The sequence below is a fragment of the Pagrus pagrus genome, assembly GCF_965226575.1.
Source record: "Pagrus pagrus genome assembly, chromosome: 8".
Classification (NCBI taxonomy): Eukaryota; Metazoa; Chordata; class Actinopteri; order Spariformes; family Sparidae; genus Pagrus; species Pagrus pagrus.
In genome coordinates, this window is record NC_140192.1 from 4,048,770 (window position 1) to 4,152,151 (window position 103,382).

The window sequence follows — 103,382 nt, forward strand, 5'->3', positions numbered from 1 at the left end:
CGAGCACAGCCTTCCACAAGGTTCAACGGGGTATATTGTGAAGTGGCAGGGCTGGATGTAAAATGGAAAACCCTGGAGAAGGAGGAGAGGGCAGCAGAGAGGCAGGGATGTAACTGGAGGAGAGCTGGGGGTGGGGTTGACTTTGATGCCATAGGAATGAGTTCACAGGCTCATGAGCACAGGCCTAATCGCACATGACAATATCGGCTGGTGTGCCAGTCGCAACGCATAACCACCCCGCTGCTTGTGCTGACTCGGGGTATTTGCTGATAAAGCTCTGCTTTCTAGACCATGCTGTATGCACAATGAGGGTGGCCCAGGCAGGCCCGAGGGCTGGCTCATCGCAGGCAGCCCACAAACCGGGGGGCTAGGTCCCCCCCATCTATACAGAACTGTGCACTTCGCTAAGCCCTTTGGCCAGACTTGATTATTAAACAGAGAGCGGTTTTGTGATGAATATAGTTATTTTTTCCATTTATAATCTATTATGTTGCCCATCCAGGCCCCATAAATTATTGCAAATGGAAAAGAGCCTGGTGGTGAAACGCCTGAAATGAGGTCGTGGCTGCGTTCACAGTGTGAAATATTCAGGGTTGATATTTTTCTATTGAAATGCCGTCTCGTTTCTTTTTTTTCTTTTTTTTTTTTTCTTTTTGGCTGTCATGGGAACAAACATGGCGCTCGTTCTTTTTTTGTTTGGCCGTTTTGTTTATGGAGCGCAGTCTGTAGGGTGAGTTAAACATGTTGCCCCAGTTTCTGTGTTTGTTTGGTGCACGGGTGTCCCACAAAAGGCCTGACATGGCTGCTGCTGGCCTGCATTCCTTTGTGGCTCAAAGAGGGCACAGACTATCCTGCTGCTGGTGTTGTTTTTCCTGGACAGTCAGCTGGATCATCAGTAATTAACACGTGCAGATATCTCCTCCATCGTGTGTTACATTCTCTTTCATGCGCGCTCTGATTTCTTGCGATAGAATAAAAGGCAAAGACGATCAGATGTCCGCCTGAATATCTTTACCTTTAGTGCTGATAGCAGTGTTTTTAATTCCAGGGAGAGGCAGTAGGTCTGCTGTCGTGATGCCTGTGGTGTTAATGGGGCAGGAATGCAGGACAAGTGCTTTCCCACGCTGTTAGTTTTCTTCTGTCGGGCGCGTTTGAGACGAGGCTCTGGGCCGGCTAGGCTCTGCTAATGCAGCCAGAGTGCAGACAAATGGAAAGTGACACTTGTGTGTGTAGAATGGTATTTGTGGTGACGCTTTGACTACAGATAATAAAGTGTTCGCCCTGAGGTGATTTCGCCCGGCAAGCACCCCAGATGAAACTCACTTACTCAGAGAGAGAGACGGAGGAGACAGAGGAGGGGAGGGGAGGTGAAGAGACAGAGAGAGAGAGAGAGAGGGGGAGAAGAGATGAAGAGGAGGGATGAAGAGACTGAGAGGGGTACGATGAGATAGCGAGGGAGGATGAAGAGAGAGATGAAGCAAAAAAAGACGAGGCAAAGACAGTGAGGAGAGGAGGTAGAACAGAGAAAGCGCCGAAAAGAGCAAGAGACGAGATGTAGAGGGAAACTCAACCGTTTGTAATTTCTCGGTGTTCTGATGTCGCAGAGATTTTGTCCTTTTGACTCCAGCTAATTATAACTGTGTCATGTTTTATCACAAACTTCTTGGTATTAAAAAATTAGAAAAGATTTATGCGTCTTAGTTAGATTTCTTGGATTTATAATTCATCTTTATCAATGTTTGGGCTGCTAAATAAAAAGGATGTCAGGTTCAACCGAAGGCTAAACAATCAACTGTTGTTAGCGGGATCTGCGAGTGTGTGTTTCTGTGTGTGTGTGTATGTCTGTGTGTGTGTGTGTGTGTGTGTGTCTGTCTGGCAGGCGGGCCATGTGTACAGAGGAGTCCTTCAGGATCAATCAATTCTCAGTAATTTCCCCCACAGCCCATAAAAAGCCAGGTCTGTCTGGAAGGAGCATGAGGTTGCCACATCAAACCAGCTAATTAATTTTCATGGCTGATCCAGTAACATCTGGCTTTAGAGATAAATTCTAACGAGGAAATGTAAACATGACAGTGACCTGGTGCTAAAATATTTCAATTTTCTTGTGAGAAAACCTTGATAATGGAAACCTAATTGGCTCTTTCTGATCTGACACGTCGTCCACCGTGGGGTTATGCACACACATATGTGTGACAGTTGTAATATTAATAGACAAACATGTTGCGCTGAAAGTGAAAGCGGATCTCAGTCTTCCTCTTATCTCCGTCTACGTGTACTCTATCAAACGCGCACGTGCACCGCCTCACTGCAGGCTACCTAAATGACCTCATGCTGCAGTCTGTGAGAGGAGGAAGCCCAAATTAGGCTCTCAATTTGGTATTTCTTCCATCTGCTTGTGCAGGAAATAGATAGATTAAATCTTAGATGAGATTGGGTTTAATGAAATGAAAGATTAGATTTGGGAGTTTTGTCCAAGTTTTTTTAAATCTCTTTTAATGATTAAATCCATTTTTGACATGGTGCCACGTCTGCGTGCCTGTGAAGGATCAGTGTGCAGATTGCTTTAACATTCTCATTATCCTCTTTGCTATTTGCGAAACATGTTGGCAGGTTAAAAGCCCAATATGTGATTGCAGTATGGCAGCCCCCGTCTGAAAAATGTTGTCCAACTACTGATTTTATTTCCACGGTGATTCATTTCGATTTGATTATTTTTTCTCGTTATAAAGTGTCTGACTTTTAAGTAACGCTGCGTGACTTAAGTACAAGGTTTGTTTACTTCTTACTTATTGTTTGATTTAAAAAAGTTTTTAAACAAAAATTACAATCAATAGGTTAGCCTCCTCAAAAATTACACGTGAAGGATTTAGAGAAGACGGAGTTCGGTGAAGAAGACATTTTCTTTCCCCGCCGTCTTTCGATATGCATTTGTTTGATGATTATGATGACACAGGCAGCCGCGAATTCAGACGGCTCTATCCTCTGAGAAATCATTGCAGTTTGATTTTTATCTTTGCAATTATAGATAGCAAAGGCCTGACAAATAATTGCCTTGATTTTTTTTTTTCTCTCTCTGTGTTGTTGCACAGAAAATCAACCTTGAGATGAACAGAGGGAGATGAGTGTTCCTAAAAATGGCTTTTCTGATATCAAGCAAGCAGCAGGGTTCCCTTTTCCCCTAACGTGCACTTGAATTGATTAGTACTCTGGCTGAGGGCATATTCAACATGTCTGCCCCCCTGCAAGGCTGCTGTATCCTGTTGATCACTGGCTCATACATGTGCCTCCTCTGCTCCCTCTCTCCTCAGGAAGCTCCTGTGGGGCACTGAGGCTTTGATTGACTGGCGGCCGAGTCCACAGGACGCCCCTATTATTATCATCTCTACCTCTGCAGCGGGGCGGGGGGCTATGTCCAGGGGGTCTGGCCGACAGCCCCTGCTTTGTGTGCCCAATAGTCAATTAGAGGCAGCGCACTGCCGGAGACGAGTGGGATGTGGGGTTAATTGCAGAGGACCAAACAGCTGGCTCTATCAGGGCCCATTGTGTTTGCAGCAGTTGTCACGGCAATTGAGGCCTGGCTGTAATCGCTGACTAATCAGCCCTGTGCCAGATGACACCTCCATTAGCACAAGGCAGGTATTGTTCAGGACGCGAAGCTGCCTCTGGCTCCCCCCTTCGCCTGCCCAACCTTTTTGCAGCAGCCTAACGGAGGTGGGGAGAGGATGTCATAGACCCTGATCCTATCTGTGACGAGCTTAACAATAGCTGCAGGTCAAGGGTTCCTCCGTGTGAACAATGCAGCTGAATGTGCCCTTTCTGGGCTGCAACACGTCCGACGGGTCAAACTTTTGTCCAAGCTGAGGAATTCTGATATGAAGGACAGTTTTTAGCCATGAATTATTAATTTGAATAACTTCATTACAATGAGGGGCAAAGTTTTCATTAGTGCAGGAATGTTGCACAAGATTGTGGAAAAAATGGCAGCTTCCTGCTGGCTCGCTGGCAGACCTGGGACGTGACGGAGAACAAATACTTTGTTACGGTGCTTGTAACTGTAACTAGTTTTATTGCATTTGAGGGGAATAATCGATTATTTTTGATGATGATTCTTCCTTTAAGTTTAACAGTCTTTGAATTATGTTGTGACATGAGGTCCAGTTGCACAGAAATGGCAGGTAGAAAAGTCCTTCTGAGGGATACTTTTATACTTTGAGTACATTTCCAAACCTGTACTTTCTCACTTTCACTTGAAGTTGAATCACTACTTCTACCTTCTTCTAAAGAATGTGTGTACTCATTGCTCAAAAACACTTACAGAATAATTGAAGCACCCTCAATTTGAATCCTTTGTTGCATGCACTTCCCCCTAAAAAACAAAAGAGTCTGGGAACAAAGGTCCAGCACACATACTGTAGCTGCATGCAGGTTGAAAGGACACATGATCGGCGCAGCAAGCTAATGTCCTCTCTTGGCTAACTGTCCCTCTCAGGGGAAATGGCTCCCAGCGATGGAGGTTGATGCTGGACTGAATCTGACCCCCTGTTTTCTTTCATCTTTCTGGTTAATCTGCTCCTGTTGTTTGCCCTAACCTCATCACAGACAGCTGTGTTTGTTTGGCCGAAGTTAATGTGTACTATGCGCTCGTTGTTCTGCAGAAACTTAATTGCAGTTCGGCCTAACGGTCCTCTGCCTTCATTTAAACAAGCACTTTCTTTCCCCCCGCTGCTCAGCAGTGAACGTGGTCAGAGGGGATCAAAGCGTGCGGTAAGTGGGGATACAGGCTCGCAGGAGTGAGTGAGAAAATGCCAAGGGCTTTTTGATGTGTCGGAGCGTTTTCTCCACTAATAAGACGAAACTTCTCCAACCTGCTCATAATTTTAGAACGCTTGGAACGCTAATAAATGGGAGCAAGGGCATTCGAGGCAGTTCTCTCCGATTTTTTTTCCCTCTGCTTATTCATTTAAACCTCTAATTAAAATGCAAAGCATTCTCATGGTCCTCTGGATTTGCTACTGCACTCCTCGCACAGCCTCTGACTCCCTATCTCCTCTCCTTTTTTCTCCACTTCCCCTGCTACCCTCCACCCCCTCCTCCTTCCACCTCACCTAACTCCCTGCTCTCATACTCTCTCCGACTGCCTTTGCTTCTTGTGATCAACACAATTTGACCTCTCACTTGGAAGAAGTGCACAGAATTTAATGGATTTTTTACAGTCTAATCTAAGCAGTTCCCTCTTTATTGCTGTTTTGTACCCAGTGGACCTCATCTTTACCAGACATCCCTCCCCACCACCACCACCACCCGCACCACCACCACCTCCTCCACCCTCGCACCAAGAAAATTAGTTCATCAGAATTCAAAATGTACTGCTGGCTAATTAAAGGAGTGTTAATTGAGTGTTCAGAATTGGGTACCCCCTTCAACAAACGCACACAGATACACACTCACACACACAGAGACACACACATGCCTGCATACACAGAAGCACACATGCAATCACAGTGACAGCACGGGGTACACCAAGGACGTTGCGCTTGGGGAGTTTCATGCCAATCAAAAATGGAGAGAAAGGAGAGTGCCCATCCTCCAAGTGAAATGGGATTTCTAGATCATATCATGGCCTAGTGCAGCTCAGTCCGGCTCTGCGCTGCCATGTTATCCTATCCAAGCCTTGCTATCTCTGTCTGACCACTGGAGAGTGTAACACCGCACAGATAGCCTCTCTCACTGCGTGCATCGTGCTAATGAGGGGTGGCATTTAGAGATGTGCTGCTCTGACACATGGGCATTGTGTGCCAGGCACTGGGTGATTAAGGACGAAGGTCAGCCCATTAATTGCCTCCCTGCCATCTCCCCTCCCTGGCGCGTGATCTCTCAGAACTAATGCATGTGTTTGCCTGAGCTTTTATCTCATCTCCAACGCAGTTCAATCATATGCCTGGTTTGTTTACATTCCTTTCATGTGAAAGTTTTTTTTTTTTTTCTTACTTATTGTAAAAGCAGCACCAGCCCAGGTTCCCCTGTTCATTTACTATAAGCTGTTTCATGTGCATGTGAGTGCACATAGCCTCCTGCTCTCGGGAAGGGAAAAAGCATATTCTTCCATCCCCAGGGGAAATAATTAATCCTTACAAGGCTGTCGCATGTCGAAATGAAGCGAGTGTGAAGCATTTAGCCCAGGAGGCATTGCAGGCTGTCGCCCGCACAGGCACCTGTTGTTGTCCCTGCCCTACATTTCATGAGAGAGCGCTGAGCAGAGGATAACAACATGCTCCACTGATGGCAAATGAGACACACAACTGCACATGCAGGTTTGTGTGTGTGTGTGTGTGTGTGTGTGTGTATGTGTGAGTGAGTGTATGTTTTTGGCTTCTTCTTTTTTTACGTTGTTTTCATGCATTGTGTTTGCATGCACGACCACGCTGGAGAGTGTGCACAGGTGCAGGAAACCCCCTACCTTATGAGGAGGTGAGGGCTCACACAAAGGAGACAGAGTTGGCTGCTTCAGAGCTGTTTATCAGCCGGCACCATCTGTATGCTGCTGCTCATACTGTAGCTATGATCTACTGCAGCCTAAACCAATAAGTCACAGAGCGCCAGCCTAAAAAGAGACTCTCTCCTTTAACCTCCATGTCCTCACTTATAGACTTACTGCTCTGGAGGAGAGAGATGTTGAGACCATCAAACACACAGTGTGTATATCGGTGTGTGTGTGTACGAGGGTTAAATTACACCTCGGTCTGTGGCCATGCTAACTGTAATCAACTTTGCTATAAAATTTATACCATGGAACTTTTTAAAGAGGAAGCTGGAATCAGAAGCATCCAGATGCTCATTTGCCTCCTCCTCCTCTTCTTCCTTTATGCCTGTGGGTTCTAATAACCGGAAGCCTTTGTGGAGCTGAGATGGGTTTTGTAGGCCTGAAAGGCCTCTAATCCCTGTGGCCTGTGAAGTGTGAAACCCTTTGATGCCAGGTTGGTGTGCCAAAGGCTCTGCCTATTGACAAACAAGGGCCAAGCTGGGAAAAGACGGAGGGAGAGGGCTTTCTCGTCTCTTAGAAGAAATGCAGGCTCAGGCATGGAAAATATGGACTCAGTCAGAGAGAAGGAATAGAATTAGCCACCCTTTAATGAATTTCCTGGCTGTTTTTATAGTTTTTTTTCCTCATGTGGCAGTAATTAGGTGGATTGATGGGCATATTGCAGCTGGGGGCTTGTAGGGGCAGCAGGGTACAGGCCCTTGATATGCCTGAAAGCCAAGTATCTTTCCTCATTTAGACCATGTGATGATCAAAGACAGGGTTTTTTTTTTTTTGCCCTCATGTAAAGAAGATCAGAAAAAAAATGCTGCCATTCCATTTGCATGTGGATCAGCAATGTGCTTTGAAATGAGCATGTTTTTCTCTTCTGAGCAAATGAAATAAGTCTTCTGTCAGTTTTCCTCTGCAAGTCAAAACATCAAAGCAAATGGCACTGCTGTCACCAGGGAAGCAGAGCTCTGCCTCAGTAAGGTTGGTTAGATCTAAGATAGGCTGGCCTGGCACACTCAGCCCGGCCCATTAGGATGGCACCAGGTTCCCTCTCTCTCTGATTAAAAGGAAGTCATTAAAGCCAGGATTTTTATTTTTTTTTTTAAACAAATTTAAATTTTAAGAGTAGAGTTTCTGATTCAGAGAGCATGTTGTCGGCAGCAAAATGTGACTCGGGATATTCTGCTGTTAAATTCCCAATTTATTTCTTTTATGATATGGATCTTGTAGATTTTAATCATTTTCACAGTTGGAGACCCATAGGGCTGCTGAAATGAACTCCCCATGCTATCTGTAATGGGAGCAAAGAAATGAGAATTGTGACTACTTGGCTGTGGAGTCTCTTTTAAAATGATTTTGCAATCGCAAAGGAAATGGAGTGAGTCCTAGTCACAGCCTGCGCCATGCAGACTCCTTAGGTCGCCAGGACATTTGCTGACGGCACAGTTAGGGCAGTTAATTTTTGTGCGTTTTGTTAGCTTTTGCATAAAAATGTCATTTTTGAAGGGGTTGCAGTCATTTGTGGCAGCTGATATATTGCTTGTAAATTGAGTTCTTTTCCCAACCCCCCCACCCTTTTTGTTACACTGAGCTAAGTAGCCATGAAATTGCCTGAATAATGTCGTTTAAATCCAATCTCACCGCGGCCCCTCACCTCCATGCCCAGCCCCCAAACAATGACACATGGTGGGGTTTTTAGAAATTGCCATTTTCCTGTTTGCCACCTCGATTCACAATGGCCAAGCCTTGGCTCATTGAGCGGAGGGCCATTGCTAGTCTCACTCGCCACGTTCACCGCTGAATTGAATTTTGGAATTGGATTGGTTTCATGTGGCGGACATGTATGGCAGGCATTTACATCGATATTAATAGGAACGTCTTTGTACCTGCCTTTTGTCTGTTCTGCCGTGTTTTATCCTGTAGATGTTAAATAAAAATATGTAATAAGAGACAACACTGCATGAATTCAGAAGGCGTCTTTTCTCTCCTCTGTGTTCATCATTGAAACATTTCTTAGCCTAACAAGGACAAACCATTGGCGTGTCTTATGTTTGAATTATTTGATCACAACAATAATGCCTTTCTGTCTTTTTAAATGCTTTCAGCATGTGTTCACCAGTTTTTCAGTTTTATCCTTGGCCAAGTTTGCAGAAAGCAAAGCAGCTCTCCAGCATTCTTGACTCGGCTCTTAAGTTAACCTTAACCAGGCTAGTTATTCCCTGTGGATGTTTAATTGTTTTGTTTTTTTGTGAGGGCCTCTTCATGTACGCCTGGATAGAATAAATGTGGAATTTCTGTGGCCAAGAGTGAGACCTAGTAAGTGATACCACTTATAAATCTCAAATGTGCCAGTGCAATTAAACAAGCCTTTTATCCCCTCCCCTCCATCCCTCCTTGCCTCGTATCCAAGGCTAACCCAATTCAATGCTAAAGAGAGTCCGAATTAATTTCACAATGGACTGATTTAACAGCGCCTAAGGTACCAGGCTTTGACAGAATGAGTTTTTAAAAAGATCCATTTGTCTAGGGATGAACTTCCACAGGAGGGTGTGAAAATGAGATGGAAAGAAAGCCTCAAATGGAGGAGGGAGGGATGGAGCATAAATGAATGTCAGCCCTGATTTACAATTTGTAGACTCTGTTTGGGTTCTTCTGCTGCTCGCACCTGGTTTTATTCACCAGCTCCTACAGAATACTGACATTTCTCAGTCTGCTTTGGATGTAGTCACTGTGATGCTGCCAGGTTTCACTGTTGCCACAGAGTAGTGGTTATTGCAATTGATTGATTGTTCTGACTTTGTGGCTGCCATTGCTGTCGGCTCCTTCGATATTTCTGGTAATTACACTCCTGGTCCGCTGTTCTGTTCTTCAACACATGCAGCCATCTGTGTTTTTTTGTTTTTTTTCCCTCATCTCAATGATTCATTTCACTCATACTTTTCCCTCTCTGTCTGTCTTGCAGGTGAGCTGGTGGTGCCCACGCATTCCCCACGTTACCCCACGGCGGCAGAACTTGATGCCTTTGCTCAGAAGACGGCCAACAATCCTCTGTCCATCAAGATCTTCCCCACCAACATCAGGGTTCCCCAGCACAAGCACCTTAACCGGACTGTGAATGGATATGACACCACAGGGCAACGCTACAGTCCCTACCCCAATCTCCACACAGGGGGCTACCATGGCCTGCTTGCCATCGTCAAGGCCTCCTCCTCATCGTCGTCGTCATCAACATCCACCTTCATTCCATCCAAAGGTGTTCTCAAGAACTCTGAAGGCAGACGGACTAAGCTCTCTCCAGCCCACATAGCTGTTGCCCCATACCCACCCCCTAGTAGTAGCACTTTAGCCAGTGGCCACAGCCAAATGGTATACCACACTGGGCCCTCAAAGCCTCCTGAAGGCCCCGGACTATCGGTTCCCCCAAATGTCACTGTAGCTGGCTCAGTGATTCCTGTAACAGGGGGCCGAGGCCTGGCCCTGCCCGCACAGTCCAACCTCCCCTCCATCCAGAGCATCATCTACCAGATCAACCAGCATTGCCAGGCCCAGGCTCTGCAGCAGGTGTGCCAAGGAGCTGCCACGGCACCCTCAAATTCCAGTCCCTCCAAACAGGGCACGACTGTCATGGGGCTCTCTTCTAGCTCCTCAGGTGGAGGCTACGTGGTTGGAATGGGTCCCCAGGCTAACATGGTGTACACAGGACCCGGGCTGCCGGCTCAGAATGCGGAGGCCATGAAGAACGGCTTGTACGCAGATGGTATGGACTACATCCTTTGGCAGAAGCAGCAACAACAACATCAACACCATCAACAACAGCAACAGCAGCAACAGCTCCGCATGTACAGTGGAGGTAGCGGAGGAGGGGGCGCCGTCAGCAAGTCCCCCGAAACATGTGTTCCAGGGGGCGGGATTATGGCGGCCCCAGTGTCCTCCTCTTCCTCCAGACCTTACCACCTGACAGTGAGCGCCAACGGAGGAAACGGGCTGGACAAAGTCAGCTCGTCCCCGTTGAACTGTGTGGGTATGCATGGGAATTTCTCAGTGGGTCAATACTTTGCCCCGCCGTGGAACAGTGTGCTGGTGACACCTGACAGTGACTGCTACAACCCCCAGGAGCTTTTGGGCTCCTCCGCAGGAGGGCCGGCCACGGGGCACAGAGAGATGGGCTACCCCCATCACCATCACCTCTACCACCACCACCATCATCATCACCCTGCTATAGACAGCGGGGGAGGTTTGTGCTGCAGCCTGCCCAGCAAGAGCATGTGCAACACGTCCGTGCTGAGCAGCAGCTTGCAGTCTCTGGAGTACCTGATCAACGACATCCACCCGCCCTGCATCAAGGAGCAGATGCTTGGCAAAGGCTACGAGACTGTGTCTGTGCCACGTCTGTTAGACCACCAGCATGCACACATCCGCCTCCCTGTTTACAGATAGAGGAGGAAGAAGAGGAGAATCAAGAGTTGTTAAATTTGTGACGAAAATCAAAGTTAAAGAAACACAAATGTTTTTTTTCTGGGTACAAAATTGTTGAGAGTGGCACTGCTTTAACTAGTGTGGGAGCTTAGAGAGGAGCAGTTGTTGTGCTGTGTGACCCCTAGGTTTGGTGGCTTCGAGGCAGGCTGTGGGAATCCCAAATATGAAAGGTGGTAGTGATTGCCAGTGGGAGCGAAAAAGGGATTTCAAGATTCTCCAGATGTTACATTGTGTGGTTTGCCAATAGGAATTTTTGGATTGATTTATTTGTTTTTCTTCTGTTTTTTTTTTTTTTCGTTGTTGTTTTACTTGCCTGAACATTTTTGATGAGAATCATAGGTTTTGACATCAAGTGCATACGCCACTCGTATCCCCCCCCCCCCCTTCCTTCCAAATACTAAGGATGAAGCTACTGTGTAGGTTGTCACTGAAATGGTCTTAAAAAAAGGGCCGAAGTTTTAGGGCTGCTCTCAAAATCCAAAACTCTGTAAACACACACATAGACAAACACATACAAGAAGTACTGGTACGTAAAGGAGACTAAAATAATAGGCAGTACTCGGGTGGATATGTACGAGGATCATGAGGTTGAATTAAAAGGATAGTACAATATTAGTTATTATTGCTGTTATAATTGATACATAAATTGCACTGCTTGAATCTTGTTAACTTTGAAGTTTGGAATTGGGTAGTTTGGATATGATATATTTAAGAAACTTGAAAAACTTGAACCTATTTTTTGTTGTTTTATATATTTGTAGGTATATTATATGCATCGGCTGCTATGGGGAAAAGTGTCTCGAATGCTTTTTTTTTTTTTTTTTTTTTTTTTTTTTTTCACTTTTTGTTTTCATGATTTTAAATAATTCCTCCTCAAGCTGATGTGCAGTCTCTTATGTCCTGGTGTAAAGGCATAGTCGCTGCTTTGGTTCTGTAAGAACCCGGTCGGAGAGCTCTTTTTTCCTAACCAACACTGGAATCTACAATAAATCTTGAAATACTTATTTAAAAAGAAAATGTCGCAAAAAAAAAACAAAAAAAATTACAAGAAAAAGAAATGTTACAATGAAGAATGTGATTGGGAGGTTATCTACGTAACCTTACGTGTATGTTTATGCGTGTATGTGGCTGAGTGCATGCGCGTGTGTGCTTTTTATTTAGTTTGTGTTCTTCAAAATCCTCAGACTTTTTTTTTTTTTTTTTTTTTTAAATTGTGTCATTACAAGATTTTCTAACACCAAGACTGAAAAAAAAACAGCTGATTCACCAGTCCCATGAACATCATATCTGAGTAAATGTACAGGGGATCATTTTTTTTGCAATTGGAGGCTCTAGATATTCTCTGGAGCGCGAGTAGAGATCAAGTTTTTCTCACATGATTCCTGTACTTAACGTGCTACATCCCCGGACTTCTGTCAAATGTTATCATAAGGACAAAAAAGAGGTGGGAACAAATGGAAGTCCTATTTTTGGGGGTGCTGTTCATCCCTAATACTGCAAACAAAACAAAATGAAAACAATCATGCCCTGTCCTCTGGCATCAGATGAAATGAGACGAGGCTCACTGCTTTCCCCTTGTCCATTTCAGCCCCCTGGTTGGGACACATTTAGCCCGGGCCAGTCTTAACTTGATGATTCAGAGCAGTGAAATATTTATCATGACTGTGAGATTCCCTTGAATGTACTGCACTTAAATTACTGCAATGTTTTATTGCCTTGTGGGACTTAAGTGAAAGAGAAAAATTGGATCAGTGCAGCAGTCCTCTGGTCTTAAATTAGCATTTCTTTTGTCCGTCAAATTTCAATGGTAAATTGAATTTAGTAACGGGAGAGAGAGAGAAACGGAGCTTTGTTGTGGGGAAATACTGGCATCAGTCTAGATTTATGAAGTGCAATTATTATGACTGTATTAACATTTTTTTCTCTGAGCTTACACCAAAAAAATGTAAACTACAGTTGTCAATACATTCCCAATGTACCACATCCCTAATCCCTATCCTTTTTTTTTGTTTTGAGGTGTAAAATAAATTTCTTTAAGAATATATTCAGAAGCCACATCTTGGCTTTGAAGTCTGTCATTATTCTTTAACGTATGTCCTCTAGAAGTCAGTGGGAAATTGGGCCCCTCTTTTTCTGCAGCTCTGTGAGATCCACAGTGGGGCGTGATGTGTGATCCTGTAGCAGAAAAAAGAAACCTCTGCCATTGAGAAAGGTGGTATATTTAATTGATGATCTTTTTTTAAACGTTCACACTTTGGCCATCCAGAGATAAAGGATAGTCAGCAGGATTTACCCGTGAACGCCGAGGATGAGACGAAAAGCAGGAAATAATGTTTCTTTGATCATTTTGCACTCCATAAATAGACCCTGTTTTTTCCCTTAAGATAACCCTCGCTTAATCTCGAGTATGAGCCTTAAATTGCGAGCTAATGGTGTTTGTAGACACGCTACTGTGTTTGAAGGCTGACAAAGATTTCAGTCGAAAAGAATACCGAGCCCCTTGGCTTAAATTTGCACAGTAAGCCTCCTTAACATTCCAGTGAAAATTTTTCATGTTGTTTCAACAGCTTAATACCCCAGCCACAGTGTGATTCCAGCATATTTTCTGTCTTGTAGAAATATTTTGACAGATTTACAGATACATCCCGTCCCTAAATCCCCTCCGTTTGGCTTTTGCATCCAAGCATTAAACCCTGTCACATGATGTTGAAGTGAAGAGGAGACACTTGAGGCAGCAGAGTTTCTGGTGTCTGGCCTTTCCCACCAGTGGAGGTCTGAGGCACCCGGCCTCTCTGCTAATGGGAATATTGGGTGACGCCTGGCTGCTGGACACTGCCAGTGGAGAGTATTCATTCGCTCAAAGGGTTGAAATCAAACCCTTTTCAAATAGCGAGGGATTTCCTATTAGGGTACTGAGAGGAATGTGGCCATTTTGAGCCAAGTTCAACTGGATTAAACAGGGAAACAGTGACACAAAATAAAGCTTTTTTTGTTATTTAGCACAGATGTTAAGGTCAAATCCATTCCAATTGAACTGTATTGAATATGAGGTGGTATTTAGTTACTTTTACCATCTTTGCTGTGTAGCTACATTTCTACTGTACAGGCTCCAAACTGTCTGTCCCTCCTGCTCCTTTACACACATTAATGAGCTCCTATTGATGGGATGCATCTTAGCCGTGCAACTCTGGTCCATTCCACTATTCCCGATTTGGACAATGGACGCTTAGGCCATATTAGGATAATAGAATTAAATTTCAAATAGATTTGTGCCTGAGCTGATCCATGCGCGGCTCACTCAGCTGCAGAGGCAGAGTGGCATATGGCATGTCATTATCTAAGCCCACCCTCCCCCTGTCCGGGGCCAACAGGGTTCAGCAGTGCTTAAACAAACTGAAGGTTAGGACTGGCTGGCTGGCGTTGAAGGGGAGGACAGCAGGGTTTTGCGAGGGTGGGGAGGGGGGGGGGGGAGGAGGGGGTCGCTAAATCACAGCGTCCACAGCGTCTCAGAGGGCCTCAGCGCCGCACCATGGCGCCTGGGCTCAGAGGCCTGCTTTAAAAGCTGGGCTGTGTTTGATCGAGGGGATTTGTTTTCTGTTGGATTATACATGGTTGCTCCCTGCCTGGCTGAGGGGCCCCGTGCAATGTGACAGATCTCAGCAAAAGACAGAAAGAGGGAGAGAGAGAGATACAGGGAGGGATTTGGGGTCAGAGAAGCCTCGAAGCATCAGTAATCAGGATAATTGCCATGTTCCTGGTGCTGGTTTCAGCCTCCCCTCTTTGGCTCTGCAGCCTCATATTCAGATTCAAGCTCTGAGGAAATCACATTCCTTACTCAAAGACTTATTGTGCCTCATTTTACTCAATTCTACTAAGTGAAAGCTTCATTTGTAGTTAGGCTTTCAACGAATGGAGAAATATTTCTAGCTATGTTGCCGAGGAAATGACAAATTATACCATCCAAACACCGTCTAAATGAGGACGTGTAGATCTATAACATATCTCTACGGCTACAGACTATCGACTGTTAACACGTTTTCAAGGGCAATGAGACATTCACGAGGTTGGCCCGAGGGCAGCGTCGAGGGGGAATTGACTTATGCTGGCTGTAAAAATCCCTAAGTAAATCCCAATAAGTCCATGAAGACCTTTACCCAGTGCAAAGGTCTAGTCGCATATTATGCACCTTAAATACTGCTGAGAAGGAAGGGGAGCGGACGGCCCCGCTCTAAGCAGGGTCAGCTATTTCACTCTCACAACAGAGGGGACGGGAGGGATTGAGAAAATAAAGGCAGCTGCTCGCTCTGTAGAGTCTTGGCGCTGCTTCTCTAACATACAGATGACAGAGGGAGGTGGTTTGAGGGTGGGGGGGGGCTGACGTCCCTTCCTTCACCGCTTTGGTCAACCTCAGTCGTGTCCCCTGGCTGCCCTTGGGCCCCTGGGGCTCGCATCTCAGAGTCCTTCCCAGCATCCCTCCTTAACGTCTGCAGAAGATAAAGTCATGAGGCCAGTCCTCTCCATTTGGCTCCTACCTAGCAAGAAGATACTTTAATCAATAATACAGATGGTCCTGAGGAGGCTTGTATAGTAAACCCCACCAGCCTTATAACTGTATTGCACAATGTCATTAAAGATTTGTTGTGTTGGAGCACGTCGCCACCGCTTTAGTTGCTCCTGAATCCAACTGGATGGGTCACGTGTGAGCCACCACACGATTTAAATATTGTTTAAGCTTTTATTAAATGCAACACAAGATAGAAATAAAAAAAAATCAGCACAGATCATAAAATAAGTCAGGATCTTTTTTTCCCAAAGGCACAGCCGCAGAGCCCTTTTTTCTAAAAGGCAATGCAGCCGGTAGTAATTCCAGGAGCTTACAGCTTTTTATTTCGACTATGTATGTTCAGCTGAAAAAGCTTATGGCCTCCAAATATTCATCTAGTTTACGTGGTGGGTATATGTGTGTATCCAATCTAAACACAAAAGTCTGGGGATTTTGCTTTTTTTCTTCCTGTTTCCTTTTTTTTATTGTTTGTGTGGCTCTCAGAATGTTCCTGTGGACAAACAGGGCTGTTTTTTTTCCCCCCCGAATGATCTCAAATGCACCAACGCTGCCAAAGTCTGAGGGTGCCGCAACCTTGAGAAAATCATATATATGGAAATGGGAAATCTATAAAGCATCTCTCTTATTGTTCTCCCTGCAGTGTTGTATTTATGTTTAAGAATTGATTTTGTCTCCTCAGGATGAAAAAATGTAAAGAATACCTTGCTTTTCTTTTTTGAAAATGATAATATATGAGTCTTAGATTTCGAAATAAGAAGTCTGAATATAAAAAAAAAAGCTGTAAAATCCTTTAGTCGTGGGGTTTTCAACTTTTGAATGTGCCTACAGCCAAGCATCCCAGTGATTGCTTACCTTCTACCCCCTCTCCAGTTCTGCAATCTCCCCCTAATCTCCCCACAACCATCATCTTCAATTTGCTGAAACTGCCACTGTCCCCCCTCCATCCCAACAACCACAGTAGATATTTTGTCTGTTCCCTGCTTTTTGTCAATCTCAGGACTGAAATTTCTTTATTTCAATGTAGATGGTTGGTTTTCATTTGACCTCTCCTCTCTTATGTATTATTGTTTGACATAAGTAAATAAAGCAGATGACTTCTACGCCTGTCGTGTTGCTGTAATCGTCCACAGTTTTTCTGTCTTCCTCTCTCGCTGCAAAAAAAATCCTCTTAAATCATTTTTTTAAGACTCTGGACGAGGCCTAACTGTTACCAAGGTAAGCATATTAGTCTTCGGATTCACTTTGCACATCACCGCCATATGCCAGCTCCTTACAATCCTGTTGTTCACTTGACCTTTGTCACCTTTGCAGGAGTGTGTGTGACACCACTCAGGCTTCCCAGTTTATGAGGGTTTGTGTGTCCTTTGTGCTACTGCAGGAAATCAACCTCACCTTGGGTAATCAAACAATCAAGAAAGAAAAGATAAAGGTGACAGTCCCCTTTTTATACTGTGGGAATGATTGACATTTTCCTGGATAAGGACTTGGACAAACGGCTCTTAAGCAGAGGCAAAGGCAAGCTAAGTCTCTTTACATGCAATTTAGTAAAGTGGCAAAGACAAGGTGTCCTCCTCTGAGGCCTGGATGTTCAAGCCAACTAGCAAAGGAACATCAGCTGCCTCAAGTAATCATTCCTCTGTTACAAATCAAAGCCCAGCCGCTGATCTTTGAATCTTTCTGCAGCCCAAAAAACCAAAAAGAAAAAAGATGAACTAGTGCTTTAGTTCTGCATTGTCATTAATAGTCTTGATCATTTTATTAGCAGGACTTTGCCGGTATGACATAGTCTCACTGCACGTCCACCTCCTGGAGATAAGGAACGCAACATGCACGCAAATCTAAAATGTTTAACAACACAGATACCTTCAAGAACTCAATATTGACGCCTTTTCCTCCCTTCTCTCCTCACTCCCAACCCCTCCACCCACCTAAAACATCAGATAAGCCGCAGACTGATGAGCCAGCCGCCTCCACCAGAGCGTGTGGTACTGGGAGACTGCACACTGATTTCATACACGCTCGCTCAGACAGAAAAAGAGCTCTGTGGAGCAGAAATGCTTCTCTTATTAGCAAAACTCATTCACCTGCACGCCACATTGAGTCCATGGCAATTTCACAATAAATCATGAGAGATGCCTATAGAGGCCGGGCAGCATGCTGACGCTCTGCTGCGGCCGTGCCCTCGCCTGTCAGTTTAGACACTCTGAATCATTTCGGGTTCAGCAGCCTCGTTTCATCTTAGATGAACTGAAAGGTCATCTCACACGCCACCTAACCAATATACGTCTGGCTCCCTCATCTCCCCGTGCTTCCACTGATTGCTCGTTCCATTTAGAAATACCACACCTTGGTGGAAAATATTTCACTGGGGATTATGGGAGGTATTTTCAAGGAATATATTTCCATGCAGAAAATGAGCACAGGCTTAAAAGTGTGAGAAACCTACTTGTCTTTTTTAGTCTTAATCTGACTTTATCTCTTAGCCTAGAGAGTAATGAATCATCCCCCTCTTTTGCAATATTAGTTGTTGAAATGATTAGTGAGAGTGTGACCTGTGAGTGGGGAGGTTTTCTGCCGGACCTCAGGCAGACAATGAATGTTGCTCTTGAAGCCATTAGACAGTCTGGAGTGTTGTTTAGTGAATAAAGAATGAGTTGGCCCGAGTCCAGCCCAGTATCCGCTTGAGACTCATCAGCCTAAACACCTTAAAGCCTAACTGGATGGACAATAGCTGTACAATTTGTACTGCCAATATCTAAGCTGGTTAGTTTACTTAAGACCTCTGGCTGAGGCTGTCAACTTTCCCTTATGTGTAGTTTCTAAATGGGAGCCGTTACCACACGATCCTGCTCGGCTGTCACTTGGTTTGTTAAGACACATTTGTGGCAGCGAGCGCACACACATGCTGCAAGTGAGTGAGCCATTTTGTTAACAGCTCACACTTCCTGTGCAAGTGTGCGGTTCCAGAGTTGCTGACAGTGACACTTGCAGGACCGAGCCCTGCCCTACTTAACAGGCTGCAGGGAGGAGGGCAGGCCAAGTTGTCAGCAGCGCTAGGTGCTCACTGCTTAGATAAACCTGGAGGATTAGTGGCCCAGTTAAAGTTGGGGCAAAGAGGATTAGCCTCTTCTCTGAGGTGGTGAGAGATTCCCTGTGTCCTTCAGCGCTGCCGGCCTCAGAGAGGGGAGAGAGGAGGGGGAGGACAGGGGAGGTGAGGGGTGAGGACCAAAGTTATCATGAGCGAGAATCACCACTGCAACATTTTGAAGAGGAATAAGAAAAGGTGAAGTGTAATGATGAAGGGTGAAAGGAAATGAAGCAGTTCATAAATTGTTGCCAGCTTGTGGTTTCATTATGAAGGCAAAAGCCAGTAATTACTGGCCGGGGTGCTGCTGCGAGGTCACAGAGACCTGAGATCCACAGGAGAAAATACTTCATAAGCGGACTGAAATCTACAAACTATAACCTATTATGGTAATAACAGTTAGCACTGACAATGCATTATTTACAACTATAATTACAAAGAATATTAGTGCCCTGCAGTAATTGCATGACTAGTCACGGCTAACACTTGTGTGCCTCAGCTGGGATCTCCACATGCAACACAGCAGATGAATTTAGAGCTCTGCAGCCATCAGCAGGCCACTGGAGGAACTGCAGATGATGATAACCAGAACACAACATGTTTTGGGGGGGAGTAAGGTTTAATGCTGAGTGTGATGAATGCATATTTTGTTCATAAATAAATAAATAAATAAATTAAAGGTTTGGCCATCCATACTATATCATACATTTCTTGTTAAAACACAAATGAAAAGTACAAATCCAGATAAAAAATTTTAAAAAATCTGCTCTTTTTGTTGTTTTCCCATTTTATTCTTTTTATAAATGGAATTATGGTAAAAAATATATTTTAAAAAAATATATACAAAACATAACATTTACAAACATCTTTAATGTCAAAGTTAAAACAGATTTCTACAAAGTAATGTAATTAAAAATATATAATGTAAAATAAGCGACTGCATAAGTGTTCCCTTTATAGTGACTGACCTGATTCAACAGTGGTCCAGTCAATTGGTGTTATTAGGCTCACAATAGGTGAAATGGAGATCACCTGGGTGCAGTGACTGTGTCTCAAGTGATTACAGTATGGAGCAGGGGTAAGAGTCTTGTTATCAGAAGGTCGCTGGTTCGATTCCCCTGGTCTGCATGTTGATGTGCTGGTCGACAGCCACTGCAATCAGTGTATGTATGAATTGCTTTGGACAAAAGCATCTGGTAAATGTAAATGTAGTATAAAGACACCTGTGTCACTGGTTTATTAGTATTCCTGGCTATAATTACACCATGAAGAAAAAAGGACACTCCAAGCAGCTCCGTGAAAAGGTTATTGAAAAGTATAAGTCAGGGGATGGATACAAAAACATTTCCAAGTCACTGAACATCCCCTGGAGTTTAGTGAAATCCATCATTAGGATTATTGCTTATTACTTGTCTTAAATATGCAGACAAAGTCGGAACTGAGATACTGTATTTCTGCTGCTACTGTAGTTCCCATGAATGAATAATTTAATTCATCTTGTTCTGTTTACATTTTATTAGTTTATTAAAACCAGGATTATTTCCTCTCGTTAGTTCATAGAGTGTTATACAGTTCGATGTCTGAGGATAAAATAATTCATTTAAGTGCTGATTAAAAAAATGTTTGTCAGAAAAACAAACAAATATCGGTGCAGGAATTTCAACACAAAGACTCGTGTATGGTTTATAAAATAAATTCAGTGTTTATTGTTCTATGCAGCAATGTACAAACAATATAAAAAATGCATAGACACGTCTCTCTGTAAAAGCAATGTAAACATAGTGAACAATGACCTGTGACCTTCGACAGCAATGACTTAGTGAGAATGAATTGTAGGGTCTACCTGCTCTTAATCATGTCGTGTCGTACAGTACAATACATGCATGCATACAGTAGTTGCGCATAAACAAGATGCTATATAGGGCAGGGAGCCAATTGCAATGAAAACACTGCAGCAAATAGGGGGGAAGCACATAATGGCAAGGCCTGAGAGTTGATTATGCAAATACCCCAGCTGCAAAGGAACAATAACTCTGGAAATTCAAAGACAAACCATAACACGGAAGGCTATTGTCTCGCATTTGCATATTTGCTTGACAACTATAACCTGCTCATCATGCCCATCTTGTTCAGAACAATGTCTTTGTGTTCATATAATAATGCACACATCAGAAATTGTCATAGTGCATTGTTTCAGTTCAAATGAAAGCTGTGCTGCGCTGAGCTGGCAGTCCAAGTCTGACACTCTCATAGTTTGGAAACTATTCGATTAATACAGTATAGAAAAATGTCGAGAAAATAAACTTTATAAAATAAGTATATTCTGTTTTCTATACTCCGAGTCCTCCACGCCTCCACAATAAACATTCAAATTAGCATAGGCAATACAATCTTCATGATACATCATCTTAAATATGAAGCAAGCAAATAAAAGCTGAATCTATTATATAAGTCTATGAATACTTATTGCATTTTTCTTCTGAGATGGCATTTCCATCAAAGATTTTATTGAAACTGCAAATGCAATAATACAGTAATTATTATTCTGCGAGCGATTAGCATGATTCTGCTCTCTGTAACAGTATAATGAGCCTGGAAATGCTGAAATATCGTGACTCTCTTAAATCCCTGAGTGATCAGCCACTGATGTCTGAAAAGCTGAGGTACAGTACATTTTTATGATATGTCGTCTTTTCTTATGTGACAAGTGAAGAACAAATCAAACATTACAGTTCCTTCTGTCATTAGTTTGTATCTCAGGGTTAGTATTGTTAGATTTAATGGTGTTGAGATCTTTAAGACATCCAGTGACTCCTTGTGCTCTATGTCCTATACTGTAATATTTACTCTACGTCCTCTGAAGGAAAAGGCACATGAGATCTGTGCATATTAATTCAATTAATGGCCAAATCGTCCCCAGCAGAGTTATCTCACTGATGCTGATGGCTCTCTGCTGTCTCCTTACAGAGAGGACAGCACTAGTTATCTGCAGGCGTCAGTGTCTGGGCGTCAGCGGCTCCATCTCCAGCACCAGATCACGAGGCCGCGGGCCCTTACTTAACTCCACCACCCGCGGGACCACCGTGGACCAGCGGTCTGGAGAGGGATAAAAAGAAGACGAGGGGTTTTTCTTTTTATCTGTATGAATAAGTTTGCATGAATATATACTTATTTGTCTGTGAATTTATTCATGAGAGCACAGCGAGATTCTCACCTCTCCTCAAAGCTCTGACGCTCTGCTGCAACCCGTTGACTTGGCATGTCTCATTCTTGCCTGGATCCTCGTTGATTATCGCCAGGTTCTGATTCCAGTGGCACCAGTTTACCTCATCCACCCTAACAAAACACCAATGGAGTTGACGGGTTTTTTTTTGGAGGTGGCGCTGCTGCGTGACTGTAACTGTGACTCGTGGTGAATACCTGAAGCACCAGCGTCGATCAGGTGTGCCATCGCAGTTCCTCCCCACGGTCACCATCTCTCCAGCCCGGAAAGACTTGCGAAGGCAGACTGGGAAAGAGCGCTCGATGTCCAAGATGGTCGTTGCCCACTGTGAATAAACACAAGTTTATTTAGCTTAGTAAAATAACAAAAACATATTTCTGCACTCACCTCCCAAAATTTAGGACAAATTCTGTGTCCCTTAGCTTTTTATCAGCATCATCTGGTCAAAGATCTTATTTCATTGACACGGTTCCTTCCAGCTCACCTGAAGCTTCCAGATCTTCTTGCTCTCCTTGGACACCTGCCCCACGGTTTCTCCCATCAAAGCGATCAACATGTTGAGCAGCAGCACAAAGGTGAGGATGATGTAGGTAACCAACAGGATGAGGAAGACTGCAGGATACTGTGCACTGTGGATCATGCCCAGTTCTCCCATCCCAATGGTCAGCTTAAAGAGGTCCAGGAGGAAAGTGCTGAAGGTGTCTGGGTCCCTGCAGTTGGGGTAGGTGAGACAGTCGCCATCACAATCTGTGCCCGGTGGAGGGCACACTGTCAGCAGGGACACCAGGGCTGTGAGGTGGAAACAGAGAAAGTTGGGTTTTGTGTTTCGAGCATTTAAAGTTAAAACACTTTTTTGCTGAAAGTTAGATGAGGACATCGATACCACTCTCCTGTCTGCCCATTACATAAGCTACAGTCAATAGACGGTTAGCTGAATATACAAACCAGAAGCAGGGGACCTCTTGGCTTCCAGAGACTTTTTTTTTCCCCGAGTGAAAAATTATTTTTTCATGTGTCGAGCTGAGTGAAGGGAATAATCTTTTTATTTTCTCAGCTCGCCACTTGAAATTTTTTTTTTTTTTTTAGATAAACAATTATTTCCACTTGGTTTTAAGGATGAACTTAAAAGTACAACGTTGAGGAACTTAATCATTTTAAATTAATTAAAAATGTAAAAATAAAAAAATATTTTTCATGAGTGAAATCTTTTTATTTCTCAGTTTGCCACATGAAATTTTTTGTTTTTTAAAATAAAAAATTATTTCCACTTGGACTTAAGGATGAACTGAAGAGTACAATGTCAAGGTACTTAATCATTTAAAATATTTTAAATTTTTTTAATGAAAAAAACATTTTTCACGAGGGAATTTTTTTTTTCTCTCAGTTTGCCACTTGAAATGTCTTTTTAAATAAAAAAATATTTCCACTTGGACTTAAGGATGAACTGAAAAGTACAACGTTGAGGTACTTAATTATTTTAAATTATATCAAATAAAAAGAAATTTCACAAGTGAAAAAAAAATGTTATCAGCTCGAGACATGACACAAGTGAAAACGTTTCTTTTTTCATGTGTCAAGCCAAGTGATTTTTTTTTTTTTCAGGAATCCCTGAAAAAAAAAAAAATCACTCTGTTTCACACATGAATTTTTTTTTTTATAGATCTTAGAAAATGGAGCACTAGAAAAAAAAAAAGTCTGATCTCTCCTCTGTTTATGACTTGAGAAGAGTGTTGCGGAAAAAAAAATAAATATTTTTTCATCTGTGAAAAGATGTAATTTTTATTTTTTTCCAGGACGAAATTTTCTCCTGGAAAATATTTTTTTTCATTCGGTTTCACACATGAAAAAAAAAATTTCTCCTGAAAACATGTTTGAAAAAACAAAAATTAAGGAATTTCGAAAAAAGTTCTTGGCACTTGTTTTTCACTAGTTCTCAAGTCATAATTCGTTTGAGAGAACAATTTGGATCAGACTTAAAAAAAAAAAAAAAATGACTACACAATATAAAAAATGTCCCCACTTGCCCCTCAGGGCTTTCGTAGCCAACCATCCTGTGGCTGTAACTTTAAAATGTACATTAATAACAAATGTCAAGCTATTCCCTTAAGTAATGCTGACGTACACCTGTAGAGCTACGTGATCATACACCTACCTGATGCATATCCAATCATGAAGAGCACGTACACCAGCAGAAATCTGAAAAGGTCTTTGAAAAGAATCTGAGACCAAAAATAAAGAGAGTGGTGAGACACACAATTAGTGTTGCTTCAGGTGAATTCATTTCCTGTTAACTCTTTTGATCTTCTAACCTTCTGTATCATGATGCTATAAGTGCCAGTGAGCTTCAGGCCTCTCGTGAAGTAAAGCGTGTTCATCCAGCCCAGGACGAGTGCAAACACCATCACACACACGTAAGTCTCAATGCCAGACAGGTAGAGAGCAGCAGTGACGACAATAAGCACAGAGTAGATGAAGCTAGAGGGGAGAGAAAAAGAAGTTAGTCAGGAAATAGTTCCAGTGTTAAAGTCTGTGATAGTGAAGTGATAAATGAAGATGTGACTGTTAGCATTTGGCTTCTTTAAAACCGAATGTAGACATCACAGCCGTGCTGCTAATGATTTAAATCAACACAGTTCAGAGAGGTGTTCGACATTCCCAGCTCTTTGTTTGCATCAGGGGCTTAATTAAAGATGTAAACTACAAAAACATGCCATGGAGGAGGCTGAGGAATTAATTAGATCACTCAATTAAGAGGATGCAAAATTTGCCTCGGGTAAAAAGTCGGCATGAGCTACGGCAAAGGTGAAGAAGAGGGGGAGCAAGGACAGACGAGGCAGACTTACTACAGCAGCTGAAAGGATCCATCAATAAATAAAGACTTCACCCCGGGGCACTTCTTCAAAAAGAGGTCCTTAATCTGCAAAGAGCAGGAGAAACATTTCCATAATTACGACAACCGCTGCCGTTACAAGTTCGACTTTGATGCAAGAGATTGGGAGACGGCAGCGAGCAAACAAGGATCAAACTGCGAGGAGGCGTCAGAGCTTATTGACTCACGTTGGTGAGGAAGAAGAAGATTCCTGACGCCAAGGTGACAATCTCCCCCGCCATACGCAGGTAGTCAGAGGATGTCGTGTACGGGTACGGAGGCTGCAAGGAAGAAGACGAGGTTATCAACACATCTAACTGAACATCCAATCATCAAGAACTGTTCATCCGATCTACTTCAGGCGTGGCAGGTTTGTTGCTGAGGACCAAAGAAGAAGTGCCGTGTGGAATTTGAATTTTTACATTTCAGTTTGTGTAATTTAGACAAATAAGATATAATAATATGTATATCAGAAAACATTTAAGGTGCTAGTAGGTGGATTTCATAATCTTTGGATAGAGCCTAGCTGTTTTCCCTTGCTAGTCTTTATGCTAAGCTAGGCTAACCAGCTGATGGCTGTGGGGGACAGACATTAAAGCTGCTGTAAGTGTTATATATTTATTTATTAAGTGTAAAATAGCTCTGTATTCCAACAATAACCACTGTTATAGTGTGTTTGGTCAGTAACCCACGTCACCCAGAGAAAAGAAAATTGGTTGGTGTCCCCGCCCGCTCTATCCAATCAGGACGCAGAACTCCATTAAGAGGCGGTCCTGACAGAGAGCAGGAGCCTCCTGTTTGCTGCTACAGTATGTCTGCCGATTACCGCTGTGCATTCATGTGGCGATGTAGAGAGGAGGGAGGCGGACAGGACGTTAGCTAACACTCACAGCAGCTTTAAAGTGGCGTTAATCTTATCGTCTCCTTCTTGGTAAGAATGCATGAAGCAAACAGTATTAAGCTATCTAATGTACGTAATGGCCTACATAAAAAAACAACATGCATACTTAATGAGCAAAGAGTTGTCATAACGATATGTCGATGAGTGTCCTGAACGTTCAGCTGACGGTTTCACATCATGAATCATTGATCAGTTCCCATGCAATACGGCTATGCTGTAAAAAAAACATCGTCTGCATCTTCAGCAGCTTCTCACCCACCTTTCCCTGTGTCGGATGGTAATAAGCCACCAGGGTGAAGATGATCATGGTGATGAGGTAGGAAACCACGCTGATGTAAAAGGTGACAGCACCAAACTTCTGCCATTTGGCCCTCAGGAGCTCGTTGATGGGCTCCACTGCCAGCATCTCATGGCGGTTCTGACAAGAGGAATAAAAAAACATGACACTGATAAACAGCAATAAAACTGAATTAAAATAAAGAAATCCGGCTTTGTACACACAGAGAATCTTTTATTGCGCTCAGGTGTTTGATGCACCCACACACTTTTTTTTTTTATGTCATGCCTGGTGTTTTGTTCCTCTAACTCCTCTGATCTTGAGAGGAAACAACATTTCATCTCTCTTCTTTTTAAAGTGAGAATGACAAACTTTGTAAACAAAAAAATCCCTCTTTTATCACCTCATTGCGACTGTTGTAGACGAGGATTTCCAGCACAGACGGCTCCTCTCCGCATGTATCCAGGGAAGACAGATCATAGAGGGAGGAGTACACCGGCCCGTAAGCCCAGTCCTTAAACTTGCGTGACAGATGACGAGCCTCTTCATCTTTGATCTCGCGTCGGATGATGTGCTGAAACACCTGAAAGAATAAGGAGAAGCTGACCTGCTGACCTTTGGAGTCACAGCCACTAGAAATATGATGATGAAAACTTTAAAGTACACCGACGCTGCTCATCCCTACCCCTATCTTGCCCAGCTTGGCAGCCATCATGAGAGGCGACATGCAGTCGTTGTTGAGCACCCGCTCCAGGTTGCAGTCTGGGTAGAGCTTGGCACTCTTGATCAGCAGCAGGTCGTACATCTTCGTGAGGAAACGCGTGTTGTCCTTGGTGTTGTCCGCGATGTGCACTAGGGCGTGCAGCACCGTGTTTCCTCGCGAGTCCTGGCGCCGCAGGTCGGCCTTCTTGTGTGGATTCTCAGTCAGGTAGTGCACTATGTCAGGCTGGTTGGTGCAGGCAGCCAGAGAGAGAGGAAGCTCACCTGGGCGAACAGAGAGAGAGAGAGAGAGACAGAGCGCTCACTTCATACTGAATTCACAGGAGATTAAAGCAACTGTATTTCAGATTAAAAATAAGCAAATCAACAGGAGAGTTAATTAAGAACTGTAGCTGGCATCTGTAGGTTTTTTTTTTCTAAACATGGATCAAAGATTTCACTTAAATCCCCGCAATGAAAACCAGCACAATTAGCAGTTGTTTGAGGGAGGGGCGCAGTGGGGCCAGAGTGCCAAAAGCAGCTGCTGAAAATGAGCCGTTGCCATGGGTGACAGATTACTTTGTCACCTCACATAGAAACGCTCCTCTTCATGGATTTGCACGGGTGCATGCAGAGTGTTAGCGTGAGTCTAAATCCCATTAGCCATCAGCCCTGCCAGGTTCCTGTTCACCTCACTGTAAAGCTCCGCGGCAAATTACTCACACTGCGCCCGGACACGCTGGGATTTGAGAATGACAACCGTGCTAAGTGCAAATAGAAATCATCTTCTCTGTGATGAGTGCGGAGTAGAAATGCATGAGTGAAGAAGACAAATCTTAAAATTCAGGTTGGATAAAAACATCAAATAAAACCTGGTCCATTGTAAGATGTTTCTACCTGTGTTTTTAGAGAGTAACATTAGAATCAATAATTGTCATTAGAGGGCTCAAAGGACACTATGTTGTGAATAAAAACTGTTTTTAAAAATCTGAGGTCCGGGCCTTCACAGACACCAGCAGAGGGGAGTGTTGAGTTGGGTCTACAGACTGATATTTGCAGGTCAGTGAGGTTCTCCCGCAGGAGGGTCAGCAGAGGATGTTTGCTTTTCTCGCTGCAAGAACACTCACAGCTTTCAGTGGACGCGCCTCACGACCAACATGACATAATGCTCGTCTTTTCATGTGTTTTCGGAGCGCCACCACTGACAGTTTCAAAAAAACATTTGGTTTTAAGGTGGACCTCACCTCTGGACCGCGGCTGTACATCCTGACAGTGTTTGCTCGGCCAAAACCTGCCACGTTATAAAAGAGCAAAGGGTGGGGTCTGATGTCACTTAATGAAAACTGGGGGTTTCTTTGCCAGGACCGTTTACCATGTGGTAACTTATCTTGGCAGCTGCTGCGGTGCACATAACCAAACTTTGATGTCATTGACAGAGCTGGTGTGTAAAACAGTCAGTCAGCCAGTGAGGAGACCACAGACGCACCACGTCATCACCGCAGTAACAGTTTCCGTCCGCCTACTGTGTTTTATCACTTATGGATCAAACATAAGGTTTTGCCAGAGACTAAAAATACGGACGCACACAATGAGCTCTTCTGTTTCCAGATTAGATGTATGTGCTGAAAAAGGGTCTTTACCAAAGTAGAAGTAGCCCCCCTCGTCTCGGGGCTGGAAGAAGCGTCCCCTCGCCTGGGCGTGGACGTCAGCTCCCTGCTCCACCAGCAGCTCCACGTACTGCTTACAGCGTCGCTCTATAGCGATGTGGAGCGCCGTCTGGCCTGACGACGCAGAGAGAAAGACCACAGCACGGATAAAACTTCGACACAATTAATATTACAGACTTCTGTTGTTCAATTAATGAATATCAGTGTGTTGAAGGAGGTAATTACTGAAATGAGGTGTGTGGAGTTAATTATGTTACACAACAACAACAACAAAAAAAGCACTGTTACACAAGAGAAACACTGTTGACTGCTGCCATTTGTCTACAGGAGAAACTGATACCCAATTATGAGCTGAAGGCTGAGGTCGTAAAAAACTCACTAAAAGCCAACGGTTATGAGCAGGTTGTCTCTATGGAAACCGAGCGAGCCCTTAAACACTTTTTATGCCGTCACATAAAAAGTGTTTCCTGAACGAGCAGTTTTCAAACTGACCACCGTACTTGTGAGAAGTTTGATGAACAGACAAACCAGGTTATCAGAGAGACAATGATGAAGAGCAGCACCGTGTGTGGAAGGTATGAAAGATCAGGTGTGGATCTTCTCATTCACAGAGCTTTAAATAGTCACAGTTAACACACCCGCTGTAAAATACAGTCCTAGCCCCCGTCATCGGGCCTCACCCAGCAGCCAGCGTCACGGTCCTCTCATTTTGGTTTCATTGTGAGTGTTTTATGTGTTTTCTGGTTTTGTGTTGTCCTCTGCACTCCTGTGTTCTTGTGGTCCTCACCAGCCTGATAATCTGATGTTAATATAATAAGTTAATGTCCCTCACCTGTGTTTCATCTCCACCTGCACCTCATCCCCTCACTAGGTTTGTTTGTATTTACAACCTGTGTTGTTCCCTCACTCTTTGTCGGTCTGTCTGTTCAGTTCTGATCCTCACGTAACTCCTGTAATCCTGTGTCCTCATGTGCTCACCTTCGATTTATGGTCTGTTTTTGTTGTACTGCTGTCTGTTTGCCTTCGTTTGGATTTTAGATTGTTTGGACTAATTATCACATTATCATTAAAACTCGCTCCTGCGTCTGCATTTGCATGTGTGTGTCAGCCGGGGCCAGCTACAGCAACAAAACACTGTCTCTACCAGCTTCAACAGATTATTCCTGCATAAAACAGAAAGAATTCAAATTAGTATTTAAAACATTTCCACACCTCTGTAGTAGACGTCCCTGAAGGGTGTATTTATGAACTCTCTGAGGTTTCCGGTCTTCTCTGCGATGTCCACCAGCAGCGGGATGGTGTCATTCTGCCCTCCGTAAAGGTTCAACAGGGCTTTAGGCAGACACGTCTTACCTGTAGACAGCTCTGGTAGAAGAGATTAATGAAAAGGGAGATTTTTTGTGTGAGAAGCCAACACTTATTTATATAAGTGCACCTTCAATAGCATCATTTCCTGCCTGTTTTCATTCATTCAGCTAACTTCTACTTTTATCCAACATTTTTACGTTAAGTGTTTCCACATTTAGCAACAGTTGAGCAAAGACCTTTACTATTTTTAGTCCGTTTCTTTTTGTAAAGCCCATTTTAACTCTTGAGGAGTTGACAGTCTGCTGTGATTTCTCTCTATTAGCTGTGAGGAGCCTGAAAAAACTTCTCAGACATACAGGAAGCTTTCCTTGGGCTTGCCTCTAGCAGGACAAAGACTATGACATCACTCCACCTTTTCCTGCTCACATCCTCTGGGCCAACCGGAGCAGGGGGATAGAAAAGGTCAAAGTACAACCATCGCTCTAGAAAGCCGAGTTTCCCCTTCAAGGTAAACATAGCTGCCATTTTGTTCCCTTATAATCTGACATTTTAGTGGATGGTGTACAAGTGACAACCTACAGATTTTAGCCTCACCTCTAAAGTCCTCATCGGTTAACCTCTTGTCGTGACTCTGCAGGTACTCCAACAGGCCCTCGAGGGCCTCGGTGTCTGCACGGGACACGCAGTCGAAGAGGAGCGAGCGGTTGAATACTTTCATTACTTTCGGCGGGTCTGAGCTTTGACTGTCATCACAGGACGTCTCAGTTTTACTGAGGAGACACAGAAAACATGACGTGTCACTCACTCACTGTTAGATCTGGGATCCCCTTTATATTCATGGACTCATTGAGAGAAACTACAGCACTGAATTGGTGTTTGGTGCACAAACCATCTTTTTAAGCAAATCGCCCACACCCTTGAGTGCTCCAGTAAATAGACCTCTGTGTGTGTGTGGGACAGGTAGAGCAGCCAGCAGCATAAATATTACCTCAACTGTTGCTGCACCCGGACCAACAACACGTTCACTGTTAGATCAGTCGACGGCCTGAATGAGGGACTGCTCGGCCCACAGTGTGTGCGTTAGTGTGTGTGTGTGCATACTTCCTCATGTGGCACACCTCTGTCTACAGAGTGGCGTTTGTAAGAAGCTTTTCGTTTTTATGACTCTTTTTTCCAAACCTGCCCTTTTGTCCCTGGAAGAAAACCCAGTGTAGTTTCACTGCTGTTGAGACAGTAAACTAAGAAGCCTAAAGGAACAGACGGTTATTAAATCCTGGAAACACACATGAAGGCCCCTTCTCACCCTCTCGGGAGCTTCTTCCTGCGTCGCTTCTGGTTGCTCGTGTTTCTGTAGGTGCCGTAGTCAAAGAGCGAGTCCATGGGAGCTTTCTTGGGGCCTTGAACCACGTTTGACTCGTATATGGTTGATTCCAGCAGGTCCATTGGGTTTGAGATGCCCTTCTTGAAAGCACCATGGAACTTCATCCGCAGGTTCTGTCTGCCGTCCGCCGGCTGGCCCGGCTGAACCAGCTCCAGGGCCGAACCCTGACTGGTGTCCTGAGTTGACGGGGAGGCATCCTCGCTCTCAAACAGCTCTGAGAACTCTGACAAGACGAACGCCGGGTCGCTCTCAGGCTGAGCGGCTCCGCCATCGCCCGAGTCCACAGAGACAGCAGCTCTGGCAGGAACAGAACCGAGGGTGTTGGCCTTGGACAAGGCGAGGTTGCACCTTCTGAGGAGAGCAGAGCGGCCCTGGAATAAAAAAACACCATGACAAATTGTTCTGAGTGAGCTGCACAGCCGTTAGGTAGACAGAGACAGCTTCTACAAATGGAGAAAGAAGATGTGTGCCCTGTGGAGCTGTCTTATAAACAAACACAGTTCTGTTTACAGCCAGTGTTACTCACAAAACACCCAGAGGACCACTAAGAAATGTGCTGAAGGTTTTCATTCCACATAAAATATTTGCAAAGATGATTTTTTTTAAATATCCAGCATTGTCCACATATTTATTATTATATTCTCGCCTTTTACTGCCAACTGTGCACCAGTGAAATCATAATCTGTGTCTGCAAATTCCCAAGATTAACCACAGGGGACCTCACATACAGTATAAAAACAGCTGCATTATGTTACTAGAGGTCACAAAACACCACAGAGAAATGTGTAATGTTTAAAATTGTTTCATTGCTGGCGGGTTTCCTGCACAGCTTCACCTCCTTTACAGGGAAAAAGTCTAAAAAGGACAGAAGTCCAGCAACACTTCATCTAGTAAGTTTTGAAAATGACATCGCTTTACTGTAACGCAGCCTTTAAAACCTGGAGATGACCACACACACACACGTCATATCACGATATCACAATGCCCAAAATCTAAGACAATATATAGGCTATATATATATAGCAATTAGGCTTTTTATTTCTGCTCCGTAATCTGTAAACTTTATTTCATCAGTTGCATTTTTTCTTAGAGCTCCTGTTAGTAATGTAGTAACACTGACACAAATACTGATGCTTTGGGATTGAAGGTCGGCTGCCATCTGAAAGTGTCAGTACTTGAAGAGTTGGGAACGAGACTCGAAAATTAACTATCTTAAAACAAGAAGCCTTAAAAAGATTGTCCTTGATGATGGTTCACCTGATCAACTTCCAGGTGACCTGAGGAAGGAGGATGTAGGCTACGAATAAGAGATACGAGATGCAGCCAGGCACAGGCCAAACTGCATAATGAATCATGTTATCATTTTGTTGGTATGATTTTAGAAGAGATTTTAATAAAGAAGTAAATACAAGCCGAAGAAAAGTGTTCGTATGAGGCGTTAAACTATCCAGATCTTGTCTCTCATGAACAATTTAGTTGTAAGTCATCATAAAAAAACTTCCACGCTCATTAAATATATGTTAGGAATTAAATATTAAAGTATTAAAGTGTCTTTCTGTTACAGGCAAGTTTGACCTCCAGTACTGCAGGATGCCAAGCCGCTACAATCAGAATAAATAATAAAACAGTCAAACTAAAGAGACATTGCATTGGGAGTACAGTTACTAAAGGGACCCTGGACGTTCCCACTCGAAGTTTAAAGTTGATTTTAAGGATCACATTTGACATTTGACCCGTCTGTACCTCATTCATCCCTTTTATCACAATGACGTGCCAAATTCCTCTTCAGGGGAAACTGGAAATGATGCTGAAGCATGTGGGCGTCCTGCAGAGACAGAACAAGAGAAGCCATCATAAACACAAGTATAGAAAAAACTAATCTGTAGGTCCTGTGTGACATAAAAAGACCTCTGTCGTTTGGGATATATGGAAGAAAAAAAAAAAACTAGGAAAGGACCGATGCCAACAGCAATAACACGGCTGTGAGTCCGGCCTCTCATTGGTCAGACGGAGACGTTTCCCCCAGTCACAAAGTCACACCACCTGAACACACTCAGTCAACAGCCTACAGATTTACTCACTACAGCTACATCCTCACATGTCCCCACACAGTGTTTGCTCATGACAACCTATCTAAGCCAGACTGTGCTGCAAAGGAGCAACACAAACATGGGAGCTGGGGTCCCACTCAGGGAGAGGCATGACTCACCACCCTGTCCGGTACCCGGGATTATCATGCCTTCACACTTCAGCGGGCTTTGGATAGTAAAAAAAAAGACGGAGGAACAAAGAAGAGGGTGCCCCCTCGATGAACTACAACAGAGAGAGAGCAGATGATTGAGTTGTGTCCAGAAGGCAGACAGAACACATCATAAAATATCAAGTAGACCCAAAGCGCACATATTATCCACTTATTGGGTCAGGAAGTGGAGACCCACTTGGGAAAGTTTAAAACTAATAGACGTGGGACTTCCTGCTCTGTCACTGCTGATGTGACATTATCCAGAGCAGGAGAGGCTGGAGGCTCTGCCTGGAGCCAAAAGGCTACTGGGGGAAGAAGATTTAATGATTTAAACAATAGATTTGTAGGTGTTTAAGGTCACGCCGTAGGAAAAAAGAGACTCTCACAACTTTATGGATGAATGGTTGGATGGATATAAAAAAAAAAGAAACATAAAAAATATAACTTTCAGGATGTAGGAAGACGGAAAATAATAAATAACCACTATTTAACACAATATCAGTGATGACATTGTAAATTATAGCAACATGTGGAATTTGAGGACTCATTAAAAGTTACATTTCTTAGTAGTTATTAAACTATCAGGCTGATAAGGTCTGACAAACACAAGAGTATAAGTAAGAGTAGTTAGGCTACTTACCTTGATCTAATCTGTGGAGTTTAGTTTGTGTCTTTTCCCAAACTTGTTTTTTTTCCAGTTTAAAAACTCCCAAACTTATTTCCCCTCGACTGTTGAGCAACTCTGAACTTTTTCCTGATGACACCAAGTGTTTCGAGTAAAATAACAGCTTCCCTCTGAATCATGTGTCCGAACCGCCGGTGAAGTCCACCAGAACAACGGATGCTTTCACACGGATTTGGGGCGGGACAGAGTGTCCACTCAGTCGGGCTGAGAGCTGGAGTCGACGCGGACGTGTGAGGTGCAGTACCGGGGGGCGACCGCTAGGTGGTGCTGCAAAACATCTCAGGCTGCAGCAGAGAGCCCAGTGGGGGAAGAAGTGAAGAAGTACTGTACAAGTACTCTGTTACTGGTACTGAATTGAGTGTTGTGTACAAGAAATCAAGAAGAATGTCCCCTGTGACTGTGGTACTGTTAAATATTTAACCATCATGTTATTAAACGTCATGCATTCATGTAAAAATCAGGATTTTGCAGTTGTAGTTGGTTGAGATGCAGCTATTTTCATTACTGTCATTATTTCATTTCATTATGGATTATAGTAGCATTTGTTTAGACTTTTAACCATTTCTCAATATTAACTACACTGTAGTTAAAGTGTAGTATGAGGTACATTTCTTAATATATCTGTAGTGGCCATTGGGTAAAATGATCTAAATCAAACTTTAAATCAAACTTCAAAATAAAAACCACTGCTGCACCATGCAGGCTGGTAATGTACCTGTTCATTCACAGATGTCCATTCAATGTTTCTTTGGTTTTCATGATTTAAAAAAATATATAAAAAAAACAAGCAAGCAAACAAAGAACAGAGGAAATCTGCATTGCTCTGGTAAAAACAACCATAGGCTCACCCAGGTGCATCATGGTCCTACACCTATCCTTCTGACTATATAGCCCACGAGCCCACAGTGTTACACAAATCCCTAAATAAAACAAAAACAAAAGACTAACAAGACAAAAATGAACATATTAAAGAAGGAAATAACTAGACTAAATGAATAAGTAGCAAAAGAAAATGCTATCAAACTGTCTTCTAAATTAAGAAAAACATCTAGAATAATCAAACAAAAACTACTTGTTGTACTTGTTATTACCAAAAAATAATAACCAAAAATAAACATAAAGTTATCTTTATGGCAGGCTGCTTTGTATATTTCATTCTTACTGATCATGTTGTGGAGTAGAAATATAAAGTAGCAACAAATGAATATATTCAAGTACAAGTAACTCAAAATTTTACTTAAACATGGGTGAAATGTACTTATTTACTTTCCACCACTGCTGATTCTTGGCAAAACAGACAGATGGTTTCAAGAAAGAAGTTAAAGAAGGAAAAAAGAAAGACACATAAATTGTTGCTCATATTTTTATTCCAAATTATGGTTCACATAAGTTGAAAATACAATATTAATTATTTTTCACTATACACACACTGCAACAGACAAAACGTTCACTCAAAACTGATTAACCAAAAGCCACCAGGATAACCTCTCGTCAAGGTCAACATGTTGTCCAAATATCACATTTGACATCTTCGCTTCTTCTTTTGCATCTTACAACAGTGTAGAAGACAAGAGGTCAGACAGCCACACTAAATATCCCCTCAACAATGAGGTGTAAATACAAATACACATTCAGTTTAATGTAAGCACCTGAGAGAAGAGTGGACAGAGAAGCACTTTGTTTGGAGGAAAAGTAAAGACACATGTTCAACTGCTGCATAGCAGAGAAGTATGAAAGAGGCAGACGACTGCTTCAGTGATATACATGTTGTTCTTGGTTTACACAAAGTGACATGTATAAACTTATAAAGGACTGAAGGCACAAACACTGACATGGTTATTTAAATGCTTTGTACCTCCAGCTTAAGGCACAAACAGGTGTGCAACATCAGAAGCCAACAGTGTTCGTACTTTAAAAGATTTAAAAATATTCCGATTATGAAGCTGTGAAACGAGTCAAAAAGGCCACAGTGGCAGATTAACCGCTTAGGTTTTGTATAACTTGTAATAAATAACTTTGGACAGTGTAGTTTGGAGGTAAAATCATTAAAAAGTGAAGATTATGATCCAGTGATAATGATTTGTATGAATAAAACCTGGACCTCAGCACTGTAACATTTCAAATTTAAGAGACTGCAAACTTTAAAATGTTTCTTTCAATATCTACATAAGGTACAAAAATATAGAGTATCTACTGTAATAAGGTATAAATAATAATTAGCATTGATGGTCATGATCAAAACTGAAACCACGCTTATTTGTTTATTCACTGGAGTACGTAGCAGTTTGACTGCTGGTATAATTGTCCCACTTTTGTAAGGTTCACATAAATATCTGTTTTCAAACAGTCAATGTTTTCCTGTGGAGAAACACGACTCTTCAAACAGAGAACAAAGGAACACAGAGTTTCAGTCTGCAGCTGCTTCGCTCCAGAGTCAAACAACAGTGAGGAAAAAGGTGCCAGAACAAGCAAACAGATGATTAAGAGTGCAAACATTTGATGTGTGCCGACAGAGTGTATTAAACATACGCTCCTGCAGTGAGCTGTCAGATGACCTGAAGGAGGCCGTGTCAGGCTGTAGGCTGCAGAGTGTAAATGTAAACTAGCTGGGTCAGTGCAGGAAAAGAGGGACGTCCTGCGGTCACACTGTGTAATCAAGATCGGCATTCATCTTATTGTACATCTCATAAATAGCGTCGATGGTGACGGTGAAGTTGAGGAGGAATTTTCGGATTTTTTCCAAGCACTCCTCCTCCTTGACGTCCCGACCCTTGGAGAGGGCCTTCAGGAAATCTGACTTATATGGAGCAGCGAAAAGAGCAGCCTAAAAAAAAGCAAAAATTGAATTTCATAGTTACACACAACTCAAAGGATTTTATATGAATACCCTCGTGACAGACACTGAACTCACCTTGAAGAGCTGCTGCACCCACCAGCCGTGATACTTCTTCAGGGCTATTTCATAGGCTTTGGTGATGTTGACTCGGACGAGGTTTGGGTTGCTATCATCCTTTTCACCGTCCACCAGGCTCTGAAGGAAGACTTGGATAAATCGAAGACCCCTGGTTGTTAAAAAAAAAAAAAGTCAGCCCAGTGATTACGGGTGAAAAATGCATTTAAATCTAACAAACACAAAGACCCAGATATACTTTTCTCAGACCTTTTTAGCCACATTAGAGCCAGTGTTGCTCCGACTTTGGGCCATTGTGCTCCATGCATTTCCTTCTCCGCCTCCACAATCTGCTGCAGTGTCTTGAACCGTCCAGGGTTGGTATCATAAACTGCCTTGATTTTCTACGACAGCAGGGTAAAAACAGTAGATCTAACTGTTTTTAACGTCATTGAGAAATGTAACAGTAGAGTGACAGATTTAACTCATACTCACTGTGATGTTACCAGCTATGTCGGCCTTTATCGGTGCAAAAATGGCCGAGCCGAAGCAGTCTGAGGAGGAACATTTACACAAGGTATGACTGAGAAATACAAAATTAAAGTGGGGCACGACACTCTTAACCTTTCAAACTCCACAGACTCTGTGGTGGTTCAGTCTTCAGACGCTCTCATGCAAGTCAAAATCCAAGACATCTCAAATGTCAGGCTGAATTAAAGGGACAATATGTGTAACATTTTTTCAAACTGATGACAACGTGCAGGCTTCAAATCTTCATCTACTCACCCTCATGCCGATAGAAAGTTGGGGGAAGTTTGTCGTCACAGAACATTTTCTGTGATGTCCCCTTGCTTTCCATCGAGAATGAGGATGAGTAGATAATGACTGAGTTTTCATTTTTGGGTGAACGAATCCTTTGATATCAGGCTGAGAAGTTGCGTTTCAGGCCTGTTTCATTAACTCATGGGTGAAATCGGTGTGTTTTCTCTTTTGCACCTGCAACCACACCAAACAGTGACGTCACAGGGTACAGGAGTACAGTGTACATCAGTGCAGTGAGGTGAGAAGGTAAACCACCGTAGTTCAGCAAAAACTCTGGTAACTTTCAGTTGTGGGATACTGGAAATATAATTAAGTTGTCAAAACACTGGCCCACAATAGAGTGCTGCAAGAATGAGTCCAAAGACGTGAAAATGAGTATGCAAGAGGTCTGTGGTTAACGCAAGCTGAAGAGATTTTCAACTTTTGTCTCATGATATAAAATAAGTCAGTAAATACCCCACTTGTTGTCATCTACTCACCACGTCATTGCATGCAGACTTTAGCTGCAAACTATTCTGACTCTGCACTTTCCAACTAGTTATGAATTTATAGTAAAGTGTGTATAGTGTCGTCAGGTCGTTTAGTGTTGGTGACGCAGAAGTCATGCCACTGCACTGTAGTCTGTTTGTAGCCTAACATCAGCTTTTTACTGGTGGTGATCTCGTTTATTCATTCGTTAGTTCATCTGTGAGATTATCTTACTAAACAAAACATGTAACTACCACAAAGTTGTCTTATTTTCTGCAATAACCCAAAATCCAATAGAAGAATCCCATTGGCCGGGGTGATGCTAACCTCTGGGCTAGCCTTTTAAAAACATGTCCTCCCTTTCGCTCTCAATAACGACACGACGCTGGAAGGTAAAGCAAATCCACCTGGATTAGGGCCTTCAGTCTGAGCTGTTTTCACTGACACATCACCACCGTGTTATCATAAGGTGTCCTTTAATTAGACTGCTGAGGAACCTGAGTATTTGGTGACAGGATAGTGCACCGACCACACACGGCTCCTGGCTGACCCACTCACACAACAGCTTTCAGCTCCTGAGCCGTCAGAGGAAACTACTCGTGACAAAGTCGACTCTATTGTGCCGATGTGATGCAGCGCCACAACACCGACGGCAACATATCTTGTTTCGGAGACATCATGGTTTCTCTCTATATATATTTTCCACTCTCTTCACAATATTTATTTGACACATGAACAGTGACTCTGGAGACAATATTCAATGAAACATCTCTCAGAGAAGCAACGATGACATCTATAAAACTAAAATATTCAATCTTCTAACAAGAATTAGTCCCAAACAGCATCATTTGTTCAGTTCAAGGCTCATTAAACACACACAGTCGTTGCCAATTATTTTGGCTAATGGACCTCCTGTCAGGTTGAAGTTGAGATGAGGTCACAAAACTACTCATACTTAAAAGGGATAATCAAAGTACAAGATGTCCTGCCAGCACAGATACAAAACTGTCAGCAGAGTCAGGTAATACTGTCCTGAAGACGAGGTCTAATTAGGCAAATTAATTGAAAACACCTGTGTGAATGTACAATGAGAGTGTGCAGGACTTTAACAGCCTGGAAAGTTGGCCGAGAAATTTTCTAGGTCAGGAAAAACAATAGTGACAAGGAGGAAAGAGCTTAATGTGGACATCAGACTTGGTTCCTCTCAAGGGTTTCACATGGCAAATTCAATAGAGGACCTTTGGCATATTAATACAGAATGAAGCCGCACAAAGATGCCCAGGTGCACCATGCCGCCGGTGAATGGGCAAGAGGAACTCAACACCGTACTAATCAATTTTCACAACTTAAAATCCAGGCCAGTGAATTAAATTATGCATGCTAAAGGATTGTGGGACAGCTTGATGGAGAGAAACACGATCCAAAAAAGATTATCGTTTGGAAAAAGAACAAGATGGTCTCGTTAGGGCTCGACAGAAAGAGTTGTGACAGATTTCCCCTCACGAGTTCTGTGTTTATTAATCAAAGTTGAACAAACAGCACATGAAGAATGGATGAAGGTCCATTAAAGGGGACATTTGTGGGCATTTAACAGTCTTGAGGCTTGAATTATACATCACTACAAATGTAAAAAGCTTAAAACTCATTTCTCTGCTCCTTCAGTCACAGTCAGTGTAACTGTGAGCCTCTAACAAGTCAAACACAAGAAGTTGAATAGAAAAAAAACACATTGTGAATAAAGTCTTTCACATTTATTTCCACATAACTTCATTTCCAGGACTGTCAGAGGTGTCTACAGGGTCTCTACTGTGTCACACTGTGGAAACTTCACTTACCAAAGAAGGGAGGAAGGTATGACACAGCCTCCAGGAACGGCCTTGTTTCCACCTGTCTGTCAGCTGGCAGCTGCCTGAACTGGTGCTCCATTAACAGAGCCATCTCTCCGGTCCGGACGCACTCTTACCTCTGGAATGATACAACAGGCTGTCAGCCCCTCTGCTGCAGGTTTACAGCGACACACACACACACACACACACACACACACGCACACACACACACACACACACACACACACACACACACACACACAGAGTCACCTGAGCGGGTGCTGGTGGAATATCCAGCCGACGGCTCGTGTGATCGACTGGTCACTGATAGATCCGGGTCATCGCCACCTGTCGGGTGAAAGGGCCGATAAACGCCCGCTTAGAGAGAAAACACACACACACACACACACACACACACACACACACACACACCGATCAGCTGACACCAGTTTAGAGGAATATCTCAAAGTTACAACAGACAGACTGATGATCAGAGAATCTTAATGCTCTTTATTGTTATTATTATTATTATTATTATTATATTATTATTATTAACTATTCCTCAATATTAGTGGTGTCATATGGTGCAATTCAAACAACAAAGAAATTATTATTATCATTATTTATTATTATCATTTTATTATTATTATTTTTTTATTATTATTATTATTATTATTATTATTATTATTATTACTTTTATTATAACTATTACTGTTTTATATATATATTATTTTAATATATATTTTTTATTGATTTATATTTTCTTGAAGTTTTCAGATTTATAACACAGTACACACAAATCATGATTAACAAACATCAAGAAACTGAAAAAAGACAAAAGAAAAAAATAATAGTAAAACAAAAAAAGTAGAAAATATTAAATAAAAATAATCAGTAAAACAAATAATTCTAAAAAAAAAATTAAAATTCAAAAACAGGGAAAAAAACAATCAAAATAAACAAATAAACAACAACAAAATTGGCCAACCTGTCTTTAGTAACAGTAGCGTGCCATATTTCCCAAGTATACATCCCAGGTAAAATACAGGCCTATTGTGCTACTTCCATAAAGCATGGGTCACTCCCCGTAACCGAAATTCAGATAAACAATATATTATCCACATTTGTTGATATATTTGTCCCACCTATCAGTACTCCTTTGTTCATAAAGTCGAAGAGGGTTATTTTTCTGTATGTTCTCCATTAAAACACCTCTGTGTGTCTTAAACCAATTAATTATCAATACTCCTGTTTTTACATTTATTGGAATTAAAGCTATATATCTATCCCTGACTGGATCCATATTATATATTAGGGGTCTCATATTGTGCAATTCTGAGGCAACAACAAAGAAAAAAAAGACAAAACAATTACTAAAATAAAATAAAATAATAATAATATTATCAATAATAATAAAATCAATGTGTCTCAAATCAATTATCAATACTGAAATATTTTAAATTACTCGGAATTAATATCCGACACGTTTGAATTAATCCTAGAACGTAAAGTAAGACTTATAATGCATTAAAAACAAAATTATGTGTGAAGAAAACACGTTTTGCGTTTTTGAACCAGTGAGTAATTTTGACCCTTACTGCATCCCGTAGCGTGGGAGTAACTAGGAAGTGATTCGCTGGTAACTAAGGAGAACTGGAGGATTGTGTACAGGCGATGTTACTGTGCAGAAAAACACAAAAGGCCGATTTATTTTAACAAATATCAGGAGAAGGAAACCGACTTCAGCACCTAAAGTGTAAGTACGTGTTATTTATCGAGCTGTGAAGTTCAGCTTCACTACGGAGGAGTTGCTGCGTAGTGAGAGGAGCAAGTTATCATTAGCGCTCAGTTAAGGGACGTTAGATAGGATCAGGATGAGGTAATTATCTACTGCTTATAATAATGTATGTTGACCGTGATTCAGGTCTATGGCTCTGCCGACCCTCTCGGCCCATGTGCCCAGCCGGTCCCGGGCGCTGGCCGCACAGCTGGCCCGGCAGCGGGAGCAGGAGGCCCGGTGGCGGCAGCAGTGGGAGCTGCATGCTCAGTACTTCAGAGAGCAGAGTGTCCGCAGCGAGAGGCAGGCGGCGTGGAGCTCCCGTCACTCCTTCCAGCAGAGGTAATGTAATCACAGACAGCCTCAGACCCCCCTGTTACCACATGAGTGCACCGTTATACAGAAACATTATAAGATAAAGCAATGCAGCCACAATAATCCATTCAAAGTTAGTGCTTGTTGTTGTTTTTGTTGATGATGTCTGTTTTCTTTCACCTTCATGCACATAATTGATATAGTGGGTAAGTAGAGGGCCTCTACATTATATTTGTATACCCTTTTCTCTTCCTCTGCCCTTCCTTAGATGGCTCTGTAAGTGAACATCCCATATGTAAAGGGTCCCTGTGTTACAGAAGTGGTCAACAATTTGAAAAGAAGCAGTGATAATGCTCCCAATCATATATACCTCCCATTAACAGGGTTCCCACGCATCCTGGAAAACCGGAAAAACAGTTGTCCTGAAACCAAAACTATGCAATACAGTATGGTATTAGTAGTATACTGTATAGTATTATAAAAAGGTAGATATTTCTTAAAAAGAAACCAGTGAGTTGTTCGTTTTAAGAGACTTTGTCTTATTTTTACTTTTGTTTATTTACTTGATGAAAGCGAAACTTCCAGCACCCCGTGGTTACTGGTGTTCATGCTATTCAGTTATTGGTGTTCAGGTAGCCATGGATAATACACTGTAGTTCACAAGAGAACGAGGCAAGGGGGTTATAAATGGATTAATTAAGGAACATATGAGTGTATGGGCGCACTCCCTGTCTGTCGTACCAGCTAGATCGTCACTGAAACAGTCCTGGAAAATGATCTCTAGAAAAGAGTGGGAACCCTGATTGACTGCTAGACCATTTTTTTTTTTTTTTTTTACATCAAGATCCATAAATGATCCCCTGAGAAATCAACAAAAATGTCCTCTACTTCGGGACTGCATGGACAGAAAAACGCCTATTTCGCAATATTGAAGAAAGTGAGAAAACATTTCTGGGTCTGTGCCTTAATCCAGATCCACATCAACAGTTAATTTGGTGTTCGGCCCGAGACACATCCTCCATCTGAGTTTTGTTGAAATCCATTCAGTAGTTCTTGTGTAATCCTGCTGTCAAACCGCCCGATGCACAAACAAACGGACACAGGTAAAACACAACCTCCGTGGCGGAGATAATAATAATAATACAGACGTGATAATTATATACTGGAAGTAAAAGCGTGTAAGTCACTGCCTCTTTTTCAGCATTTAGTTGCTTGTTGATTATACAGTAGGTGCACAAAATATCAGTGTCTTCCCTTAAGCCTGTGTATGTTCTATCAGTGTGTGTGTGTGTGTGTGTGTGTGTGTGTGTGTGTGTGTGTGTGTGTGTGTGTGTGAGAATAATACGGCCGAACAATGTGCAAAAGAAAACATTGCCGTTGCTGTGACAGATATGGCGATATGAGTTGCAATTTTAGTAGGAAAAATTTAATGATGATGATGCAATTTTTTGCATCATCATCATTGCAGTCTATGCAAAACAAACATATTCCCTGCATCAGGAGAATATTAATTTTCAGGTCGGGGGCATCTCTGTAGCACCACAATGCATTTATAATGGTATGTTGTGACACATACCTTGTTATAAAATTGCAGCTCATACGGTTTAGATATTGCACTGGGCCATACTGCAATTTTGCTGATATTTCAATTAATTGTTCAGCCTCAGTGAGTAATAAACAAACATAAGGCTGGCATAGTCTCATAGTGCAATGTCCCCAGTTTGTTCTCTGCCTGAGCAGAACATGATGCCGGAGAAAAACAACCTAAGTCATTTATCACCCCACTGTTTTGTCAGTATGTCAGCGTACCATAAACAGAGACTGAAGGAGGAAAAGAAGGCCAGCCTGGAGCAGCGCAGGAATCGGCTCAGGGCCATGCTTCAAGAGGAGCAGGACCGGCTGGAGGCGGAGCTCAGGGACCTGGTTCCTGACAGGAGCACAGTGGCAAGTCAGCTGGTGCAAAAAACTGACGACCTGCGTTCAGCGAGAGAGGAGAGGAGAAAAAAGGTTGGATATTTCTCTTTCAGCACTGCGTCATGATGCTCTGCTGTCAGTTTATTACATTTATTTTCTCTCTCTGTGTTTGTCCCTAGCTTGCACAAGAGTTGCTGAGGGAACACTGGAAGAAAAACGACCCAGAGTTGCGAGAGGTAGCTCACTTTAAACTATTCATGCAAAAGTGACAAGTATCCAAATCTCTTACCTCAAAGTCTGACTGTTGATGAAGTGATAAACGGGCCTCGGGGAATCTCATGACCATCCTGTGCGTCTAAAGAGCTCCGCAAGGAGAGAAAACAGACTCTTTTCGTCAAGACTTCACTTGATCTGGAAACTAATAGGGCTTGTGATGCGGATATTCCATGACTTTTTTGTTAACCTGAGTCCAGCGTTGACTCAAGAGAATAAAATGTTCTGGTGTCCCTTCCGCCAAGGTTCGAGTTCATCAGTATCTCTTTCTCATCTTTGTCACTACTCCTCTTTTAATCTGTCCACAGGTCGAGTCAGCATTACATAAAGATCATGTTGTCGGCCAATGGCAGGAGCAGATATCTGAGAAGAAAGAGGTAAGACGTGTGTCGCTGCTGCCAGACGAAACGGTTCAGCGTCTGTTCATTCAAGTGTTTTAATAACCATGATGCATTAAAGCTGTTTTTGACCTTTAGCTCCTTTGTCACACTTGAAGCTTGTGAGTTTGTGTACAATACTCAGTTTAATTCAAACAAAACTGTGGAGAAATGTCCTCGTATCACCTCAAGTCAAGTCAGTGATGATGCATAAGACCTGTACGTCTTTAATTTTAGTCATTATCCTTTTACTTGACTAATTATTTATGTAGCAAATCAATTTTTAATCAAACGGTGCTCCTGTCAGCTGTGAGCACAGTATCAGGTCTGAAATCCACTCTGCTCAATCCCATCAACATGGTACATAATTGAGAAAGTTTAGACACCTACTGTGAGTGACCCATCTCCTTCTCAACATGTAGCAAGAAGTGGCAGCGCAGAAGGAGAGGAGACGCTTTGAAAATGAGTACGAGAGGACCCGAAAAGAGGCTCTGGAGAGGATGAAACAAGCAGAGGAGAAAAGGAACGCAGAGGAGCGGAAGAGGGCTGAAGAACTTCGCGAACAGATGGAAGAACTGAAGCTGAGGGAAGCGGAGGTATTCAGAGTTCGGACATAGTGTTTCTGCTGTGAAAAGTGATTTTGCAGATGTGTTTTTGAAGCATTTTCTTCTCTCTCAGGCAACTCGTCTGAAGAAAGAGCAAGAGGCTCTGCTTGTCAAGCAGTGGGAGCTGGAGAAGATGGAGGAGGAAAGGAGGGACATGGAGGAGAGGCGGAAGAAGTCTGAGATGGGGTAAAGGAAGCTGAGATGAGTGAGATGATTCTTCAATGAGGGTGAGGCATTTGATTCATTGGATGTATGTCCCACCAGGCGTTTCTTGATCCGGCAATATCGTGCTCAGCTGAAGCGGAGGGCTCAGCAAGTGCAGGAGGAATTGGTTCGTCTAATTCACCTTATTTTGATGCAGTATATTATTCTACATGTTATCTAACTTCCCTTTCTCCTAACCTTAAATTAATCTGCACCAACCAGGAAGCCGACCGTAAGATCCTGGCAGCCTTGCTGGAAGGAGAGCAGGAGGACAGGAGGATGGAGACCGCAAGAAGGGAAAGAGCCGTCGCTGACGCTGCCTGGATGAAACGCGTGATTGAAGAGCAGCTTCAGTTGGAGCAGGAGAGGGAGGCCGAGTTTGACGTCCTACACAGGTGAGCACCAGGATTCACTAAGTCCTGACTCTGCAGGTAAGGACTCCCGCTTCTCCTCAAATATAAACCAACGTGTCTCAACTATCTTAGGGAAGAAGCTCAGCGTGTGTGGGAGAAACGAGAAGCACAGTGGGAGAAGGAGAGAAAAGCCAGAGAACGGCTCATGCAAGAGGTAAAATAGGCTTCAAATGAAATGAGTGTACTTCAAAGGATGTGACAGCTAAAGAAAAGCTCTCCTTTCGTCTTCACGGAAAGGTGCTTGCGGGGAGACAGCAGCAGCTGGAGCTGAAAATGCAGAAGAATCGCGACGCTCAGGAGGAGTCCCTGAGGAGACGAGAGGAGCTGATCCAGGAGCTGGAGCAGGAGAGGGAGACCAGACGCTGGGAAAAAGAGCAAGAGGAGGGCCGCAGGACGGCACGGATGCAAGAGATAAATACTCAGGTTAGTGAATAGTGTTTTCATCACACTTTGTTTCTCCCCACACCAAAGTTAATTTGGGAAAACAAAGACTGTATGTACACCTGAGACCTGAAGTTGTTCATGTGTGCATACTGTAGGTGGAGCAGAAGCGCCAGGAGCAGTGGGAGGAGCAGTGCAGGATAGAGCAGGAGGAGGAGGAGGACAGGGAGGCTCTTCAAGCCCAGGAGGAGGAGCTGAGGCTGGAGATGCAGAGGATGGCCAAGAAAGGATACCAGGAGAAGGTAAACAATGAAAGTCAAGCTACAGGAAACTGGAGACCCCAAATGATTATAATTCAACATTAACGTATGCCTCAAACTGTCTCTTTCAGGTTCACAGCAGACCTCGATCAGCCTGGACATGAGAAACCTGCAAGACTGAAATCAAAACAGAATTGTAGTTTCACATTTTTCCAAGCGTGCCTCAAAAAATACTCGCATGGTGTAAATGTTAACAGTTTGTGGTCTCTGTAGTTGTTCCTCCTGATCCAACCCTATCATGATGACAGGTTACTGATGGGGTTAATATCTACAGACCTCAGTGAATGTAAACATGCATTTAAATCATCAAATCAAGTGGAGATCTTTTCCTTCAGTCCAGTATTCTTCTTTTTATTCTCCTGGACCATGTTTGGAAGAATTTCTTGTAAGACTTTGGAAAAAACCCACTTGATTTGATTTCTCCATCTCACACATTCAAACTGACCAACAACTCCTTGAATACACATCTGGACACGTGAGTGTAGTTTTAAGGCGGACTGGTAAAAATGTGAACTTGTCCTTTAATGCCTCTTAAAGACTGAAGCCTTCTTGTTGGTTATGAGGAAATATTTTGTGCCATCTTGATGTAAAATGTAATGCTGGTTGTTTTGCCAATGTAGAAAATAATTGATGATTTTTTTGCACTTTTAGAGCTTTATATATTTTCTATCCTTAATTTGTAGACTGTTTTGAATAAAACTCTTAAAATTAATTCAGTATTTTTATTTTGCCTTTGTGCCGGCGTTAGTTGTGGCTGAAGGCATTATGTTTTTGTGTTGCCCAACCGTCCCATATTTTCAGAAACACATCGAGGGAATTTCTTCAAATTTGGAACAAATGCACACCTGGACTCAAGGATGAAGTAATGATGTTTCATATCCTTTAAAAGGTTAAAGGTCACCTCACTGTGACATCATAATGTTCTGCATAAAATGCTCTGGCCTTTATTCAATGCTATAGCTCAAGAGTCGCAACTTGACTGGTGCACGGAGACACACAACCACGTGGCAGTAATTCTTGTTACTGAGGCAACACATAGTGAAACATGATGAATGCAAAACCACATCAGAGTATAGTTATAAATTAAGTTTATTTAGAAAATAATTATTTTTCCCAAAGTGCAACTTCACAGCTGCATCACAAACATCCCTGCACTACATTCAAGTACAGAGAGGGACATTACCTTGACCAGAATTCAACATGACACTGAACTCTTGAAACACTGGATGAGGATGAACGTTGGGTTTGCACAATTATACAGGAGACGACTGTAGTTCTTACCCATATGTTGCACACTGAATACAAAACTAGCAGCAACAGAACGGAGCACAGAACACGTGGACATACAGACAACATGGCTGTTAGCTGAGAATAACATACCAACACTGCAATGGCACACAAGAACCACAGAATACAATACAGCGTGGAGCCTGTTGGAAACACACCAAAATCTTTTTAACTTAATACAACAACATCTTGGCGCTGGTGAAGAATATAACTTGGCCCCTGACCAAGTGTTATTTGCATTCACTGACTTGACATATGGGCAAACACATAAATAGCTGCAATAAGTGCACTGCAGACTGGATTACACTTTACAGGGTAAAAACCATATAAATAGCTTCTTCGATTGCAACAAACATTAGCATTGCAGAGCTACATAGTGTGCATAAATGAAGTCCCCGACATTTAATGCAAGTTAACTACATGGTCAGTTTGTTTTTTGGAGATTCGACTCGACAGTGTGACGATGCTCGCACAGTGCAATTAATGAGAGGAAGCTCCTTTAGCTACAAGAGTGTTAGCGACAGCATTCAATGACAGTGGATTCATGGCTCGTTTATGGCTTTTCAGCATCCATGTCTGTCTTTGGACTGATAACATTAACAATATCATCATTTGGATTTACTGTACTGTGCTTAATCGTTTCTCTCAATAAAAGGTATTTACATTATCAAATGATTAAAGTAAGTTTTACTCTAATTGTTAGAATAATTCAAAAAGGTGCAATATGTAAGAACTGGCCACCTGTCGAAATTCATACGCCAACTCCAAACAGCTGCTAACTGCGGCTTACACGCAGCTAGCCGCCGTTAGCTTGTAAGCTCTGTTAACGGTGCAGCGAGCGATTGTTTTTGCTAACTCTACCCAGGCTGGGAGCTCAGACCACGAGGGGATTGTTGGTGCTTTTTACTATCAGACCATAACGTCTTGAGGTACAAAATGGCTAGAGGCTAGCCAGTTAGCGTGCTAACTTCAACAGATAACGACAACAATACACAGACGTCTTTGACATAACATCGATACTGTTATAGCTTCATATTGTTGATAATTTTAATTTACATAATTCTTACATATTGCACCTTTAAGAAACCATTACAGTTCCCTGCCTGTTCGCTGCTGTAACGTGATTTGTTTTCATTATTTTATCCGAAGAGAAGTTGTGCTATCCTAACAGCTGGGTATCCCTAAGTATAGTTGCTGATTTTTCCCTAAATGCTCAGATTTTGTCCAGAGTTGGCTTTAAATAGTCAATATTTATCCATAAATTAAAAAAACAAACAACGCATGCCTATACCACAAATACAAAAACCAACAAAATCATTAAAAATATATATATAAGAACAAAACTGAGATGCTGACGGCTTTGCAGCCCTGTAAGTGCTGTTAGTTGGTATTCTCCTTTGTGGTGATGGTGACAAGCTGCTTCGCTGCCTTGGCAATGTCATAAGCACATTGGATGACCTGCTGGGTGACCAGCTGCATGTCCGGTCCCGGGCAGCCCTCTGAAGGCAACGCCTTCCTGCACTCGCTCTGAAGCCGGTACGCACTGGAGGTCAACAAGCGCAGAGATCCTCTCACCGTCTCTGAGCGTGGCTTCTGCAGAGGAAGGTTAGAATATATTGTTTTAATAGAAGTTTCTGCTGAAAAGTCAACAGATTTGTGTAAAAGGAGGCAGCAAAATACATTAAAACGTGTTTCCATACCTTAGGAAAGAGGGCGGCCATTTCTTTTACAGCCACATGTATTCTTTCTGAGCAGGGTATGAAGCTGTGAGGAGAGATTTGTCCATGAGTTCAACAAATTCATGTCACACTCATAAAATTATTATTATAATGATAAAATATGAATTACCCAAAAGCTCTTACATGCAAGTCAACTTACAGAGCAAGGTGCTTCACAGTACTCACAACACACCGTGCATTATCATGTCCGACTTCAGGTTAACATCAACTACCAGGTCATGCTATCTAACAGACATTTTTTAGCAATGTAAGTGCGTCACACTTATTCTGCAACACGTTTTTATTAAATAATAATGGCTACACAGCATTAACATCAGCCTGAATAAATGTGTTACATCAAACACAGTCCCCTACATATCAAAACCAAGTCAATGCATAGATGCAACTTATCAACAACTAGCTGAAGACAGTCTTTTTAAACTGAACGCATTCAGCAGCACATCAGAGAAAAAGAGACAGCTTGTTAGCAGGTGAGACAGAAGGACAGATGAGGCAGAAACTGTGTGAGGGAGAGGAAAATAAAACTGTGCCTGGGAGGCAGGGACAGAGGCCAGAGTACCAGGAGGTGGGGTCAGGGGACCGGAGGCTGAGCGGCTGAAGGGGAGGGGGAGCCTTCTCAGCCCAGGGCACCAGAGTGCTGAAACATCCCAGGCTGTGCCTGAGCCGACGCACGCCTTCACGCTCACATGGTCTGCTCACAGGGGTGGGGGACGGGGACACCGTGACACCAAAACAGTGGAAGTGGAAGTAGAATGAAGGGGAAGAGTGAAGATAACCGACAAAAGGGGAAATGATAGAAGATAAAGGCAACTAATAATAACAGAATAATGATGAACGAAGAGGAACTAAAGGTTTAAAATGGAGGCAAGGAAATGAAAGCTAAAAAAAACAGATCCTGAACTTCAGATTCTGACCTGTCATGTTTGTTCTCCTGAGCAGCTCGCAGCAGCTCTTGGATATTCTTGGTGATCTGCTCGGTTTTGCGGATGACGTCCTCGGTGCTGGGAAGCGTGGGATCTGGCTCCATCTCCAGATCATCCAGCTCAGGGATGGAGCTGCCCTCCCCCAGCCAGCCGCTGCTCCTCAGCCTCGCTCTCCTGCTCAGACTGCAGAGGGAAGTTCAGAAATCACGTCTGCTGCCAAAATCCCTCCGTACTGTGTACAGCACACGGTCTATTTGTCTTTCCCTTTGTCAGTTAGCACAAACTAACACATAATTCTGGGTGATGCTCTTACCCCGAATCATCCATCTCAGAGTCATTGAATGTATTGTCATAGTCACTCTCCGGCATGCTGCTTTGCTTCTCTAACTTTGTGGCCTAGAAGGAAGAGAAGGCAGAAAAAACTGATAATGTGGTGTCGTGGGAGACGTCCAATGTGAGACGATGTAAATCAGAAACAGCTGCACGTAAAACTCATCAACAAGGAAAAAGCACATACATATTGTAAATGTGCCCTTTTTATGTTTGTTGCATGTCGAATTGAAATGTAAACAAGTGAGAGTGATGAAGGTAATTCTGAATGAAACAAGCCGATAAAGCTGTGAAGCAAGAAGCACATCATTGAGTTAAAGCGTTCAGTTCAGGGTTAGTAAAACAGATTATGCAGAGTTCTTCACATCAGCTTTAATGCTGACTTTCGTAAAGGATGGATTCATGGCGAATAAACAAAAAGCCAATACTGATAATCAGCAACACATGGCTGGAAACATTACATAAGAACCATGACACACACAGGCCTGACTCATCCTTTAAACTGAAGTGAAGTAGACCCCGGAGGGTCATTATGTGAGGAGGGGAAGTCGAGGATCGGATGACTTCATGAATGAAACTTAATCAAATGCAACACCACTGTTAAGTGCATCACACGAACGCCTTTCACACCAGATATGAATCCTTTTCATCTGTTCACTGTAACTTAAAGTTTCTATATGAGAGCTGGAACATTATAGAGCAAGTCCCACTTCCTCTTTATGTGTTTCTCTGTTCTTAACGCTGCCTGCTCATATTTGAATGATCGCTTTGACCTCTGTATGATGTACGATCAGTAATTTCACCATTTTGCGACACTTACATTGCAAAACATACATATTAGTAGTTGGCTTTTATAGTGACCATTTTAATTAACTTCCTGACATGATCAGAAAAGCAAAATATGACCTCTTTGCAGCCAGTCATGCTCGACGTAGACTATAAGGGTGAACGTGATTTGCCAACATGGCTGCCTCTGGAGTTTGAACTTTCTCACTAAAGGTTTAGCTTATGGCCTTAACTGTGTTAATGCAGAATATGAATAGACTTTTGAGTACTATCACAAAAACTGTCCGAATAATAGTCGTGGATATCTCCTTCCATGCATCATAGCTACATCAGCTTGCTTTTTAAAAAAAGACATTTATTCATGTGGTTATGACTTTAACCCTCTGGCGTGATAGTTTAACAGTTCAAATCTGGCAACGCTGGCGTGCATGTCGATGCACACAAGTCGCTCCCTGTGAAACTGTTGGCCCTCCACTAACAGAGTGACCTCTCTTAGTTCACACCCTCAAACTTTACCTAAAGGATATTTTACCAGATGTTTTTAGCAGGATAGCTAGCAAATGAATAATGACGACGCATGTATTCTGGTCACTCTGCAGCTGAATATGTTTCTATTGTCTGGCGGGAAAACGGCGTGACGAGGCAGAATATTTTCACATCTAACTTGGTGAATTAAGGGTTTATTTCAACCAAACTACAGCTGGTGATTGTTGGAACAGTGGCAGGGTTGACCAAGATATTTTTAGTGAGTTACATTTTGTTTCTGTTGAGTTTGAATTAAGTGAGTTTCACAGTGATCTCCGAGGTTAAATGAGTGTTTTTGTCACTGGAGTCTGGTGGCTTTGAGAAAAGCAATATAACTGCTGTGACCGACGCTAGCATTTGTTTAGGTCTGAGATTCTGGTGCTCTAGTGCAACATCTGTTGGCGTGCATAGAAACTTTAAAGGGTAACTCCACCCGTTTTTAACATTAAAGTGTGTTTACAGGTCTTGGCGACTTCACATGTGAGAAATGTAGTATAAAGTCTTTTGTGGCTCCTGAGGAAGCTGCATGTAATCTAATAAAGCCACAAAAAGCTTTATACTACTTTTTTCACATATGCAGTCGAACTCCTCGAGATCTGTAAACAGTAAACAGTGTGTCAATGGGTGGAGTTGCCCTTTAACTTTATAGAGACTGACGATCAGACTCAAAGCTTCATTTAGAAACAGGAAGCAGAGAAAGTACCCTCAAGCCACACAGGACCTGCTGTAAAACATATTCATACCCTTTCAATCAATGTCCAGGAATCCAAACACAATCCTCCTCTTGTATGCAGAACAAAGTGCAACACGCATAAGACTGCTTGAGGAAACTTGGTTTGCACATAGATGTTCAGATAAATCTTTGTTCTGCTTTACTTCAAGACAAATCTTTATAGACTATAAAAAAACATGTTCGTGTTACTGGAGGAAGTGAGAGCATGCTGTTGGAGGCTCACTGTGCAGCCAAGCATTTGTTAGAGATGGCGTGAAAAGATCTGCTCAGAGTGTTTGAAGGAAAAATAAGTATAAAATATACATTTTTCCTGTCTTTTCACAGACAGGTGGTTGTTTTATTACTACCAAACTTTGCACAATCAAATTGTCTCCAGGTCATCTGCTACTCAGGCTTCTGGAGTAAAGAAAGAAAGCATTAAAATTAGCAGGTGCTGCATCACAAGCGCAACTTTTCAGCGAGACATTCAGCAGTCAGGTTTCTGCCTCCACAAAACCACACAACTCCAGTCGTTTAGCCTCGCCATGAGGATGATGCTGATGGAGGCAAGTGTCTGATGGTGATGGCAGCTGGTGGCTCATGCAGCAGGGCAGATAAGGAGCAGCATAGAGGAGGACAGAGGAAAGTGAGGGAGGGGGAAGAGGTAGAAATTGTAAAGGGCTCGAAGTGGATTTGCTTCGCCCCACAAGATGTGGGCCGAGCGAGGATGTACTTAACCTTTTGAGCACTCTCGTCCTTCGACCAAGACAGGGTGGATGGAAATGAGGGGAGGGATGAAGAGGTGGTCACAAAAGCGCCCCTTTCCGTCTAAAGACAGGGTTCAAATCACATTTTAAGGACACGGGTTCCTTAAATTAAAAGGAGAAACAAACTAAAAGAGTGAGATGAATTCTTCCAGATGTGGCTCGTTCGGATATTTTACGTTGACAATGGAGTTGATGAAAAGCTATCTGTGCGCTGAGCATGACCATTAAGTTCAGGATTAAAAAAATTCTCTTTTGTCTTAAGAGGGCGGAGGTTAAAATCAATGCTACGTAGATTATTTAAAAGAGCTTAGTCATGTGTACAGATCATCCTCCTACATTTATTTGCTGAATTCACGAGCAGTTCCTCTCTGAACTCAGCATCCTGGAGAAGAAAACACGACTGAAAGGCCGGGGAGTTAATCCATCGAGAGAACAGCACCAGGAGAGAAGGATTAACAGTCTCACATTTCAATATACAAAATCAAAGAGAGAGATGAAACAGATGAGAAGATTGTGAGTTTGTGAAATTATCATGCATTACAAAAAACACAGTGTTTGTATGGTAGTTTTAATGCTTCATCATCACAAAACACAGTACAAACCTTCAAAGTATATCAGAATAACAGCATCTGCGTGAGTTTACAACTACGTTTGGTCTGACAAAAAAAGCAGCACTCCAGTGTAACAACACACATATGCAGATAATGGTTTTTGAAATATGTATCTGGACAAGATGAAATGTGGCTGGCTGTGTCTAAAACGCATGACATTGTGCAGTTGGATGAGTCTTTCTTTGAAGAAGTGCCCAGTGGGGAAAATGAGGAAGGAAGTACAAGAATAGGCAGGAAGAAAGGTTTGCACACGGGGTGAAGACATGAGGGAAAGTGGTGGAAACAGGGCTGAGGAGAGGAAATGGCAAAGGAGAAGCAGGGAACAGGTCTTACTTACATGAGGTGGGAAGGGTTGCAGGTTGGGGATACCCTCCTCTGGGTAGGGATTTTCCCCTTTAGGGAGATAGGGCTTCAGGCCCGAGCCGGTCTCATACATAGACATGGGCCGACTGGCCCGCGCTGACTGCCGGCGTTTCAGGGCTGAGGGGCTGGAGGGGTCAGGGTAGTCTGAACCGCTGGGGATCTGATAGATATTGGTTGTGACCTGCCGCCTGAGAGAGATGTTCTCGCTTTGCAGAGAGTGCAGCTGGAAGAGACGGTCAGCAACACACTCAGACGCGCTCTGAGCAAAGCAAGCTTTGTTCCCAAGTAGGGAACAATTAGCTCAATACTGGGGAAATGTGGCAGCAATAGGAATCACTGACACAGAAAAACTTGAATCCATCATCCACCGATATAATCAGTCCGTCTATTAATACCAACAAACCTGCTGTCTTGGTTTCTCTTTGTTCTTATATTCAGTCACTTTATGCATATGTAGATTTTTATATCAAGTTAATATGTGCGTTAGGGTCCCTTGATTGAGCCCTAATGAGACAGGATTGTTGGTATTATTACGAACAACAAATCATATCAGTGGCTGAAAGTTTCAAGCGGCTCAGTGTAACAATCATTTTTATTAGTGCCATATTTTCCCTGATATTGGGCTACATTTTCTCTACAACCTGTTCTGAATCACTTCATCTGTACAGCATAACATATCAGCTTTTATCCCATTAGTCCTCAAAATATTCAGATTCTTCTTTCACAATCTGCTCCTGTCGGCCTTCTTAAAGTCATTTATTTTAAAGGTTTTCATTTGCCAGAAATAAAACACATCTTTGCGGGCATCATTTTGTAAAATTTGAAAGCTACTCTTTGAATCTTTGTTATTCCCATGATTTAGAAAGTTCAGACGATGTTGGGGTATTGCTCTCAAAAAAATGTATAATGGTAAGTTGTTACACATTTTACCTTTATCAAACAATTGCAGCTCCTGCGTTTTGAACATGGCATTTATTTTGATTGAATTGTTCAGCCCTAGTCATTAATATACAGAGCCTGAAGCTGCTTCAGTGACTTACAGAATGACTTAGAAAAATGCTGGAGAATATTTTCCTGTAAATATAAAATTCTCCTTCAATTTCCATCAAGTGGACCATCATTGTCATGTTAAAGAACTCCTAAGATCGTAGGAATAACATGAATTTTTGCTTTGGGCAATTTTTACTCTTGATCTAAGAAATGCAAAAGCAAGTAATAAGCAAGCAAAAGACTGTTGCATAGGTGAGCAACACAGGTGAAGTTCAAGTCAAAGAATTATGAGAGAACAGGAGGCATCCAAGAACAAACAAAATCAAGAAGATTTCGCCAAGGATACGACAGTTTGGGTGAGGGAAAAAAAACAGACTAAATCAATGCAACTACTTGCATTCAGTGCAAAGTTAATGGAAGATATTGTGTAAGTGTGGTTTAGTTACTAACCTGACTGACAATGTTTTGTAAAGGCTAAAGAAAACTACATCCACAATACGGTGTGTCCGTCATTTGACTTCTACAGTCTGTCATCACGAGCCCTGTCCTGTTTATCTGAATGTCGTCTTTGTGAATCTGCTCAACTTTAAGCTAACACAACACCAAATCACATCATCAGAAACATTAAGGTACGCTACAGTACAGTGCTGCACGTCTACTGCACAACACAACGACCCCAGAGCCACACAAAACAGATTTCATTAGAGAAGATTTAGGAGAGACAAAAAAAAAAACCTGCATGCGTCGTCCAAACAGCCAAATTAAAGCAATTTTAACACAAGAAAAAAAAAATACTTGAAGCTTCAACATGCGTATATCTGTGGCCAAAAATCATCATATTCAGAATAGTTTAGGTTTAGCAAGATTGCAAACATTTGTGCAGAACCTCATACTTAACAGCAGTTTACTGTCACACAGTAACATAACTCCAGGTTTGTACTTTCTATGAACTCTCTAGGAAATGTGACCACTTAGAAAACAAGTAAAAAATTTCACATCTACCACAGAAAGTCATCCAACAACATTTTCTATGCAGTAAACACAGTATATGTGATGAAGCAAGTCACACACATACAATTTCAGTTAGTCACTATGAACTAAGAAAAGGTTAAAAAAAAAAAAAAATACTGTCAATCATGTCATGCTTCTTCTTAAAACATGCTTGTTAGTAACATTAGACAGCTTTGACTCTATTTATTACAAAAAGAGGGACTAAACTGTTTTTGTTAACTGGAGTAAGGGTGCATTTGTTCTTCTCAGATCCATTAAAACAAACCAACAAAACAAAAAAAAAGAAAGAAAAAAAGTCTAGTTTACATTCAAGTGTAGAAATTAAACATGCTGGCCAAAACAGAGGGCGGACCAGCAGGGTGTCGCAGCAGCCTTATCTCACAACAGAGCATTCCTGTTCAGATAGCTCGGCCCCTCGTTACAAGCCGCAGGCTGGGCCTCCGCACCAGAGCGTGATCCCACTGCTGACCACTGTGGCCCCCCCTCGGTCCGGCCCCCCGGTGTTAGTGACCTTATTGGTGCAGCGCGGTGGATACCTTTTTCTGCATCAGCCTCAGCTCGTCGCTCAGGTTGCTGTTGGCTTTCATGAGGTGCTGGATCTTAGCTTCAGAGGCAGAGAGCGCGTTTTTCACCTCCATGTATTCGTGCATAGTGATGGGGCTGTCTGAGAGGTCAGAGTCCAGGCTCTGTTGGAGAGAGGAGTTAAAAGGGTGAAGGCACCTAGAGAGAGACTTCGGCCTCTTTCATACATAGTTTGCCGGTAATTAAGTACTGTACTGTATTTTCGCTGAAATGATACTAGTTCTTGAGGTGGGAAACAGCCGTAGAGCTTTCCCTGAATATCAAGCCTTGCTCCCGTTCACACACGACCGCATGCAGGAGATGTTCCTGTACGTTTCAGGGATAGACTGCATGTGTGAAAGGGCTTAACCCTTTCAAGGTTTTCATTTGTGAAAATGAAGCCTCGATACCTTGGTCCGATCGCCTTTGCTCGAGGGGAGCTCTTGATCTGTATCCTCATCGGACGCCACGCTATCGTAGTCGGGCTGGTCGTTGTCCTGGCTGTCGCTGCAATGCCTGACAGCCATGTTCTTCAGGATGAACTCCACATTGTCTGGGATGAAGGGACACAGAGTGGAAATATCACTGTATATCTGCACTACACCTCACAGTCAGTACGTTCTTGTAATGAGGTAACAATATAATGCTGACCTTTGGGACTGGCTATTGAATTCCCTTGTTGTCTGCGCTTAGCATCACTTAATATGTCAATCACCAGGGTCGCAAATTCGTGTGCATTAAATCTCGCAAGCTTCTGTCGTCCCTGAACAAGAAAAGAAAAAGTCACATCAGCAATAATCTTACCTCAAAGTACATGTAAAGCGTTTGCACTGGAGTTTTTTTAAAAGCTGACTTGCCTGGTTTCTAGTTGATGAATACTCTGGATTCACAGGAAGGAAGGGCACCACAGTCGTCTCCGTCACCAGGGTGCTGTGATTCTGCGTAGCCAGCCACACTACAAATAATAGATAAGAGATCAATAGTGTCCTGTTGAGAAGCCGCAACACCAGCGGAGGTTTGGAGATATCAGAGTGAGACGACACAGCTTTCACTGGATCATTTTTCTTTACCTGCGTCCGTCTCTCGTCTGTCCACCTCGTCATACACATCCATGGCGAGCTCCTCGAATAAATGATTACTGAGCTGCATGAAAATTGGGAAATCACACGTAGTCAGACTCAAGCAAAAAGGGAGGACAAAGAGCTCAGTACAGTGACCCTGTGGAAATACTTACAGACTGCAGTTTCTTCTTCGCTGCCTTGGCGAGTTCTGACAAATCTAAACTGCTGCGAACAGACAAAAATGTTCATTAACGCATGCTGATGAATCTTAAGGAGGACACAATGCACATTTCATTCTGATTAATACTTACATATTCCTTATCCATCAAAAGAGAGCAAGAAAAAAGATCAAATATATCATTTTAAGTGAAAAAGCGCCATGGCTGTTAGAGTTGTTGTTGTAGAATGGTTGGCATTTAATTATTTGCAGCAATTACACATTTTCTGGGTTTGTCAACGACTTCACTTCACTCTCCTCTAACACAGATAACAGATGCTGCAGAGATCACAACAGCGTGTCCGAACAAGCCTGACAACTGCCTCACCGCTCTCACTTTCTTGGCTCGATTCAAGTTAAACCCCTTCACTTAAGACACACGTTGATTTAAAGACAAATCACTTAATATCGACTGGCATGATGGCGACTAATAGCTTTACCTGTCAGCCATCTGTGGAACAATGAAGTGCTGCCCGGTTTTATGATCTGAAAGAAACAACAGGAGTGTTTGGGGTCACTGCCAACAACATCAACGATGCATCAACGGGAAATGCAAACACTTTCTATTAAGCATGATGGAAACGTAGTTCATATTTGGTTATCACAAAGCACATTAAATACTATAAGCAGTTGTTTTTATCTGATTGTGATCTGAGTGCCACACGGGTGAAATCTATTGGGTATCCAGGTTTTGTCCTTATCTGCCGAGTCAAAACTGTCTTTCACACCCTCCAACCACAAATGCACATATTCTTTGACCTATTTATTTTTAGTAGGGCAATACCAGTGAAATTTTTTAAAATAATACATCTACAGAACTTGTAGAAAGGTGCAGAGTAAAAGTTCATCTTCTCCTTAAAACATTATTATGATTGTGAATTAATAATTTTAATAGTATAACACTGTTGGAATCACGTGGTATCTGTGTTTCGTCAGCATCAAGAGTCATGTTAGTTGCCAGTTTGGGGGAAAAGATGTAAAAATGGGTGCACGTTTACGACAGTACGCGCCCGGCATTCTGTACTGCCCTAATGTTCGCTAGTTAACATTAGAACATGAAGATTTAAACTATTTCATCATCTTTCTCACTGCTTACCTGGTTTTCTCCCGCACAGGTAAAACGCCAGTCGATCGGTTAGTTCATACTGAACCTCCACCAGTCTGTCTGCGAGCTCATGTTGACCTGCTTCCCTGCAAATGTTTAAAAAAAAACATTGTAATATACTTCAAACAGCAGGCTTTAAATATGTTTTGGTTAAATCAAAAAGGTGACTGAGAGTGGCTTTACCTTGCATAGTCAATGGGAGTTTTGCCATTGCTGTCGGGGGCTCCAGGATCGGCCCCATAAACAGTTAATAGTTCAGCCTGAGATACTTGTCCTGCCTTTGCAGCTACATGCAAAGGAGTGTTTCCTTTTTCCTAGAGGAGAGGTTGAGTAACATGACAAACCCATGTGATCTAAAAAGTCAACAGAAAAGTACACGTAGAGATGAAAAATTCTGTGGTGAATCTTACAGGGTGAAAGAAATTAGCTTGTGCTCCGAGGGATAACAACCGCAAACAAGTCTCCAGATTCCCGGTGCGTACGCTTGAGTGAAGTTGCTGAAAAAAACAAATGATTATTACTTTTGATAAGCTCAACAATGAGGCTTCGTACAGGGAACGTGTTTTCAACTCACCTTGCTCAGATCCTTGGCTGTCGAGCTGTCATCCTCCCGACAAGGCATGCGATGGACGAACGCCAGCATTTGATATTTGGCTTTTATAAACTCTGATTTGTTCGGGCTTTTGGGACAGAAAGAGGCAATTAGTGAATCAACAGAACAAATGTTATACTGAACAAAAAGTACTCCATTTTTATTTTTAAACGATAATGACTCACTGCAGTTTGTCCTGAGGGTTGGCCTTGCGTCTTCCACTCATTACAGACGCAGGGTCCAGAAGAGAGTGCTCCCATATTGAATTTGCTCCGTTGCTGTATAATGTCTGAACCATCTAGAGTGAAATGAAAAAGAAACCCGTATAATGTGACCCATTGATTTTGTCTGCAGAATGCTGACTGGCTGCTAACAGGTCCTTTTCCTGAATAAACACTTTCTATTTTGGGAGAGAAAAAAAATCAATACAACTCAGTGAGATCTGATGTACAACTGTGGTCAAAGACACAGGCACATGCAGTCACAGAGATCATGTGCAAGGATGAGATGATCATGAAGACATCTCAGCTTCTGACAACTCATTAACGACAAAAAAGCTTCACAGCTGAAACAGTTACACAGATGTTTCCTGTGTGGGGGCATTACCTGTAGCTGCGTGGGAGGCCATGGTGTGTGCATCAGGTGGCGGACTTGTGAGCTGTGTCTGCCCAGGCTCCGGTGAACGCTGCAGCACTCATCGCAGATCAACACCCCCCGGTTCACAGAGGCCCAGCGAGGCTCTGAGAAGGAAGAGAAAAAAAACCACAAAGTGAAAATCATGCCACTCTCAGTGATCTGACTGATGAATCAACAACCGACTGAAGATGTGATTTAAGAAGCAGATCTGAACATCTGATCCTGTGGCTCTCACGGGTTTGATTAGCTCTCGATAGTCGAGGCCGAGTCAGGTGGAAAAGGTATCACAGGTCGTCTCTTCTCATTCACTGACATGCTTCTGTGGATCTAAGCACCACACCTCGCCTTTTTTCCTCTGCTCCTCACTGACAGGACCCCGAGAAACTCTTACTTCAGACAGATGTTTGAAGGATCAGGCAGGGCTTATTCTACATTTTTACCTTCGGCAGCAATTCCCAGAAAAAGATCCATCCCACTTGCGATTATTGTCTCTTAGAGCTGCAACAACTAGTCAGTTAATCAATTAGCCGATCAAAACAAAATAAATTGCCAACTACTCTGATAATCGATGAATCATTTGCGCCATTTTTCAGGTAGTCAAGTCAAACATTTGCAGGTGATAATTTGGTGCTTTTCTTTGTCATTTACGATGGTAAATGAAGAGTCTTTGGGTTTTGGATGTTATAGACTAAACTATAAATCATGAACATAATTGGTAGAATACTCAATAATGAAAATAATTAAATAGTTAATTGCAGCTGCATTGTCTGTGTAGCCAAAGTCTGATACAACGTATTGTTTTGTCCCAGAGCTCCATTGTTATCCAAAAACATCTGTTATGCAAGGTGTTGTACATAATTTCAATAGACATAAACAGACCTGCTGCCAGAAAATACTCAGCAAACCACCAATGTGCATCAATCCATGGCGGAAAATAGTCCCTAACAAATACTGTACTTACTCCTGTTTACAATTTACAATTGTCGGCAATTATTCAAGCTTTTTAAACATTAAATTACATATTCTGAGCTGATTTAAGATTTATGTCTTCATTAAGATGAAAAAGGCCTTGGGGCCACAGACTGAGAAGAAAAAGTAGAAAGTGTAGGGCTGCAGTGATAATTCCTGTATCATATCAGTGTTATTAAATGTCATATATATATATTTCACGTTTATATCAGGACATTACACCTGAGGACAGAGTTTGTTCAACCTGAGAAAAACCCCTTTTAATCACATTTCTTTAAGGGTCACTGTAACTGATAATAATAATAAAAATAATTCGGGGATACTGTGATATTTTCTGAGAAGGTTATCGTACTGTGAAAATCTCATAACATCGCAGCCGTCGTCCTGAGAGTTGTACCGCGGCCATTTCATCAGAGTTTTTGACAATAAGGAAAAAACAGAATGATGCCAGTCTCATCCTTTAAAGCCTTTGAGCTCAGACCACTGGAAGCATTATGGCTGCTGATATGAACATGAACAGTCAACACAACACAGTGCACAAATGTTACAGACTGCAAATCGCTTTTGATTATCACAACATGCCTCGAGGGAGGCTTCCAGAACACATGCAGACAGATATAATCTGACTCGAGACTGACAAAGAAGAGAAAAGACAAACCCCAGCAGGATCAAGGCCTTATTGACCCAAGATTTAGGTAAAGCCATGCATTGTCTAAAAAGGAAGTGAAGCCTAGCAGTTGTAGGTTGAGGCACCTCGACCTTACTGTTGTGAAATAGAGCAGCTTCCTCTTTCAAAACATGAGAGAAAATGACTGACGAGAATTTTACAGCTGCATATTCAGGAAATGCATGTGTGTTAGAAACAGAGAGAGAGTGCACTTTCAAGATACAGTCTGAGCTGTGACTAAAATAAATATGTTTACTTAACCTCGACCTATTTAGCATACTTCACTTAACACAAATGTCAGAGAGTTGTGCCGTCTGCCACCTCGATAGAGACTCTTCCCACAGCAAACATCTCCAGACCAAAAAAAATACTGTAAATTCATACGTTACTCTATTGATAGCCGATAAACTGTTAAACAGATTGAGTGTCTGTCTGGCACCGTGACAGGACAGACAGTGAAGACGCTAAGTGTCTTAGCAGCAGCTGAGGTGTAGGAGGAACAGCTGCAGGGGTTGCTGAGCACATTCTGGCACCTGGTCCCCAGTTTTTCAGAGTCTCCCCCTCATTTACTCTCCACCAGGACCTGGGAGATGGTGCTGCTGACATGCTTCTTTTACCCTTTCCTCGACAAGTGCTGCTAAATTTAATACCACATCTTCGAACTCTAAAAATATTCACACCCAACAAATGGTAACAGTTGTGTGAAAGAGCAGTCCAGGCCAGCTGCTGGGGGGGACCGGAGGGGTTTGGATGACATGATGAGAGACAAGATACTAAAATTTGATTAACTCTGAATATTTAGCATACCTGTTATTGGTATTCTTGATTTTTTTTATTGTGCTTCAGACAAGGAACCAGAGAGCGCAGGGATTTTTAAAGTAAATTCAGACTCACATATTTAGATATATTCAGATATACTCAAATATATCAGATTTACAGTACACTACAGTGCCACAATAGAAAAAAATACCCTCTTCTGCATTGAAAGCATGCGGTCAATTCTCTCAGCATCCTGTTTTGCTTCCTGCGCCTGCTGAAAAACATCACGTCATTTCTATATAAACGGGACTTCTGAAAGTACCGCACTCACAATGCAACTAATACTCGTTCAGCTCTCACAGAAACATTTGATTACACGTGGTTAATTTGATTTTGCTCTCATCCTTGATACTATTTGGAGCGAACAATTCTGTTTTGAGATCCTGGTGTTCCTCTGATGTCAAATAACACACAAGATTTAGTTGTTGTCTGTATTTCAAGCTGCTACCGAAGAGAAGAAACAGACTAGTTCAACCTGACAAAAAATAGATTTGAGTTTAGGCTTCAGTCAATCACTACTTATCGATAAATCAAGTAGGATCAGTGGGAGAAAAAATCCTGTCAGTAGATAAGCTCAGACATTGTCAACATGTGGTACTAACATCACCTGTGTGGTGCACAAAAAGCACCATGAAAGGAGGCCACTGTGCCCACACTGGCTTTTTATGAATGATGCAGTCATCCTAGTTTAGTTAGAGCAGTTTCCTGCTGATCTAACATAAGATTTCATAATGGATTACATCTTCAATTTGCTGGAAACATCTGCAGATCACTCACACATTATTACAAATACATATACTCCTGCATTTATATTAACACACATCAGAAATACCTGCCTGATTTTTAAAGCAAGTAAAACAGCATGGAAACAGTTAAAAAGACAGCTGCTTCAGGTCCAAATGCAATCCTCAGTTAACAACAACAACAACAACAACAACAACACTAAGCACAGTTCACCACAGTACACCCTGCACATCTAACTAACTGAGAGGAAGAAAGCAGCATGGGGCACGTCTGATAATCTGATTAAACCACAAGTGTGAAGTGCATGGTGTTGAATTACCGAGCGTCAGTGAATAAATAAAGGCTGAGTCCAAACACTGAAGGGATGATCTGAATTATCTTACCTGGGACGCTGCAATCGGCGCAGAGTTCAGTGTTTCGTATGCGTTTAGACATCCTTTACTCAGGAGGAAGCCTTGTAAACCGAGCAGACTAGTATGTCCGTTACGTTATGCTAACCATTGATTACTCTGTGTTGATTCCTTCCGCGTTAGCTCAACCTAGCTAATTAAAAACAAGCCCCCCCCCACCGACAACGACCTGCTACTTCATTCAGCTGTCGCTAGCCTTTTTCGTTGCGGCTAGCGTCTACGTTACGACCATTATAACGCCAGCCCACAGCAGTAAGGGTACAATGCTGGGGAGCCTGCAAGTTAGCTGACTTAGCACCTGATTAGCTAACTAGCCTGTGCCTGCTCGGTGCTTCACTCTTCAGTCTGGCAGACAGAGCAGAGCGCGAGCGTTCCCTGTGGCAGCTGCGACTGTGACCTATGTTGAGGGAACAATGTGCCCAGGGTTGCGCCTCTCAGGATGTAAACTTCCTGATATAAATGACGCCTCATTGTCCCTGTTCGCATATATGAGAAAATCCCAACTGTTGTTCTGATTATACGGCTAAAAAAAATAACGTTTGGTATCCAACACCTAGATAAAGTACGCTGTATTTGGTTGAGTTTGCTGTGGGTTCGGGCGGCACATAACCTGAAAGACTCAACTGAGGGCATTTAAACACAATCTACAGTAGGGATGTGAGTTTGATTTATTCACCTTCGTGACGCGGTACAAAAGAGCTTACAGAACCTCCGCCCACCACGTCAATATCTCTACTGTTTTTTTAATATAATATAACGAGTAAATAAAAACAAATAGTATTACACAACTGGGGTCAGTCTTGAGACAAGATGGAGCATCAACAGACCCAATTTTATGTAGCTGAGCCAATGTGGAAACACAAATGTGTAGGATTTGGGCGCATCTAGCTAGCTAGCTAACCGCTACATCAATACATTAAGTAACTCAAATGACATTGATTAATATTCAAAAACTACCAAGTGTCGTGTGTGTGTGTGTGTGCATATGTTACAATCCAGACAGCTGGCGGTAAAGTTTCATATTTTTAACCTCCCCGTCCCTCCCCGAGACGTAAATGCGCCGATCTCATTTCGACGTTATGGGCATAACAACAGTCTGAATACAGCATTTATAGAGTTAAAGTTTGCAAGACACTATTGCGTTAAAACTTCATTATTTTACATGTTGATTGCACACAAGTGTGACGCGGAATAACGTTTACATCGGAGTTAAAGTCGTGTTTTAATGTTTTTAACCCCCCATACGGACGTGTTGAATGGTTTCGCCCAACTGGAACTAACTATTCTTCCTTTTCTGAAGGCGGCGGTTTTATTTAAAAATCGTGTTTATGTCTCGTATCGACCTAATAAATAATTTTTAATACGCATAAATTAAGTTCATTTTCAAAAGGGCTCGGATAGCTGTCTTAATTACACCATATTTATTACATCGTGAGTCAGTTTCTATATAGGACACCCCTGTCATTTCTGGGCATTGCTCCTGACACTTCCTTGTTCAAAAGTTTTATTTAGAGGAAGGCTTGGGGGAAAGTTAGACACCGGTTTGGATATTTCGACGCTGTTGTTGTCAAATATTAAGGCCATGGATCATATTCATCGTACATTTTGGCACAAGTAAGCGTGTACGTATCGCAGTTTTTCCTTTCCCATGGCTGTAATTATTAGACGCTGCTTGCTAACGTTGCACTGAGCGGCTCCGTAAAGAGGAAGATGTCCACGGCTAACGTTAGCGAAGACATCAGCGCGAAGTTTCCTCTGCATTCCGCAGTGTGGGAGAACGATTACAGGAAGCTGGAAGAGCAGATAACATTACCACAGGTTGGTACACGGGCCTAATATGTCACGAAGCTATGCCTTAGGTCGATGCTTGCTAGCTAGAGGAAGCCAGGGTTGAGATGTTAAATCTCCGCAGCCATCCAGTTAAAGTAGGCCAGTCGTGTTGACAGATGCTCCGCAGGGTCACACACAGATAACACTGGAAATGTCTGAGAGGACGTTGCTACTCACTGATCAACAGGTTCGGAAGTTTGCTTAAAAATACGTATTTCAGACGCGATTGACTGCATGTTTCCTGTTGTTGTTTTGATACACCATCCTAACAATATAAAATCTGACCACACATGAGAACATAATAACTGTTTTACCAAAAAAAACAATGTGTTTGTTGTGTATTGTGCATCTGACTATATGTTTGACAACACATGAATGGTGCTATTATTCCTCTAAAGCATTTATAGTTGTTGTTATTTCGTGTTATCTGCACAGTGCCATTCCAGTTAACAAATGATGACTAATTTCTCAAGAACATCTCTGTTCTCATTGTGACTTTCTTCAAGTAACTCATCACAGATAATACTGTGTATTCTTGTGGTATAAGTACTATGATCCTACTTAGCAGCGATGCTGATCAATAACATATTTACCCAAGTGGCATGACTCATATGAGGACCAGACATGATGTTCAGTCTTGTCAGTGTACTAAGTGCTGCAGTCGTGTATCATTAGCAATGACCTTAATTAAAGGTTGTAGAGCTATGGCTCTCATTTGTTATAATATGAGGGCCCTCCGTTACAAGTAAAGCGTAATACCCTGCTCTCATATAACAGGTTGTCCTGTTGATACTCCAGCATTACGTCGTAACTTGTCGTAAGGTACAGGGGTAATTCTCCTTGATTTTCTCAGAATGAGATCGAGGCTGTGGATCCCAGAGGTCGGACACCTCTGCACCTGGCTGTGTCCCTCGGCCACCTGGAGTCGGTGAGAGTCCTTCTCAGACACGGTGCCGAAGTGACGAAAGAAAATGGCTACAATTGGACAGGTTAGTTATAAAACTGCCATCATTAAAGACAGGGAATGCTATGATCCCATACATGTTTCCTTCGCTTGTCTTGTAGATCTTCTTTTTGAGGATTTGTGGGTTGTTTGATCACTTAGAGCCCTTCTGACATCAGCTTACATACTGCATCATCTGCTGTTAATGGGTTTTCTTGGAAAACTGCATATCCACCCCTCTGACTGCAGTTAAAACGTTTCACTTTCCTTTGGTTATTACCGTCATTGTTGAGGTTTTTTAATGGATAGTTGCAGCTGCTGGTGGACATGCGCTGTCGCCTTAAAAGGTTTAGTGGTTTGTTGATACTTGTCTGCCTCTGTGTAGTGCTGCAGGAGGCAGTCAGCACTGGGGATCCAGAGATGGTCCAGTTAGTGCTTCAACGCAGAGACTACCTCAAAGCCTCCACTGCTCTGGGAGGAGTGCCTGAGCTGCTGTCAAAGATCCGAGAGGTTTGCATTTGTCTTGTCATCCATCTGCACATGTGCCTGGATATATTTCCTGGCAAAGGAAATGACTGCCCTGTCTATGTTGTCATCCACAGTCTCCAGACTTCTATATGGAAATGAAGTGGGAGTTCACCAGTTGGAGTAAGTTCTGTTGTTGCGTGTGGTTATATTTATCATAAAAGTAAAGTAGACTGTTTATACAGGCTGGTTATCAGCAATTCAATATGCAAAAGAGGAATGAATCTACCATGCATGCTGCAAAATAAACACAAACCAAAAATGAAAGCGGTTTCATCAGGGCATACAGGAAAAACCACATACCTGCTTCTTCGGTAGTTGACGCATTTGTTGTGGTTTAATAATGAGCCACATTGTTTTTCATGTGTGGATACATTTGTTTCCATCGTGGGACATTCTTGTGCTGTTGCTTCACAGTCCCTCTTCTGTCCCGGGTTTGTCCAAGTGATGTTTGTCGCATTTGGAAAAGTGGCGCCAGCCTGCGAGTGGATGCCACTCTTCTGGGCTTTGAAAACATGACCTGGATCAGAGGGCGTAGAAGCTACATCTTCAGAGGAGATGGTGTGTGTTTGAGCTTTCTTACACATAAAAAAAAACTTTTCTTAATTCTTTCTATGATTTAAAGTAATTTTGTTAAGTCTATCCCTGTTTGTATTTATGACAGATTCTTATGCAGAGTTGATGGAGGTGAACCATGACGATGAAGTAGTGGACACTGAACGCTTCAATATATCCCAAGAAATGGAGGATGTCACGCTGGAGTCGATGCAGCCGGCTGAACAGGAAATTGCCAAAAGGTTGACGACTCCTATCGTCAACACCTACTTGGATACCAAGGATATTGCTTTTGAGAGGCAAGTGGCACTTTTTCTGTCGTTCTCAGTCCGCTCAGTGTTGCAGTCTTGTTCAGTCAAGTCAATGGTGGTGGTTTTGCCTGTAATGATGCTTTTGTTTTCACAGGACCAAGGCTGGGATTTGGGGCTGGAGAAGTGACAAAACTGAACTGGTCAATGGGTTTGAAGCAAAGGTTCGCAAAAGTTATACATTTTCTTTTTATTATCACTAGTGTAGTGCCACTGAAAACTGTGGAGCCCATTTATGGCGTCCTTGTGACATTCGATTCTTGTTGTTTTCTCAGGTTTTCAGTGTGAACAATGTAAATGTGGTGATCAGGACAAGGACGGAGCATCTCACAGACGAGGAAAAAGCCCGGATAAAAAGTAGGTGGAAAATATTCTTCATGTATTACTTTTCTGTCCTGCAGTGTGTGTATGAGGGTACTGAAGTTGGGCTTTTTTTGTTCGAAGGTGAAAGGAACATCTTGGAGTCTCTTCTGGGAACTGTGGAGCAGCACATAAGTGCACAAGGGGTAAAACATGCATTCAGTAATCACATTAAAATGATGTATTTTGTTCCCACCTGGCAGCTGATTTGATACGAATGCTCGATTTTTATAGGACCTGACTCTTGAGTACGCGACTGCCACCAATCCTACTGCCATCACTCCAGAGGAATACTTTGATCCTGACTTTGACCTGGGGGACAGAGACATCGGTCGACCCATCGAACTGAGTGTTCGTACACAGAAGTAAGCGACCTGGTTCTGTTGCTTTAAAATACCTCACATGGTATCCATCATGGCTGTGATATCTACAAGAAATTAAGTTGTGTGCATGTTTGAACATTCCTCAATCTTGTCTCACTCAGATTTAAAGGTACATTGTGGATGAGCGAAGATCATCCTCTGTCCCTGGTCGAGCAGGTGACCCCCATTATTGACCTCATGGCTCGGACCAGCTCCCATTTCGCGCGGCTACGAGACTTTGTAACCCTGAAATTTCCTCCTGGGTTTCCTGTTAAAATAGGTTTGTAACACAAACACGCAAAAGTCTTCTTCCCCCTCTGAAGTCTGATTTTACATCAATCTGATGTGTTTTCCTTTCTTGCAGAGATTCCCCTGTTTCATGTGCTGAATGCCAGGATTACATTTGGTAATGTCAATAAATGCAGCACTGAAGAGGAGGCGCAGCCAACACCAGCAGCTACACCAACATCCTCAGGAGAAGATGAAGAAGCTGCAGGTAGAAATGCAACCAGTTCGACCACGAGTTCTGACTGTATATAACTTATTTGTCTTTCCTAATCTGCTTTTCTTTTTCTCTTCCTCCCTCCAGCGCTGCCTCCATTTGCAGTGTGTCCTTCAGTGTTCGAGGTGCCTGCCAGTTACCACCGGCGAGGAGGCAGCCGACACACGCCCGCGTCAAACAACGACGAGGAGCTTCTGCAGTACGCCATCCATCAGAGTCTCCTGGAGTCTCGCAGAGCCACGGGCCAGGTCAGAACAATCAAACAACAACAACAATCAAAGGGAAATCTGGTATTTTCTAAACCTGGACCCTATGTTTACATATTTTGGTGTGTAAATGAATAGGTACAAAAAGATTTGAAAATGGACTGTCAATGTCCTCGATGTATGCAACGAACACCTCGTTCTCTGCGCAGGAAATGTGTATCTTCTTTGTCTTTTTCTCATTGTGGCCATGATTCACTGTAAAGAACCATCGATCAGCGGCTCATTTCCATACATTCATGAGACACTTTGCATTTACCATCTATGGTTGAATGTCATTGCAGGAGGGGAGTTGGGATGATGCAGATGGGGAATTCCCCGATGTAATGCCCAGCAGCCCGAGTGACAGGTAGGAACACAGATTAAGGTTGCAATTACAAAATTACATGTGGTGAAAAGCACAGTCTTTGCTGCTTGCTTGTCCTACAGGGACGTAGATCTCAATTTTCCCCCGTCAATGTCGTTCCAGGAGCATCCCAGAGGGGGTGCTAGTGGAATACGAAGTCACCCCGAGCCCCGTCAGCTCCACTTCTGCCTCGAGCCCCGACACAGAGCTCCGCCTGGCCATGGAGCTCTCCGCTCGAGCTCAGGCAGAAGAGGAGAAGATGAGGAAGCAGGAGGAAGAGGAGCTGGAGAGGATATTGCAGCTATCACTCACTGAGAAGTAAAAAAATAAAAAGGAATAAGAGGGAATATCGATACAACTTTTCCAGATCCAGAAGCAACTACCACACCTCAATTCTCCTTCTTAACCACTGTAGTCATCTATGCAACCGCAGATTTCTTTCTGTAACAGATCATTCTTGCACAGGCAATATCAGACTCTCGGTATCCAATATTTTCCAAAAGGTATTTTTGGTAAGAGCATACACCTTTATATATTTCTATCTCAGCATAGTGTGTCTTCATCCTCACGCTTAATTCATGGACTCTTTCAGATCATTTTCGGGGTCTTCTTTTTATTTATTTCTTTTCTTTTCCAAATCAGAACAGCAGCAACCCACATTTTGTTGATCATATTGTTGTCCGGAGTGGGGTCAAATCGGTGTAATTCAGGTTCTGTTTGACTACTCGAGTTGACTTCATACAGTGCTGTCACTTAAATGTGGCACTTAAGGTCCAAAGCACTGACTTTTTTAAATTATCGTCTCAGAAAGCTAGAATAAAAACAGCCTAGCACAAGAGAACGCTACGAGCTCTTTGGACCTAAAGGAGCAGATTTGAGTGTTTTTACTGCGAAGTCTTCCTTTAGGGTCACTTTGTTGTGAGGACCATGGGCTCACTGATAATGAAAAAAATCTCAGGGTTCCCGTTTTACACATTTAACCTTCACTTTGGAATTGGTTTGTTGACCCGTTGTAGCCTGCTAGATGTTTCTTTGGTGCGAAATCTCTAGTGCATATCACTCTTTGCCATATCAATATTAATTGAGAAAGTTGGGTTAATTGAGTCAAAAGTTCATAAGTAAATGCATTTTCTTATGAACTTTAGTTGTGTAAACAAAAGCATGCTGCTGTGAGAGAAACTTAAAATCAGCTGCATGGTAACGAAATATCTTCACTGCAGCAGCGATGGGGGTTAACTTTCCTGGGCTAATTTGTTTTACTGGACGTTTTCTGAGATTTCTTGGTCAGAAAGTTCACATTTTTCTTAACTTCAAGCATCATCACCTCAGTTCAAAAAACGCAGTAGCAGAGACCAGTCTGCCTGTGGATTTACAGCCATCATGCAGTCACGAAGCAGCCACGCAACCGCGGCTGCAGAGATTATTCAAACTCCTACAGGCTGTCCGTTAGCCTTTTGTAGCCACGAACAACTCCAGACCTCTGAGCAGAAGAAAAGACAGCACAGACTCAAAGATCAAGCATGCCCGCCATACCTAGGATTAGATTCTTCAGCATGTGCCAAGGGGATGCTTTCCTGTGAACGCTTTTGTCTGGGCGAGAGGCGGTGACAAATGTATGTGGTGCCACTCAGACTAACCATTCGAACAGATTTTTTTTTTTACATTTTGTAACTTTAAAACAAGATAATGAGGTTAAAGTTGTACTAGGGTGATGCTGAGTTACACGCATTAACCACTATAATTGATTTTCACTGACAACCAACCACTTCGCAAACGTCTCTCTGCGTCGCCGCGTCTGACTTTCACGGGCTTCAGCTGAAAAACTACTAATTATAACGATCAAGTTTCCAAACTGACTGAACTGTCGACTTTTAAATGAAAAAGGCTAGCTTTGGGTAATTTAATGCAGATCTTTGTAATGCACAGTTCCAGCTGCAAAGGTTGTGGTTTGTTTGTTTTTTCCTTTTTTTAATATGTTAAAAATTTTAAGAAAATGTGTCGGTTTCAAAATGTTGTTTCTAAAATAAAAGCACTTTATTTCCATGAGGATTAAACGTGACTTTGTTCATGTGTTTTATTTGCAGAAAAGAAACGGCTGATTAAAAAAACAAAAGGAGACAAACGTGTACTTCTTGTAAAGAGTTTGATAGATTGTGTCTCTCTACATTGTCCGGTCCAGCTGAGCCTCACATGATTTATCTGCAGTGAATACATTTGAACAGTCCTGTATCTACAGTCTTCTCATCTGCACATGGTGGGCAGAAAATAATCAGAATATGTCCAGTTTATATAGGCCTGGATTTCTTGGTAGTCGTTGGTGCAGTGAACAAAGGGGGAAAAACTGTTGATTTGAGGGCAAATACACCGTCTGGCCCTGCAGAGACGTGATGACACTCAACCAAACTGTCCACATTTGGACATTTTATCTCCAGAAGCCCCTGAAGAACCCGTCAACCTCCTTACGATCAGGTGAGGCACCTAAATAGTGGCGTTGTACATTTATTTGAGAAGTTACTAGTTACTTTGCAGGTTGCATTTTTAAATAAATTCCTTTTAAAGCAATAACACAAAAAAAGAGTATTGATTCAGATAATTGGGGAAAATCGTAAATACTGGATCTGATGTATAGAAGTTATAAGTTAATTTATTGCCAGAGAATTAATTTTGATACACAAGTACATTTAATATCAGTTACTTTTAGACTTTTGCAATTTGTACAGGTGATTTTCACTCTCACCAAAGTAATATTATAGGATGATATCTTTACTTTAGGACTTCTGGGTCACTTAATACAACACTGACAAGGAGCCACTGGACCACAGAAGTGATGGCTGCTCAATTAAAATCATCTGTACACATATATCAGCCATTTCAAGCTAAAATATTCATTTACCATATTAATAAAGTCCAGACTGTATTTCTGATCAATTTAATTAAATACAATTGTGCTTTTATTTCACGTGTAAGGACATTTATAAGTGACAGAGATGTACAATCCTTCTTAAATGATAAATAAAAGCTCAGTTCATAAATAATAACAGTCAGTGTTCAGTCTGTTGGCGGCAGAGCTCCCCTGTCTCCTGTGGGCCCGTCAGGAGGTGGTGGTGGTCGCACCGGAGGCTGAGGTCCTCTCTGCAGGTGCAGGTGCCTCTCCTCCCCGCACGGGTTTGGTCGTCAGGTCTGTCCCCCTCCCTTGGTCTTTGTCTCCTTTCTCCTTCCGGGACAGTTTCACCGCCGGGACAGCGGTTTGTAGACGCACACAGCCATGATGATCATCAGCAGCAGCAGCACTCCGAAGACGCTGCCCAGCGTCACTGTCGCGTGAGAATAAACACAATGCACATTACAATTGGAGCGTGTTGGGTCAGCACCAGGCCCCTCACGGCATCTCAGCAGGGTCTTACCCAGGTTCTGCTTCTCCAGCACCACGTAGGCTCGGTCCGTCAGGGTGGAGTCCTCCAGCTGCCCCTTCACCAGCACACCACCCAGACACATGATCACAGCCGGAGGGATGAGCCGCAGCAGCATCGCGGTGGAGGCTGCAGGAGGACGATGAGGAGGAGGATGGTGATGGTGATGATGATGGTGGTGGTGTTGATGATGAGAGTGAGGCGTTTCTTCTTCCGCTGTAGGATCTGGGTCCTAAAGCCGTCGTGTTACAGCACTGAGTCTTGGAGCTGAAAGGGTCTGTTGGTGAGTCGGTTTGTCAGCTGTCAGGCAGTTAATTGATCAGTATTTTAACCCGAGGTCAGTCAATTAAGTCATCTCTATAACAACACTGTGTGGTTTGGTGTTAGTTTTAGAGGAAATGTTTCTTTTCTTGACATAAATACAGGTAAATGTTTATACTTCCTCTCCACTTTCACTATTTCTATTAATATTCTTGATAGTTTGTGTTTGTGTATTTGCAGAATAAATGTTATATCGTAGAATAATACAACAAAGTATGGAGAAAAAAACTGGGCACAAAATAACCCAGGGGAGCACAGGGCAGGAAATAAAATACACAGGTGATGTACAAACAAACAGTTGTTTACTGCAGTCAAAGCAGTAGTGGCATTTTACAGTATGACATTGCGAACAAGAAAGCTGTATTATTATTATTATTATTATAACTAGTGTGAATAGACCAGGAAAACAGGAATTCACATTTATTCTCATTCAACATTTTTGCCAAAGACATGACTTACATAATAAATCAATTATCAACATTGCTGTCACTTATTTTTCTGAGGATCAACTACTGGTAAATCATTTTCATCTCCTGCAGTAAAGCCGCTGCTAATCTTAATTGCGAAGTCTTTCTGCAGCCCTGCCTGCATCAGAGCACTGAAACTTCCAGGTGTTTCCTGCAGTTTCCAGCCTGTGCAAACACAATGTGTGTGTAAAAAAAAAAAAACTCCTCTCTTACTGGAAACCATCAAACAAGTGTCAGGCCTCCCATCACATTTTCCCATTTCTGAAATGTCAAAGAGCAATGAAGAATAGACATAAAGGTCAAGCTCCTTGGGGTTATATCCTTATATAATTACTCTGCATGACTGATGTATATGGCCTTTACCTTCGTCCTCTATACAACTTAAGAGTGTGCCACCATTACAAACACTTATTGCTCTTAATTATATGCCAGAGAAGCTTAATGAGCGTTAGGAAATGTCACTCACGGCAGCCTGAAATTAAAAACTGGAGGCTTCCTGAGATAAATTCATCACAACAAGAAAACCTTTAATCACAGCATGAGCGCAAAGATCCTGTTTTAATCGGGCCAATTTAAATTGAAATTAAACAGATTTTTATTGGTTACTCACTAATGATTTATAAACTTATTACGAGCATGATTCTGTGATTTCTTTTTTTTTATCCGTCCCTGTTGATTCATGCCAGCAGATGTGACGGAGCGTTACATAATCACAGTGTATGTGTCATGTCATTACATCATGTCACACAAAATGTTAGGCGCTGTTACAGCTTCGCATGTAGATGACACTGAACTCAAAGGCAGCAGAAGAGTCACTGGAGTTATCGATCAGTCGAGAACATCTTATACTAACAATTTGAATTTCTGGGGTCTTAATGCTTTTGCAGACATGTTTGACGTGAAGGAAAGAAAACTGTGCATGTCTTAAAATCACGGCGTGATGTGCTATATATTGCTTTTAAGACAACAGTTGAATTTCCCATTTCCTAACTGACTGGATGAAGAAAAGAAGTGTGAGTTTCAGTCGCCACCTTTCTGTCTGCAGAGTGCTTTCTGGTGATTTCGTCACCTTCTTCACATTTGGTCAGTGTAGAAGACTCAGTCTTACTATAACCCAACACATACAGGGGTTTTTGAGATTTAATAATCTGATAACGATAGATTGGTTAACTGTTTTGTTTTTTAACACAAACAGATACATGAATAATTTTGATGCAGATCCAAAGAATTGTGGCCAATACTTACATACTTGACTGGACATTTAACAATCCAAAAATCAAGCTGGCAGTCAAGCCCTCTCTTAAATAATAACAATAATAATAATACATTTTATGTGTATTGTTTTTCATAAGCCTCAAAGACACTTTACGTGTGAACATAAAAGCAACACACTAGAGACAAATATCATAAAAGCAACATACTGCAAGCAAATCTAAAAACATACTAGTCATCAATACAAATTATTAAAGACTTGTAATATATATTTTCATTAGACTTTTATTCTTTTGTTTTTCTTCTTCATTCATTTTGGGAGGTTAATAAAAATTAAATGCAAGTAACAGATTTCATTACCTTTTGTAAATAAGCGGTAACATGTTGCTATATTCTGTCAAATTACGACAAAAAACAGTCATTCTACTTTAATATACTGTAATATACTGTATTCTACAGTGGATTTATGTACAGTGCATCTTAGTTTTTTTTTATCTATAGGCAGTTAGGATGATATACAGTGATTTTAATACTGATGTGGTCTAATACACCAATACATATTTAATATACCATCTTACAAAGTTATTTTGTCTTGCAACTGGTAACTTCTGCACAAACTGACACCTGAGTTTGATACAGAGGGTTAAAGACAAATATATAACAACCGTATCTTCCTGTGCATTTGTATTTGTGACCCTTGAGTAACAAATCACTCACATTCAGACTTCTTGTAAAATTCCCCTCTTTGTTTCCTCTGTCAGCCCGTCCTTTGCACTTTTCTATACCTTCTGTGCTGTATTGTGTCAGGATTAATGGATGCACAGCAACAGTGCCAGTCAGAACGTGTATATACTGCAGGCTATGTGGTCCTTAATATACTGTTTGTCGAGCTTTTCATGTGAGGTAGAGAAGACACCGTCTATTTAGCAGAGTCTCTTTTATGTGTCTCCTGCGCTCTCGCCACCGTTCTCTACTTCAATGACACAAAAGGGGCTTTGATGTGCACGTCCATCAACCAGCAGCTCAATGGGGAATCACATGTTCCCAAACCACCTTTTACTCTCATATACGTTCATACCTGTCGTCCTTGAAGGGGTTCTGTCTTACCCAGGAATAAAAAATCAGTTGAATAAGTAAAGATCTGAAGGAGCGCTGTTAGTAGGAATATCGTATCTTGTGTGTGTTCGCCGGGGAGGGCAGCATTTGAAGGATAAAGGCTGTTTCTATTCCCTTGTATGTTGATGGATTCTGGTTATTGCAAATTAGCTTGTTAATTAGAATATCTAATAGAGGTGAGCAGCAACAGCCAGCAGCCATAACAAAGACACAAACATCACCGTATAGAGATTTAAAGGAACAAATCTCTCAGATAGTCCAGTTCAACAGCCCAAATTACGGCATGTTTTTGTTTTGTTCGCTCATATTTATGTTTAAACCTCCAGGAATAAAAAGAAGCACAAAGATGAAATATGTAATGTGTACTATAATACATTTATACACATCTGACTAGTACAGAAATAAGGTTTAAAAAGGAATGTAAATCACACGACAATCGTCACCTTGCTCATCACGTAACTCTCTGAAATAAAAGTATAAAGCGCTTTTTTTTTTGATAACACATTTGGTAAAGACACGAGTGGTATAATGCTGTGTGTGTCTGCACAACAAAAATTGAACAGTCTTAAATTTAGAAAGTGAAAACATTGGAGAGGCACAATATCAATACAACCTTTACAATTTTTTGTACAAACAGTGTAATATTTAGGCAGATTAAGGCAAAACAGGCTATCTGGAGCTAAATGAAGCCGTCAGACGAAGACTAAAGAGTTCATTTTTAATGTAACAAGCCAATATACTACAAAGTATACAGGCTACTTTCTATAATGCAGATAGTAAAACAATACAAGAAAGTCTTTTTTTTTCCTGGAAACATACAATGAACTGATGTGGTCTTTGTCTGAGCGTCTCACTCATCTCCATTACAAACACTTGTGGGGGAGAAAAAACAGCATTTTTTAGCAGATAGATCCAGCAGCTGGCATGAAATCCTATACAAGCACTTTGTTACAGTACAGAAATACTCCATAAATATTTAATACAGCATTAACCAAAAAAATAAATAAAGAAAGGGACTATAATTTACTGTCAGTTTAGTTTTGGTTCCTATTTAAAGGTTAAGTTCACCCAAAAATGAAAATGTAGTCACTATACTCACCGCCCATGCTGATAGAAAATCGGGCAACATTTCTGGAGCTTCACAGCGAAATAACGTTGGAGCATTTTCCTGAACAACTTGGGGATTTCTTTCAAAACATAACCCAAGTCGACCCAAATCGAAGTCTTTAGAACGAGATTTGAAAAGACTTTATTTACACCCTCGACCCGTGGTCAAGATTGAGCACCCACTTCTGGCAGGATGCACTTTTAGCTCAGTAGCTACAGTGAAGTTTTCAGATCTATAAAGGGTGTAAAAAAAAATGTCTTTTCAAATCATTTTCAGGTGTTGGATTATGTCGGACGAGCTGTATGGAGCCATTTTGTGTTTTCTTTAGTTGTTTTTTAAGATGCAGTGAGAAGAAATGTGTTCAGACTGCCAAAACTGCCACAAAAAATACAGCAGAGCAGGTATAATTGGTGAAAAACATTAGCCTTTAGTCCACTGAATGGATAAAAAGCCCACTGAATAAAGCTTTTTTTTTTTTTGCTGCTGCTGCCATGATTAATTCAAGAGGTGAAAAACTGTGTTAACCTCACTGTTGCTCCAAGTGCATTGCTAGTGTTGCCACTGGTGCTGTAAGCTGAGCATGCAGAGCTGATGTTATCTAACCATCACACACCACAGAAAATAAAACCTAACAAGAGAAAATGGCGCCATGCAATAGCTGCTGAACATTTTTAATTTCCTTGGCATGTGGTCCCTATGATATGAAGACAGCAGGTTAAGGGGGGGAAAGCAGAGCATTATATAAATATGACTCCTACGACCACACAAACACTTGAACATGGTGATGCATGTAGATGTGAATACACACAGCCCATGCAGAAAAGGGGTATTGCTATGTCAGCTCCTCTTGTAATTACAAATTTAGCAGCATTTTTCCTTTTTTTTTACCGAGTGTACATGCGCAGTGACAGTTTACATGTTCAACATCAGGTAACAGTCATGATGTCAGATAATGTTCAGGTTTGCTCACAAATAACTTAAAACTGTGGATTGAATTAAAAAAAAAACTACAAGCAAGGAATATTTTTTCATGTGTTAGCGAGGTTTTTTCTTCCTACGGCACGGTGGCCATGTTGAGGCTGTCAGCGTGGATGTCTGGTATGGTCCTCTCTGGCCTGAGACACACCGCCAACCTCTGTGGGAAACAGTAAGATGAAGAGTTAAAGAAGAAGATGTTGAAGAAAGTGTAATGTTTTTGATTCTCCTTCTCTTTTCGTCCGCTGACCTGTTTGAGAGATCCAGGAGTCCACACCAGCTTGTAGACCATGTAGATGGGGATCCACATGAAGGATGAGAAGCCGATGATGTATCCCACTGTGATGCTCCAGTCAGGGTACTTATAGTCAAACAGCGTGAGGGGTGGCGCTTTCAGGAAGGAGCTCACTATAATATACTGAGAACAGTGGGGGAGACGTTAAGAGTCCCATATTTAAAAATTTCCATATATGTTAATGTAACTTTTGTGTGCCTGCATAAGAGGTAATATTGGGAAAGAAGAGAAAAGAAATATATAAAGGAAGCCGTAATAAGTGCAAGAGAGATGGATGCAAAATACGACACACGGATATCAAACTGTGTGTCGAGCTTCTTGCAGCTTCTTTTGGAGCCACAAAAGGTTTTATACTACTTTTTCACATATGCTATAGAGCTCCTCAAGACCGGTTAACACACTTTAAAGTCGAAATTGGCGAAGTTACCCTTTAAGGGAAGTCTTATTATTGCCGGGGTGTTACATTAATAGGTGTCCCATCAACAGCTGACGCGAACATTAAATAAATGTTTGATAGTTAGCTAATGATCTGACAGGAATTTAGTCATAATAATGGCCCTCTCGGACCTTCTGTGTTGTGCTGGAAGCCAGTCGATAGTTTATGTTTGTGGACGTGAGCTGCTGTTGCTCTCTGTTAGCGGAGCGATGACGCACACAAAACGTGCATAAAGTTACAATCCGCTCACATATGGCCAATAGAAATAGCGATTAATATATGTAAATTGCTGCAAATTGTTACATGGAGCCTCTTTCATGTTGGTCATGATTATAATTACATTACATTATAATTACATTAATTATTCTAATTATGGCTGAGGGAAATTGTCAGTTGCACGAGTGTTCTGCAGCATGCATGCTTTAGAAAAAGGGGTCGTCTGTTATGTGACCGGTGCCACTCGTCTAATTGTCTTGTGATCTTACACTTGCCTTGTTTTGTCTAAGTTTACCTCCTGCACATTGATCTCTGGTGACTTGAATCGATGGTGCTCATTTGGTCTTTTTAAACTGTAGACATTTATATCCACCTGTTGTAACTGCACGTCAGAGTATTTCATATCTTACCGCTAGAAATGCTGGACTGATGGCGACCCAGCACACCCTCCAGAATAATCCTGGAGCTTTTCCCAGCATGGCCTGAACATCATTGCTAAACCTGTTGATACCTGAAAGCAACAGATTAAACATGAGACACTTACAGTAACAATATATCCGATGCTAAGGGTCGTCACTTTACATTGCAGATAAGAGAAACTGAATACAAGTCAATCCATAATAATCTCTCGTTTACCGTAGAACCAGGAAACCGCGATGGCCTCGAGGAAACCCACAGCTATAATGGAGCACCCGACTCCGAACTCCTCCAGCAGCTTCACTACGTAGGCACCACCCTGTCAATAACATGTCAAACTCACTGATAACACCATCCATCATCGCTCATTTTTACTCCATGAGAGCAACAGACACTACAAACTATTCAGGACTATCTACATCTTACAACAAGTGTGAATGAAGATCATTGTTTGAACTAATTCTCTAATTCAAAGTGAGACAAACTTACATTTGTGAGGGTGCTCAGAGAGCCCAAGAAGCAGACGACTACCAAGCCCAGCACAAAAAGTTCACGTCTGTGAGCTAATTGATCCGGATATTCGTCCAGCACGGCAGTGATGATCGCCTCCAGCCCACCGAACTGAAACACACAGAGAAAGATTAAAATACACAGTATTATAAGAAGAAATAAGACTTCTTTTTTGCTGTATTTACATAAAAGTGTCTAAAGTAATCTGATATAATCTAATCTGATATTTACAATGTGTCCTTCACAGTTCGTACCGTGCTGTCCAGTCCCAGCGTGATCATCATCACAAAAAAGATGATTGCAAAGAAGGTGGAGCCCATCATGTTCGCAATGGCCTCTGGGTACGTGATGAAGAGTAAACTCGGTCCTGAAAGCATGAGAATATTGAATATGAAGAGAACAGGGTGAGTGTTTGATTTATTTATTTATGATTTTAAAATTTAGAAGTCGTCTCTCTGACCTTTATCCCTGGCCACATCCTCAACCTCGACCTTCCTCATCTCTGCCATGTAGCCCAGGACTGTGAAGATGACGAACCCCGACACAAAGCTGGTCAGACAGTTCACCAAGCTGGTCACTATGGCGTCACTGTCGAGGAAGAAAGTCAACACTTTTCAAGGACATGCAGCGAAGTCATTTAGTTTCAGTGACTAGTTTTAATTAACCTAATTTTTCATTCCAGCTGTCTAACCTTCCATTTTGACTTTTGTTTGTTCATTTATATTTTCTTAGTTACTCCTAGTGAGCAACTATCTTGCGGCATCACTAATGAGGGATACTCAATTAGTTTCATCTCATCTCATAAAATCTTCTATTCCCAGGAAGGCCCAACAAAATTAATTATAATTGGTTTTAAATACATTCACATCTGTGTTAACAACTCGGGCAAATTCTCATAAATGACTTGCAACACTGTCATTTCTTCCTTTAAAACATGTTTTAAAACGGTATACAGCATTTGTGGTTTTAGGCAATGTAGTGGGGGGATCAGTGTTAGGCCAGAGAAAATAGTTACTGGAAAAATCTTGCATAATGACACATCAACAGGTCTTAGCCCAGGAGTTTCAGCCATCAGAAATAGTTTTCACCTGTGTCTGTTTGTCAGCAGGACTGCACAAAAACTACAGACCGGATTTCCACCAAACAAAGATGGAGGATGGGTCTCGGCCCAGAACAGACCCCATTAACTTTTGGTGTAGATCCAGAAATAGGAACGGATCCGGGATTTTTTTTCTCACTTTCTTTTTCTTTACCATTGTGAGATTGTAATGCATGGATCCTGACATATTTAGGTGGCTGGTATCTATGACTGTTGGGTCTTTAATGGACCTCAGAGACAACAAACAGCAGCATCTAGCTTCATTCATTATCTGTGTCTTTACTACTGTTTCCTCACACTCTGCTCTATTAATCACATCAGCCACACGCACACACATACACTATTAGTCATACTGTGAGTGCACAGTTTAATTTCTGCAATGTAGTATTCACAACACTTTGCCTCTAACATCACTGATCTCGACTGTACCATCTGCTTTAATTCATAAGCGATAAATCTCGCCGCTGCTCTGAGAGTTTTGACCGCACACTGCGTGCTGAAGTCATTAAAGTCAACAGGAGGTGTGATTTCTTATGATACAGATTGCGAAGAGCTTCTGGCCCTTTTATCTGGACCGTCGGACTTGATTCATGGAGCCGTGTTCAAGCCACAGATGTGGGTTCACATGGCTCAGTGTGTCTCAGTTCTTACCGATAGCAGTTATTTGTGAAAGGGTTGTAGCTGGAGAGAGCCAGGAGCACCCCGAACCCAGGCCCCAGAGAGAAGAAGATCTGAGCTGCAGCATCCACCCACACCTGGACAAGTCAGAGAGACAGACAGAAATAGACATTGCACTATCCACGACTATCACCTTTACCACTTCTGGGATGCTAGAACATGCTGTTGGCACTCTACAGCATACAAATACTGTATTTCTAACACAGATTGGAACCAATTCTGAGCCTTTCCATTCATCTAAATATTTTTATTCTCTTGTTTTTGTTCTGATTCCTCAGTAGTTGATTTTTCCGAGCAGAGAGTTGTTGTGTGAGTCGTACAGAGACCTAGCTGGCAGACAGCTGTACACAGGGAGATCTGAAGAGGAGCTTCCATTCGGCATTAAAAAGAAGAGGGCAGCGTTGGATATCGGTGAGTGAGACAGGAAGAGGGGGGCCTTTGTTAATGGGCAGAAAATCTAAACCAATTATGCATCTTATTATCCTGCTCTGTGGCTTATTTATGCATCTCATTTCATCTCATCCATATTCCCCCTCCGAGCAAAGCACTCACACGTGTTTAGCAAACAACCGCAGCGAGCTGGAGAGGAAGGTGAGGAGGTTTTCGTAGATCTTAAATAAATATAGGCAGATTCTCAAGAGCCAAAAGGGCAAGGAAATGAATGAAGGTATATATTAAACTACTGCCTCGTGCAGGAGAGATCCAGATCTCACTAGTCAGGCGAGTTAAATAAAATCAGGAACAGGCAGGATAGTGAATATTAGTCACGTCCTCTGGTCTTGTGCAGAGTTTAAGTTTAGTTAAACATAATTTTTTATGGTTTATCATTCAATTTCCATTTTGCATGACAAAACAGATGTTTAAAGAGAAACAGCTGCAAAAAAAAACACGAAACAAAAAGACGGCTCACACACTGCAGGGCTCGAAAGCCCAAATTATTTTACGCACCACAGTCGTGACGTTTAGACGTTTAAACTTGCTCTTCATCAGACTCTCGTGGTCAGACTCTGACTCTGTTCGTTAATGTTTCATGTTTTTCTTGTATGCGACTCAGCACCTGTCCTTTTTTTGGCTTGGATGTGCACGTGCACTCCCGAATTGGTCAAAATAGTTGCACAAATATTATTTCTTCTCTCTCTTCATCTTCTTTTTCTTCTTCTTCTTTAACGTATAAAATAAGATTCTCAAGGGACCGAACACACGAGGCATGAGCATTTTTTTTATATTTTCACAACTCACACTGGTCTCCAGCAGTTTCCCCCACTGAGGTTTTAGGTAAAACACCACACCTCTCCAGGCTCCCGGCAGAGTGGCGCCTCGGATTAGGAGAATGAAAAGCACGATGTAGGGCAAGGTGGCGGTCACCCACACCACCTGACGAAGAAGAAAAGAGATCAATCAGAAAGAGAAACAGAGAAATGGTGGAAACTAGAGAAGTAAATAAAATACACAGTAATGCTCTTTATTGTGAATGTGTCACCTTCCCTGAAGTCTTCACGCCCTTCCAGAGGCTGAAGTATACGATGGTGAAAATGAGAAAGAGGCAGAGCATCAGCTGCCAGCGAACACCCCCGACGTTTCTCAGCCCTGACGCCTTGTGGATCTCCAGAACGTTCCTCCTGGGATGATTAAAAAAAACACATAAATCATCACGTTTTTCTCAGCACAAGGGGCCACATTTCACCCCGGACATTAATAGCTCTCTATATTTGTGTAGAGTACAACTGTAAAGCTATTTATATATGTGGTTTCTGTAACTCACACTTACATGCACTTACGTGTAAAATTCCTCTGCCGGAGACCTGGAGGAATTCGTCCAGGTGACGTTGTCGATGCCAAAATAGTTGGTGCAGTCAGGGGTATTCCACACATTGTCACAGTTAGTCCACGGCAGGATGGTGGAGAAGGAGGAGTAGAAGTAGAAGAGGGCCCAGGCGATGATGGTGTTGTAGTAGAAGGACACATACAGAGCGATGATGCAAATGGCGTATCCTATACCTGAAACAAGAAGAGAAGCAGAGTTAAAAATGAGCGACGTAACTCGATTTCAATCTGAATATCTGCGAGGCCTCACCTTTGAAAATGGGACAGATGTGTTTCCATATGGATATGGCTCCGGTTCTGTGGTACTGCCCCAGCGCCAGCTCCATGTAGAAGAGCGGCACGCCACCAAAGATGGCCATCAAAATGTAGGGAATGAGGAAAGCACCTGCAGCGGAGACACAAGAGGGTAGATGAAGGTCACGATGCGTGTTGGCGCCGTCTCATGTGCCAACACAAAAGGAGGGCATTGAAATCTGTATACGCTGTGATTTTGTTATTCTGTTCTGTGCACTGGAGGGATCCCTCCTCTCTGGCTCCTCCAGACATATCTTCCATTTTTTTCCCTGCTGCTACCAGGTTTTTTTTTTTTTTTCTGGGAAGTTTTCCTCACTCGAAGCGAGGGTCTAAGGACAGAGGGGGTTGTTCACTGAGCCCACTGAGATGATGTAAAAAAAATGACTTTGAAATTGGCCATATTTTTTCATCTGCACATCAAGAATCAAAATCTGTGAACAAATCGTGGACATGAACACATCTTGCACGCTATAAAACACAATATCTTGATTTTTTAATTTTATTTATGCCTTTTAATCCTGATTTTAATTGCCTTTTTTTTCTTTTAAGTCTTGTCATAATGCATATTTATGTCTTTTGTGCAGCACTTTGAATTGCCTTGTTTAAAAAGTGTTAATAAATAAACTTGCCTTGTTGGCTGCTGTATTGCAACGCTTCCTTACTGATGTTAAATCATCGAGTAAAGCCCAAAATATACGTGTAGAAATGTTTAAAGTATAAAGTATATTAACCAGAAAATATACATTTTTTGACATAAAACACTTTATTTTCTCAAGCTCTTGTATTGCAATAAAATACTGATTAAAAGTGAGCAAAGACAATCAGATACAGACTGTGTGAGAGGAGAAGTGTTAAACTTTTTCGTGGAGTCCAGATGCGCACTTCAGCACCATGGACAGTTTCTGCTGCCAGATGCGCTCCAGCCTGAATAACCTGAAGCCATTTCTGGATCCAATTCTGACATTTAATCGACTTGAAGTCTTTAAAAGTGTTTGCCAAGTGGCTCCACATGTGTAACCTAAAGTTATAAAAGCTGAACGACCTGCTTTTAGAAATCTCTCATCACTTACCGCCCCCGTTCTGGTAACATATGTACGGAAACCTCCAAACATTTCCCAGGTCCACCGCAAAGCCCACGACAGACAGGAGGAAATCCATCTTTTTGCTCCATTTGTCCCTGGAGTCCGTCTGCGTAATGACCGGCACCGGGACCGCGTTGTTGGGGCTGTAGCCGGGGTTCGGGGAGCCGTGGTGGGTCAGACTGCCGGCCATGACTGCTGAGTCCTGTCGGGGCATCGGACTGTGAAAAGTCAGCCAGAGGAGCAGAGAGGAGGATGTTTCTCCTGGACCGATGACAGGACCGAGTGGGAGGAGCGGGTGGAGCTGCAGGGACACTTGGGGATACCTGTTAGTGGAGACAGATCACACACAGGTTGTGTTTCCTCACAGCAGCTCTGAAAAACACTTTCAACTGAAAATAAGCTGCTTGTGTTGCTGCTGACTGCAGATCTGCTCATGTTTGATTGTTTCCTTCAGCTTGGCGCCATTTAAAACCACATTTAAAGGTGCAATACGTGCAGATTTGACTTTTTAACATTCAGAAATTTAAACAGAATGTGAAGAAATTATAGTTTTGACCTCATGTCAAAGATGTCTGTGTGTTGTGTTGCAGAGATGTCTACAAGAGTTAGCATGCTGACCTGCGACCACCTGTCTTGCATTACCACTCTTTACCACAAGAGGCGCTAGTCTGATAGTTTAGACCTGTTGTCTAATAAATAAAATAAGATAAACTCACAAAATGTCAAGAAGGAAGGAATTTATTTATTTATGGGCTGCACAATATGGTCAAAAAGTGATGTCGCGATTATTTTTGACGGATATTGCGATTACGATACACTTCATGATTATTATGGATGATTACATTACATTTTTATTGTTATTGAAAAACTAGTAAAATCATGATGATGTGACATTTCTCCCAGTTTCTGCCAAACAACATTACATCTGGAGAACAAGGTTTGTAGGTCAGATCGTCTCTGCAGCACTACAACCTGGAAGCTGCCCAGTACAACCACAGTCTGATGCGTCGGTCACTGAGCAGTTTCACTTTAAGGGGTTAAAGGTCACCTCCTGTCTGAAGTGGCACCTCAAGGGCATCTCAGTGGTGATAATTAGACTGGAGCGAGCAGTGCCCTTCACTTTCCCCACCAGATTTAACCTGCTGGTCCGGGGATTAAAACTGGCAACCCCCAGCCGTCCTTAATCACCATCAGGGCTCCAGAATAACTTTTTACACTTGTTGCACTGGTGCGCCTAACTTTTTCATTTTGGTGCAACAACACATATTCAAGTGTCTCTCCTTTGCTGAACTAAGACAAATTCATTGCACCTTTAATACATCAACAGCAAACAGGTGTGGCAGCCAGAGTTCACACTGGTCCCCGATCCCTGCAAATCACATTCACACAATCACAGCATGTAACAGATTATTGAACTGGACTTCCCAGTACGAAACAATAGGTCCTGATAGATACTTCTCCATGAGGTTTCAGGACGTTTTAATGAGATATTGTTGTTAAATTTGAGTTCTGATACCAAACCAACATAAACTATGATTAATGTTCTGTGAAAGAAGAAAAAGAAACAGGTATTGCAGTTGATCCGTTAGCTGTACTGAAGCTTGAACATGATCTGTTGATGCTTCTGATGCTGCAAAGCCTCTGAATGTTGAACTGGCCCTTAACAAGTCAGTTTCAGGGACTATCTACATTTTACAAAGTCTTTATTTACAGTTTATAAAGCTCATTTCTAGAGCTGGTATGAATAAAATCATGCTAAAGCAAAAGCAAGTGGGTCAAAATAGTAAAAAGGTCGAGATCCTGGTCAAACCAAAGAGCGTGTGGTCCATTTCAACATGTCACAGGTTTGATACAGAAAGCTATAAATAGCACCTTGAGCCATCTTGGCTTCCTGATCCTGTGTTAATATAGTTTGGCGAAGACAGCCGAATAGAATCACGGCAGCTTAACTGCACTCATTAGGAAAAACCTGATAAAAAGACGTCGTAATCGAATCCACCGCTTTTAGCAGCGAGCACTTTGAAAAAGGCTGCTAACTGGATCTTCAGAGAGAGCAGCAGCGCCGGTCACACCGGTCTGAGCCCAGAGAGAGTGCATCAAATGGAGCTACTCTGGGGAAAACGGATATGATACGGAGACAGGACAGAAGTATCCAGCATCAGGGTGAAATTGTCACTTAAAAGCCAAGCGGCAGCCAAACTGTCTGGCCCCGGTGGTCACGTGATGAGGCTGCGTCACCTGAAGCTTGTTTTAGATAGATAGATAGATAGATAGATAGATAGATAGATTCAACATGTTGTCCTTCTCACTGAGCACTGAAGAACAAACAATCAGCCGGTGGAAAAAAAAAGGCAGTGGTTGCTCAGCAGAGGTGTGTGGGGGGGGGCCCTGAGGGCCAAAAAGCCTAACAACAAACCATACAGCAACTGGCCTTCTCCAACATACAATCCTGTCAATCTGCATTGGCACACATGAGCAGAAGAACATCAGACTGACAGGAGCCTCCATCGCATGCCCTGGTGCCTGTTAGAGCACGTCGACTCTAATCACACATGGACATGTGCATGTTGGCCTCTGCTGACAGGCAAACAGAAATCAATACTGTTTACAATGTAATATTCTTAGTTTTTCTTTCCGTATTCTGTAAATTATTCTCATCTCTGTTGTTTCCTGAGCACATGAAAGGAAAGTAAATGTGACTTTTCGTGACAAACACATGCAAACGAATGCTGTTGTTAGCAAAAGGCGAGCTGGAGAGCAGCTCTGGTGTGCTGTTTACTCAGGCAGAAGTCCTCGTATGGCATTTAACAAGACATGCTATTACCTCATATTATCTAAAGCCACTGCAAGGTGTGAGTCACTGCAGCGAGGGAATCCTGGCTCGAGGAGGAAAGAAAAAAAATGGGACCAGTCGTCACAATGAGGCCACTGCAGGGCCAAGGACACAAACTGCTGCAATATTTTTAAATTCTGACATCCAAAAATCAGACTTTAGTGCCTGAAAAGTCAAGTTACTTTCTCTGGTATTATCATGTAACATTAAGGATCACAGGTCTGATCTGTTTAGGTTCAGGACAAAGAGAAGGAGCCACAACTCGACATGTTCATCGACAGAAGAAACTGAAACTATGAGGGGAGCTTTGCGGAGAGGGGGGGTCTGTCATCCTGTGTTATCTCTCCATCTTTTCACCTCCCGATCTACCTGACAGCTCAGTCCTGCAGGCACAACTGGACTAAAGGCCGCAGAGGAAACTCCACACTCCAGTGCACCTGCAGCCTGCTGACCCCTCCTGCTCGTAACCTGACTCGGATGGTGGTTTTTTCCCTGAACATGTTCTCGCTCGTACAGCATGACTGGAAAAAACTGGTGCTGGATTGGGAATCTTATTCACAATAAAGGAAAAAGAAATCATAACTCATATGGATATTCATATTATTTGTTCTTTTCTGGCTCTTTGGCATTAAAAATGACAGAGTCGCCATCTTCTGGACATTATGTGCTACAGCTTTTTTGTAACCATTACTTAGGAATAAGTAGAATAAAGCATATTGTAAAAGGATTAAACATATATGTAGAATTTTATTGCACTTTATTTTACAAAGATGTTGATGTAAATTTATCAAATGTCCATCAGTGTTAATATTCATCATATTTTAATGAAGACAGGCATAAAAGCTTTGTTTTCTATGAGTTTAAAAACATTTTATTAGTGTTGTTTTTATCCTCACTGATGATTTTAACCCAGAAATTTGACCAGATATGCTGCAATTTTGAATTCTTGGCTTTTTTCTCAAGTGAATCCAGCAACAGGTGTTCTGCACGCAGCTCTGCATTGAAACAATATTTGCTCTAAAGCTGAAAAATGTGCTTTACAGTGCATCCGATATCTGGTACACACTCAGCCCAATAAGTGTTGAATAGTTTTGAACTGATAAATCACATTTGCAGACACAGTATCTCATTCAACACAAGGTTTGTCTGCCAGTGTTTCCACGTCTTGACCACAAGATGGCGTGAAGACAAAATGTTTGGATTTACAGCAAGCACATGTTTTTTTTTCCTTTTTCAGTTCAGGGATACATTTTTATGTTTTTGCACTGAATGCTTTGATAAAATGAGTTATGTGGAAAGAAAATATCACAGCAGGGAATCTCCCAGCATTTTCTCTCATTTAGTGTCATAAACCAGCTCTGGGTTCAGACAAAATATGGGAGACCACAACGAGATTTCAATTAATTAACAAGAGTTTATTGTACCAACTAAACAACTATATACAAAAATGAAATAAAGTATGTAGGTCAGTATTAATGGTGTTTGACATTTATGTGTGTGTGTGTAAGTGTAGTGCAGTTAAGCAAATAAATCTAACCAAACAAAAGCCCTGCATGCTGGGAAGGAAAGAGAGACAGAGATGACTTGATAGCCAGGTTATATAGTGAGGAGGAGCCCCGATGTGGATCAGTTTCAGGTGAGGCATTTCCTCCCGACACGCCTCCTCAATCACCTGAACAGAAATGGGTCAACACACAACAAACTGGACAGGGTCATCACACAAGTAAACAGTCTTGTGGACAACTATTCTTGATGTAGTGAGGAAGCTATTGATTTTAATGCTAGAACAACATGTCCACACCTTAAAGGATAAGTTCACCAAAGGATGAAAATTTATTATTCATTATCTACTCACCCTCATGTCGATGGAAAGTCAAGTGAAGTTTTGAAGATTTTGTAGATTCTGCACATTTCTGGAGCTTCACAGCAGACTTTTTACCATCCATCATCTATTCAGTTGCTGATCAATTAGTAAATGGTGACATGAAGACAATTTGCCAGATTCCCTACGTTTATATGACTTGCAACCTGGATTACAGCAGCATATCATTATCCCAGCGTTCAAGCTTCCCACCCTGAGAGTACCATCAGAGGAAAATGGCCGCCGAGTGAAGACAGCTCGTCCGGCATGATCCAAGTGTACATGAGTCACGAGCTGCCAGCTTGATTTGGACGGGCTCTACGCTTAGCAGTGAAGATTTCTGCATAAAAAAGGTGTAAATAATGTCTTTTCAAATTGAGCTGTAGAAGCCATTTTACATTTTGTTTCCTGTTGGGCTTTTTGTGCATTTTAAAACAAGTCCCCATCTACTTCAGTTGTTTACGAGAACACTGCAACACTGTTTTGCTGTGAAGCTCCAGAAATGTTTTGTGAACTATGAAAAATGTTCCCATGCAGCTTGTTCAGCGTAAACCAAGTCTCTGGAAGCCCTTAGATCCCAAATCGATTTGAAAAAATTATTTTTCAAGGTGCTGTCGAGCTCATGCTCCCACTTTAGACGGGGTGCACGCTTACGCTTTTAGCTTAGCCACTACAGTAAACATTTCTGCTTAAAGTAACTACGAGGAACATTGCATTTGTTTCGGAAGCGAGTGACAGTGACTGTAGGATGGATCGCAATGTGTTAATGTATTTATGTGATTTTATATGTGATACATGTGATCAGACTGGAACACAGGCATTAATACTAACTAGAAAAAAATAGCAGTGTGTTCGCTGATGGTCTCATTTGCTGTTACAGGTCATTTACAATCATCAGAGGTCACTTTAAAAAAGGATGTTAATAAAATCTTTTCAAATCAAGCTATAGAAGCCAATTTATATTTTGCTTTTTATATTTTTTTTTCATCTCCTTCAGTTGTTTAGGAGAATATTCATCTGACCTTCCATCAACATGAGATTGAGTAGATAATGACTGACTTTTCCTTTTTTTTCGGTGGATTTGTCCTTTAATTTTTGCTCCCAGTGTGTATTGATGCTCGGGCCAGCCAATGGAAGCGCTGCATGTGTCTTTAAGGGGCGCGTCTCGGAGGAGGGCGGACCCACATCGCAGTGTGCAGGCAGCACTCAGCTGTTGGGAGGAGTGCTGCGCGCAGACTGGAGACTGGACCCATGGCAACAATCATGGCAGGTGGGATCAAGAGCAAACACTGACATAGATATGTTTAATTATTACATGTGTTCGTCAGAGGATATAGAACAAGTTAAGTTTGTGTCAAACTGTTAACATGTCCCGTGTTTGGATTGTTTGCGCTGTGTTTCAGAGGCAGAGACCCGTCAGAGGCTGCTGCGCACCGTCAAGAAGGAGGTGGGTGTTTTCAGATCAGCAGTTATCGAGTCGGAAAAACAAACATGTTGGTTTGTATAAGGCTGCACACAGGGAGGCTCCTCAGGTGATCCCTGCCCGCCCGCCTGCCTGCCTGCCACTGGGTACACTGGGTTTGTGTACTGGATGTTCTGTCTGGTCCTGATGATGATGACACCTGAGATAGAGGCTCGTCTGAATCACAACCTCTCTGAAAAGATCACAAAACAAGACTGTTAAAACATTATAATAGTGGTGCCATAGTCATAAAAGTGTAGTTTAATGTTTATTTTCTTTATTTATTATTCAGTGTTACCATTTGCGTGTCTGTGCTGCAGCTCATTAATTATTCGGGTGGAGGAGCAGCCTGAGGGAACAGATTGACTGTAGTCAGTGTTTTTAGGTGTTTATGGCAGAGCAAACCATCCGCCTTCTGTCAAGCCATTTGGTAGTTGCAGGCAGACAAACTGTGTGTGTGTGTGTGTGTGATGAATTATAAGGTGTTGAGTGGAAACAAATATGGAAGCAGCTCTGGTGGTTTGTTCAGCTGGTTTTCATGTCACTCTTCATCAGGAACACGAGAACCAGAGTTCAGCAGAGATCAAATGAAAAAGTCACGATAATTCAGACCTTCTGAGGGATCTCAAATGTTAGAAGGTGGACAGTCAATCAGTGAAAGGCATGTTATTGATTTTGAAGAGGTGACACAAAATAGTTGCTGATGTGGAGAAGTTGCACGAGTTTCTTATGACGTCACAGCAGCTGGTACTTATTTGGCTTCATATTTTCACATTTGTAGGGCCTGCTGCGCTGAACGTTTATTATATTTCATATTTAATCTGGTGAAAATCTGATACGAAGCATTGAAATTCAGTACGTTTGGATTTCAAACATATACAAGTACTCAGTAGGCCAATTTTTATTGTTTATCACATTTAAACCACAAGGTTGGGTCGCTCCAGCTTGTGTTGTGTGCAGTCCACGATTTCTTAAAACAAGCTAGTTTCAAACTTAATCAGATCGCACCATTAACACCTGTTTGTCGATTGATATATTAACAGATAAACTCAAAAATAACACAATTTACATGTGTGAGAGTAGGAAGAAGTATGCACGTTTCATCACGATACACGATACGATATCATATCGTTTCTTTGGACAGCGATACGATATTTGCCGATATCACAAAGTCTGCCACGATAAAATTTCGGTTCGATTCGATACAGGGGCCTGCGATCGATATGAGATGATAAATGGCAGTAACATTTATATTAACTAACAAAAAGCAACTAAAATCTGATTTGACAATTGACGGAAATGGTGACACAGACGTGCCGCGGGAATTTCAAAATTAAGGCATATCTCTTAATAATGGTGGCGATATGAATCGATGTTTTTGATCGTTGATCACTGAATTGATATTTGTATCGTTACACTTTTACTGTACTGCCTCATTAATTATCTCATAATCTGTATACACATAAATACACATATTACTCACATACATATACATGTAAACATACATGAACTCATTAACTAATCGTCTATTTAGAAATAGGTTTCTTTATAATATTTAGGCTTACACATACATATTAACTCATTAATTAACCCACTTTCCTTAACTTATATACACACATACACATACTCATAATTAGATTAACTCACTTTTATGATCTTGTATGCATATATACTGTATTAGCTCATCTTTATCTTAAATAAGTATACCTTAATACCTTAAGAAAGGCCTTAGTGCTGACCGGTGTAATATAATTGTTGTTGGTTTTGGCTCATGATACAATTCTGCTGAAGCAAAGGAACATTAATAGTAGTTTTAATCGATTAAAGAGTTTTACTAATTATCTTGTTTTGGCCAGATGCACCAAGTCCAGGCCACTTTTCCTTTTTACCTCTTTCTGTTAATCAATGGATCTAATTAATTTGTTTCGTCTCAATTGCCTCTTAAATTACAAGACTTTCTTTCTGCCAAACAAAGAGAGATAACAATCACAACCGGGATCTTGTGAAAAGAAGGAGTGTAGAGACTTTAGTCTGGTTTGTTTTCCCTCCATGTCCTATTTGCAGTCTTATCAGCAGAGACCAGACCCTTCCCATGATTAAACCTGCCTCCTGTGAGCCGATACGACTTTCACTGAGATTCATTCACAGTGGCTCTTTTCACCGTTTACCACAAATGGAGTGTGTGGATGGACCAACAACACAGTATGATACAGAAATGCACTTCATGAAAATCAGCATTAATTTTAAATGAGTTAACAAAGAATTTTAACATATTTGTCAGTGTTTTTGAGATATACATATTCCCCGTGAAAGAAATATAGATGTCGTAGTTGTTTGTGTCATGTTCCTATTAGTTGATGCTTATTATGACTCTGTGTGGGTTATACCATATGGTGTCTCTATGCTGTGTGTTCTCACGCTGTACTTGTCCAGCTGGTTATGTGCCACCAGTCTGCTCAGATATACCTGGATGTGGGCCATTATCCAGAGAGCGCAGGATGTCTGTGGCAGCAGAATTACCTTCTGGCACAAAATTGCTTTGAATGAGATCTCTTATTTGCCTTAGCTTTGATACGGATCCCTCTCAGTCACAGTCTGTCTCTTTATCTTGCTCTGATTGTGCCTCTGAAGTGTGCTCCTCCCTCTGTCTTTTTTTGTATATCACACACGAACACAAACACACACCTGTGTTTGCCAAAGGAGAGAGAGAGAGAGCGGGAAAGAGACTTTTCAGAGCACAGGCCTCAGAGATCTGCACCATGTTCTTTCCTGCTTTGCTTTTTTTTTTGAAAGGCTGAGTGCTTACTCAGGATAAGGTTTCAGGCAGTGGAGTGTAAGATAATCCACTCGTCTTGCTCTGTGGTTTGGGCTCAATTAGAGACTTTCTGATTCCTGTTAGCATGTTGATAGAAAACATTAATGCCGGGTTAATTCATGCTGAAGCAACGAGCTGCAGAGAAATCTTTAAATATTATTGTTGTCATAGATACTGACTAGTTTTTGACCTTTGGAGATGATCGTATTTATATACAGGTAGATTACTCATCCGAAGGAGAAATGGCCTGTGAGAGTTTTGTACTCCACTTGTAATCAGGCTGAACCACAAGGTGCCATCGACATGACAGTTAAGATAATGCTTAATGAACTGGACGACCACAGCCGTGCAGCAGCTTCGTGCAGTCCCCTGCAGGATTTCACAGGCTGTTTGGGAGATCGTTGCAGCCAAAAATGCCGATTTCACAGCAGATTTTCAGAAGAACTGACTGACCATTTTGACTGTTTTTGTACAATCACCCACAAATATGTTGCATGTCAGATTTCATTACCGAAACACATTTTTTCACATCCTTTAAACATTTTATTTGACCGTTTTTAATCCCTCTGTTGTCTTGTCTGTTGTCCACATGTGTTTCACAGTGGAAAAGTCTTTATCAATGTCTTTTGCTTACGTTGTTACACAATATTCCAGGCCGTGCAAAACAGTTTACCCCTGCATGACAGAACTGCCTTGCCAAGTCTTTTGCAGTAATTTTTTGTTGTCACGTCTGCGTTTCAGGACCTGAATCAAGGAAGCCAGTTTTGTTGGTTCAATTGGTTATCGGCAAAACTGCAAGGTAGCGCAGAATTCACGGTGATGTGTGTTTGGTTCTGACTTCCTGGAGAAACTGTTTATGGTCCACCTCAAGTGTTACTGTATCTGTCCTTTCACTCTTGACTTTGGTAGCTCACAAAACCATTTCACCACAAGGTTAATCCAACATGAACAAGAAGTCCTTCGGTGACAACTCGGGGATCCTGTGGTGAAGCTGCCTCGTCAACTACTACAGGCCGCGTTGTGGTTGCATTGATTTGTGGCGGACTCTCGTTCACTCCTGCGTGTTCATTATTAAATTATTATTCAAAGTCCTAATTTAAACGTATCGTTTGTTGTGACACACAGCTTTAAATCCGAGGCGTCGCTCTCCAAGCGTGGATTAACGTGCATAAGCAATGATGGGTTGTCTTTTTTTTCTCTTTCTCTCGTGTGCTTCCCTTCATTCATCAGCGGCCACAGAGATGATGAATAATGAAGGGGTTGGGTGTTAATGGATGGGACTCTCTCTCGGGCTCTTATTTCTTGGCTCTGCTGTTGCTGGAGTTAATTGGAATAATTTGAAGATCTTTTATCACTCCGTCTGATGCCTTCGAGCTACAGTGGTTATTAGAGCAGGTTCATCGCTGCAATAACAGACACTGTTGTCACAGCGCGCACATTTTTCTTCTGTGAATTCTGATGATGATTTATCTTTTTGGTGCTTTTTTAAGAAGATGTGGCCACTCTGAGTCATACATTTAGGGTAGATTGTTGGTTTATTGATAACAAATTTTACACGTCAGCACTCCGGTTGGCTGGATGGATGTGAAATGACAACACAGCAGTACATTCAGATATTATTAGTTGCTGTAGTCGGGGAGCTGAAGTCATTTTTGTTTATGTCAGAGATGAATGAGTGTTGTTGACGCATCTTCTTACGCGGAAGTGTGCGACACGTGCCGTCTCCATAGAAACCTGCAGGTTGTCTGCGCTTCAACACTTCACCATATTAAATTCCTCCGAGGCCTGATCTGTTGCCCAGATGAGAGGGATGAGAAAACACTAGGACGGCTCTGCGTCCTCAAGTCGGTGAATCGATCAGCTTCCTCCGTGTCAGACGCAGTCAGAAAGAAAACTGGTGCAATTAAATCCCCCTATGTTTCATGTGTGTGTGTGTGTGCAGTGCTTTTATAAGTGTGATAGTGATTGGAGCGGGTGTTGCTCACATTAGACTGGCACTGTCTCTGTAGTGTTAGCAGCATGAATCATTCTGTTGCTGCTGAAGATAGCAGTGCTACTGATGCGAAAAAGGCCACATTTGCGTAATGACTGCTGTCTAATTAGTGAATGTTTCTGTATGTAAATGTTTTTAAGCGGGGCAGGGGTTCTGGGCACATTTTGTCTTTCCAGTGTTTTGTAAACCTTTTTGATCTTTACTCCACAAGTGAGAGATTAGCCAATTTTAGGTCCTCATCTCGCATTAACAGCGAGGGGTGCAATCAGTGCTCAGTGGGCAGATTTTCATCAGCATGGCCACAGAAAAATAACTTGTTTCGTGCCTCACAGTTAAATCCGAAGTCTTGGTGGGTTTTACTTTTCTTTCTTTATTCAGATGTTAGAAAAGAAACAAACTTCGTATTGACTGGTGGATGAGTCAACGCTACTTTATACTTACTTACATAAAGTCTTTATCATATATACATATATTGTCTCCATCTATCTCTGTACTTCTCTACATTTCCGAGAAGCTCTGTACTTGTGACTCCACTGCTTTTCTCTGAAAGCTGAGATCAAGGCTTTACCTGCAAAAGACTTGATGAACTCATGAAAGATGATGCATTGTCTTAGATTCAACTACCCAACAGTAAAGTGTGATTTGCTCCATGATGTAGAGCCACAACGTTAAAACGCAGCACAGACATTCATCAGTAATAACAATCTAATTAAAGCACATCATTCTTCTGACTAAAGGAAACTTTTACAATATTAGTACATTTCACTGCGTTGAGGAGACATATTATGCTCCTGTCTCTTTAAGTCCCTCCCTCCCAAATACTCAGTCTGCTCTGATTGGTCAGCTCACACACGCCTGAGCCAGCACCGCTCGCCGTGTCTCTGGTTGGCACCGTCTTGTTATCAACTTCCAGTTAGCTTCACTTCTACCGTGAATATAGCGATAAATAATGCAAAAGTGTGACATGGTGATGTCAAGAAGTCACAGAATTAAAGGCGGGACTACTGTTCGAGGTGATGCAGACACTTCAGGAGCAGTGTTTTCTGTGGGAGACAGGAGCTCCCGCTGTTGCTTTTTTTTAACTTTTAAGACCTTTTTCATGCACAAGAACATAAAACACTGAAGGAAATAAAACAATAAAAAGCACAATAGGTCTCCTTTAAGTACAATTATTGATGCTTAATGAGTGGAGGCTTTCTGACATTTGCTCAGAACTAATTTACTTACATAAAATATCACAATACATCTTCCATCATACAGGTATCCTATTATAAACCATCCGTGTACGGCAAGTACACAAGGTATTAAAACAAATTATTGGTCCATAAAATTGAGCCAGAGTGGAAAATCTAACCTGAAGGCAGAACTTTATCTGCTGGAAACTTTTATGATCGAGCTGTAAATCTCAGCCCATGAAAACTAATATTGCTGGACAGGCTGGCTGCCACACAGAGAGAAGATTTGCTCACTCCAGCGAAGGATTGAATCAATGTAGGACTGGGAGAAAAAAAAAAGTTTAAAATAGAGCAGAGGGAACCTCAACCGTGGCAGGGAATAGCTATGTGTGTGTGTAGAAGGTGTACCGGCAGTGTAATGGTCGCTGTGGACAGACTCATTTCAACAGGAAATTACAGCTATCTGTTCGGCTGTGTCCGGAGGTTAATATTCCCCATGCAGATTGCAGAGCAGTGCACGTCTCCATAGCCACCGGGGGAGGGGGGATTGATTTATCAGTCGTCTAACTATTGGCCTGTAGCTGTTGTCGGGTCAGCGGGGGCGGGGGAGAGAGAGAGAGGGGCCGTGACGACAAAAAAAACGCTAACATTGAACGTTACCTCGCGAGCACGTGCGCCTGATCGTCTCCTTGGAGTTGGGCGTGCATCAATAGGATGTCATCAGCCTTTGACGCAACTGAATCAATTGCTCCCACTGAGGTTTATAAACTGTTTCAGAAAAGTGGGTCTGTAATGGGCGAACACGTCTCCCCTCCCTTAAATCTCCCCCCCCACCCAACCTCACATGTAACATTTCCATTTTCCTGTAGAGGTCCTTGGGATGAGAGCTGGTGACTCATCCACCAACTCAGCGTGCACCCTTTCCACTCAGTCTGCTTTTTTTTTTTCCTCTTAACTTTTCAAAACCATAAGTGCCCCCTCCTGCACTCCCCTCCCATCATTTCCCCCCTCTCGCATTAATTATTCTCTAATATATTTTTAGCACTCAGTCAAACTGTCACCAACAAACCCCCTCACGGACCATCTGTGTGTGTGTGTGTGCGTCTGAATTGTTCATAAACAGTTGTGGCATGTTAATGAGTGAGTCACACAGCATCTGCCCTGTGATTGACAGGTGAAGCAGATTATGGAGGAAGCCGTCACCAGGAAATTCGTCCACGAAGACAGCAGCCATATTGTCTCCTTTTGTGGTGAGTAGCCAAACACAAATGAATCACACAGCTTCAGCTCATTTATGAACCTCTTAGACAAACTGTGGTGCCGCTTAAACAATTATTGAACGCTGAAAAGAAACTGTGTGTGGGGGGGTTTGTTTTAATCGCTGTCATTCCTGCTGTTGTTTTTTTTATGAATATCATTAATAAACAAAGCATAGAATAATATCACAAATAAAATGGATATTTTTACTCTCTCTTGGTGAAATCATGAGCTAAAATTGAAGTCACAGTACATCCAAACCATTATGACAAAGACAGTAACAGACACAGAAAAGTCACAGAGAACATACACCTGCACCTTTCTTTGCTCCTTGACACTGACCTGCCGCTTCTTCTTCTTCGTTCTTCATGGGTTTCGTTTTTTCGTTCCCAGAACCTTTTCACTGACGGGCTCTCCCACACGATATGCAAAAATGTCTCTGATTAATTCAGTTTAGAGATATTTTCGTGTTAAAAGCACATTTTGGATGAGGTGAAATATTTTCAGATTCATTTTGACCTTGGATATTTTTTTTTTTTTTTTCACATAATTTGCCTTGCTTTGCTTTAAATGCACACTAATTACTTCCTGTTGATCATCGCTGCCATTTATCTATTTAGACTGGGCCACAAATTACTTCACACAAAAACACACCTGCCTCGACCTGACAAGTCACAGGACAAGATTAAATACTTGATGAAGCAAAATGATACAAGAAAGCAATTAAGCATAACAGAACTGTTACGACACGTTATGTTAAAGCCATGTGGTGAGTGGTGATATACATACACGCATGCAATAGTCTAGATTACATGTCAACACCAGTCTGCGGCCAAGTGCACGTTAGGTATAGCGATCCAATAGCACGACTTACTTTTATTTTCAGTTTCTGTTATATATGTAACAGTTACCAGGGCTAGACTCGAGGCATCAGTTCATTTTACCTGAAAACAGGACAAAATAGATCTGAAGCTGCTTGACTGCTCTTCACAGAACAGTTTGTCTCCAGTAAGACGGCGATGAAGTCGACTAGGAAGCCAAAAATCTAAAATTGTTAAATAGAAAATAAAGGACATTTAAAGTTCAATATCTCACCAAATGCTATTGTTCCTGCCTCCAAATGGCACTAATAGAGTGCAGAATGATTACTGTGAGAAACACGCTGCCCACATTCAGGCGCTCGCACTAGTCAGATGTCTGGCTCGGTCCAGAGCTGTAATCAGTAACAGTAAGATATATTTGGGGGAATTCAGTGTGAATAAAAACGACTCTCAGCTCGCAGGAAACGTGTTATTTTTACGAGCTGGAAGCAATGTGAGCAGACAAAGACTCTTCCGAACTCGTGTGATGAGATTCTCGGAAAAAGCCATTCAAATGTAAGAAAATGGATTCATGGTATAAAAAAAAAGTGAATGATGAATGTTCCCTCGGCGCAGACAGTGTCGAGAAATGAGCCTTCATTGTAATGCTGGATATACAAAGACATAGAGAGAACTGGAGGCCTCTCGGCTCTACGTCGTTCTTAAAAATGTGATTGCACACTTACATCTCGAGTGTGGCGGTGGGAGACACCGGTATATTTAGCAACAAGTAGTGAGAGAGGCAGTCTGTCAGAACAACAGAGTAATCCACCCCTTATATAATATTTATAATCTCACACACATATTAACTCGGCAAATTAAAAAAAAAAAAAAGAGTGAAGTAGACTATCGTGAAGAGGCAGGAGTCATTTTAAGTGAGTACCACATTTTTTTTCCTGCTGCAATCAACATTATGTCGAATTGGAAAATCAGTTCTGCGTGAGTCTCGGATACTTAGAGGTAGGAGGATCACTGTGTTTAGCTAATTTGGACTTCATGGTGTGAAAGGAATTTGCAGCACAGCTTGAAAAGAGTATTAAACGTCCTTCCCAACCAGTAATCAGCTTACTGCGAATCTCCTTTTATAGTATCGTTAGGAAGGTTATGAAAATAGTCACAAAACACAGGTTTTTATTATAAGTGTTGAGTGCGTTTGTGTGTACATCAGATGTGTTTCCACACAGTTAATTGGAATATTATCAAATTCACAATAGGTGCAATATCCAGATCACAGGAGCTGCAGTGTGTTGAGCTGAAAGTAAAATGTGCGACAAAGCAGCATTAAAATGAAGAAACGTCCTGGCCTTGTTCTCCGGATGTAAGAAAACATGTTTGTTTGGCCACGTCATCGTGATTTTGACAGTCTTCTTCAGTGAAAGTGAAACATTTGAATGCAAAAGTCCTCATTGTGAATCAAAGCCTTCGTTTCCGCTTTCATGTCCGCGTATCAACAGTTTTCTCGGCCTGCGGTAAATGGTCAATGGACTTAGATCTGCATAGCACTTATCTGGTCTAAGCACTTTACTACAGTGGCCACGTTCACCCTTTCACACGCACATTCAAACGCAGATGGCAGAGGCCACCACGCGAGGAGCAAGAAGCACTTCCATGAGCCAAAGTGCTCAACCATTCACACACATCGGAAGCTGTTAAGGGTTCAGTTTCTCGCCCAATGATTCTTCGATATGCATCCAACAATGGACGACCGCTGCGGCGTGGACACTATCCCTTGGATTGTTTTGATAGCCTATCTTTGTTCTTTCACTATGACACCTCCCAGTTGACTCGTAGCAGCTGAGGGTGACCCTCTCATCTCTCTGCATTGTTGTCGGCCAGCTTCCTCCTCCTCCTGTGATCCTTACAGTTGTCTCTCGTTACTGCTCGCCCTCTTTCAGCTGTGGTCTGTTTAGAGATGAGAGCGGAGTGGAGGATGGGAGACGAGCTCGGCCAGCTCACCGGGGAGCAATTAGCCTCCACCATCATGGCTACTTTGATGAGCTGCCCGGGCGGAGTCTGAAATCTAGACGCTGTAGAGGGGATGTGTGTGTCAACACGCTGCTGTTGACTGGAGTTAAAACACAGTGAAAAACAGCACAACAGAGCTTAAAACAGCCTCTGCTTTAGTGATGGATTAGACGCTCGGTTTATTTTCTGAGATGAATAATTAATCTTTGTTTACCCTGTTACAAATTGCACTTTCTAACTCTCATGTACAATCCTGCGTGACTAATGGTGGTAATGTGTCAGAGCAGCAACATCAAATAAAACAAATTCATCCCCAAGTTATTGCCAGCTAAATAGTTATTGTGTATTCCTCTTTCATGAACACGTACAATGGGCGAGATGACTAATGCGCCCACCGAATCTATTTGTCCAACATCCAGTAGCTTTTAGATTTCTTTTCCCACATTATCTCCAGTATGTTCGTACCAAAACACTTTCATTATGCTCGTAGAAAACATCTTTAAAAGTACATTTAAGCCTTCAACCAAAAAAAAGAGATTATATTTGGAAATAACATGACATTTTGTGCAACATGATAAAAATAAGCCCTTTGCTCTTTTTGAATATAATAAAATCTACAAAAATATTTAATAATAGAAATCAACTTGGTAGCATTTGTTCGGTCTGCAGCTAATGGCTGTTTTTTTTGTTCCTGATTAATCTGCCAACAATTGTAGCATTCAGCTGATTAATTAGTCTCTCTATGAAATGTCAAATAATAATGATTAACTCCACAGGCCGAGAGTGATGTTGAAAAATTGCTTTTTTTTCTCTGAACTACAGTCGAAAGTCTCCAAAGCCAATTCAGTGAAACTAGGCTGCAAAATGCTCACATATCAGAAGTTATCAGCACGTGTGTCTTTTTATTATCGTAGATAAACAACACAGATGATCAATAAATTGAAGACACTGTCAGATAGTCTTCTGTGGATCCAGCTGTGTCTATATTAAGACCTCTTGTTGGTGCCTTTGGCAGCTGTGAGTGAAGTGTTGGTCATCTGTGTGTCACCGTCCAAGAGTCTCTTAATGCACTCACTCGCCACAGATACAGGATGATTAGAGGCAATTTAACCGTGTTAGCTGTTTTTTACCAGGGAGGGACTGCACAAAGGACCAGTCCCACTGACATGATGCTCATTTTCTTTATGATTATGACCGTAGGAAAATGGTTCGGATAAAACATTTTATTTCACTGAATACGCCTGTGGAAAACACAAGCTGCTCCATCCCCCTGCATCTTGAGTCTCATACTGAATCATTAGTGTTTTATTTATATGAGCTCCACAGTGACAGACAAATTTCCCAAGTGTGGGATAAACAAAGAATTGTTTGTAACGCAGCCACTGATGAAG

General features: G+C 42.1%; 8 protein-coding genes and 1 long non-coding RNA gene across 16 annotated transcripts in view; 4 read left to right on the top strand and 5 right to left on the bottom strand.

Annotated features, from left to right (window-relative positions):
* Positions 1–13,047, top strand: part of fam222aa (family with sequence similarity 222 member Aa) — a 48,713-nt gene extending 35,666 nt beyond the window's left edge. Inside the window, exon 3 of the mRNA XM_084360454.1 lies at positions 9,492–13,047. Coding sequence (XP_084216580.1) covers positions 9,492–10,966 — 1,475 coding nt within the window. The 3' untranslated portion in view covers positions 10,967–13,047. The remainder of the gene's footprint in view (positions 1–9,491) is intronic.
* Positions 13,048–20,353: 7,306 nt separating this feature from the next.
* trpv4 (transient receptor potential cation channel, subfamily V, member 4) lies at positions 20,354–34,045 on the bottom strand. The gene is made up of 17 exons (XM_084360659.1): positions 33,862–34,045; positions 32,723–32,804; positions 30,902–31,350; positions 30,193–30,368; positions 29,503–29,655; positions 28,264–28,404; positions 26,610–26,908; positions 26,328–26,507; positions 25,907–26,065; positions 24,935–25,027; positions 24,721–24,794; positions 24,187–24,352; positions 24,030–24,096; positions 22,362–22,666; positions 22,075–22,202; positions 21,869–21,990; positions 20,354–21,750 (listed from the first exon to the last, which is right to left on the bottom strand). The coding sequence occupies exons 2-17, from the start codon at positions 32,729–32,731 to the stop codon at positions 21,650–21,652; spliced, it is 2,622 nt and encodes an 873-aa protein (XP_084216785.1). The 5' UTR covers positions 32,732–32,804; positions 33,862–34,045; the 3' UTR covers positions 20,354–21,649.
* Positions 34,046–35,263: 1,218 nt separating this feature from the next.
* gltpa (glycolipid transfer protein a) lies at positions 35,264–40,325 on the bottom strand. 2 transcript variants are annotated; one of them, XM_084360551.1, is made up of 6 exons: positions 40,183–40,325; positions 39,922–40,051; positions 37,292–37,350; positions 37,067–37,200; positions 36,818–36,968; positions 35,264–36,730 (listed from the first exon to the last, which is right to left on the bottom strand). In XM_084360551.1, the coding sequence occupies exons 2-6, from the start codon at positions 40,022–40,024 to the stop codon at positions 36,548–36,550; spliced, it is 630 nt and encodes a 209-aa protein (XP_084216677.1). In that variant the 5' UTR covers positions 40,025–40,051; positions 40,183–40,325; the 3' UTR covers positions 35,264–36,547. The 2 variants fall into 2 exon arrangements, with proteins under 2 accessions (XP_084216677.1, XP_084216678.1); XM_084360552.1 differs by having other exon boundaries at positions 40,173–40,325.
* Positions 40,326–41,447: 1,122 nt separating this feature from the next.
* Positions 41,448–47,203, top strand: tchp (trichoplein, keratin filament binding). The gene is made up of 13 exons (XM_084360550.1): positions 41,448–41,668; positions 41,837–42,031; positions 43,801–44,011; positions 44,098–44,154; positions 44,500–44,568; positions 44,991–45,164; positions 45,247–45,359; positions 45,438–45,504; positions 45,600–45,772; positions 45,863–45,944; positions 46,028–46,213; positions 46,330–46,473; positions 46,563–47,203. Exons 2-13 carry the CDS (start codon positions 41,841–41,843, stop codon positions 46,593–46,595), a joined length of 1,500 nt encoding a protein of 499 aa, XP_084216676.1. The 5' UTR covers positions 41,448–41,668; positions 41,837–41,840; the 3' UTR covers positions 46,596–47,203.
* A 359-nt stretch (positions 47,204–47,562) lies between these two features.
* On the bottom strand, positions 47,563–64,671 carry git2a (G protein-coupled receptor kinase interacting ArfGAP 2a). Of its 6 annotated transcripts, XM_084360548.1 has the most exons (21): positions 64,290–64,671; positions 60,678–60,811; positions 60,257–60,369; positions 60,054–60,159; positions 59,890–59,976; positions 59,663–59,793; positions 59,471–59,565; positions 58,815–58,860; positions 58,331–58,382; positions 58,167–58,239; positions 57,954–58,051; positions 57,748–57,859; positions 57,507–57,649; positions 57,072–57,221; positions 54,509–54,757; positions 53,532–53,621; positions 50,754–50,836; positions 50,432–50,623; positions 50,077–50,208; positions 49,479–49,542; positions 47,563–49,371 (listed from the first exon to the last, which is right to left on the bottom strand). In XM_084360548.1, exons 1-21 carry the CDS (start codon positions 64,339–64,341, stop codon positions 49,159–49,161), a joined length of 2,415 nt encoding a protein of 804 aa, XP_084216674.1. In that variant the 5' UTR covers positions 64,342–64,671; the 3' UTR covers positions 47,563–49,158. The 6 variants fall into 6 exon arrangements, with proteins under 6 accessions (XP_084216674.1, XP_084216671.1, XP_084216670.1 ...); XM_084360545.1 differs by lacking the exon at positions 53,532–53,621 and having other exon boundaries at positions 58,331–58,379; positions 64,290–64,670; XM_084360544.1 differs by lacking the exon at positions 53,532–53,621 and having other exon boundaries at positions 64,290–64,670.
* Positions 64,672–65,470: 799 nt separating this feature from the next.
* Positions 65,471–72,369, top strand: ankrd13a (ankyrin repeat domain 13A). The gene is made up of 15 exons (XM_084360347.1): positions 65,471–66,134; positions 67,000–67,135; positions 67,475–67,599; positions 67,692–67,737; positions 68,032–68,175; positions 68,279–68,468; positions 68,575–68,641; positions 68,753–68,834; positions 68,922–68,983; positions 69,072–69,202; positions 69,322–69,479; positions 69,564–69,695; positions 69,789–69,949; positions 70,249–70,313; positions 70,434–72,369. The coding sequence occupies exons 1-15, from the start codon at positions 66,027–66,029 to the stop codon at positions 70,630–70,632; spliced, it is 1,806 nt and encodes a 601-aa protein (XP_084216473.1). The 5' UTR covers positions 65,471–66,026; the 3' UTR covers positions 70,633–72,369.
* Positions 72,370–72,936: 567 nt separating this feature from the next.
* On the bottom strand, positions 72,937–73,994 carry LOC311261113. The gene is made up of 2 exons (XR_014623093.1): positions 73,715–73,994; positions 72,937–73,624 (listed from the first exon to the last, which is right to left on the bottom strand). It is a non-coding gene; the product is annotated as an uncharacterized lncRNA (long non-coding RNA).
* Positions 73,995–77,252: 3,258 nt separating this feature from the next.
* On the bottom strand, positions 77,253–86,008 carry slc6a4b (solute carrier family 6 member 4b). The gene is made up of 13 exons (XM_084359170.1): positions 85,759–86,008; positions 84,645–84,779; positions 84,349–84,568; positions 84,051–84,189; positions 83,810–83,944; positions 82,544–82,647; positions 81,254–81,381; positions 81,048–81,160; positions 80,773–80,904; positions 80,503–80,602; positions 80,277–80,377; positions 79,170–79,337; positions 77,253–79,079 (listed from the first exon to the last, which is right to left on the bottom strand). Exons 1-13 carry the CDS (start codon positions 85,982–85,984, stop codon positions 78,999–79,001), a joined length of 1,782 nt encoding a protein of 593 aa, XP_084215296.1. The 5' UTR covers positions 85,985–86,008; the 3' UTR covers positions 77,253–78,998.
* A 5,662-nt stretch (positions 86,009–91,670) lies between these two features.
* Positions 91,671–103,382, top strand: part of sgsm1a (small G protein signaling modulator 1a) — a 28,452-nt gene continuing 16,740 nt past the window's right edge. For both annotated transcript variants that reach the window (XM_084359148.1, XM_084359149.1), the window contains exons 1-3: positions 91,671–91,734; positions 91,868–91,911; positions 99,084–99,159. In XM_084359148.1, the coding sequence (XP_084215274.1) occupies positions 91,716–91,734; positions 91,868–91,911; positions 99,084–99,159 (139 nt within the window). In that variant the 5' untranslated portion in view covers positions 91,671–91,715. The remainder of the gene's footprint in view (positions 91,735–91,867; positions 91,912–99,083; positions 99,160–103,382) is intronic.

Excerpts from the sequence above, each read along its gene's own strand:
- trpv4 (XM_084360659.1), bottom strand. Across the intron at positions 30,369-30,901 it reads AGGAAGAAGCTCCCGAGAGG|TAAAACTGAGACGTCCTGTG; the intron begins GTGAGAAGGGGC and ends GTGTCTCCTCAG. Across the intron at positions 21,991-22,074 it reads GATCGACGCTGGTGCTTCAG|GGTGGATGAGGTAAACTGGT; the intron begins GTATTCACCACG and ends GTGTTTTGTTAG.
- gltpa (XM_084360551.1), bottom strand. The coding sequence starts at position 40,024 with ATGGCTCTGTTAATGGAGCACCAGTTCAGGCAGCTGCCAGCTGACAGA. Across the intron at positions 37,201-37,291 it reads ACATAGCTGGTAACATCACA|AAAATCAAGGCAGTTTATGA; the intron begins GTGAGTATGAGT and ends CTGCTGTCGTAG. Across the intron at positions 36,731-36,817 it reads GGGTGCAGCAGCTCTTCAAG|GCTGCTCTTTTCGCTGCTCC; the intron begins GTGAGTTCAGTG and ends GCTTTTTTTTAG.
- tchp (XM_084360550.1), top strand. The coding sequence starts at position 41,841 with ATGGCTCTGCCGACCCTCTCGGCCCATGTGCCCAGCCGGTCCCGGGCG. Across the intron at positions 44,155-44,499 it reads ACGACCCAGAGTTGCGAGAG|GTCGAGTCAGCATTACATAA; the intron begins GTAGCTCACTTT and ends ATCTGTCCACAG. Across the intron at positions 45,360-45,437 it reads CGGAAGAAGTCTGAGATGGG|GCGTTTCTTGATCCGGCAAT; the intron begins GTAAAGGAAGCT and ends ATGTCCCACCAG.
- git2a (XM_084360548.1), bottom strand. The coding sequence starts at position 64,341 with ATGTCTAAACGCATACGAAACACTGAACTCTGCGCCGATTGCAGCGTC. Across the intron at positions 60,370-60,677 it reads GGCCTCCCACGCAGCTACAG|ATGGTTCAGACATTATACAG; the intron begins GTAATGCCCCCA and ends ATTTCACTCTAG. Across the intron at positions 57,222-57,506 it reads GCAAAGGCGATCGGACCAAG|AGCCTGGACTCTGACCTCTC; the intron begins GTATCGAGGCTT and ends TCTCTCCAACAG.
- ankrd13a (XM_084360347.1), top strand. The coding sequence starts at position 66,027 with ATGTCCACGGCTAACGTTAGCGAAGACATCAGCGCGAAGTTTCCTCTG. Across the intron at positions 66,135-66,999 it reads AGCAGATAACATTACCACAG|AATGAGATCGAGGCTGTGGA; the intron begins GTTGGTACACGG and ends TGATTTTCTCAG. Across the intron at positions 68,469-68,574 it reads AAGGATATTGCTTTTGAGAG|GACCAAGGCTGGGATTTGGG; the intron begins GCAAGTGGCACT and ends TTGTTTTCACAG.
- slc6a4b (XM_084359170.1), bottom strand. The coding sequence starts at position 85,984 with ATGCCCCGACAGGACTCAGCAGTCATGGCCGGCAGTCTGACCCACCAC. Across the intron at positions 80,905-81,047 it reads CGCTGGGACTGGACAGCACG|TTCGGTGGGCTGGAGGCGAT; the intron begins GTACGAACTGTG and ends TGTGTGTTTCAG. Across the intron at positions 79,080-79,169 it reads CTCCTGGATCTCTCAAACAG|AGGTTGGCGGTGTGTCTCAG; the intron begins GTCAGCGGACGA and ends TGTTTCCCACAG.